Source organism: Peromyscus leucopus, chromosome 3 (genome assembly GCF_004664715.2).
Source record: "Peromyscus leucopus breed LL Stock chromosome 3, UCI_PerLeu_2.1, whole genome shotgun sequence".
NCBI classification, from domain to species: Eukaryota; Metazoa; Chordata; class Mammalia; order Rodentia; family Cricetidae; genus Peromyscus; species Peromyscus leucopus.
The window spans coordinates 131,691,790-131,797,784 of record NC_051065.1 but is presented as its reverse complement, the minus strand read 5'-3'; the positions used below and the strand labels follow the sequence as shown (position 1 = coordinate 131,797,784).

Genomic DNA, 105,995 nt, shown 5'->3' with positions numbered 1-105,995 from the left:
CTCCTAACAGTGGGAGTGGTGGTGTCTCTGATTCTTTTGCCTACTCTTGGAACTTGTTTCCTCCTGCTGCATTGTCTCAGGCAGCCTTGATGTGTGGGTTTGTGCCTAGTCTTATTGCATCTTGTTATGCCATGTTTAGTGGATGTCCCTGGGAGGGCTACATTTTTCTGAAGGGAAACAGAGGAGGAGTGGATCTGTGGGAGAGGGGAAGTTGGAGGGAACTGGGAGGAGTGGAGGAAGGGGATACTGTGGTCAGGATATATTTAAAAAATTAAAACTAAAAATAAAAACAATATGTTTATATTGCAGATCATACAGTCAAACATAAAAATAATTATTAGCTCTTTCAGAAGAATTGTTAACATGACCATGATTCTAAGAAAGTTCAAGCCTCTGAACTGGATGCCAGTTTGACTAGCACCTCAGCAATAGTCAATAGTGTTTAATGGAGATGTGTGATTGTTCAGGGCATATCATTGTTGGAGGATATGAGTAGTGGAGGAAATACAACACCATCATTAAAATGCTGACCACAGTAGTCTATTCCAGAACAGGACAGAAACCCAAGAATGTAACATACTGTTAATCTCATTTGATACGTAAAGAAATATATTCTTCCTATCCTCCAAGTATACACTTTATGAATTCCAGAGCCCAAGCCATGAAAGCATATCTCTTGATAATGATGCAAAGGTCTCTGCACGCACAACTGTGAAATTAGTGCCAAGGTATAAGAACAGGCAGTCTTGAACACTCAGCTTCTCACCTTAGTCTCTACAGGAGCATTACTACTCTGCATCTTAGGTTAATAACATTCCTACTTGTTTCACAACAGTCTATTCCTTAGGGAACAGTTCTCCTGTAAACTATCACACACCTTCAAATACAGAGGATTATATCACCTCTTAAGTTTTCTCTTCCAGCCTTAACTTCAAGAATGCTCATTGCTAAACAGACATTTTTATTATCAAACTACACTGTTACCTTAGTACGGATATTTCTCTCCCATTATCTTTAGCTGAATTTCTGGTTATTCATGTTTTTTAACTTATACTAGTATTTTGTGCAAAATAGGCTTTTCAAAATTATAAAATTATATTTGCTTTTTGAATTATCAGATCAACTTGAATTTTTCATAAAGTCTAATCTAAAATAAGCAGGTTACAAATTATGTCAGTTGCTCCCAAGTGGTAACTTTGGAAGGAGTTTAACACATCTGAGTAGGGACCATTAGTGACAAACTATCTTAACTCAGCACAGCATGTCAAACGTTCCACAAACTGCAGACCATCTAAACCAAATACAGGGTTTAAAGTTTTTCTGTTTGCCTTTAGTGATTCCACGTTTTTCCTCCTTGGCTTTTCCTCGGTGTTTCTCTTCTCTGTCACTTTTAGCCACATCCACATTATCCTCTAGTCCTTCCTTTGGGAGTGTTTTGGGAAAAAAGAAAAAGGGGATGCTGGTCAGGACATTCACTCCCGCACAGATCAAAAAGCCGACCCACCAAGCACCGACCCAGCGTGTGTCAGTGGGAGTTATGGTCAGGTCATCTGTGGAGAAACACAGACATTTTATTAGCTTGCACCATTCTTTCCTGTGTAAACTGCAGAAAATTATTAAGGATCCTAAGCCATCTAAACACAAAATTTGCATATTATTGTAAACTTGTCACCCATTAGTTATTCTTCTTATTTGGACCTTGAACTTCTGATCTTCTGCCTCTGCTTCCTAAATGCTAGGGTTACAGGGACTGTCATCTGACTTGGCTAGTTCAAACCTTTAGAAAAAGTGTCTGTCCTTGATGAGTTGTAATTCAGTAAGAAGAAAGGTTCTGGGGTGCTACGTGGTGTAAACGGTTAAAACTTCATGTCCAAAAGATAGGAAAAAGATTTGAGGCATATCTAATGAACTGGCTTTAACATGATGTGGTCATATCTCAAAACTTCACAGAAGGAGAGGGAGGGGCTAGAGAGACAGTTCACTGGCTAAGACTTATTGATGCTCTTGCGTAGGTCCTGAGATCTATTCTCAGAACCCACATTGAAACTCACAACTGTCTGCAATTCTGATTATAAGAGATTTGAAATTCTCTTCTGACCTCAGCAGGTACACACACAAACAATGTGCATGAACACACACACACACACACACACACACACACACACACACACACACGTAGATAGATAGATAGATAATAAAATAAAATATCACATGGTATCCAATTATTTTTTCTTTTGTGTATTCATTAAAAAATTAATTTTATCTAGTAGTATAGGTTATGTATTTGAGTAGTAAATGAGTATTGCTATCTGTCTTGTGAAAACTTTACAAACTGGTGCTTATCACATAACAGAAAGATCTATTTTATTATCCATAATGACTGCCTCATTAAAAAAAAAACCCTATGTGAGTAAGTCTTTTGAGAGCAAGTTGTGGCTGAAATGTGCTGAGAGATCGGCAGACTTTTTATCAGAAGGAGACATTTTATCTTTGTCTCTGCTCCTCTGAGATCTGTAATCTGTAAGCAGGGATAATTGTCAACTGAGGATCAAAGAGGCAGTGGCACAGCATTCTGGAGCATTCTTCCACACTCTAGGGAATGGACTGTATAAATAAAATGTATTACCTGTATTCACAGACCCAGCATCTACGTAAGTGTTTGCAGAAAAGCTTGCCAACATAAATCCAATTAAAGGGCCAATGACCGTTCCAATATTTAAAATCCCTGGAAGAAAGCAAAGAGTGGAAGTTACATAACCACACAAAGAATTTGCTTGCACATGTGCGCGCGCGCACACACACACACACACACACACACACACACACACACACACACACAAAAGGCTTGAGATTGAATTGTTTTCAATTTTATTTTCATTTCTTTGCAGAGCTGCATATCAAATCCAATAATCTAGGCAAGTGCTCTAGAACTTAGCTGCACTCTCAACTACCTCAGATATTTTTATATTAAATATATAAAGAAATTAAGCTTTGTATTATTTTACACATACATATATTTATTTCTTTAAATATTGAGAAAGTACCATTGTTTCAATATGAAATACTGTGGATCACCACTAGAGTCTGAAGGAATCCTCAGATGCAGGGCTTGGTGGTGAATCTTCAAGTAGTCTGAAGTAGAACTATAGCTCATTACTCATTCTGTTTTGCTTCCCAGTCTTAAGATTAATGGTTTTATTCTACCCACCCTTCCACTATATAATGAGCTGCCTCATGGCAGGCCTCCAAACCACACATTTCAGTGACATAGACCAGAACTTCCAAAGCTATGAACCAAATGAATCCTTTCTCTTCATAAATCATTATCTCAGGTATTTATTAAAGTGATAGAATCTGATTGTCACAGAAGCTTTATCACTTAAAGCCACATTCCAAATTCTCTTTTACACTGAGTTAAAGGCAAAGACTGCACTATCACTGGCAGACCCATAAAGCCATGATGCAAGCAAGCTCCTTTTGATATTTCCATAGCCCTGTTTTCAAAGGGACTCCGATAGTTAGCTATAATTTTCCCCTTGACACATGTTGAATTACCTGGGGGTAGAGTCTTAATGAAGTATTGTCTACAATGGGTTTACCTGTGGCATGTCATCAGGAGGCTGTCTTACGTTAACTGATATGAGAAGATGTAGTGGGTAGCTGTCCCAGCTTTGACCAGGAGTACTACCCCTAGTGAAGCTTCTGGTAACTGCCATGCCTACCTATGACCTGCCCCTGGGATGGGGCTGAGAAAGAAGCCCTTAAGACCTAAGATACAGATGTGCCAGTCCTCTTGGTTCCTTGTGATCCTGGATGCTGGATGGCAGACCCAGTCAGAGTTCTCCAGAGATCCCCGCTGGACTGTACCTCACCTTTCCCAGATCCTGTAACCAACCCTTTTACTGGCTGTAAATTACCCCCAAAATAAACCCCCTTTTCACTACATGGAGTTGCCTTGTTAATCCCCACATTAAGATGAAGCAGCCCACTGTGGGCAGTGCCATTCCCTAGTCAGGGAGTCATCAGCTATGTAAGAGTGGGAAGAGAGCTGAGCACAACCATGCAAGCAAAGACATATGAATGCATAATTCACTCCCTCTGCTCTTGTGGGTATGGCCAGCTGCTTCAAGCTCCAGCTACTGTGACTTCTCTGTTGTGGTGAACTATAAACCTAATGAACCCCTTACTCTCCAAAGTTGCAATTTCTCACAGCAACAGAAATGAAACTAGCACAGTTTCACAAGCAGTGTGAGCTGTGATGAATTTCCTATGATGTGTCTTCATAAAAGCTCTTCTTCTGAAACTTCCTCCGAAAGAGAGAATGTGTCTTCATAACAGCACTTCTCTTGGATGCTATCCTGGTCCTCTTTCTTTTTTCTTTTTACATGTTTTTTTTTTCATTTATTTTACATGCCGAAAATAATTTCCCCTCCCTCCATTCCTCCTTTTTCCTCCACCCAACTCCCATTTACCCACTTCCCCATCCACTCTGGTCTTCATTCTTATCTTATTATTGTTTTCATTTCTTTGCTCCCTTTCAACATCACCTGACTTCTTTGAAAAGACCACCAGCATCTCCCAAATTATCTGGGTTCAGAATCTCTGCTGAGCCATCGCTACTCACAGAAAAACCAGATACAAACAACTTCAACTTCTGCCTTCTCTTTACTTTAAATTTTGTTTTTTCCTCCTTCCCTGTGGTTCTACTGTGTTGCCCAGGTTGCAGAACCCACTCTCCTGAGTGTTGCAGCTAATGAGGGGCAGGGCCGGCTCTCCTGCTCTCATTCCCGGAGGCCAGCTCTGCTGCCTGCTGCAATGACAAGGGGCAGAGGGCAAGAAGTGGTTGAGGAGCCAGGGGAAGGGGAGGTGTAGGGGTGTGTGGTCATCTCTCCCTCACCCACACTGCTGCATGACAGATGAATAGTGTGGTGGGTCAGCTATCCCACTCTCATATTCTCGGGGCCAGCTCACCCACACCCACCATCACCAGAGTCAGCTCTACTGCTCCGCCCTGGAGAGATGCAGAGCCCACTCTCCCAAGAGCTGCAGCTAATGAGGGGTGGGTCCAAATCTGTGAGTTCTATCCTCACAGCTTTCATGGTAACAAGAGCCCTGGACATCAACACAGACTGTGGCTGCAGCAGGGCCATGGACCCAGACATGGCCCTTGGCAGCAGCCCAGGCCCAGCCATTACCATGGCCCCAGGTGGCAAGCAGGCCACCCACCTCAGCACGCTCCTCACTGCATTCACCTTTTCAGATCTGCCTCTCTCCATAGAACAGGAACCATTTGCCTCCCCCTGCGCTCTCTCTCCCCAACATATGTTTGCTCACCATAATGAGTGGCACTGAATGGGACTGAGGTTTCTCCTACCTGCCTGGAGCAAGCGGCCCCAAGGGGGGCATGTGGGTCTCCTTCACATGCCCAGTCCTAACTGTGCCAGGTGAGCATGTGGTTTCTTCTCAATTATTACATTTCATATGTATATAATTTTTCCCTAAAGTTTTGATAAAGAGATCTATAGCCTAACAGTTTATTGTAGGAAAGTGCTTGTATTTTTTTCTTAGTTGTCTGTGAAGACATCTAAAGAGAATGACTAGCTAGATACACACCTGAAAAGATTATTGTGAAACTAGTAAGTTTCCAGAAAGTGGAAAAGTTATTTTTATAATTTAATTCATCTTGATTAATCTTAAACTTATTCCTGTGATCTCTTATTCTCTTTGGTTTTTGTTTGTTGTTTTTTTTAAGTAATATGTATACATAGAATGAAAAATATACCTATATACAAGATTATGGATGATTTATATTCAACTACAGATGGATTGACTCAATAACATAAGCAAATTATTCATAAAAATTTAGATCACTTAGGAGAAAATATAAGAAGGTGAACACTAAATTGACTCTTGCCTGCAAGATGCACAGTTGTTTTTTTTTATTATTATTTCAAGTAATACAACTAAAAGAATGACTTGGCTATTTGTTAAAGAACCCTGTCTAGGCTGAGGGATTATAAGGAAGGAAACTGTCATTAACTCCACAGAGGAACAGGGTGCAGAGCCCTGATTAGTAAAAAAGTGCAGATGGAAAATAAGAAATCAGTTGGTGAATATCGTTGAGAAGACATGATTATTCAAATAATATTTTGAATACTGTTTTAAACTGCAAAAATGTTTACAAAAATGCAAAAAGAAAAAACCTACAGAGCCAGGCAGACAGCTCAGCAGGTAAAATCACTTGTCCACCAAACTTGGCCAGAGGATGTCAAGTCGATTCCCAAAAGCTGTCTTTGGATCACCACACTGGCATGAAAGTGCACACACAGGCAGACACACACACACACACACACACACACACACAGAGAGAGAGAGAGAGAGAGGCAGGGGTAGACAAAGGCAGAGAGATAGAGAAACAGAGAGAGAGGGAACAAAAAATGTAAAACTATATTTTAAAATACTACAAACACAAAATGGCCAATAATGAAGTTGTAACAACTTATGGATGAAAGAATAAGAACATAAAAGCAGAAAAATAGAAAAGAACAATTGAAGCTAAGAAACATGTTCCAGGAAATATTGCTGGATCTCTAACGGCTTAGGGATAGTGTGGAAGCATCAGAAGACTGCAGGGTCCATAGCTCAAAGGGATCTCTTACAGTGAGAAGCGGCATGATGAAGCAGCTTGGCTGGAACTGCCATTTAGTTCCCCCATTGAATAATCTTATGACCAATGGTTCCATAGCACTCAGCTCATGGTTCTAGAAACCACAATGTGTCCAAATCAATAATTGATTTCTACCCTATGCTATGTTAATAATGATCCCAAGTCTGGTTTTCAAACTTACCAATGTATAAAGGGGAGTTTTCAGATTTGGCAAAATCTTCTATGTAGGAAATACCCAAGGGCATGATGGGAGTCTCACCAGCTCCACGGATAACATTTCCTACCATTATGTATATCCACATTGAGGATTTAATTTCTTTTATGCACTCTGCATTGAAACAGAAAACTGTATGAGTATTTTGACAGTTAGTTCAAAATTTTCTGTAATAATTCTAAAGGGCACAAGTTCATGATAACCATTCAGTAACTTATATTACTGTGCTGTATAGAAGGCTTTTTTTGGGGGGGGGGGCACCAACCAGTTCCCAAATCATGGCACAGAGACTTCTTATTAGTTATCAATCCTTGGCCTAGCTTAGGATCATTTCTACCTAGCTCTCTTTAACTTAAATTAACCTATTTCTCTTTCTCTACCTTTTACCTCAGGGCTTTTTTATCTTTCTTTCTTTCTGTATGTCTTACAACCCTGATTCCTCCAGTGTCTGGCTGGCTGGTCGATGCCTGGCTTCTGGTCCCAGGTGTGTCCCTCTCTTTCTTCCTTATTCTTTTCTCCTTCTTCTCTTCAATCCTTGATTTCTCCTCCTACTTATTCTCTCTGCCCACCAGCCCCGCCTATCCCTTTCATGCCTAGCTATTGCCTGTTCAGCTTTTTATTAGACCAATCAGGTGCTTTAAACAGGCAAGGTGAAATAAACGCAAAACAACTTTACATAATTAAACAAATCAGTAGAAACAATTGTGACACATCTTTACATCATTAACAAAGGCAGCAGAAGCAAATGTAACACACCTTCACATGGCTAAAGTAATATTCGCGAGCACAAACAAATGTAACACATCTTTTCCTAGTTAAAATAATATTCTGTAACAATGCTGTCTGTGAATCAGTGAGTCACCCTTACTACATATTTGAAAGAATACTTTGCAATGGAGTGTAAGTGCTATGCTGGAGTCAGTTCCCTCTTGGGTGGGAGAGATGACTCTACAGATAGACACCATTTCCCAAGTCAGTGTTCAGTTCACAACATTGGTTGAGAATCTACACCATAGAAATAGGCAAACAATACAACCAAGGACTTCCCATCACCTCCAGGGACTCAATTTTCCAGCAAACAGTGGACCCAGTAAGTTAATATGGGCACTGCCTGTATCCTCCATAAATTTGAAGAAGGAAAACTAGCACATGTGTGTCTCTAACAATTCATTCTGTACTTACACAACACAAACAGAAGTTGGAATTCTCTACAGCCTCAATTATTCTGTAAAAACTAAAGAGTTTAACTGAATACCAACTGTGTTTTTCAATAGATTCTGTCATTTACTATCAATTAAATATCAAGACAGTTGGAGTAGCAGATGATCAATGGAATAACACAAACTAGTCCAAAGAGAATTGAAAGGCAAAAGGAGAAATCTTTGAAGGTTTGCATGCACCTCCCAAATTTGTTCGAAGCTAAATAAACTTCCACTCTCTAGGGAAGCTGGACATTGTGTTTTCAAGGATGTGAAGGAGAATATGCCCTGAAGGACTGGACAGTGGCTGCCCTTAAATTTCCTAAGCACTACTGGATCGTGAGGTCTAATTCTTACTCCTTGTTCAGTAAAATCAGTTTCCATCTCTATGTACTTAGATTCTTATCTTTGATGAACATGATGATTTCTGTCTAAAGATAACAGGGAGACTATAAACCCTCCTCTAAGGCAGAACTGAAAGCATCAGACACTGGAAGAATCAAGTGCTTTGCTGGGCTTCTGCACATGGGAAGATTTTAACTTATCCATGATAACACAAGGAGCACAAGGGGAGGTTTTTCAAATGCCAGTGCAGGATGTGAGAACAGGCTACCATTGAAGTCACTGCTTCTGGTTGCTTTACTTAGAGGGTTTCTGAGGCTCAGAGATTCAGAGATGGCTGCTCTTTGATTCTCAAGTCAATTTGATCTCCACAGATTCCCTGAGAACAATGACAGTCTAAGCTTTGGAGACTGCTGCAATTTCTGTGGCATGGATCCATGATAAAATGGAGATGTTCTGGCCTGAAGTGATTCTGCTGAGACAGCTCCAGACTAAGTGTCCATGAGACTTGTTGGATCCTTTAGCATCTGTGAGTTTTGTTGGAACACAGCCAAAAGAATGATGCATGGTGAACAATACCCTGGGGAACTGTGAGAGAGGCTCCAGGTACAAAGGCAGAGGGCCCTTTACCTCAAGAGCATTTCATTCCCCGGATTGTTCATAGACATTATTTTGTGCACCTGTGACAAACAACTACATTAAATTCATAAGTTATGTTGATTTTTGTTGGAAGAGAGAACACAGCTATAGAAGCCAACCTGGTCAGTGTGCCTTGAATCTGGATATTCCCTTCTTCCTTGCTTTCATGCTTTCCCAGATATAATCTACAGTCTGTGCCAGACAATTGTGTTTAAATTGGCCTGTCCTGAGAAAGTTTTGGAAAGGGCTGCTCTGTTAACATTTAGTTTGTGCTTACTGATGTTTATTTACATGTGTTTCTGATCCCAAATGACCCTCTTGAGACCATTGCTTTCATTGTTTCATTCATGTATAAAGTCCACTGAAACTGAAGCAAGGTTGTCTCAGCATCAGACTGTATCCATCCCATTCTTCTAGGTTCTCAAATCCTGATCCCAAGTACAGCAGATCTGCACAGATCCACTGAAAAGTCAACAATTTAATATTTTTTAAAATGTATATGTAAATGTGTGTACTTTCATGTGCATATGTGCAACTTATGTGTGCAGGTGCCCAGTAGGGCCAGAAGAGGGCACCTAATTCCCCAGGATTGGAGTGACAGGGGATTGTGAGCAACCTGATGTCAGTACTAGAAACCAATCAGGTCCTCTGTAAGAATGATGTACAACTATGAATGGAAATATCTCCCAGAGGCTCCAGTATTAAATACTTAGTCCCCTTCGGTGGTGCTATTTGAGGAGGGGAAGCAAAAATGTCATTGGAGATGATCTTCAAGAGCTTAAAGCCTCACTCCACTTCCACTTTTCTCTATCTGCAAATGAGGTGTGAGCTCCTCATTTCCTGATCCTGCTGCCTTTATCTCTGCCTTAATGAATTCTCATCCCTCTAAAACAGTGAGTCATCTGGAAGACTCACTGAAATATCATATATTTATATTACAATTTATACCAGTAGCAAAGTTACAGTTATGAAATAGCAACAAAAATAATTTTATAGCTGGGGGTCACAACAACATAAGGAACTATATTATATGATCACAGCATTAGGAAGGTTGAAAAACATTGTCCTATAACTATAAGCAAAAATAAACTCTCCCGTGTTTTCATTCCTTTGTTCATGGTGTTCTATCAAAGTCAAAGAAAAGTAACTAATAATACAGTATGTACTTTTACACAACATCTCACTGGGTCTGTGAGTCATGTACAGAGACAGGTCACCATGGCTCTCACATAATCATCAATGAACTAATCTGCTGATGGAGTCATGATACTGGCAGTATTGATAAGTACTAAAAGGTAGGAGGCAGGTCTAATTGGAGGAAGTTGGTCATGGCAGTGACATGTTCACAGAGGCTATATCTCACCACTTCCTATGTCTTGTTTTCCATTCTTCCTGCCCCAAGAGAAGTGAAGAACAGAATCAGCCAACACTCATGTCACCATGATACTCTATCCATAAGCATGGAACCAAGGTACCATGGGCTGAACCCTCTAAAACAGTGAGAAAAAACAACCCTTTCCTAACTTGAGTTGTTCTTTGAGATTTTGATCACAGTGATATAAAATTAATAATATAGCATATGAAAGGCAGGAGCCAGGAGCACAGTGCCTGGGCCCCTAGGAACTGAGGGAAAACAACTCTTAGGTTGAACTGCAAAGTAATGTCTCTGTTAAAGAAGGAAAAGGAGACTGAAAGGCAAATTCCTTGGTAATTAAGGAATTCTGAACTGTGACATAGGTACCTGCGTTCCCATGGTGCATCAGGTGCATAGCACAGATCCGGAGAAGCCTCTTTCTGGTTATATTTCCTATTAGACAATCTTTGCCATAGTCAGATTTTGTCAACTTGACACAAATCTAGATAGACCTGAGAAGAGGGTATCTCAACTGAGGACCTGTCTTCATCAGATTGGGCTGTGGGAATGAATGTTTATGAGGTGTTTTTTTTCTTGGTTAACTGATGAAAGACAGCATAGACCACTGTGGGCAGTGCCAGGTCTGGGCAGATTGGCCTATGCGGCACAAAAGAGGTTACTAAGAAATCCAGTATGCAAGACTCATTGTTGAACTCTGCTTTGGTCTGTACCCCCAGATTTCTGCCATGGCTTCCCATATGATGGACTGCAATTTGTAAGCTACAGATACCCTGTCTTACCTGAGTTGGTTTTAGTTCATGTTTTATTGCAGCAACAGAAAAACCAAACTAGGCCAATCACATAGGTCTCATCTTGTGTCTAAATCCATCCTTCTAAGCCATTTTCCCTTGTGGACTAATTCTGCAATGGTGATGGAGTGGATATCTTTGGCTTATTTTTAAAACACCCACTTTAGGAAACAAAGGATTCTTAATAAGAATAGTCAATCTTATGAGGCAGAGTGTTCTATATTATTAGACAACTCCATTCCTGAAGAGTGAAATAAAGTTTGTCCATTTGTCTTACATGCCTACTAAACCCAGTGTCACATTCAAAGCCCTTCATAAAAGAGTATTCTGTGGACCAGTCTCTGAACAGAAAGCAATAAGAAGCATTAGTCAACCTTTTGGGTCATGTGGTGGCATTAAGGTCTGGGTTCTGTTTCCCGAACACAAGAAGCTGTTTGAGGACAAGTTGCTTGCAGGTGAAATTGATTTTTCATATTCGTATCTGTGTGGACACAGGAAACATTGCTGTGAGGAACTGAGTGCATTGAGAGCATCTGCAGATTACTGACTCCTGTTCTCTGAAAACATAGCATCCAGAGTCTGTGCAGACACATTTCCCCAACAGTCATTGTCATCATCATAAAAACATTGAACACACACACACAAATAAACCAATAAACCAATAAACAAACAAACAAACAAACAAACAAACAAACAAATAAATAAATAAATAAATAGAAAAAGAAAGCTGAATCATTACAATAGGCAAGACAGGTATCTGCAGGAATACATCCATAAGTGCATGAATTGGATATGGTGTCCCATGCCTGACACTGTAGCACTTGAGAAGTAGATACAGGAGAATGAAAAACTCAAGGCCACCCTCAGCTATACAGCAATTTTAATAATACATGGCCTTCATTGAAGTCTGTCTCAGAGAGAGAGAGACAGACAGACATTCAGACGGAAAGACAGAGAGACAGAGAGAGAGCACGAACTTGAATGAATAAAGGTAAGAAATCAATATCATCAAAAGAACTTGATAATCATCCAAAATGTACCTCTTCTTTACAGTTAGCTCTCAATTCTCTACAAGTAGGTGACATCGCTTCCAGATTTTCTAATGTCAACTCTGTGGTTTCTAAATGACTGTTTCCTAGAAATAATTGGGGTGACATAAAGAACAAAAGAAAGAAGCCGGGCGGTGGTGGCGCACGCCTTTAATCCCAGCACTCGGGAGGCAGAGGCAGGTGGATCTCTGTGAGTTCGAGGCCAGCCTGGTCTCCAAAGCGAGTTCCAGGAAAGGCGCAAAGCTACACAGAGAAACCCTGTCTAGAAAAACCAAAAAAAAAAAAAAAAAAAAAAAAAGAACAAAAGAAAGAAAAATAAAAAGGCCCCTGAAGTAGAATTAAGAAGACAAAAGCTTTAGAAAGACACAAAACAACATAACAAATCAAGACAGCTACTCTGCATTCTCTGATCCATGGTCCTACCCTTCTTTTCTGAGAATTCAAACAATCAATCTCCTGTGTGTGCATTAACTCCAACAGAAGAAAAAGTTCACATATCATAACAAAAGATGACAGAATCAACCTGACAATACAGTGTCATGGGACCAGAAATGCTAAAAGCAAAATACCAAAGTATCACCACTTAGAAGGCAGCAGCAGGAGTACCACCCAAAGGTTAAGGCCAGCCTGAGCTACATAGTATATTCCATGCAAATCTGGGCTATATAGCAAGTCCCTGTCTCAGAAAAGCAAAGCAAAGGGGATCTGGAGAGATGGCTCCGTGGTTAAGAACACTTGCTACTCTTGAAGAGGATCTGGGTTCACTTTCTAGCACCCACATGATAGCAGACAACCATCTCTAGCTCCACTTCCTGGGAAAATGACACCCTTCTGATCTCTGTGGGCCCCAGACACACACATGGTTCACACGTATACATGCAGGGAACACACTGATACACGTCAAATTGATGAAAGATCTTAAAAACAAAAGGAAGGATAGAAGAAGGAAATGATGAAGAAGAGTAGGGGAGGGAGGAGGAAGGGGAAGAGGAGGGGAAAAGCAGACAGATTCATATGGACGAGAATGATGGGGAATTACAAGGAAATGGCACTGAGCTGGCCTAGAGGTTTGCAGTTCAGAGGCAGGTGGAGAACAGCAGACACCAGCGAGAGGCATGCCCGGGACAACCGTGCAGCCCTGACCTGTTCTGAGGGAAGTTCACCCTGCCAGCCTGTGAGGGCTAGGGAGACGGGGAGAGACTCAGAGAGTCAATCTAATGGGGACATGAGCTAAGCATTCAGTCTAGAGAAAGAATCGAGCTCCATAACAAAGAATAGCATGACTCTGTGGTAGGAAATATTATTTTGTGTATCATTGGATATTAAGGTGTTAAAAACTAAAAAGACACACACAAGCAAACAGAATAAAGAACTGAAAACTTTTCCCAGAAAGCAAGAAAGGGGGTAAGAGTTAACAAACTTAATTTCACTTTTATACTTTCCTGTGTTATGATACATTGGTAAACGTGAAAATAAATCAGCCTTGACATTGGTCTGTCCCTTGCTGACCCGTGATTATGTCACACTGTAGACCCCTTGTAACTGTAGGGTCTAAATAGTCCTGATGAAGGACTCAGCACAAGCTTTGGCAGATTCAGAGAATCTGTTCGGTGTCTCAACTTCATGAAAGCAATGTCTCAAATTCCCACTTCACAATGGACAGGTTGGGACCCAAAATGGACCCAGGCTACAAGAGTCACAGATCATACCAGCAGAATGGAAAACATATCTTCTAATTTCCATATTAGCATTCTGAACTTTGGGGAAGCAGTGCTCCTCCCAGAGCAAAAATTCCGAGCCTCATTTTCTGTAAGTGAAAGTTGAACCTAAAATATCATGAAGGACTGGAGTACTCACCGGCCCATCAGGAAATGAGGTAGTGACATTAAGAAACACCCTAGGCCCATAACCACACATCCGACACCAATCATGAGAGGCCTGTGCAGCTTCATTCCAAAGTAACTCGTGAATATAATCAACAAAAGGTTTCCTAGGAGAGAGGAATGAGAATGCTTGTTTCAGTAAAGCAGATCTTAGTCAATAACCTTTCCATCATTTGGACTCAAGGGTTCATTATTTAAACAACCACCTTAAAGATACAGGGATGGGTGCCTGGGAGCTTTTAGACACACACACACACACACACACACACACACACACACACACACACACATCAATTGTGACCCTGAAGGAAGGTTCTGCTCCATTCTGGAAAATATTAAGGACTCTTTCAGGATTGTGCAAGTCCTCCACAAACCACATAATTTTAGTCTGATGAAGATATTTTCTCTGCTCATAGTGTGCATAAAGGAAAGATCAGAAAACTCAAACATACTTCTTTGATGACTTAGCAAATCTCTAAGTGATCTCAAATACTTGAAAGATACATAAAGACTTTGTTTTTCTTCCAGTTCTGTATCTCTTTAGTCTACTATCTAAGTAGAAAAGATGCTGTTTTATTTTGCATGATGCATGCCCCACCTCCATATCCTTATTGCACCTATGACAGCCTGTCTCCCTTTCTAAAAGCCCTGTCAGTGAGGTCATAATGCAGAAGGCAATGGCCCAGGACACTCACTGTTTGAAGTCTCTGGGGATCTTTTTAGTCTAAGGGTGTACCATCCTGAATCTTATCTGAAATCTCTATTGTTTGAGAGGAAAAGCATCCATTCCTCACATTAGGCTTAGATTGCCTTTTATATTGCCTTGCTGTGTCCCTCAAGTAATTGATGGGAAGGTGTGGGGAGAGAGGTAAAGTGTTGCCCAGGCTAGAGAAGATTGCTTGCAAAACTATCTGACAAAATGTCCACCAAGTGCTGCATTCACCTACCAATGTGAATTACTTCCTCTCACAACTATTTCTATTAAGGTTTCCCCAAGTCACCTATCACATCCAATGCTGATGGAAGGAGTTAATATTTTCTAAATTAAACAGGACTTTTTAACCTTTAGTCTAAAAACTAGAGTTCACAGAAATTAGCTTTGCAAGAAACTCAAGTTTTCTGGGAACCATGAGAAAAATATTTTCAATAATCATTAACTGGCATAAACATTTCTGTTTGTGGTAAAGTAGGAAGCAGTAGTGACATGAGCAGCCATTATTCCATCACTAATAGAAGAATAAATAGTGGTTTCTGACATCACAGTTGTAAATACTGCAAAATGTCATGGAGCCAATAATCACTTGAAAATCAGATCCAGATAAGATTCACCCTGTTCTTTGAAAAACATAAATATTCCTGGTTTATGGGCTGTTTAAATGTGCTCATAATTCTGCTTCAGTGTAACTGGCTTCCTCTTCAAGTATAAAGTTTCATTTTATGCAATTAAATGAAATCAGATGGCATTAGGTTTTCAATATGAGTCCTCAGCATAGAAAGATCAGTACCCTCTTCTAACCCTAAACTGGCTCTCTTCCACCAGAGGGATAAAAGATCCACTGTAGAGCAAGTCACAGACTACCCATTTCTCATCCTAGCACATCTCTCCAGGATCATGCTCTAACACATTTCATCTTCCCATAATACAGGGCTGACTACATCCCCACACAAACCATTTGATGGTTCATCCTCCATGCAAATCTCCCCTTCACATTTACCTGTCCACTTCTCCACCTGGAAAACCTTTACTCCTTCAGGAGACTGAACTCCCTAGCACAATGTGTTCTGTAAGACCTTGGATAACCAATGGGCTGCACTTGCTGCATCTAACACACTAGAGCATGACTGAATCTGTGAAAGGTCTATGTACGGCGTTCATCCTGACTGCATTGAAGGCCAAGGACACACGGGGCAGAGCAAGCACTAAGGAGATTGAACCTAGAGAAAGGATGGAGCATCCTCAGTGTGGGTTCGCTACTTCATAGTCTTGCTGTTTTGATTAAATACATTAAAGACAATTTCATCTTGAAGGAAGGAAATAACAAGAATAAGAGACTTCCAGGTCACTTTGTCTTAAGAGGGCATCTTTCCCTCCTTCACCCTTTATACTATCATATCGCAGTTCTTTACACAAATTCAGGGGCTAAAGTTCATTCACTCCTCTTAGCAATCTTGTCTGGCACAACTCAAACACAGGAAAGCACCCTCATCTTACAAGTGACTAGGAGTGGAGAGCTGCCAACCTCACAGACGCAGTGGGGGAAGAGAAGCACTTGCCCTCTTCTTCAGGACCCCAGTTCCTCCAGGCTCCCACAGCAACCTTCTCAAATGCCAAAGAAAAGCCCAGACCTTCTCTTTTATTTACCAAATGATAGAATTAGATGTTAATACACTAAATCTTCAGACTCTTGTCAAAATAATGTGAGGGTATATGGCAATAATTAGGAGCTATCCTGGAGATATTTGAATAGTGGTTTCTTCACACCCAATCCAGGCTATTCAATCACATCAGGAAGCATGTACTTCAGTCAGATCAATAGTCTAATGCAGGAAATAAGGAGAGATTGCCAATATTTAACAATAAATAAATGTGAAAATCACTCACCAATCTCAAAGCTCCCATTGATCAATCCAACTATAGATGTGGGGATATCGAATTGTCTCTCTATTTGTGTGAGCATGGAATTCATGTAAGCTCCTGATAGTGATTTGGCTACATATGCTACTGCTAATGCCAGCAGAAACATCTAGGAAGCAAAACATGTAAGAAAAGGTGAGAACTTCATTTCCTGATTATATATCCTCGATCTACTGATAAAACAGCCTCTACCATGAGGTGGAGGATTGTATCCAACATAAACAGTACTTGAACACCTAAGAAACTTTAAAGTGTAATCTCTACTCGGTCATGGTGTCATAAATCTGGAAAAGCAGGGTTAGAATAGCTGGCTAGCAGTGGTAGTTCTGTAGGCTTTGCTCATGTATCAGTGTCCCTTATTCTCACAGAAAGACAGGCAGTTATTCTATGCAAGACGCAGCTATTGATGGCTCTTCAGTACTATACTGTTATCTGCAGGACAAGTGTTGTCCACTTTAAGGAAGGGAAGGAACAGGACACAGAATTACACCACGGCATCATTTCTGCAGCAAGCCTACTCTGTTCTATCTGCAGGAAGGACAGGTCTCTGGATGTTCTTGACCAGTTCAACACTTGCTGGTTTTTTGTTTTTGTTTTTGTTTTTGTTTTTTGTTTTGTTTTGGTTTTTTTGGTCCTCTTTCTCTGCACCCTTGAGAACAACAAGCTACATTCTCACTGATGGAGGTAGCGTGACCTGTTTTATTTTTCTTCCTGGGGCAATATGCCCTATAAACCTTTATCTCAGTAGTCCAAGTGGTGTTCATGGCATGAAGACAAGAACATTCTGGAGGTCTCGGGTGCAGGATGAAGTGTGGCTGTGTTCTTATAAGACTCCCCACTACCTGGCTGTTACTAATGAACTCTTGAGTGATGTAGTAAATGAGATCCCCATTTCCCTTCTCTTCCAGCAGCTAGTTGATGGCAAATGTCATCATCCCAGCTTCTGGAACTTCTGTAATATAGCATCTGAAATAATAGACAAATTATACTGTGTTAGATGAGTATTCACTGCTTGTAAATTTATTGTCAGCAGTACCAATTAATTTGGATAAATGAGAACAGAAATAAATGAATAAAAAAGAATTGGGAAATGTGAACACCAAGTTCAGTATAGCTCAACTATGATTGTAAGAGAGTAATTCCAGCTCTAGAAGTTTGTCTTCTAACTCCAAATGCCATTTGCAGACGAGTTCTCTCTTCCCACTACAAATCCTTCAGAGGATGTGATTGATACTTAATAATTTCAGTATTAATTTTCACATGAGTTTTATAATTCAGGTCCTATATTTAAAAGCAAGATATATAAAATTTAAAAAAAAAAAACAAGCCTAAGAAGATGTTTTATTTTATTTGTGTTTTTGAAGAAGAAAGCTAAGCAGGTAGTGAGCACAGTGCTCTTTCTCTAAAGCATTAGGTTCTGGGCAGAAAGTGAACAAAACCAGTGTCCATGCTGGTTCAGGTCCACTGCTACACAACATCTGTATTATAAAGCTAATCCTGCTGACTGTTCACCTCAGCACTCTAGTCAAATTCATTCGGTTAATACAAGTTCACATTCGGCAGTGCAAGATGCCTTTGGAAATATGAGGACAATTGTCTCTAATATGCTGAAAACCACCAAAACAGTGAACAGAACGGACTTTTCTTTCTTTCTTTCTTTCTTTCTTTCTTTTTCTTTTTCTTTACAAAACAGTGATTTTAGTATTGCCAAAGCTTGAAGAAAATATTTGTCTGACTGGGTCATGAAGTCTTTTTTGCATATTAATCAACAGAGCACTTCTGTTGGGGAACTTTTTCCTAGCTGTGACCCCTGATCTTCTATCAGGAACCCCAGAGCACTAAGGTTCTGACTTCTGTACTCAGACTAAATTCCACAACCTACATATTTTAAATGTAATACATACCTAAAACATTTAAAATCCCACCCACATTTAAAATCCTCTAAAACATTCTTATTAAATGTCTTGGTTGAATTATCTTAGTTAGATATCCCTAATTATAAAATCTATTTCTTTAAGGCAAAAAATTATCAACTTGGATAAAACGGCTTTTGTGTTGGAAAACTTCATGTAATCTGAGCAATGTTACAAGGACTATCAAAGCTTACTTAAAAGACTCTCCTGCGCATATACAGGCATACAAGCTAACAATCCATACCTTGATCTTGGAAAAACATCTTGGTCCATGAGTTGTAACCCTTTTCCCAGGTTCTGCCATGTTTTTCTTCTGATTCTTTCCAGATGTCTATGCTTTAAATGTCTTATTGCTGTCTTTGCAAGAAAACAGACAGTTGTTAATTAAATTATTTACTGAACTGTAACAAGTCATTCTTTTTTTTTTTTCATTGGAGGTTGTATTGTTTTTCTTTCCTTTTTTTCTGGTATACATTACATCCTGACTTGCAGTTTCCCCTCCTTCCATTCCTCTCAGTCCCTCTCCCACCTCCCGCACCCCACCCCCACATCCATGCCTTTTCCATTTCCCTTTAGAAAAAAAAAGAGCTACCATTCCAGGGATATCAACTGAACATGGCATAATAAGTTACAAGAAAGAAAACACAATCCCTTATATCAAAGCTGGACCATGCAACCCAGTAGGAGAACAGTTGTTAAATTATTAAATCAGACAGTTGTTTGTTCACTGAACTGTTACAAAACATTCTAAAAAAAAAAAAAAACTCTCTTAAGGCTGGGGTATCTTACTCAGGGTTTCTATTACTGTGAAAAATACCAGGACCAAAAGCAAATTAGAGGGGAAAGGGTTTACTTTTGCTCACAGTTCAGTTCATCACCCAGGGAGGTCAGGGCTGAACTCACAGCAGCAACCTGGATGCAGGGCAGATGCAGAGGCCATGGAGGAATGCTGCCTCATACTTTGCTCCCCAGGGCTTGCTCATCCTGCTTTCTTATACAACTAGACCTGTCTGCCAGGATGGCCCCAGCCACAGTGAGCTGCGTCCTCTCGCCTCAGTCATCAATCAGGAAAATATACCACAGGCTAGACCATCAGTCAATTATCTGGGACATTTTCTCAGTTGAGGTTCCCTCTTCCCAAATGGCCCTAGCCTGTGTCACATTGATATAAAACTTTCCAGCACAGCTGTGTAGGTGGTTCACTGGGTAACATGTTTGATTCCTAAGCTCAAATTAAATTCTTAACAACCAATTAAAGAGCTGAGCTTCTCTGCACCTGCCTGTAATGCCAATACTGGAAGAACCCAGACATCAGGATCACTGCAGTATGCCAACCTGGCACTCTAACCAAATGAGCAAAAGACAAATTCAGTGAAGAAACTCCATCATAAAGCCTAAGGTGTAGCATTCTAGAGGAAGACACTCAGCATTGACTTGTGGCCTCCATAATATACACACCTGTATATGTGCACTTGCACCTGCACACATACTTATGTATATACACAAACCTATACACACTGTATACACATACACCCACACTAACACACACACACACACACACACACACAGAGAGAGAGAGAGAGAGAGAGAGAGAGAGAGAGAGAGAGAGAGAGAGAGAGAGAGAGAGAGAGAGAGAGAGAGAGAGAGAGAGAGAGATGTTGTGTTGTAGCTAGAGTTTTCCTGCCTTGCCCACAGTCAGGACAAATCTCTATCACCCGCCAGTCCCATAGCCACTCAGACCCGACCAAGTAAACACAGAGACTTATATTGCTTACAAACTGTATGGCCGTGTCAGGCTTCTTGCTAACTGTTTTTATATCTTAAATTAATCCATTTCCATAAATCTATACCTTGCCACATGACTCGTGGCTTACCAGCGTCTTAACATGCTTCTTGTCATGGCAGCGGCTGGCAGTGTCTCCCTTTGTCTTCCTGTTCCCTCCTTTCTCCTCTCTGTTAGTCCCGCCTATACTTTCTACCTGGCCACTGGCCAATCAGTGTTTTATTTATTGACCAATCAGAGTAATTTGACATACAGATCATCCCACAGCATTGTGTGATATTTTGTTTGTCTATTGATAAATAAAGTTTTCTTGGTGTCAGAGTGCAGAGCTAGCCAATAGTTAACCATAGAGGTTTGGAGGACTGTAGAGAAAGAGACAGGAAGTGGTAAGGCAGGGCTGAGACAGAATCTTGGCCCTTTTGGATGGAGAAACAGAAGAGGTAGGAAGTCACTGGTGGCTGCTCCATGCTCTTCTGATCTTTCAGGTTTTTACCCCAATATCTGACTCCTAATTTTTATTGGTAATATTAATTAGATTTACCCTACATTTGGCATTCAACTTTTGGGGCATAGATTCATGAAATAGCCACTTACCAGTGGCTTTGCATCTACTGGCACCCACTGGAGCTGCAGGTAGAAACTCCAGCCCATAGAGTCACTGCAACACTGGCTGGCTTCCCCTTTCTTCCCTGAGCCCTCTGAGCAAGTCTGAGATCTTCTGTTGCAGTCTCTCAACAGCAAAATCCACAAGCCCCAAACTCCATGGGCACCTGGGCTCCAAATTCCACTGGAGTAAGCACCTCAAGACCAGCCAGCTCTGCCGTCAGGTAGCTCTGTGCTTTCACTTCCTGCTGGTCACACAAGATGCTTCCTAATGTTCCTGTGTGTCTGCCTTTCAGATCCAGATCGTTGGCTCTTTTGCTTCTTTTCCCTGTGTGTTGTTGGCTTTCCTTGGACCCCATCCTCATGCTAGTGACACATAATTAGTGGCAGCTGTCCTCACCCAGGCTGTGTACCACCTGTGTTCTCTGCTCAGACATGCTACACAGTAGCAGCCAGACTCACACTTCACCATCATCTTCAGCAGATTTAATTGAGATGATTGGGAATTCTTAGATGGAGGAATAAGTTTTTTTAAAAAAGTTTTTTCCCATGTTAAAAAAATGGGAAAGACTATTATTACAGTGAGGTAGGTAGGTATTGGTATGATTACTCAATGGATATTTTAAAAATAGTAAAAATGGAACAATTAAATGAAGATATAATTAACTTAGTTGTGATTTACATAATGTTAATTATAATCATTATTAGGTTGATAATTCTTGTTTTGTCCCTCAAAAAGTTGCTTGATATGAGTGCCAAGATACAGGCCTTAAAATGTTACCACAGAAAATATTTTCATTTTGTCTGGTAAATTACAAGCCTTAGAAAAACATACTAAAACATATAATAGAGATGTTCAGACAAAGACAGAGGAATTTAAAGGAGAACCAACCTCACCATTACATTATAAAATTAGAGAGGAGCAGACCAAGGTTGCCAAACAACCAATGTTAATTTATCCAGTCACCTTACAGGAACAACTGCCAAATGGCAGGCATCTCCAAGGCTTTGTGTGAATCGACTGGATTCCTGTGGAAATATAAGGTTTGAGGAGATTTAAGGAAGGAATAGTCTCATAAGGTATGCATTTACCTTTGTGAAGCAGATATTAAATTCATGGTCAACTAGTAACAGAATTACCCCATACAACTAGAGAAACATAGTTACAGCAGTATTGGAACGTGGTCCTCAATCACAGTGGAGGACCTGGTGGAAAGATGAGGCTAGGGCATTTAAAACAAAGTAGGGAAACGAATTATAGTTCATGTGTTTCCACTATTTTGGCTATTTATCCCTGTGCTTTTTCCAATCATGGTCTCAACAATGCTCGCTCATACAATCCCTCCTCATTCTTGCTGATTGGATTCTCAGAGCTCCACCTGGGGTCTGGCCTTGGATCTCTGCATCCACTTCCATCAGTCATTGGATGAAAGTTCTACCATGACAATTAGGGTGTTTGGCCATCTGATCACCAGAGTAGGCCAGTTCGGGCTTTCTCTCGACCATTGCCAGTATTCTATTGTGGAGGTATCTTTGTGGATTTCTGGGGACCTCTCTAGCACTTTGCTTCTTCCTATTCCCATGGGGTCTTCATTTATCATGGTCTCTTTTTCCTTGTACTCCCTCTATAAGCCATATTCTAGAAATTAATTTCATAAGATTGGATGCACAGTTTCTATCTGTGCACACATTGTTCTTTTGAAATATCTGGTTGCTTTTCTATTGTTGCTATGTATGTAAAGAGTGTGGGGAGCATTACATATAAGTCAAGCAAGGAGATATTGGATTAGATCTATTGTTATGTACGTAGTTCAATGAATAAATCTTTTTGCTCTTTAAAAAATACAAAGTAGGGTTAGAGGTATTATAGTCTCCCAAGACCAACTTCTTGGAGACTGAAATTATGCTGATATATAAAGACAATCTCCATATGATGACCACACCCTGGCTTTACACCACACAGCAGCCTTGAATGCTTTGGGAAAAATTGAAGAAGTTAGAAAAAAGAACTGAGTCATTTACTAAAGTTATAAAGGGTCCAAGAAACCTTCATTGATTTTTATTTTACAAAGATTGACTTAGACAGTAAATAGAAGGATACCAAATTCAGAAGCTAGACAAATAATAATTGAATCTCTGGCTTTTGAAAATTCTTATTCGCAATGCAAAGGGGTAATTAGGTTTTAAAGGCAAAATCATCACCCATAAAATGGATCTGAGATACAGTTAATATTGGATCTCATAACCATGATGATGCTTGTATAAGAGAGTTGATTTGCAGAGGCTTGAAGAAAAATCAAAATGTCAGGTGTTTGAATTGAGGAAAACGAGGTCACCTAATAAAGGAGTATAGCAATGGCATTCCTAGAAACAATGTTTCTTCTAATACAAACAAAAGGAAAAGGCCCCTGTGTTCTGGAGTATGCAGTTGGTCAAAGGCCAACATTGGACCAATGAATACAGATCAACAAGGGACAGGCAAGGTAATGCTTTGCCATCAGGAAATGCCTTAGGAGGCCTCTCCAGGCTCTCATGTCAAATTTAATTCAGTCATTCCCTGTCACTGTGGTCTAAACTCCTCCCCAGAGCAATTCAAGGATCTAATGCCTATTATCAAAGACCATACTGCTCTGATGACAGAACAGCTTTAGAAGATAAAACAGAAATATCAGGAGAAATCATAAAGTAAATATTTTTGCAAATTTGAATAATCAAAGACCAAAACTAAAAATATAATAAAGTATATTGTAATTGATGGTCTTGTAGACAGACACAGGCAGATGTAACAATAATTGCACCAGAACCTTAGCATCAAATTGGCCTCTTCAGGAGGTAAATGTTCAGTTTTAAGGGACTGGAACTTAATCTCAGGTAAAACAAAGTTCAAGATGGGTCGAGTGTATAGGATCAGAAGGACAGAGAGGAAAATTAAAGCCATATGTGGCTAATATAACAATTAATTTATGGGTATGTGAATTGTTACAGCAAAGGAATACCCAGATTAAAATTCCTCCCATCTCAGAAACAAAGCATAAATTAACATAAGCTCCTGAACACATTCAGATTATACATAAAGAGAGCACAACATAAAGAAAGCTGACCTTTCAAAAGTACCAACATCCCTACAATTAAAATGGTTAACTGACAAACCTGTCTGGGTGGAGCAATGGCCTTTAACATCAGAAAAATTATAGGCCTTAGTACAACTGGTATAGGAGCAGTTAAAGGCTCAACATATTGAAGAATCAACCAGTCCTTGGAATTCTCATGTATTTGCTATAAAAAGGAAATCTGAAAAACAGAGAATAGTAATAGATCTAAGAGCTATTAATAGGGTGATTCATTCAATGGGCTCTTTACAGCCTAGAAGTCCCCTGCTTTCTCTATTACCTGAAAGATGATCTAGTATAGTTATTGATTTAAAAGACTGTTTCTTCACTATACCTTTACAAGATAATGATAGAGAAAAATTTGCCTTCCTGGGGCCTACTTACAATAATTCTCAGCCTGTTAAGATATATCAATGGAAGGTTCTCCTACAAGATTTGTTAAACAGCATCACCCTGTGGCAATATTTTGCACGACAGCTGTCATATAGAGTACTAATTATAGAAAAACGCTTCATCTGACTTCCTGTATATGACTTTGGGTTTGAGTCTCTATCAGGTAACTAGGAATTAAGTTCTGTTCTTTGGATGTACATAGAAAATTATGGTTCTTTAACATCTTTGAGATCTGCTTCATATGACAGGAAAAACCAAAAAAACTAAACAAAAAGCATACCAAAACCATAAAAGAAATCTAGGATTTAGTAAAAGACCAGACACCTCGACAGAGTTTTATACATGGTTATTTATGACCTGTATATTTTGTATGTACAAAAATGTTCCTCCCTATATAGGTGATATGTAGAAACATGTATTTATAACGCATTGCAGAAAAGTGACTTGAGCTATGTGCAACTCTAGGAGCCTCATCAAACCATGCTGTGTCTTGAAAGTAGGATAGTTTTAATCTACTTTCACTGGTCTTACAGTTTTACTGCCACTGAGGTAGTCTGACTGTAACTGGCCCCCACAATCTTATAGGAAGTGGCACTATTAGGTGTGGCTTTGTTGGAGTGATTATGGCCATACTGGAGGAAGCATGTCACTGTAGTGGCGGGCTTTGGGATATTTTTTAATGCTTAGGATACTGCCCAGTGTTTCAGTCTAGTTCCTGTTGCCTGTAAGACGTAGGACTCTCTGCTACAGCTGCCTGCATGCCACTATGCTCCCCACGTGATGATAATGGACTGAACATCTGAACTGTAAGCAAGCCACTTCAATTAAATGTTTTCATTTATAAGAGGTGCCTTGGTCACAGTGTCTCTTCACAAACTAGAAACCCTAAGTAAGACAATCATCAGAGTCTTTTAATTTCATATTTATTCTAGAAATCATTTCAACATACCAGTATGATTTCTCAGCAGTTTCCACAGCACTAATTTATTTATGAAAATCCTCTGAACAATGCCCATTTAACAAGTAATCCTAAATGGCTTTAAGTTTGCTCTATGTTTTTAAAATATTTTAAAAGATTACCAGAGTTCCAAGTCCCAGTTGCCTCCCAGGGATTATATATGACCATAGAAGCCTTTTTTCCCCCATTTTCCTTTATTAAGAAATTTTCTACTCACTCCACATACTACCCACAAATCCCCCCTCCTCCCTCCTCCTACCCCTCAGCTCTCTTTCCCAAGCCACCCCACATCCCCACATCCCTCAAATCAAGGTCTCCCATGGGGAGTCAGCAGAGCCTGGCACACTGAGCCCAGGCAGGTCCAAGCCCCTTCCCACTGTACCAAGGCTGCACAAGGTGCCACACCACAGGCACTGAATTCCCAAAAGCCTGCCCATGCACCAGGGATGGATCCTGATCCCCCTGCCTGGGTGCCCCCCAAACAGTTTGAGCCAAACAACCATCTTCCATATCCAGAGGGCCTAGTCCAGTCCCATGGGGGCTTCACAGCCACAGTCTACAGTTCATGGGCCTCCAAAAGGGGATGGATACAAATTGGAAGGAAGAAGTCAAACTTTCACTATTTGCAGATGATATGTATACATAAGGGACCCCAAAAATTCTACCAGGGAACTCTTAAATTTTATAAACTCCTTTAGTAAGGTATCAGAATACAAGATTAACTCAAAAAAATCAGTAGCCCTCCTATAAACAACTGATAAATGATCTGAGGAAGAAATCAGAAAAACATCACCCTTTACAATAGCCACAAATAATATAAAATACCTTGGGGTAACTCTAAATAAGCAAGTGAAAGACCTGTATGATAAAAACTTTAAGTCTCTGAAGAAAGAAATTGAAAAAGATATCAGAAAATGGAAAGATCTCCCATGCTCATGGATAGGTAGAATTAACATAGTAAAAATGACAGTCTTACCAAAAGCAATCTACAGATTCAATGCAATCCCCATCAAAATCCCGACACACTTCTTAACATATTTGGAAAGAACAACACTTAACTTTATATGGAAAAACAAAAAACCTAGAATAGCTAAAAGAATCCTGTATAATAAAGCAATCTCTGGAGGCATCATGATCCCTGACCTTAAGCTCTACTATAGAGCTATAAGAATAAAAACAGTTTGGTCCTGGCATAAAAACCAATGTGTTGACCAATGGAATTGAATTGATAATTTTTTAAATAAATATACATTAGGATAGAATGGGAACATATAGGCTGAAGTACAATTTACTTGCTGTGGAAATAGGGAAGAAAATTTATAGGCTATATGTGAAAATTATACAGACTGTCTAGGAATCTCTCAATGGTAGTGATTATTATTGATTCATTTCACGAATATTTATTATGGCTTTACTAAATTCCCATCATAGTAGTAGATGTTAGGGATCCAAAGATGAATAGCTTGTGCTTTCTCTAAAGGTCTCAGAAGCTATTGAAAGAGATAGATAATTAAGTGGTATGCTGGTTCATACGAAAATGTCCCCCAAAGGGAGTGGCACTATTAGGAGATGTGGCTTTGTTGGAGAAAGCATGGCCTTGTTTGAGGAAGTGTGTCACTATGGAGGCAGACTTTGAGGTTTCATATATGCTCACACTACACCCAGTGAGACAAACCACTTCCTGTTGCCTTCAAGTGAACATGTAGGACTCTCAGCTTCTTCTCCAGCACCATGTCTGCCTTCACACCAGCATGTTTAACCATGATTTTAATGGATTAAACCTCTGAAATGTAAGGCACCTCAATTAAATGTTTTTTCATTATAAAAGTTGCTGTGGTCAAAACATCACTTCACAGCAATAGAAATCCTAACTGAGACAGAAGTGTGGTATGGTTGTGATAGGCCTGACCATGTTTTTGTTTCAAAGAATTTGGACTTTGGTACATTGGGTTAAGAAAGCAGTGGAATGTTTTAAGTGCTGCTTAATGGACCATGATAGTGGGTTCATGGAAGATTTGAACTGTGACAGCCTGATTCAAGAGGTTTCAGAGGGGGAGAACATTAATTTGTGTGCTAGATCATTCTTGTGATATTTTGTGAAGAATATGGTTGCTTTTTCCCTTGTTCAAAGAGTCTGCTTTGAGACTAAAACAAAAAGATTAGCATTTATTCCATTGCCAGAGGAAATCTCCAAATAGCCTAGTACAGACTCTGTCACAAGGTTATTAGTGGTAACTCTAAGAAAGATTTATAATGTAAAGGAAGAAAAATCAAGAAGAAATAGGAGTGGAATGGAGCCAAGTCCTGTGTTCAAGAAAATAAACAGATAAGAAATGGAATAAAGGAAGCTGTGACCTCAGGGCAAGATCCCACTCAGCTAAATTTCCAACTTGTGAAAAGGAATTAAAGAAAAACATAGGTAAAGCTGTGGTAGAACACACCTTTAAGAAGAGCCAGAGAGCTACTGCTTAAGAGTTCTTGCTGCTTGGCCAGAGAACTGCACATTGGATCTTAGCATTGGCCAGAGATTGTGAATGGGACCCCAGCACACACATCAGGTAGCCTTCAAACACCTGGAGCTCCAGCAAGGGATGCCAAAATCCAATTCTGGCTTCCATAAGCAATTACACACAAGTGCACAGACACATAAGTAAATGAATATTAAAAAAATGATAGAGAGAACAAGCTTATAATACTAGTTTTATCGTTTCAGAAGGAGAGGCAGGGGGATGGTTATAAGTTCAAATTGACCCTGGTCTTCATGGTGAACTCCATTCTAACAAAAGTGCACAGGGTGAATCTTCCTCAAAAAGAAAAAAATATATAACAGTTATAAAATTAATCAGTGTTACTGGATTGACTCTTTAATATTAACCAGAATACTATGCACTTCTGAGCCAGACTGATGTTACATGGTAACTATTTTTATTAATTATTATCTAAATATTTTGATGTTACTCTGCACATCTGTTCAGTCTCCTCATTTGCTCCCTTCTCTTGCTTTACATAGATTTGAGTTTAATGAGATAGTCCAAGGCCATCCTAAGCTTCTAAGCAGAGACACTGAATGGCCAACAGGTGCCTTGAGTCACCACTCAGAATGCCCTACTGGCTACATGTGTTAGAGGTTTCAACCAGTCTTGCAGGTCAGCTTCAGGTCACTTGGTCATTGCTTGCTATGAAAAGACAAGTGATCCCACTGAGTGTAACTCCAGCACAATGTCAATGCTGACGATTCATAAGCAGCAATGGAAGAGGTCAAGGGATGCACCAGTATGCATGACCTCTATCTATTTCTATCATCACTACCATGTCTTCCCCAATGCTCTTCTGTCTCACTGGAACATTCTGCTTCTCTCTAGCAGTATCCCACTGACACCTCAAAGTCAAATATGTATGCATGGATGTGTGTGCATGTGTGTGCATACATGGGTATGTATGTGCGGGGGGAAACACATGAACCCAGTTGGAAATACCTCAGGTCCTAGCGTTTTTCTTTGTTTTTTATGTGTTTTTACATGTAAGATTCTGAATTATTATTTCATTCTAATTAATTCATTTTGGTTTTATGTGCTTGGACTGAGGATCAAACCTAGGGTTTTGTGCATGTGAGAAATGTACTCTGTCACTGAGCTATCTTCACTTTTTTTCAATCTGTTTAAATCAAATTAAATTTTGGTGAGCCAATTGTGTTTAGGAATTCATCCATTTCTTACTTTTTCCAGTATTTTAGTGTGTAATTTCTCATAATAGTTTCTTATGATCTGCTGTGGAATAGTCCTCTACACTGTGTAAATATATGTCACTGTGATCAGTTTAATAAACAAGCTGACTGACCAATAGCTTAACAGGATACAGCTAGGAAGGAAAGCCAAACTGAGAATGATGGGATGAGAAAGGACACCGTCTGAAGAGTCACCAGCCAGATGCCCAGGCCAGGGAGCAGGAGATGACTTTGTCATGTTAATGAAGGTACCATCATGTGGCAGAGCATAAATAGAAATATGGATTAATTTAAATGTAAGAGTTAGCTAGTAACAAGCCTGAGCTATTGATCAAGCATTTATCAATAATATTAAGTCTCAGTATGGTAATTTGGAAGCAGCTACTGGGATGGGGAATGGGTAGTCGGGATAGGAAAGCTTCCTACCAATTATGGCAGCCCAATGTGGGGCAAGAATTTCCATATGAGACCTAAAAATGCTTAAAAATGGATTCTAATCACACGAAAATGGAGTCAAGTACAGCTTCTTGATAACCATCTTTTTTCTGGTAGGCTCTGTTTGCTGGCAGCAAGGAGAAGTGCAGCTCCTTTAAGGGATAGCTTTCTGGCTCAGTGCTAGCAACAAAACTGGGCAACTCTTTTGAGAGGCCATACTGACAAACACTTACATGGTGTGTATGAGCAGCCAGTGGCATGCTACTCTGTGTCAGAGTGGACCCAGAAACGTCCCAGATTTGAGACAGTAACCACGGCTCCCAAATCTGGTAGAAAATATGCCTTTGCCATGAGATTAGACTCTCAGGGAACCACAGTGGAGAGCGAATACCAGCACACCATGATCTAAGCAAGTTTGTTGTTGTTGTTGTTTTGCTCATGCAGAGAGAAAAGGTTACATATGTGCAGTAAGGACAGATTCAGACAAAAAGAGCCTCTAAACAAGTCACAGTGTTTATAGGCTTGGGAGAGATGAGAACAAGTATATCCAGTCTAAGATTAAAAATAATAAATTTAAGTCCTTAAAAAGGGAAGCAAAGTAATATAAATGAAATAAGCCATGTAAAGATGGAAAATACACAGAGTCTGGAATATATATATATATATATATATATATATATATATATATATATATATTATGCTGTCTTTAAAAGTTTTGGCTGCTAAGGGCCCTTCAATTATGGAAACTGCTTGATTAAACCAATTATATATTTTTAAATTATCTTGATTTCAAAATTTAAGTCAAAGGATATGTCACTTTGGGAAAGAGATTACTGGTGCCCCTAAACAATAGGAAGTAGTCTAGAGAACTGTGCCTATATTCCCCCACCACAAAAAAATAAATAAATAAAAGGATTATAGAAGTTTGTCTTTGTTTAGGGGGTTTGGTTGCAAATTATTTTTGGTCATCTTAAAAAAAAAAAAAAAACTGCCGGGCAGTGGTGGTGCACTCCTTTAATCCCAGCACTCAGGAGGCAGAGGCAGGGGGATCTCAGTGAGTTTGAGGCCAGCCTGGTCTCCAAAGCAAGTTCCAGGAAAGGCGCAAAGCTACACAGAGAAACCCTGTCTCAAATAAATAAATAAATAAATAAATAAATAAACAAACTAACTAACTAAAGTAGTTAGATTCAAAGATCTCTTTCTAAAGGAAAAAGGGAAAGCGAGATAGGATATAGAAATGATAAGTTAAAAGTGTAGACTATTGAATCTGCCTTAATCTAAAACTATTAATCTTAAATATTTTTCATTGGTATGGATTTTGGTTTATTGATACAAATTTAGTTAATTTTATTATACTATATGTATATTTCTACTTTTGTTTGGACTGTGTTTACACAGCTCATTTTAAAATTTAATGTATATTACACAAGGTAATAGTCATTAATAGTCAAACTTATACTCGTGTTACGTATATTTTCAAGGTTAAAGAGATATATTTAGATAGAATATTGTCTTCAAACACTTCAAAGACTGACAGAATATGGCATTTAATATTTTTAAAAACATAAGGCTTTTCATGACAGTAAGACATGTCTGGTCAAATGGCCTCCAGATAAGGACAGCCTAAGTTTCCCCACCTGTCTCTTTCTGAGCATGGGCTCTCTCCTCTCATCTTATGATTCCTCCCATCTCCCAATTACTAGAACTATAGGCTTAAAAGTTCCAAATGTAACATTTCTTTGAAAATTTCTAAACTTTAATGTCCATAGTTTATATTTGTCTCATTAGATTTTCACTTGGCTGACAGACAGCATCTGGGGATCACATGAAGACTACAAAGGCTCTCTGCCCTGGGCATGCTGAAAACTGAGGTAATCCAGTCCGGCCCGTGTGATTGCTCCCTCCTGCTAAAGCTGGGTCAGCTAACCAGATGCATCTGATGAATGCTCGGTTGCCCAGCCTTTGACTAGCATTTCAGCTTTCCTGGGTCTTAACAATGCCCTAGCTTCAGCTAGAAGTAGTTATGGAAGAGTATATGCCAGCCCTTGCCCCCGACAATGGACTGAAATACTAAGTTAAAAGTAAACTCCCTGGTGTAGGGGACAAAATGGCTACCCATAATTCCAATTGGCATACCAGGAAAGTGGGCCATTACTTATCAATTGGTAGATTCATTATATTTCTACAATATGGTAGGACATTTGGCCTGCTTTATACAGAGCAAAGAGATATTATATGGCTTTAAGAAAAAAATGTTTCTCTTAAAACTATGTGGGACAATAACCTCATTATATTCAAAGAAATATTACAAAATTGAGACCAGATATAAAATAAATAGCTGCTCACACACACACATGTGTACACACACACACACACACACACACACACAAAATAAATGAACAAATAAATAATCCCTCTGTGACTGTGTACAATGAGGTATCTCTAACTCCTTATAAATAAATCTTTAGATGTAATATTGTTGGGTTTTTTAAAAAACACTTATTATTCATCCACTTCATTATAAATGACTTTTATTCTCTATTTAACTATATTGTGTCTTTGCTCTTTGAGAATTTCATAATGCATATACTGTGCTTGGATCAAATCTATCCTCCATCCCCTCCCTTCCAAATTTTTTCAGGCTGACACCCACTTCCTGTGCTTCCTCCCAACTGCCTTTACCATTTTGGAAAATCCATAGTCCAGTTAGTTTTCCTGCTTATATACTTTATAAAATAGTCCTTATCGTGGTATTACAAACTATTTTTGAGTGTCCATAGCATTGAGAAAGTGGGTCATCTGCCCTCAGGTATAACTCCTCCATAAGTCATTTCCTTACTGCTATACTTAATTGTTGAAAATTTCACTTATATTCCACAAAAATCGAAACTCCAAGCTCCTACTGCCCCTCACACCATTAACCCCACAAAGACACTCAGTATGTGCTCTGCTAATATTTACCCAAGTGTTAATGCAAGGATGGCCCATGTGCTCCAGCTACCTATGAAGCACTTTCCATCCATAGGATGGAAATTAATGACAGAGCCTCCCTGGTGATGGAGCTAAGCAAGGCCAAGGATATTTAAGACAGCTTGACAGTTACTGAATTGTTCATGCAGAATTGGGCTGTGGCTCCTGAAGCTGCTTCTGGCTATCAAGGCATTTTCTGATATTGCTGCCACTAAGAGGTAAAAGACATCCTATGCTTGGGAGATGTTATGTAGTAAAAGAAAATCAATTTCTGTCTTACTTGTTGGACTTATTTCAGGAAAAATGTAAAAGAATAATTAATGTGTTATAATAGAAAATTTCATGCCATTTTAAAAAAAGAAACAACATTTTGAAACTCAAAGTTGGCAAAGATCATTAAGAAAAAATAACAGAAGTCCTTGTAAAATGCACTTTAAAATTTCTTTGAAAGTTTTAATTTAAAATTGCATCAATCAGAACTGAAGGACGTGGCTTGACTTGAATGTTTTCTCTTCTCAGGGAACTTGAGAAGCAATGCACATCTTAAAGCTGCCAGCTGCCCTCCTCATCTTCTCTGTGGCACTAAACCACTTGACAGCTACACCTGTCAGAAGGTTGGTAACCTGGAAATCCCTACTTCTTTTGAAAAGTGTGGGGAAATTAGTATTCAACACCGCTGTGCAACTAACAGCTCTTGTATTCTTCAATTTCTAAGCAATTCTTGCCGTTAGCAGTACTTGAAGGGGAAGGTTTCCCAATTCTGCGTACTTCCAGGACAAAGTCAGTGACTGAGGAATGACTGGTAGAACATCTTGTGGATGGCCATGGATGGTAACATTTGTCTGGAACGTATTAGAACCTACAGGGGCCAAGCCAGAGTAAGATGCCAGGAAAAGTGACAGGCAGACAGTCATGCTGTCTGAACCCAGTTGCTATGGGATGTTCTTTCTGTATGCTGTGAATATGTGTTGCTTTCATTGGTTGATAAATAAAGCTGTTCTGGCCAATAGCCAAGCAGAATAAGATTAGGCGGTTTAATCAAACTGGAGAAGAAGAAATGTGGAGTGGGAGGGAGCCAGCCACTGGACGAGCAAGATGTATTAGAACACAGTGAAGCCACAAGACACATGGCAAGACATAGGTTAATAGAACTTAAGCTGTAAGCGCTAGCTGGCAATAAGCCTGAGCAATATACAAAACAGTTTGTGATTAATATTAAGCCTCTGAATGACTATTTTAAAAGTGGCTGCAGGACCAGGCAGGACAGAAAAGCCCCTGTTTACACCCAATAGTGAAAGAAACTGAAGGGATTGAACAAGACATTGCTTTTTATGTCAGCTGAAAATTTGGTGCATATTTTCAGGAGTGTGTTTGTTAGTTTGTTCTTCCTCAGAAGATTCAGGAAATATCCAAACTTCTACAACTCCTAAAAATTGAAGCTATAAAATGAGAGGCAAATGAAAGATTTTAAGAAGTTAAATTTCAGAAATAGTTAAAAAGTTGTTTGCTATTTGAAGGTCATTCCATGCCATAGCCATATAGAGATATAAGTTTAATACATGATGACTCTGAACATCTGTGGATGTAAATTAGCAATACCTGAAATATCGTCACTGTGTAGACTGTACATAGACATCATCATGATTTCTGAGGAAGGCTTATTGGAAATATCAAAGGGAAACAAAGAAAACTAAACAGTGGTTTGAGGAAATCTAAGGTCATTTAAGGCAGCTGGCAGAATAGTAGTGATTACAAGCTTCAGACGGAAACCACTAAAAACTGTAATTCTCCATCTATTTAAAAGATTGCTATTATGAAATCCATGAATCTGATTTAAACAATGTAACAAGAATCTGTGCCAAAATCAGTTTTGCTCCATATATCTTAGGAGACCAGACGTAATCACTCTTGACAGCACAAAGAACTAAATGCACCTTTGAAAAAGAACGTGATTTAAGTCTCTAAATAGATCATCATCATCATCTCTTTCTTTGTCTCTGGGGTATTTGTTCTTGGGTGAAAGTCTGTGTCAATGTGCAGACATTTCTACAGCACTAGCTATGATTAATAGCAGCAATTATCAGAAAATGTTTTTTGTCATCTGAACACTTACCTGGTTTCAAACAGTGTTCTCTGAACTGACTGTAATTTTCAATTGTTTTTTCATGGCTAAAAATAACTGAAAAACCAATATGAAATTTCCAATAAGCAGAAAAATTTAATCATGATGGAAAATTTAACAGTATTTCTTAATGTTTCTTCTGGTGTCCCCATTTATTTTCTTCAAGTATGTACAGAGATTTGCTGAGCACTTTTACCAAGTGTGTCTGTGGGTTCTCAGAGCTTATACAATGAACTTTACTCTAAAATAGAATTATTCACAACATTACTATCTGTCAGATTATTTTTGTGTTTTCTCATAATTGTTTATCTTCTGTTCACTCACAAGACATGCTTGAAATGTCTTTTAAATCATTTCTTTACATCAGTCCCATTTTGGAGGATGGGGTATATATACATACTCACACTCACACTCAATCCTAGTTTTATCACTAGCAGTTCCAAGTAGTAGCTGCACACCTCTATATAGGAATGCTAATATAGACAAATCATTAATAAAAAAATACCAGTCACTGAAGCCTTGACAATCTGAGTGGCCTGAGCTGCCACCTGGGGCCAAGATAACATGCAAGCCCCAGACTGCTGATGAGGACCATGTGTGAATCTGTGGTCCTGCAACACTGGGTTCTGTGTTGATGTCTGTGGCCCATGGTGCCACCAGTGATTACATGGATGCCCAGGGTCTAGGACACAACCTGTGGCCAGGTTGGTGCCTCAGGGCTATTCCAATCTGAATGACCATGGTGTCATGTCTGGGTTTGTGGCCCTACCATAGCTAGGGTCTGTGTTGATGTCCATGGTTCCTGATACCATCCAAGGCCAGGCCAATGCCAAGGATCTGGGCTGCCACCTGGGGCCATGTTGGTGTATAAGTGTTGTGGGAATTCTGCCATTCAGTCTAATGACCAATGGAATGGAGCAGTTTTGCCCAATGGGCATGGTCTTCTCTGAAGGTACATGACCTTTTAAGAACCAGTGGCTGAGGGTCCTGCTCTCTTAGACTGTGGAGGGCTTTCTGACCCCATGGCTCAGTGACCTTTTCTGGATCTTCCCCATCTCTCCCTGGTGAATAAAAAGGCACTGCTTTATTCTGTATTCATGAGTATACTGATTTGATTTCATCCTTTAATCAGTCTGACCTGATCCAAGATTTCTGTATCTTGCATTATTCAAGGGCCACTCTGCTGCAGGGGCCATGCTGGTCAGAGTGGCCTGTGCTAACTCCTGGGGCTATGGTGATATCTAAGCACAGGTTGCTCCAGACCATTCTGGGTCCATGGTCTTACCAAAGTTGGGGCCTGTGATGGCCATGTCCTGTGTTGCCACCGAAGGCCACACAGATACCCAGGGTCTGGGTTGCAACCTGTGACCATATTGGTGCCTGGGGGCCACGCTGCCACTGGAGCCATGTTGAACAGGATGTCCTGCACTGCCACATAGTGTTATGGTGTCATCCATGCCCAGGTTGCTGTGATGGACCATTTCTGGGAACATGGCCCAGCAGCAGCCAGAGACTTGTTTGATGTCCGTGGCTTTTGTTGCCACTGGGGACTGAGCAGATGTGTGGTGTCTGGATAGCCACCTGAGACCATGTTGGTGTCCAAGGACATTGCTGCCATGGGGACCATACTGATCTGAATGGCCTATGCTGCCACTGGGGTCATGGTGACATCCTGTCCTGAGCTGCTGCTGAGGGCATCTCTGGTTCTATGCTCCTGCTCTAGTTAGGGTCTGTGGTGATATCCATGGCCCATGTTACCACAGGGGTTAATAGGAACAATATGTGTTGAAATCTGATTGCTGGTGCTCAGTGAGCCCTGCTCATCACTGGCCTTGTAATAGGTTGACCTACCCCTCACTGGATACTGTAACAGATTTGGCCTCTACATTCCAGAGATATGGCTCTACCCCTCATTATGGGCTTTCAAGATCTGGCTCCAATGTCATGGGCCTAGGAGAACTGTCTCTGCCCCTCACCTAAGGGGTTGGTCCCAGTGGCCCAGACCAAAACCAGCTTGTCTACCATCCTGACCCACATCCTGGGCCTTGGATTGGCCCACCCTAACATCTATCCCATCTATGACCTGCTGGAGTGCATGAAGGAACTTGTCCTGCAGAATGATAGTTACAGAATCTCCCTGACTCTGGGTGACAGCAAGATATCCAAGAGGAATTTCAGTGAGGGTACATAGCCAGAGTATTCTCTGGTCCTGCACGGGCCTAAAGTCCTGCAGTTGCTTATAAAATAATCACTCAGAGGCTTACTAATATTTACAAACTGTACGGTCTGTGGCAGGCTTCTTGCTAGCCATCTCTTTCATCTTAAACTAACCCATTTCTATTGATCTATGTATTGCCACGTGGCTGTGGCTTTACCTGCATCCCATTACAGGTTGCTACTAGGATGGTGGTTTGGCTTCTCTCCCACTCGCCTTTCTCCTCTCACTGTCTCTCTTGGATTTCCCACCAGTCTCTAAGCTGCCTTGCCATAGGCCAAAGCAGCTTATTCATTAGCCAATAAAACAACATATATTCACAGCATACAGAAAGACATCCCCCAGGAAGGGTCCAGTGATGATGGTGCACCAGAGGCCCTGGAGCAGAACAAAGACTCATTGCACTGATCATTTTGCTGGCGGGGCTGATTGGACAGAAGGGTGAACTGTGTGGCATACCACAGCCCCTAATGACACTGGCATGAATGGAGAGGTGTTGGAAAGACAGAGGAGTGAGGTGGAATTTTTTATTTGTTTGTTTTTTGTTTTAATTAGTGTGAGGAGACATTCTGCAGCATTGAGGGGGGATACGGAGGGACTGGAAGGTGAGCAGGATTGGGGTACACCATGTGAAATTCCCAAAGAATGAATAAACAATTAAGTTTAAAAATACCTAAAGTGGAGATAGAATCTCTTGCACTGGCTTTGTCACCCTTTCCCGGCATTCCAATGACTGTTTGAATAGTCGTGTGCATTCTCTCACCATCTTCAGATGGAAGGTTTCTTGGGGGAAGCAATACTGCATCTAGGACACAAACTCAGATTCCAGTGTGTTTTTCCTGAGGAGTGGTGGTCCTTTTAGCTAACTCAAAAAGCTAATGTTCCATTTAGAACAGCTTAAGGTGCTGTTATTGCTCACTAATCAGTTCCCAAAATCCAGCCCCATGACTTGAATGTGAAGAACTCTACAGTCTGCTCCCATCACTGTCAAGAACATCTTCAAAGGAGATTGCCCTGCATTGATAGATCATGTTTTCTACTATCTTAAATCTATCAGTTTTCAGATTTACAGACCAAATTCTAATCTTGGCTGTTTTTTAAGAAAAGTCTGGAAACACTGGCAAAACTCTTTAAAGCATTAAGTCATTTCTTTGAAATACGGTGTTCATGTGTGCTACAGCTTCAAAGAAGGGATAATTTCCCTGAGATGACTACAGATGAGAAATGTGGATTGCACTGGGTGTGGTGGCACACACTGGGAATCCCTGCACTGGAGAGGGGTGGCAGGAAGACGATGCTGGCTTGAGATTAAAAAGTGGGAAACTGCTTCAAAAAATGAAAATGTTGAAACCAGCATTTGGGTCCTGCAGTGGGCTTTCTCTGTTTCTAACTATCAAAGAAGAACCTGTGCTTTTAGAGTGAAAGACTATCTCCTTCATAAGCAGTGAGTCCCAGGCACTGGGTATATGCATGTGAGCACATGTACCTTGAAGATCAGAGACATCATCCCCCAGAGCTGAGGTCAAAGGTGGTTGTGGGTGGTGGGAACCAAACTTAGAACATATGCAAGAGCAGCACATGCTCTCTCCATCCCCATGACATTTTCATTTAGGACACACTCATTAATTCAGGAAATCATAACATGAAGGTAACTGCAAAAAGCCTTTCAGTTAAGTTGTCTACATTCTCTTCACTGTTGTTTGGGTTTGGTCAATCCCCCAATGTGTTAAAATCTTAGTCTTCAGCAAGGTGCTGTTGGAAGGTGGTTGAAGCATTAAGAGGTGGGACCTGGAAGGAGGAAGTTGGGTCCATGGCCATAAGCCCTTAAAGAGATACTAGGCCCTTTGCCACTTCCATCCCTCTCTCAGATTCCAGGTCAATGTGAGGTCCCCAACTTCCTTCCTATGAGTTTCTTCCCCAATGTGCTACACAGACACAGGTCCAAAGCAGCAGGGCTGAGTGATCATGGCTGGAGACTTCTGGAGCAAAATAAGCCTTTTCTTCTTGGAAGTGGATTGGTCTTAGTTCGAGTAACTGAAACTGTCAACTTAACTCTCCCATGAACATTCTGGTTCCCTTAAATAGCTTTTACGTATGTGGCTGCTTGCATTCTGCTCTAGCAGGTAGATGTTCTTTTTCATCTTACTATGCATAAATAACCACAGTAGATTGACCTCCACCCCTCACCTTTCCTTGTAGCTGAAGTTTTCCTGTGTCCCACCTGGCCCATGATCAGGACAAATCTCTCTCACCTGCTAGTCCTGCAGCTCTTGGACCCAAGTAAACACACAGAGGCTTATATTAATTAAAACTGCTTGGCCATTAGTTCAGGCCTATCACTGACTCGCTCTTACACTTAAATTAACCCATAATTCTTATTTATGTTTAGCCAAGTGGCTTGGTACCTTTTCTCAAATCTGCCTTCACATCTTGCTTCCTCTGTGTCTGGCTGGCGACTCCTGACTCAGCCTTCCTGTTCCCAGAATTCTCCTCTCTGCTTATCCTGCCTATACTATACTTCCTGCCTGTCTACTAGCCAATCAGCATTTTATCAACCAAATCAGAGCAACACACATTCACAGCATACAGAATGACATTCTGATCATTTCCTTCCTTCATCCTCCCCATCTTTAGGGATTTATGCCATTTTTATATTATGGACATACATTACCAAGGAAAGAAAAATGAGGATCAGAAAGAAATAGTTTTGGTCATGATATAGTCATGAACCATGGCTCTACAATAGACAGGCTTGTTCCTTAAAATCTATTCATTCTTTATCAACCACAAAATAAGATGAGTTTTGTGTGAGGTGTTTACCCACCAACCCCACAGCTCCCCAGAGTTTTCTTGAGTGTGAACAGCAGGAAATATTAGATAGAAGGATTTAGATTGTGGAGATAAATAGATAGAAAATACAGAATAGCCTCAAGATGGCCTGGAACCTATTCCAAGGGGCCCTGACTGTCTCTGCCCCAGGGTATTTATAGAGATGCCAAGGGGTGGAGCAAAAGACCTCCTCCCCCAGCACAGCCAAGTGCAGATCATTTCAGACACCTGCACTCAGTCCTGTGGCCCTAATCATCCTCTATGCTGACCTGCTGGGTAAAGCCACGAGGAACCTGAAAACGGGCTCCCACAGTTCTGTATCAATTACTTTTCACTGTTGTAATAAAACACCACAAAGCAACCTGTAAAAGAAAAGAGTTTATTTTTGCTTATGATTCCAGAGGGATAGAAGTCCCTCATGGCAAGGAGGCATGACAGCCAGCTGCAGCCATGGTGACTGGGGCAGGAAGCTGAGATTTCACATCCTCAACCAAAGCACAAAGCAGAGGGAACTGGAAATAAAAGAGGATTTTAACTCTCAACACCTAGCCTGGTGGTTCACTTTGTCAATTAAGGGTGCACCCCCAGTTCTTCACAAGCAGAGTTATCAACTGGAACCCAAATGTCCTAATTCCCGATCTTAAGAGGGACAGTTCTCAAACAAGTTGATTTTGATTTTAAAGTGCACCTTGAATTTTATTAATCCCAATGTTACAGTTTACAACTTTCTACAATTTTTTTTCATTTATTTATTTGTTTGAGGGTGAGGAACTACAGCAGAGGGTAAAGGATAATTTACAAGAGATGGTTTTCTTTCTTCATCCCAGAGATCAAAATTATCATGTCAGACTTGGTGGCAAACACCCCTTTCCACTGAGCCATCCAGCTGGCCCTTGTTAAATCATTTTACTCTGAGATGATTTTGAAATTTAATAACCAGGTGCTCTGAGAACCCATGAGTAAAATGAACACTGGACCAAAGAGGCCACCTGCATATGAGAAGGCAGTCTGTTGAACTGTAAATACGGCATCCATCCTTGACTTTTTAAATATATTTTGTTTTATTATCAGTAGTTTACATTAGGGTTGCCACAAACTAGGCAAGCACTCTACTACTGACATAGAGTTCTGTCTCCACAAAGGGTCTTTGGAAGGTCTGCCTTTCTCAAATACTGGTTTTTAGGAAAGACTTTCATGCCCAATCTTGAATTACTATAAAAAAAAGTTCGAACCATCTTTGCTACAAGATTTTTAATAACCTCACTAAATGTGTCAGTGCTCTAAACAAAGTGATTAAATGTTTGACAAGAGTAATAAAAGAAGGGATACAAAACAAGAGGCCATACATTATGAGAAGTCATATTTTGGAAGCAGCATGTCTCAAAAAAAAGTTTACAACTCCTAAATAGACATAGACATGTGCAGATGTCTTGCATGTAGAAAGGATAATTATTCAATGTGACACAACAAAGATGCATATTTTCAGCTCTAAATACTTCCAGCATTAAAGCATAAATTTAATGAAATTGAATAGTGTTTCAGAAATGGCCAAGTTTTAATGCTATTTGAAGATATGTGGGAAATACTCACAGGCTTATATTGAGTTAAAAGAGAAAATGCTCTTTGAAAATGAAGACAGCTATATAGTTCAGTATGGGGTCACCATAGACTTCCCTGGGAAAATCTTAAGTGCTACCCTAATGTTCTAAAAATGCTGTCAGTAAATATTTTTGTCATGAGTAAAATAATTTTGAGGTCCTTAAGGATAAGAAGAGATTTCCTATAGTACTTCTTACAATTCAAAAGAATCAAATGCACACTCTGTCAAGGGCTTGTGCAGGCCAATAGAAAACTCATTACAGCTTAGTTTTCAGTTCTCTGTCATTCTCAACCTCGGGACTTCTGTGCACATCCACACACTCGCTTTTCTTCTCTGTGAGCTTTGTCTCTGCAAGTTCAGTTTCTGAAGAGTCAGTTTCCCCAGGGAGTTGGCGCTTCTTCATGAGTTTTAGAATGAAGAACGCTGGGAGATAGCTCAATCCTCTTAGTGCTGCAGGCAAGCCGATGTAAATGTTCCTATTGAAAACAACTGATCTGTATTAATATAATTCTTAATGCGTTCAGTGGAAGCTAACCTTTTATATTCTTAGAGATCATTTATTGTTCAAAGAAAAACATCAGGTGATTATTTTGCCCTAGTAATTAACATAATCTACTTTGCTTAGTTATTAATTCTTTTCATTTGCTGAACTATTCCAGGTTAAGCATGAAGACTAAGTTTCCTGAAATTAATTAGCTAATTTTCCCTTTCAGCATTTCTGAGAATAACTTTTATACTGTTATAAGCATCTGTTCTTTTTAGAATTGATAAAATACAACTTCAGGTTTCTGGCCTTGATGTGTTTGGGAAATAGGTATTGTGACATGTATATTTCTAAATAACTATGAAAGCATTCTTTCATGTTCTTAACATGTTTATAGGAAAATATGGTGTGATGAATAGTGCTGTAAACTTTACACAATCTAGAATCTCCTAGGGAGAAAGTTTCAGCGAAGGCCAGTATGGAATATGTTGGCCAGTAAACATGTCTGAGGGAGATATTTTGGTTACATTATTGAGTTGAGAAGAACTAGCATACAGTGGGTGGCACCATTCCTTAGACAGGAAATCCTGAACTACTTTAGCACAGAGAAAATGATCATAGTTACATCTACAGTGGGAAAGTATAAATATGTTATATATGTGGAGATGCTTAAAACCAGATGTAACAGTCTAGAAATACAATTGAGATTTTTTTCTAGATGTGTAAAAATTAACAAATATCTTAGTTTATTTTCCTGCCACTGTTATAAAAGAACCTGACAAAATCAGTTTGAGGGAAATAGGGTGAATTTGCTTCCAATTCGAGGTTACAGTTTTCCATTCTGGGGACGTCAAGGCAACTGGAGCTTTGTCCAACATAGATACACTGACAGAAGTAGATGAGGCATTCAACACTTTTACTATAGGCACGCCAGACTGAGAATGGGATAGTAGCCACCCCAGCTATACACAGTTGAGGACAGGGAAATAGCCAGCACTTTTTCTTTCTCAGAATTTTTCAGTATCCTCCTCACCCAGAAACAGACAGAACTGGGTCATACCTAGAGAGAGCCAAAATACCTTTTGGCTGAAGTGGTTTTACAAGCAAGGAGGAGCACAGTGTAGTCTGTAGCAAACAAAGGTTCTCTGTGGACTTTTTGGGACCTTTTGCCCTATAGGGACAGCAAGGTAACAGCCTAAGTCTGGCTCAAGATCAGCCTGTCATGACCTCTGTGCATAGGCCAGCAGGGAACCCACAATTCTTTCCTATAGTGTCAGTGACAGGGGCCTGTGTAGAACGAGAGTGGTGGGAACCATGCAGGTAACTGCCTTTAGTCTAAACAGCAGCAATACCCGGATCTCAGAGGCCAGGCCCCCTGATCTGCTGGCTCTTGAGGTTAATGGTTTCAGTTATGTGTATGTGTGACAACGTCCTCCCCCTTTGTGAAACTCTCAGCCTGTTTGTACCACAACCGCTCTACTGAGCCAGGTAATGTCCATGAGGCAGCCAACCACTAAGTGCAGTGGAGCATCCGTGGGTTCCCAGAGACGAGACCGTCAGTCAAATTCAGGTAGCAGGCCCCTTCTCAAGGAGGCCCCCGGGAACAGCACCTGGCATGCTGTTAAACTGCAAGGGCCGTCCACAGACTTGGGTTCTTATTATATCAGGCTGCAAGCATGAGAGGGCTGTGACCTTTCCAGGAGCTAGAACGTCAGAATCCCTGCTGCTTGAATGTGCTGGGACTGCCATACTGACCCCTGCGGAAGGAAAAAGTCCTTCTCTCTGTCATAGGTATGGGGTGGTGGGAGCTGAGATATTTGTTTCCACCAACAGTGCCATTATCTCTGGTCTCTGGATCTTGCTGTTCTGTTTATCTCCAGTGTTCTGCCATGCTAGCTCAGCTCCAGATGCAGCTCTCCCCCTACTGCTCCAGGGCCTCTACACAGACACCTGCTCCCTTTTAAAAGTATTATGAAGGGTTAGGTTAGGAAACCCACACATGCTTAATTGTATCAAACATTTTAGAAATAATGGGAAATATTAAAATACATAATAAGGAAGTTATACCATCCACATGCATTCTGAAAATGAAGCCAAATGTCATCTTATCACTCAAGAAAATGTTACATATGATTGAGGACAGTTTATGCACTACAAAAGTAAGTCTCAAAAATTATCTTTACCTGAAGTTATTCGTATCATACATCCTGCACGCCCCTGGTTCTCCACATTTCAGAGTCCCCCAGTGTAAACAGGTTCTGTCTATCAAGGCACCAAAGTAAATAGGTGCTGGAATGCCAGCTGCAATGACAAGAGAAAGAAAAACAGCCCATTGCCAGGAAGAGAGAAGAGAGAGAGAGAGAGAGAGAGGTGTTGTTTTATTTGGAAGTAACTCCATTCAGTATTAAATAATAAACAACATAACAAAATATGAATCAATGCCTCTCCACTTTTAGGAATTATAATTTAATGTAAAGTTTCTAGATCACAACAAATAAAACAATGTAAAAAATGCTAATAAAGCATTCATTGAGTTTATAACCATGAACCTCATGTATTTTCTCCAATGCCTTGTTCTAGTTTTCTGTACATCTAACTACCAAAACCATTTCCTTCTTGTTTTATTCTTGAATCTACTAAGAGATGAAAGGTGTAATTAAGTATAGGTAAGTTTTGGAAAGACAAGGGGAAATATTTTTCACCTCCGCGGTTACCTCATTCTCAGACTAATTAAAAGTTGCCATTTCCAATCACAAGGGCTTTAAACTGGAGATCAGGGTTATGTGGACAGAGCACATGTATGTTAAACATACCACAAGGGCATTGTAATTTCCTGGATGTGGACAGTTGGGATACTACAGATCCAGAGACAGATTCTCTTTTCTTCTCTTTTGTATCATGTATTGGCCTTCCCTGTGTCTGCCCTCATGTCCATCCATAACTATCACAGGGAGCCTTTGAGGAGATGTGGTGACTGAACAGGTCTCTATTCTCCCAAACCCTAAGAATGCCATCAGATAGCACTTCACCCTACAGCAGAGAATTCCCTGCTTTGCTGTCACCAACCTAGCTGACATTCCCACAGATGTATTTGATAAGTGCCTTATTCATAACTTCCTGTGTTCTCCAACTATAAACATCACTAATGTCGCCATGTTGAAAACTGACATTTGGATGACCTGAATCTGTGTTCCCATTGTGGTCACTCATATTTGATCCCAGAATAAAACTTCTTATTTCCTGTAAGGTGATGGTTGTGTTTTGGGTTAACAAGATAGTTGTTATCTTTTTATTCAGAGAAAATTAACTAGTTTACTAAGTACTCAGTATAGTATTGGTCTGATGTGTTAGGAAATTGTTCATACCAAATACTCTTGTACAAAATGCATGTAACCCAATTCCAAGTGACTTCTCTTCAGACTTGACACACCTGAAAAATACATACACATAAATAAAAGTACAACAAGCAAACCCGTATCTGTCCTAGCATCCTTCCAATGACCATCATAGTTCATGATCCTAATGGTTAAGCTTTTCATCCTGTGGTGAGGACAATATAGCTCTACTGCTAAGCCCACACAGAGAAGCCATATGACTTCTGAAAGTTGTCCAGTGACCTCCATACATCTAAAGCAGGGTGGAGCCCTTTAAGTGTTAGACATTAGCTGTAAACCTAAATGCATAGATCCCTGGTTACCATGGTGACCACCATGCTGTACCCATCATAACGAACCCAAACCTTTGAAAACAAAGACCAAATAAATCTTTCTTCTCTTAAGTTGTTTGCCAGGTATTCTATCACATTGGTAAAAAAGCTAACATATTTTATATAAAAATTCAAGATATAAAGGCAGTCACAGAGATAAACAGAGAAAGAATCCATCATGTAAGCAATGACATTAAGAAAATGCCTTTGTGGCTGGAGAGGTGGCTCAGTGGTTAAGAGCACTGGCTGCTCTTCCAGAGGTCCTGAGTTCAATTCCCAGCAACCACATGGTGGCTAACAACCATCTACAATAAGATCTGGTGCCCTCTTCTGGCTCTCAGGCATACATGTAGACAGAACACTGTGTACATAATGAATGAATGAATAAATAAATAAATAAATAAATAAATAAATAAATAAATAAATAATTTTTAAAGTGTTTTTTAAAATGCCTTTGATATATGGAGTTACCAACTTTTGGTGTTTGCCTTCTCTGTACTGCCTACAAAAATAGACCTGAGGTGATTTTGAAAATTACATGCGAAGGGGAGGCTTATAAAGCAGTCAGGAAGAAAACTGAGAAATATTCTTAAAAATTAGGAATGTATGAGTCCTTCTAAAATGTGCTCTATCACCACCAAATAACCCTTGGCTAAGAAAAGCATAATAAATGCATCTGTTGGAATTTAATTTTGGAAGCGAATTCATGACAGAGTTCAAGAAAACACAAGTCTAGAAGAGTAATGATAGCGTGCAAATAGTAGTACTGTATCACCCATCATTTTTATATATGTCACAATATATATCCTATTCCACTATAGTCTATTATGGGTAGAAGCAAGGGAACAAAAGAACCAAGGGAGGAAAAGGAAGCAGAGGGGAGTGGAAGAGAGAGGAAGAAAGAGGGAAGGATAGGAAAAGAGAGAAGAAAAAAGGAGAAGACAAAAGAGAGGAGAAGAGAGGTGTGAGGGGAGAAGAGGAGGGAAGTGAAGAAGGAAAGGGAAAGGGATTCTGGGATAGAGGAGAAGGAGAAGGAATGGGATGGAAAGGGAATGTGGGCAAGGTAACAGAAAATAAAAACACAGGGAAGAGAAGGGAGGAGGGAGAAGCTTGGTCCATCCTATAAGGATAAAATGTTATGAATCACACATAACTTGACTTTGCTTCTAAATTCCAGTGAGACAAGAAAGAAGGCTTCAACTGTTTTCCAATTGTTAGTGGGTGATAAGTTTGCTAGACTGGAAAGAACACCTGCTAACTGTGAAAAAACTTGAGATGTGGCTCTGCTCTTCTTCACTTTTTTTTAGAAGTTTGAGTATCAAATATTGCATTACTGTAGCCCCTGTTTAGAGAGTACCTATTAATGTATTCATGTATTCCTGTACCTCATTGTTAGAGAATAACTGCTATTGCATTCATCTATATTCTGGTTAGATAGTATCTATTATTGCATTCATGTTTTTTGTTAAAGACATGTTTGTGGTTGATATATTGTACACACTAATAAACTTATCTGAGGGTCAGAGAACAGAACAGCCACTATATTATAAAAAAGGTGTAGGCAGTAGTAGCACATGACTTTTATCCTAGCATTCAGGAGACAGAGATCCATCTTGATCTCTGTGAGTTCAAAGCCACACTGAAAACAGCCAGGCATGGTGACACAAGCTTTTAATCCCAGGAACTGAGCAAAAACCAGAAAGGTATTTAAGGCATGAAGACCAGGAACTAGAGTCTAGTTAAGCTTTTAGGCTTTTAGCAGCAGTTCAGCTGAGATCTATTTGGATGAGTACTCAGAGGCTTCCAGTTTGAGGAAACAAGATCAGCTGAGGAATTGGCGAGGTGAGCTTAGCTGTGGCTCAATCTGTTTCTCTGACCTTTCAGCATTCACCCCAATACCGTACCCCGAGTTTTTTATTAATAAGACATTTAAGATTCCTGCTACACAGGTTGACCGCAAAACATCAAGAGACCCTGGTCACTTTTACACAGAGGGTTTCACACTCTGCCAGTCAATTAGCTGAGCCTAGGAAGTGAATGCTAGACAACTCCTCTCTCCCTGCCAAAACAAGATGTCCCTTAATGTAGGCTTAAGACATAAGGAGGCAAAATAGGAAAGAGCAGGCAGGAAAATTCCAGAAAACTTTAAATTACTGTTAAATATAGCAATGCTCACTATAAGAATATTGATAAAGTATCTCAGAGCATTGAGGTTCTGGAAATCACGACTCCAAGAGCCTTTCTTGGGAAAAGAAATTTTAATCACTGACCAAAAAATCTAAATGGCATTGTTAGAATGCTCAGTGTGTAAAGTTGCTTGACACCAAGGCTAGATGACCCAGAACCCAGGAACATATGTAAAAAAATAGTTAAAAAGCTCAATTCAGGGGCATACATCTGTAACCCCAGCATCCCCCATAGTGAAATGGGAGAAAACAGCATTGCTTGGGAACTTGAGGGCCTGGTATGCTGGAGTACACAGCCAGGACAGCAGCAGAGGAAAGAAGAGAGACCCTGCCTCAAAACAAGAGGAGCAGAGAACTGATTCCCCAATATTGTCTTCTGACCTCCTGTGCTCTTAGTGGCACTCAGGAACACACACCACACACACACACACACACACACACACCACAGACACACACACACTCACTCACACACACACCACACACACACACACACACACACACACACACACACTATTTACTCACATATGCACATACTACTGAGAAGGAAAGAGAGAAAGATAAATGAAAGACTTATTGATTACCTCAGTAAAACCATATACCCAGGAACGACTGCTAGGGAGTAGATGAGACTGGTAATTAGTACCAATATGAAAAAGTACTGCAGCCTGATAGTGCAGTCAGGGCCTTTTTTACACAGCCCAAGGACTGCAGATGAGTTTCCTGAAGACCCAATGCAGCTGCAGTTTTGAAACACCTGTCAAAGAAAGCAAAGTCCCATTTAAGGAAGAAAAACATTGGGCATAAACCTTCAATATTTTCAACAAGGCCAGTTAAAACAAAATGGCCCATGTTATGACTAAGAGGAAGAGCACTCATCCAGAATGAATGAGGACCAAGTGGAGCACAAAGTTCATTAAATATTAAATACAGAGTAAAACAGAGGTTAGTTTTCCTCATTACCTCCCCCTCTTTGGTTTTGGTATCTTTGAATTCTATCATAAAATATAAAGGGGTAGATTTAAAATACTGGTACATTTTTTTAAATACATGGGGTAAGTTTGCAAAAAAAAATAATAATCAATTATCCTGAAAGCATACTTTATTTTATTTTACATTTATATTTATTTTCTTGTTTGTTTGGTTTTTCCTGCAGGTGTGTTTACTTGTGTGTGTGTTTCTGTGTGTGTGTGTGTGTGTGTATGCCTGTCTATGTGTGAACACATGTGTATCATGGCACACATGGAGAAGTCAGGGGATAAGTTATGGGACTTCGTTCTACTCCTCTACCTTGTAGGTCTCTAGGATGATGTTACAATGGCAAGGCTGGTGGCAAAACCTTTACTCACGAAGCCAGCATTTCAGCCTGCGAATAATTTTTTTAAGACTGTTTCATATGCTTTTTATTTTTACTTTTTTTTTTTTTGAGCTGAGGATCAAACCCAGGGCCTTGCGCTATCACTGAGCTAATAAATACTGTTTTGTTTTGACCCGAGTACTAAGTACTAACACAGCATGTGTTGCAGAATGCTGATGGAATAGCTGGGTGCTTACTAATAGTCAGGTCCCCAAGAAAAAGCGTTTATTTTAACAATAAAGTCAAATCTTGTTTGAGTTGTTACGTTTCTTAGTCTGAATAAGAACAAAATTTATATTTCACATTGATTACCAACCACATCTGTAAGTATTATGACAAGTTTAAGACAAGGAAAATGCTTAACTCTTTCCTGCTAAGCCATCACGAGGGGATGGCACAGTAGATAGAGTCCTGCACCAGCATGAGGACTGGAGTCCAGGTCCCAGCACACATGAGAAAGATGCACGTGTGGAGGATGTGCGCGCAACACTGGTGCTCTGAAGATGGGAGCAGGGACTCCCTGGGGATCATTGGCCAGGTGGCTAACAGGATAGGCAAATTCCAGGCCATGAGATCCCATCTCAGAAGCACAAAGTAGGTGGGACCTGAGAGTCAACAGCCGAGGTTGTCTTCTGACTTAGATGTGCACAAGCACCTGAATACATACACACACACAACTACAATAAATAAATAAATAAATAAATAAATAAATAAATAAATAAAAGACGTTCATGATAACAAAAGATAAGTTTTCTGCCTGCCTCAACTGTACAGCTAGTTTGAGGTCAGCCTGGGATTCGTGAAACCCTATCACAAAAGGGGCAGATTAAGTTCAGAGCATTTTTAAGTTTTAATTTTAACGTTTATTTATGTGTATGTTTCTCTGTCTGTGTGTATACAAGCAGGAGCACGTGGGTGTCTGAGGAAGGCAAAAGAGAGTGTCAGATTGCCAGGAGCTGGAGTTGGTCAATGCTCCAAGTGGGTGCTGGGAAGCAAACAGGTCCTCTGAAAGACCAGCAAGTGCTCTTAACAGCTAAGCTAGCATCACATCCTATCCAGAGTATTTTAACTCCAAACATTTGAATAATGATCTCAACTGCTTTGAAATTACAAAATAATTCTCAGACTCTATCAAGACTTTACATAATATCTAGGAATTGTAAGGTCAGGTATAAATATATAAAGGAAATTTAGTTATTCATAAAAATATATTAATCTATTTTAAGCATGGACTAATTTTTGCTTTTTAGCAGATGTAGGCTTAGATCATAGCACATATTAGCATGGCACAGGAAATTCAGCCCAGATCACTGAAAGGGTGTTTACCATGTTGATTCCTGTTCCAACAGACTTCTCACAGCCTGCAAGGCAGGCTGACATATATGCCAGGCCATTCTCTCCACACACTGGGTCCCACGTTCTAGTTAAGCAGTTACATCTTGTGTTGCAGTCATCAAGGACCATATTCTCCACGTACAAAGGCTGCTGGATTCTGAAATGATTGTAAATAATGTTAGGGACACTTAAAAGCTACCAAAGCACCACTTTATTTCCTTTATTTCCTTCTCTTCATCTCAGCATGTACACACATACACAAAGAGAGAGAAAGAGAGACACAGAGAGACTGAGACAGAGAGAGAAACATTTCAGAAATCCTCCAAATATCAATGTGTGGTCTCTGCACTATGTTTTGGCGACACAAGTTATCTGCTCTGGTGGTCACACAACTGCTTTTTCAATTACTTCAGAAACAAACATTCAGTGCCTACCACATAGAAAAATACTGTGATGTTTGAACTAAAAATAAAGATGGTAATCTCTCATTGATCTCCATGATGGGAAATAATGAAAGAGGGCCAGGAATATAATCTGCATTTCCATTGCTAAGATAGATGCTTCATTTAGCCCAGAAAACAGAGTGGTTTGCATAACCAGAGGTACAGAGAACTCAGCACTTAGAATGGGATTTAAGAGAATAATGTGGGAGTCTAGAGTCTCAATTCACATCCTGTCACTCAAACAGTGTAAAGTCAGCAGGACTGGAGATGGAGTCAGTACATACAACTCTACTTTGGCATTGTGGAAGGAATTTTATGTAAACTCACTTTTCCCCATTTCTATTTTCACATCTACAACGTGAACAGAACATTACTTTCTTAAAAAGAGATCCAAATCAATAATTATATATATAGTTATTTATGATTTTATATTTGAAATTATTCAAATCGTACAATTCACAAGGATTTTGAAAGGAATTTTTCTTTTAATCTTTCTCTGTGTGTGTGTGTGTCTGAGTGTGTTTATGTAAGTGAGTGTGTAAGTACACATGTATAATGACAGCATGCATGTTGAGGTCAGAAGATAATCTTCCACCTTGTTGGAAACAGAGTCCCCAAATGTTCACTGCTGCAAGTGTCATACTAGCAGGCCCATGACCTTTCAGGTTTTCCTGCCTGTGCCTCTCAGCTCACATGAGGAGTGCTGGGATTACAGACACTCTACCTGCATTCAGAGGAACTATTGTGGTCCCCTTCAGGTTCCCCAGCTGTCAGTCCAGAGCTGATGAGCTCTCACTAGCTTGGGTCATCTATCTCTGTGGTTTTTCCCACCATGATCCTGATCCCCCTCTCTCCTATAATCCTTCCTCCCTGTCTTCAACTGAACTCCAGGATCTTGGCCAAGTTCTTGGCTGTGGGTCTCTGCATCTGCTTCCATCAGTCACTGGATCTAGGTTCTATGATGACAATAGGGGTAGACACCAATCTGAGTACAGGGGGTGGGAGACAGCTGAGTGGCTTGATGTGTTTGTGCATTCTCTGACAATGGGACCAGGACTTACCCCGGGTACACAAACTGGCTTTTTAGAGTCCATTCCCTATGGTGCAATGCCTTACTCAGCTTTGATGTGTATGTGTGTGTGTGGAGGGGGTAGGTCCAGCCACAACTCGGTATGCAAGCCTGTGTTGACTACCCAAGGGAGGCCTTACTGCCTTGAGGAGGGATTGGGGTGAGATGAGGGGAGGTGGAAAGAGCTGGAGAAATGAAGCAAGGGGAACAGGGATCAGAGGATAGTATGTAAAAGGAAAGAATTTTTTTTAAATAAAAAAAAAACCCTAGATACTCTAGCAGGTCAAGCTGTAGGTGGGTTCTGGAGATCTGAACTCAGGTCTTCCTGACTGCTCAACAAGCACTTTAGCACTGAGTCATCTCCCCAGCCCTTTGAAAGGAACCTGCAAGTTATGCTTTATTTCATTTTAACTGATTGGTTGGTTGTATAATTGTCCCCTAAGCAAAGTTTTAAATTTCCCATGCTATGCAAAATATGACCAGACATTCCTTAAAATGCAAAATCTAAGTCTACAGAATACATGAGATATAACTATACCAAGGACATATATAAATATATTCATTTGCTGACACACCCACCATGTATTTGATTCTATTATGCTAAAATTGTGCCTATTGTAGAAACCTCTGAAGGCTCGCTGGCCTGTATTGTGTATTCAAATGATATCTGTTTATGGGAATATAAAATACATGGATGATTTGGCTGCACAGCTCTAGATTATTTCCTTTATTACACTTTAAAGTAGACTAGGATTTTACCATGACGACTACCCATATGCATGTGAAATCATAAAGTTACTCACTGGTCACCCCCTGACCTCTTTAATAAACTTATAACTTATATAAGATGCATGGATGGGAGAAAAATACAAGATAGCCATGGATCACTACCATTAAGTTATAGTAAAATGATCTGGCCATACAGAATCCTTGAAGAAAATGGACTAGCATTCTAAAAATATTATGATCTTCATTAGGAAACAACATACCCATCATAAGAGGTAGTTAAACCAGCAACTGGAAAATTATCACAGGTCATTAAGAAGTAAAAGAAAGATAGAAGGTACTCAGTCAGGGATAGGCAGAAAGCTATATATGCTGCTTTCTTCATAGAAGTCTTGAACTTCTTCATAATCAGGCCACCAATTACATATCCAACAAATATTGGAGGTAAGGTATAAAGACCTATAAATGCAAGTGAAAAAGTATTTTTAAAAGACAGCAGAAAAATAAATGTTATCAATTTGTCTCAAATATCTTACTTATGAAATTATCTCTAATATACAGTGATCCTAAGCCCTATTCATTCAAATATTATTATTGATTATAAAGAGGTTTTCAAATGTTCTATAACATCACTTTAAAAAGTATTAGCATTCATTTAATCATTTGCAGGAGGTTATAAACACCTGATAAGCATCACATATATGTGTATACACACATACATAAATTCATGCATGCACATATCTATGACTTTCTATTTTTCATGTATTTTATCCCTCTGTTTAGTGGAAATTTGACTCAGCTCCAGGTGATGTTGAAAGTAGTTGCTGAGTCCATGCTTATCAAGTGTAGAACATTTTGTGCATTGTTTATACTGCCCAGCAATATGGTGGTATTTTATTTATACTGAAATGTTATTTTCATTGTATGTTAATAAATAAAGTTGCCCAGGGGTCAGAGCTATTAGAGCCATAGCAAGAGTGTGGTGGTGGTGGCACATGCCTTTAATCCCAGCACTTGGTAGAAGAGCTAGGTAGATCTCTGTGTGTTCAGGGATACAGCCAGCATTGGAGACATATGCCTTTAAGACCTGGAGGGCTGTACTTACAGGCAGTGACGAGGCAGTAATGTGTTTGGGTTTACAACCAATGAGAAGGCAGAACAGAAAGACTATTTAAAGACAGACACACAGGACGTAGCTCTCTTTCAGGGAGGTAGGAGCACCATAGGAGGTAAGATTTTAGCTCTGAGCTCTGACCTCTTGGCTTTCTCTTTTACATTGGTTCTGTGTTTCTTATTTTTTTTGTTTTCCGAGACAGGGTTTCTCTGTGTAGCTTTGCGCCTTTCCTGGAACTCACTTTGGAGACCAGGCTGGCCTTAAACTCACTGAGATCCGCCTGCCTCTGCCTCCCAAGTGCTGGGATTAAGGGCGTTCGATACCACCGCCCGGCTCCGTTTCTTAATTTAATAAGACAGTTGATTACATCTACACAGCATTCTTCCTCTCTGAGTCTCCTTCCTCAGCAAAAATCAAAGAAAATAAAAGAAAAAGGAAGAGAAAATCTTGGCTAGGGTGCATTCATACACCAGCACCAGGCTTGGAATAATCTATCCATCCTTTGAACTCCATACCATTGCATTTGATTTTATACATCTAAGGGTAGAGACTGGAATTTGGACTTTCAGAGAACCTTATTACTTCAGATAATGTGGATGGTGGTAGCCTATGATCACCAGTTATCAAGAGTGGCACAGCCATGTCTGAATGGAATGGCAGGGGTCGTAGAGCCAGCACAGCTGCTTGACGGGGATCCAGCAGGGCTGAGCCACATTATGGCTGCCATGTCACCTTTGGTTCTCATCTCCACCTGTTGCATACTTGGGCAATTCTGGTGTTTGTTCACTTTGAGGATCTTGGATTGATGTAAAATTCCTTGTGGATCATTTACACCTTCTCCCAGGAATGCTGCTTCTGAGCTTATCCAGGAGAGTCCTGAACATACTATCTCTGCCTCCCCTCACTTTGGGGGAGATATCCTTGTCTACTTGGGGGTCTTCTTTGCACCTTGGAGGTTGTGACACATGGAGTAGCTACAGGACTCTTCATGAGGCTATGAGACATTCTTGAGACATCTGTCCCTCTACTTGCACAGGAACAAGATATTCAAAACAAGGCAGATTTGAAAAGGTCAACAAGATTCACTGGGCTAGAGGAACTTTCCACAGTTGAGATTGCAGGGCTCTTCCCACTGTGAGCTCAGACAATTACGTGGCATGCAACTCTGCCCTACATAGAGACATGTTGATGAGCAAGGTATGGAATGGAAGAATGATGAAAGTGTGAGGTTTTGGGGTCTCCATCCCTTGGAGGTTGGCTCGTGCAGAGCCACTGTAGTGTGATATGACCAGGAACAACAGAATGTCAGGATTAGACATATAGACAAATTCTATAAGGATATAAATGTGAACATTGACTGTATAACTGCAGCTTTAGCCTGAGGGTTTTTCCTGGGCACTCTGACCACTGAGAGTAGATAATACATTGCTTGGGACATGGCAGGATGCCCAGGGTGGTTGAAGATTTTGTTTTGGTCTAGTGTCCTTGAAGTGGCCAAGGCAGCCAGCCTGAGCACAGGCTGTCATGTGGCTCTAGATTCTCAGGAATTGGGTTGTGGGATTGATGAGTAGGAATGATAACTCTGTTTATTGATGATGTCAAATCTTGAGAGAAGGTAATTGGAAATGATAACTCTGTTCTGTCATAGTTTATTAATGATGATTAAAAGATGAGCAAAAGGAAGTGAAACACATGGCCAAAAACAAAAATGATATGATCTGCTTGGAACATGATGAATTTATCCCTTCTAACTAAATTCTGTATAAATAAAGAAACACTCTCGCTGCTAGTCAGTTAGGCTGCAAGATTCTCCCAACCACCATGGCCTGGCTCACTTCCTTCTCCCACCAACTCCTTACATCCTGTACAGGAACTATCCACCGCCAGAGATGGCTCCCGGCACAAGAGTAAAATGAACCCAGAAAAAAAAGTCAAAATTTGGGTAGGATACCTGGATTTAATGTACTAATAAGAAAAGCCAAGTGTGGCTGCACAGAATCCTCAGACCACCAGAGAATCAAGCAGGTGAATTAGAAGTAATAAGTAAGGCAAGAATTGAAGTACTCAAGTAAAATCTGGAAGTAAGATACAGAAACCCAGTGAGTTAACTCTGTATTCCTCTTTGAATTAACAAATTTCTTCTTCAAAATTGACTGATATGAGCATCCCCCAATATTTCCATAATGATGACAATTTTCATTCTGATTGGAGAATAGAGAGGATATTTCTGGCCTCTTCCTTTCCCTGTCCTTTCTTGGTTTCCCTGGAGACTACAGAAAGTAAATTTATAAGAATAGCCCAGCAGATTTCAATTCTGTTGTAGTTTACTATTTACATTATCTTACTGTTTCTCTTATCCTTGGGATTCTGTTTGTCACGTTCTTGTGGGAGGGGAAGTGCTATTGAAGAAATAATGAGACTTCATACCTATGAGAAAGACTATCTCTGCGGTTGATTTTCCAAACTGCTGTTCCAGGTATTTAGGCATGAAGGTAACAATAATGACGATTGCGTTGAGGTGGAGCACACTTAGGAGGATGAAAAGCATGTAAATCGAATTGCAGAAGAAGCTCTTCATGAATGGCAAGAAATCTGAAACAAAAGTACCAAGATCATCAAGCTAACCTGGCCTTGCATCTTGTGTCCAGTGTTCTAAAATCTTCTCACAGATTCTGTGGGGTAGCTCAAATGCATTTGATAGATACATTTTACCTCTTTGAGTATCATTCTTTAAGTCACTTCTACAGGTTAGTGATACAACTGCCCATATAAGATTCAACCCAATTGTGCCATCAAGCAAAATTGTAAAGAGATGGAATCCTGTCTGTGGCTGTACAAATTCATTTGTTTTTCTCTTTTCTTTCTATTAATATCCTGTATTCACTAAAGAGTGACTAGTCTGTTCTCTGGAATCTGTAAGGGACTCTCTGATGAAGTTGAGTTCAGACACTGAACTCCTTTGTACAAGAACAGATAAGCTAAAAGCTTACTTAGGAAGTCTCAGGAATCTTGCTGAGTCTCAACCAACCACGGCATCCCTGCAGCACTTCACAATAGAACATTCATTGGAAGCACCTACTGATATTTTTAAACATCTCAACACAAGGGTCTCACTGTAAGAAATGCTGACTCACTTGGTGTAAATAAAGCTCCAACTGATATAACCAGAACTCCTCCCTGTTTAAAAAGCTGAAGGTCAGTTTTATAGCCTGTCTTTACTAAATGGATTGGATCTCACTGAAAATAGTTTGACTAAAATTCACACTTAATAGTCACTTTCCTTTTCCTGTTTTGGTGATTTGAAATAAAATGCCCCCCATAGGTAGTGGCACATAGGGAGGTGTGGCTTCATTGGAGTAGGTGTGATCTTATTGGAGGAAGTATGACACTGTGGAGGTAGGCTTTGAGGTATCCAATGTTCAAGCTACACTGAGTGTGACACAGACTGCTTCTACAGCCTGCAGATCAAGATATAGAATTCTCAGCTTCTTTCCAGTTCCATGTCTGATTGCATGCCACTCACCATAACAATATGTTTTAAGCCTCTGAACTGTAAGCGAGCCCCAATTAAATGTTTTCCTTTCTAAGAGTTGCTATGGTAATGGTTTCTCTTTTCAGCAATAGAAACCATATGTAGCATGAATCTTAAAAGGTCTTTATTAATAAAAACAACTCCAGGGCTAGGTATTGGGATGAATGCTGGAAGATCAGAGAAGCAGAACAAGCCATAGCCTCCTCACCTTGCCAATTCCTCACTGATCCTGTTTCCTCAGACTGGATGACTCTCAGCTGAACTGTACTGCTCAAAAGACTAAAAACTTAAACAGCTCTAGTTCCTGGTCTTCAAGCCTTAAATACCTTTCTGCTTTCTGGAATCACTCCCTGGGATTAAAGGTGTGAGTCATCACGCCTGTCTGTTTCCAGTGTGACTTTGAACTCACAGAGATCCAGACAGATCTCTGCCTCTGGAATGCTAGGATTAAAGGTGTGTGCTGCCTAACCTCTATGTTTAATATTAGGGCTGTTCTGTTCTCTGACCCCAGATAAGTTTATTATGGTGTGCAGTATTTTGGGGAATACATTATCACCACAACCATAACTAACACAAGTTGGTACCAGGGATGGGAGTATTGCTGTGATGCAATAGACCATGTTTTGGTTTGGAGGAATATGGATTTTAGGATTGGAGATTTAGAAAAACATAATTTAACAAAGGCATTTAAGGACCAGCCTTTCAGGGTCATAAAAGGCCAATAAGAGTTTACATCAGGCAATGACAGTCAGGCTTTCTTTGTGACTCAAAGAGAGAGTGACTAGCAAATTCTCAGTGAACTCTCAAAGGGACAAATGAGGGAGAAAGACCTTAACTCAATAGGGAAGTCTAAGAAGGAAAAGGGGAATCCATTCCTAAGTGTGGTTAGATAATGAGCTAATTAATAAACTGAGGTGAAAGCAAGTGCATTGAGTTAAGAATTTGTTAGTGCAAGGTTAGCTCAGGGCAGCATTTTTCTATCTACTAGTGGGGTGAAAACAGGGCACATTTGTTCTCTATCTATCTAAAGGCTTGTTGAAATTCTATGTCCTTGGGTGTCTGAGAATATCTCAAATAAGATACTTTTGCTTGGAAACTAATCAAATGCCTGCCAATGAAGTTCGTTGCAGGAGGGCACATCTCTACACTTATATTGGAGAAAGGAACAATGACCTGGTTGTGGAAACATGTTTTTACTGTATGATTGCTCTTACTCATAACTGTGGGAGTTCATCTAAATACATCAATACATAGGGGAAATTGTGCCCAATAAATGAGCGGAACACTTCTAAACCATGGGAATAAATCCCAATTTTGTAACAGATGGGAAAAGCTATAGCTTCTGCAGCAAGAAAATCTACATAAAGAAAAAGCCAATTCATTCAAAAGGCAATAATTCCAACACCTCTTGTATCTTGGCTTAGTCTTCCATCAAAACCCTTGGTTGTGATAGGTTCACTTTTATCAATGATGGTTGAATCCCTACTGCTCAATCCTGTGGCTCCCAGCAAGAATGGAAATGAAAACAAGATCCATCCTTTTGCTGAATACAAGAAACACACCACAACATCAAATATAGACATTACCTGAGAGTAAAGTGCTGGAAAAAGATTTTTCAACAAATGGATCTAAGAAACAAGCTGTTGTAGCCATTCTAACACATGGCAAAATAGAGTTCAAACCAAAATTAATCAAGAGACATGAGGAAGGACACTTCATATTCACCAAAGGAATAATCAATCAAGATGAGGTTTTAATTCTTAACATATATGCCCCTAATTCCAAGGTACCCATATTTGTAAAAGAAATGTAACTAAAGCTAGTATCACACATTGATAGTAGGAGACCTCAATACCCCATTCTCACCAACAAACAGATCATCCAGACAAAAACTAAACAGAAATACTGAAGCTAACAGACATACTAAATAAAATGGACCTAACAGATATTTATAGAACATTTCACAGAAAATGGAAAAATATACCTTCTTCTCAGTACTTCAGGAAAGTTTCTCCAAAATTGACCACATACTCAGTCACAAAGAAACTACAGATACAAGAAACTTGAAATATCTCTCTGTGTCCTATCAAATCATCATGGATTAAAGCTGAATTTTAACAACAACAGAGACAATAGAAAGCCTACAAACTCAAGGAAACTTCACAACTTCCTAAGGAATGACTACTGACTGTGTCAAGGCAGAAATAAAGAAAGGAATTAAAGAATTCCTAGAATCAGTGAAAATGAATGCACACATACTCAAACTTATGGAACACAATAAAAATAATGCTAATAAGAAAGTTCACATCACCAAGTGGCTACATAAAGTAATTGAAGACAACAATAAAACAACTTCTAGAGGGATCACCACCCCTGATTTCAGGCTTTACTACAGAGCTAAAGTAATAAAACTGCATGGTATTGGCATAAAACCATGCTTAAACACATTGACATGTTGATCAATGGAATAAAATTGAAGATCCAGAAATAAATCCGCACACCTATAAATACCTGGTTTTTCATAAAGAAGACAGAAATACACAATGGAAGAAGAAAGCATCTTTAACAAACAGTGCTAGTCAAACTGGATATCTGCATGTAGAAGAATGCAAAGCGATCCATATTCATCATCCTGAACATCAAGTCCAAGTGGATCAGAGACCTCAACATAAAACCAAACAAACTGAACCGGATACAAGAGAAAGTAGGAGATAGCCTTGAATATATGGGCATAAGAAACAACTCTGAACAGAACATCAGTAAAACAGGCACTAAGATAAATAATTAATAAATGGGACCCCATGAAACTGAAGAGCTTATGTAAAGAAAAAGACATTATCAGTAGGACAAAATTACATCCCACTGAGTGGGAAAACATTTCAAATCACTCCACATCTGACAGAAAGCTAATATACAAAATATATAAAGAACTTGAGAAACTAGATATCGAGAAAACTAATAATCCTGTTTTGTTTTGTTTTGTTTTTTTTTTTAAAAAAAAAAAAGGTACAGGGCCCTCCCCTCCTGCGCTTCCCAAGGCATGCCGGCCCTAGGGTCCCCGCGGGCGCCAGACCCGCGCTCCTGGGCGGGCGCCTCCAGGGATGCGGGGCGCAAGGAGGGCAGCTGGGCCGGGTTCGCCGTGCAGGCCGCGGCGGGCGGGCGGGCTCCAGATTGGGTCCGTGGCTGGGGCTAGTCGCTGCCATGGGCGAGAGTCGCGGCCCCCGGGAGGCGCCTCCCGCACGTGCCTGGCGCTTGTTGCGCCCTGCGTTCCTCGAGAGCCAGCGGGTGCAGGTCGGGCCCAGTTCATGGTTCTCCAGAATGACAGCTCCCAAGATTGACGTAGACCAGGTAGTTGGACCAACAACCGTTAAGACTGTCGGAGAAGCCCAGCTCTGGGTCCATCATTATAAGCTGTGAACAGGATGTGACATGGGCTGACCCACAAGCCCTGCCTCCCAGCACCCAGCTTGCTTGCTAGGATGTTCCTCATGAACGCCCCTCCAGTGGTGGCGCTCCAGTCCAGATGGGAGGCCTTCGGCCAGCCCAGGAGCTTCTGCTTTCCTGACTGCTTCTCCGAGTCTAAAGAGGACACCTCCAGGGCCTCAGTGAGCGCCAGGGTACAGATGCTCATCAGCACACTGCAGAGAGACGAGGCTGCCCTGGGCATGAGCCATGAGCAAGTCACACAGAGAGGACAACGTGCAGAAAGTGCCGGGACACCAGACTGGCCCCCAAACCTGCTGTGTGCAAAGAGCAGCCAGAGCTCCCTGCCTGTGGTCTTGTTGCAGACTGTAAACCCCTAGAGAAAGATGAAGCTGGGAAGCAGGGCCCCTTGGAGCTGGATTCTGACAGCGATGACTCCGTGGACCGGGACATCGAGGAGGCCATCCAGGAGTACCTGAAGACCAAGGGTGGGGCTTCTGAGCCTGTGTCCCGAGCAGCCCCTTGTGTACCAGACCCTTCCCACAGCTGCACCCTACCCATCCCGTGTCCCCCACAACTCACTCCTGACTCAGGTAGTGTTCCTGTGGGAGCCAGTGAGGACCCGGGCTCCACCTCCCCAGCTAGCATGAGCAGCGAGGATTCCTTTGAACAGAGCATCCAAGCTGAGATAGAACAGTTTCTTAATGAGAAAAGACAGCATGAAAACCCAAAGTGTGATGGGTCTGTGGATAAAAAAATCAGATCCAAACGAAAGCCCTGCCAGACTTGGAACCGAGAGACCACATCCAGGGCAGCTCTGATAGGAACCTGTAAGGAGTTCATCTTCCGCAAACCTCCCAGGTTAACAAAGATGAGCGTGCAGCCCAGAAACTTCCCGCCGAAGGTCACTGCAGAGCCTGAGACCCTGGTGAGCACAAAGCTGACTACCCACAGACCAGAGGCTCCCCAGAACAGGTGCGGGGTGAAAAGGGGCATGCCTGCCCCGCGAAGCAAGCGCATCAGAAACTTGGCCCCAGTGCACCAGGCATCTGACTCCAGCAGTGACGATGGCATTGAGGAGGCCATCCAGCTGTACCAGCTGGAGAAAACCAGGAACGAGGCCAGTGGGGACCCACCTCCGACAACCCAGCTCAAAGAGGACAGCCCTGGCCGTGCTCAGCCAAGTGCCTTGCCTGAAGCCCACAGGAGGCCCCCAAGCAAGAAAAAGCTAGTAGCCCCAAAGGTTACGGACACCACCCTGGGGGGACTCCACCCTGACCCCCTCTCGAAGCTCCTAAAGGATTCGAGAGCCTCCGGACCTCCAGGACACACAGCTGCCAAGAGCGAAGCTGTGCACCAGGCTTCATCGTGCCTCGCGGACACGTCCACCGAGCTGATGTGCGCAGAAGCCATCCTGGACATTTCCAAGACCATCCTGCCAGCCCCGGTGGAAGGCAGTGACAGGCCTCCATCCGTGAACCCACTCTTCTGTCCCCCACCGGTACCTCCCCGCTCTGAAGGTGACAGCAGCAACATTGACAGTGATGACAGCATAGAGCAGGAGATCCGGACATTTTTGGCCCTCAAGGCACAAGTAGGGAGTCTGCAGCCTGCCCAGAGCCCACTGTCCCCACCCGGCCCCGGTGGCCAGACCGGCATCCCCAAGTCATCTCTTACTAAAACACCGGATCTTCCCCAGGGCTGCAAACGGAAGTGGAGAGGTGGCTGCAGCACTACAGTGCCCAAGAAAATAAGGGAGGGTAGACAGTGACCACATCCAGGGGAAGGGGCAGCCTGGCCATGATGGTTGGGACCCTCCCAGCCAGAGCAAAGTCACAGAGGCCCCAGGAGGAGATGCTGAGGCCAGGGACCAGCCTGTCCCTTCCAGGACAGCTGCGCTCAGTGATGCACAAAGCCACGGGGATCTCGGGAAAGCAGGCGAGGGAAAGAGTGCGGGTGAGAAAGAGAGCTCTGAGGATAAGAGCAGTTCTCTGGACAGCGATGAGGACCTGGACATGGCCATCAAGGACCTGTTAAGATCAAAGCAGAAGTTCAAGAGGAGGTGCCAAGACCCCCGGGCTGCGTGGAAGAAGGTCAGATTCGGCACCGCAGAGACTCGGTGCGGAGAGAGGCTGAGCAGCCTCCCTGGGGACGGGAAGGACCACGGGCAGCAGGCCCTACGGAGTTGTCTGTCCAAGTGCAGAGGGGACAACAAAGATGGCCTGGGAAGAGGCCCAGTCAGCATCTTCAGCAGGGTGGCAGAGAGGTTGAGGCTGGGTGGCACAGCGGGGGAGGATGCAACCCCGGCCTTGCTTCCCAGGAAGAAGAGTCCAGAAGGGATTCCTGCCTCTAAGGACGCAGGAGCCAGTGGTCGCCCTCCTTCTGTCCCCAGCCCTCTGTCTGAGGACAGCTCAGTGGACAGTGATGACAGCATCGAGCTGGAGATCAGGCGGTTTTTTGGCAGAAAAGGCCAAGGAGTCTGTACGCAGTTCAGAGCCTCAAGGGGGCCCTGCCAAGCCAGAGATGCCCTGCAGGAAAGAGCCAACCCCAGGGTTGCAGCCTGGAGTGTGCACCCGGAGCCAGAAAGCCAGGGCAACCCCTCAGCTGGCCGAAGGAAGGAGAGGCCCAGAGAGAGCTCGGACCCAGGCAGCCGGCCTCTTAAGCCAGACTGGGAAGGGCACCCCTCGTGCTGAGCAGGCCCCTCGCCTCCCCACTGCCCTGGGCCGAAGTGAGCCAGCACTGCCCAAGAACACCAGCAGGAACAATTCTGCCAAAGTGTCTCCACCAAGCAGGAAAAGTGCCGGTGTGCACAAGGACCAGAGCCCCGGGGGAGCGCACACTGCCATGGCAGAAAGTGTTTTCGGTCAGCTGTCCAGTTGTGCCAAAGTGGGTGCTGAGGCAGGAAGTGCTAGGGGGACCTTTCACCTGAACTATGGCAGCCAGAACTTGCTGACCCCCAATCCTGGACCCCAGGCTGACCTCACCCTCCCCTGGAATGACTTTGCACACCAGAGCAGGCTGTCCAGCCCATGGGCACTGAATCCCGGACCAGGCACACTGTGGACAGAGGTCTTCGGGGCTGAGAAAGAAAAGGGGGCCACATCAGAGGCTGGGGGCCCATCTGGCCTCTCCTCAGGCCCCAGGAAGGGCCTGCCCTTCCTCTCCACCCAGCTCTTCCACTTCGGGGAAGAGTGTATCCTGGGGGAGCAAACAGGCTGGCCTCTTCAGCCCCAGCCTGGGCCTGCCTCTGCAGGGTCCAGCCTTCTCGGCCTTCAGGGAGACCCCGCCTGGCCACAGCCCTGTGTTTGGAAGCTCACACTTGCTTATGAAGGACAGTGGGCACTGGCCAAGCCGGAAGGCTCAGGGGCCCCTGAGACAGCACGACAGGAGGAATTCTGGCTCTGAGGACAATGTCCTAGACCTGAGGTATCGACACAGGGTTGACAGGGAACACCAGGACCAGGAGGCCTTGGGCAGTGATGCCAGCGAATTCAGTGACACCTCTGTGGAGGATGGGGGCAGCATGACAGTGAGCAGTAAAGGCCTCAAGTTGTGACAGGCATGTCCTGACTCTCTTGTCATAGCTGTGGAAAGTTCTGTGTGTGTTGGCAGCATGGGGTGGAGGTAGGGGCTGCTGACCATTAAAGAGCAAAAAGAAAAGAAAAAAAAAGGTACAGACCTAAATAGAGAATTCTAACAGAAGAATTTCAAGTGGCTGAGCAACACTTAAAAAAATGTTTATCATCAGCCATCAGTGAAATGCAAATCAAAATGACTCTGAGATTCCATCTCACACCTGTCAGAATGGCTATGATCAATATCACAAGTGACAGCTCATGCTGGCAAGAAGTGGTGCAAAGGGAACACTCCTCCATTGCTGCTCTGAGTGCATTACGGCCACTATGGAAATCAATATGGCAGTTCTGGAAATCTATCTACCTCAAGACCCAGCTACACCACTCTTGAGCATATACCCAAAAGACACACCATTCTACCACAAAGACAGTTGCTCAACTATGTCTATAACATCATTTTATTCATAATAACCAGAAAGTGGAAACAACCTAGATGTCCCTCAACTAAGGGATGGATAAAGAAGATGTGGTACATTTATACAATGGAGTATTACTCAGCTGTTAAATTAATGACAACAAGAAATTTGCAGGAAAACGTACAGATTTAGAAAAAAAAAATCATCCTGAGTAGGTAACCAGACCTAGAAAGACAAACATGGCATGTACTCACTCATAAGTGGATATTGGTTGTTGAGTCAATTATAATCATGCTATAATCCACAGACCCAGGAAAGCTAATTAACAAGGATGGCACTAAGGGGGATTCCTGGATCTTTTGTGAAGGAAAATATAATAGATTTTGCAAGCAGACTGGAGTAGGTGGCAATGGGAACAAGAGTGATCCAGTGAGAGGGACTAATGGAGGGAGACAGCATGGGAATAGATGCCTGGAAATGGAGGACAGTTGGTTGGGTAATATAGAAACCTAGTACATTAGAAACTTGCAGGATTCTAAGAAGATGACTATAGTGAGGACTCCTAGTAATGGAGGATTTGGTGCATGAACCAGCCACCCTCTGTAAACAGGCAAGGCTTCTAGAAGAAGAACTGGAACAACAACCTGGGCACAAAAATATTGACCTATACTCTATCCCACCTATAAAATGTGGTGAGACACAGGAGCGGTAGAACCTGTGGGAGTTGCCAACCAATGAATAGTCTAATATGATACCCTCATCACTAGAGGGAGCCCATGATCAATACATCCTGGATGACCAGGAACAGGAGTCTGGAGAGCCCAAAGATCTATGATAAAAAAAAAAAACAATAAAATGATTACTAATAATATTCTTATATACTCATAGATCTGTGTCTAGCCCAATCATCATCAAAGAGGCTTCCACAAGCAGTTCCTGGGAGCAAATACAAAGACCCACAGCCAAACATTGGTAAAGAGCCCAAATAGGAATTCTCCATTGTGATGGGTGATGTTGTTCTGTATGCTATGAATATGTGTTGCTCTGATTGGTTGATAAATAAGGCTGTTTGGCCAATGATGAGGCAGAATAAGGTTAGGTGGGACATTCTAACTAGAGAGGAGGAAGGAGAAAGGCAGAACGGAGAATGCACTCCCAGCTGCCAGCTTGAGAAACAAGATGTAAAAGTACTGGTAAGCCATGAGCCACGTGGCAAAGTATAGATTTATAGAAATGGGTTAATTTAAGTTGTAAGAGCTGGATAGTGAGAAGGTTGAGCCATTAGACCACACAGTTTATAACTAATATAAGCCTCTGTGTGTTCATTTGGGTCTGAGCAGCTGCAGGAGTTTGGGGCTGCAGGAGCCAGGCAGGACCAGGAAAACTTCAGCTACACCACTGGATCCCTCCCCTGGGAGCATGGTGAAGTCACAGAAATGAAAGAAATGTAGAAGCCAGAGGAATCAAAGACACCAGGAAAGCATAGTCCACAGACTTCAACTAAGTATGGCTGGTAAGGGCTCACAGCATCTGAAGCAACAATCACAGAGCATGCATGGGTCTACACTAGGTCATCTACATATACGTTATGGCTGTTGGCTTGGTGTTTTTTGGGGACTTCTAACAGTGGAAGTGGGGTGTCTCTGACTCTTTTGCAGCCTACTCTTGGAACTTGTTTCCTCCTACTGGTTTATCTCAGGTAGCCTTAATGGGTGTGTTTGTGCCTAGTCTTATTGCATCTTATTATGCCATGTTCAGTGGATATCCCTGGGAGGCCTATGTTTTTCTGAAGGGAGACAGAGAAGGAGTGGATCTGTGAAAAAGGGGAAGTTGGTGGGAACTGGGAGGAGTGGAAGAAGGGGATAATATGGTTAGATATATTGAAAACAAAAAATTAAAATTAAAAAACAATATATTTATATGGCAGATCACACAGTCACATACAATAATTATTAGCTCTTTTGGGAAAACTTTAACATGACCATGATTCTAAGAAAGTTCAAGCCTCTGAACTGGATGTTAGTTGGTCTAGCACCTGAGCAATAGTCAATAGTGTTTAATGGAGAGGTATGATTATTTAGTGCACAATAGTGTTGGAGAATATAAGTGATGGAGGAAATGCAACATCATCATTAAAATGCTGACAACAGTAGTCTACACAAGAACAGCACAGAAACCCGAGAATATAATATACTGTTACTCTCATTTGACAGGTGAAGAAATAACCCCTTCCTATCCTCCAAGTATATACTTTATGAATTCCAGAGCCCAAACCATGAAAGCATATCTCTTGATAATGATACAAAGGTCTCTGCACACACAACTGTGAAGTTAGTGCCAAGGTTTAAGAACAGGCAGTCTTGAACACTCAGCTTCCCACCTTAGTCTCTACAGGAGCGTTACTACTCTGCATCTTAGGTTAATAACATTCCTGCTTGTTTCACAACAGTCTATTTCTTAGGGAACAGTTCTCCTGGAAAATATCACACACCTTCAAATACAGAGGATTATATCACCTCGTAAGTTTTCTCTTCCAACCTTAACTTCAAGGATGCTCATTGCTAAAACAGACATTTTTATTATCAAAATACACTGTTACCTTAGTACGAATATTTATCTCCCATTATCTTTAGCTTGAATTTCTGATTATTCATGTTTTTTAACTTAGACTAATATTTTGTCCAAAATAGGCTTTTCGAAATGGGAAAATTATATTTGCTTATTAATTTTTCAGATCAACTTGAACTTTTCATAAAGTCTAATCAAAGATAAGCTGGTTACAAATTGCATCAATTGCTCCCAAGTGGTAACTTTGGAAGGAGTTTAACACATCTGAGTAGGGACCATTAGTGACAAACTATCTTAACTCAGCACAGCATGACAAATGCTCCACAAACTGCAGACCCATCTAAACCAAATACAGGGTTTAAAGTTTTCCTTTTACCTTTAGTGATTCCACGTTTTTCCTCCTTGGCTTTTCCTCGGTGTTTCTCTTCTCTGTCACTTTTAGTCACATCCACATTATCCTCTAGTCCTTCCTTTGGGAGTGTTTTGGGAAAAAAGAAAAAGGGGATGCTGGTCAGGACATTCACTCCCGCACAGATCAAAAATCCGACCCACCAAGCACCGACCCAGCGTGTGTCAGTGGGAGTTATGGTCAGGTCATCTGTGGAGAAACACAGACATTTTATTAGCTTGCACCATTCTTTCCAGTGTAAACTGCAGAAAATTATAAGGATCATAAGCCATCTAAACACAAAATTTGTATATTATTGTAAACTTGTCACCCATTACTTATTCTTCTTATTTGGACCTTGAACTTCTGATCCTCTGCCTCTGCTTCCTAAATGCTAGGGTTACAGGGACTGTCATCTGACTTGGCTAGTTCAAACCTTTAGAAAAAGTGTCTGCCCTTGAACAATTGGGTGAAGCTGTAATTAAGTAAGAAGAAAGGTTCTGGGGTGCTACGTGGTGTAAAATGTTAAAACTTCATGTCAAAAAGACAGGAAAAAGATTTGAGGCATATCTAATGAACTGGCTTTAACATGATGTGGTCATATCTCAAAACATCACAGAAGGAGAGGGAGGGGCTAGAGAGACAGTTCAATGGCTAAGACTTATTGATGATCTTGCATAGGCCCTGAGCCTGAGTTCTAATCCCAGCACCCACATTGAATCTTACAGTTGTCTGTAATTCTGATTTTAAGTGATTTGAAATCTTCTTCTGACCTCAGCAGGCACACATATAAACAATGCGTGCGCATGTGCGTGCGTGCGCACATACACACACGTATATAGATAGATAGATGATAGATAGATAGGTAGATAATAAAATAAAATATCACATGGTATCCAATTATTTTTTGTTTTGTGTATTAAGAAAATTAACTAATTTTATCTAACAGTAAAGGAGATGCATTTTTGAGTAGTAAATGAGCATTTCTGTGTAGTGAGTGATATTTTACTTTTGCACCCCAGTAAAGTTTATCTGGGGATCAGAGGAAAAAAACAGCTACTATATTAAACATAGAGATTAGGCAGTGGTAGCACACACATTTAATCCTAGCATTCAGGGGGCAGAGATTCATCCAGATTTCTGTGATTTTAATTCCACACTGGAAACAGAGGCAGGCACGGTGGCACAAGCCTCTAATTCTCAGCACTAGTTAACCATTGAGGTCTGGAGGTCTGTACATACAGACAGGAAGTGATAGAGCTGGGCAGAAAGAGGAAGTGATGTAGCTGGGCAGAGAGAGGAAGATGGCAGGGCACAGAAAGGATATAGGGATGAGTATATAGGAAATATCTCTTTCTAGAGGCTGAAGAGTTGATAAGGTAAGGTTGGCTATGGCTTGTCTTATTCCTCTGATCTCTCAGTTCTCACTCCAGTATCTGGCTCCAGGTTTTTTATTATTAGCAATTGTGTTACATCTGGTTCCCCAACGTTTGTGGCACAAATTCATCAAAAAGCAGCTTGCCTGTGGTCCTACAGGACCCGGCTCAAGCCTGAGCTGCACATAGCCAGAGTCTTCACACCACATGGGCTGGATTCTCTTTGGCTTCTTCTCTCCTGGTGGGTTTTGGGCTCTCTCTGGATCCCCATATCAGACTGATACCACACTAGGTAGCTGCCTTGAAACTCCATCGGACTTCTACTGTTCTATGCAGTTGGTAAACTTGGTGAGTAAATAAAGATGTCTTGCCGGGCGGTGGTGGCGCACGCCTTTAATCCCAGCACTCGGGAGGCAGAGCCAGGCGGATCTCTGTGAGTTCGAGGCCAGCCTGGGCTACCAAGTGAGTCCCAGGAAAGGCGCAAAGCTACACAGAGAAACCCTGTCTCGAAAAAACCAAAAAAAAAAAAAAAAATAAAAAAAAAAAAATAAAGATGTCTTTAAGAGAGAAATTAGTTAAAAGGAAAATTTTTCCTCATTAAAAACATGGGAAATATTTTTACAATAGAGGGAATTTGGTCTCTAATTAATAACTCATTGGGTGGTCTGAAAATGGAACAATTAAATGAGAGGATAATTAATGTAGATGGGATTTACATAATGTTAATTATAAATATTATTTGTTTGGTCATTTTTGGTTTATCATTAGAATGATTGATTAGTTTGAGTTCAAGATAAAAGTTTTAGAAAAACTTGTAACAACAGATCATAGAGATATTCAGGTCCAGAAAGAAGAATTTAAAGGTAACCTATCTCTGCATTGAAATTTATGGTTACAGAGAAACAGCCTAAGATTTTCAAACAGCCAACCTTAATCTATGTGGTAACCTTACAGGAACTACCAAATGCTCAAGGCTGTGTATGTGCTAACTGGACAACTGTGTAAATGTTAGATTTGAGGAGATTTAAAGAAACTATAGTCTCATATGGTATCCATTCTCCATTTGTAAAGAAGATGTTCAACTCGTAGTCAAATTATAATAAAATTATTCCTCAGGACTGGAAAGATTTTGTTACAGCTGTCCTAGAGGCTTGTCCACAGTTATAATGAAGAACCTGGTGTAAAGAAGAGGCTAAGACTATAGAAGAACAATGTAGGGCAAGAGGTATGGAAATTTTCCAACATTTACTTCTTGGAGAAGGTGATTATGTTGATAAATAAAAACAATCTTTATATGGTGACCATTCCCTAATTCTATGCCAAATGGTAGCTCTGAATGCTTGGGACAGAATTGAAGAAATGGGAAAGAAAATTGAGTCATTTACAAAAGTTATACAGGGCCATAACAAAACCTTCATAGATATCTTACAAAGGTTGTCTTCAGCAATAAATAGAATGATACCAAATTCAGAAGCTAGACAGATAATAATTGAATCTCTGGCTTTTGAGAATGCAAAAGGATAACTAGGCCATTAAAGGCAAGATCAGCACCCTTGGAGAAATGGAACCAAGATACAACTAATATTGCATCTCATGACTGTGATGATACTTGGATAGAAGAGGTGATTTCCAGAGGTTTAAAGAAAAATAATGTGAGATGCTTTAATTGTGGTAGACAAGGTCACCTAAAAATGGACTGTAAATAGGAGGTTCCTAGAAACAACGTTTCTTCAAGGAACAATGGCAACAGAATTCCCCTCACTTCTAGATTATGCAATAGGTGTGGTAAACATAAATATTGTTCTAGTGAATGTAGATCAACAAGGGACAGACAAGGTAACCCTTTGCCTTTGCCACTGGGAAACTGACTGAGGAGCTTCTTGCAAACTGAACAAATTCAGTTCATTTCTTTCCTACCATTGTAGAGGAAATCCTTTCCCAGAGCAATTAAATAACTAAATGCCAACTGTAAAAAAGGATATTGCTCAAAGTGATAGAACAGCTATAGAAGAGAGAACAAAAAATTCAGGAGAAACCATAAAGCAAATTTTTGACAAACTTCTATAAATGAACAAAGACTGAAATTAAAAAATATGAATAAATGATTTTCTCATTGAAGGTGTTGTAGACACAGGTGCAGACATAACAATAATTGCACCAGAATCTTGGCATCCAAATTTGCTTCTTCAAGAGGTAAATGTTCAGTTTTTAGGGATTAGAACATTATCTCAAGTAAAACAGAGCAAAAGATGAGTCGAATGTACAGGGCCAGAAGGATAGAGAGAAAAATTAAAGCCATATATGACTAACATAACTATGAATTTATGGGGCTGTGATCTATTACAACTATTACAACAATGAAATACTCAGATTAACATTCTGAGTTATAATAATATAATGTATAATATAATAATAAACTAATACTTGTTTCTGAGAAAAAAATATTAGGAGGTATTATTCTAAAGAGTGGTCACCAGCCATCCAGATTGTACAAGAACAGGGCACAACAACTGCTGATCTTTCAAAGACACCAACAGCTCTACATTTAAAATGGTTAACAGACAAGCCTGTATGGGTTCAGCAATGGCCTTTACCAAGAGAGAAACTACAGGCCCGAGGACAGCTGGTACAAGAACAATTAAAGGTTCAGCATATTGAAGAACCAACCAGCCCTTGGAATTCTTCTGTATTTGTTATTTTAAAAAATCTGGTAGTAGTGAATGATAACAGACCAAAGAGCAATTAACAAGATATTTCAACCAATGGGCTCTCTACACTCTGGAATTCCTTTGCGTATCTGTTACCTAAAGGATGGCCTCTTATAGTTATCAATTTAAAAGACTGTTTGTTCTAAATACCCTTACAAGAAAAAGACAGAGAAAGATTTGCCTTCACGGTGCCTACTTATAATAATTCTCAACCAGTTAATATATACCAATGGAGGGTTCTCCCACAGAGAATGTTTAAGAGCCCAACCCTGTGCCAATATTTAGTACAACAGCCATTGGAAGAATACATAAACAATTTCCTAAATCTATAATTTATCATTATATGGATGATACTTTATTAGTTGATTCAAATGCAGAAAATATTTAAAGAAGTAAAGAAATTTTGCCTTGTTGGGGATTACAAATTGCTCCTGAAAAGATACAAAGAAGAGATTCTATTAATTATTTAGGATATAAAATAAATCTACAAAAAATTAGATCCCAAAAAGTTCAAATTAGGAGAGATTGATTACAGATTCTTAACGAATTCCAAAGATTATTCAGAGATATTTCCTATCTACCAACCGCTGTTTGGGTAAAAAAAATGATGAGCTAAGCATTTTGTTCAAAACCTTAGAAGGTGATAAGCACTTAAATAGTCCAAGAGAATTATCAGCTGAAGCTGAGAGAGAATTGGTTTTGGTAGAAAAGAAAATACAGGATGTACATGTAGATCATGTGAATCGTGTGGATCGAAAGCTTGATTGCACCCTGGTTATTTTACCCTCTAAGCACTCTCCTACAGGAATTTTAATGTAGAGGGAAGATATTATATTGGAATGGATATTTTTACCAAATAAACAGAGTAAAAATTAAAATCTTATGTGGAAAAGATCTCTGAGTGGTTTAATTTAAAAGGAAAATTGAGACTTTATTAATTAGCAGGAATAGACACAGCAGAAATTGTCGTACCTTTAACTAAGAGTGACATTGACAAATTATGGGCAGAGACTGAACCTTGGTAAAGAGCTTGCAGTAATTTTTTGGGAGAGATTAACAGCAAATATCCCAAAAGCAATAGAATTAAACTTATAAAGAGAGCTAATTGGATCCTGCCTCACATTGTATGGGAAACAGCAATATCTGTTTTATGCAATGCAAACAAACAAGGAAAGGCAGGTTACAAAGCAGAAAATTTAAGTAAAGTGGTTCAAAGTCGTTATAATTTGGTTCAAAAATCAGAATTATATGCTATTCTTTTGGTATTAATGGATTTTTCAGAACCTCTCAACATAGTTACTGACTCTCAGTATGCTGAAAGAGTGGTATTACATATTGAGACTATAGAATTTATCCCTGATGAGTCAGAAATAACTTCACTATTCAGTTACAAGATATAATCAGGAATAGGAAGCATCCCTTATATATAACTCATATAATCCCATATGGATCTGCCAGGCCATCTAGCACAAGGTAATGATGAGATTGATAAACTATTGATAAGAAATATTCTGGCCGGGCGGTGGTGGCGCACGCCTTTAATCCCAGCACTTGGGAGGCAGAGGCAGGCGGATCTCTGTGAGTTCGAGGCCAGCCTGGGCTACCAAGTGAGTTCCAGGAAAGGCGCAAAGCTACACAGAGAAACCCTGTCTCAAAAAAAAAAAAAAAAAAGAAAGAAATATTCTGGAAGTCTCAGAATTTCATAAAAAAATCATATCAATAGTAAGGGTTTAAAAATGATTTTTCCATAGCCTGCCAACAAGCCAAGGAAATTATGAGGAAATGTCCTACTTGTTCTTTTTACTATAAAACTCCACCATCAGCATAATGTAACCCAAGGGGTACTCAGAGGAATAAAATCTGGCAGATGGATGTGTTTCATTTTGTAGAATTTGGAAAATTGAAATATGTACAACACACTATTGATACTTATACAGGATTTCAATGGGCAATTGCTCTGAGTTCTGAAAAAGCTGATTCTATAATCACACATTTGCTAGACATTATGGCCATCATGGTTATACCTGCACAAATTAAAAATGACAATGCTCTAACATATGTCTCTGTTAAAATGAAACAGTTTTTTACTTATTACAATATAAAGCATATTATAGGTATACTACATAATCTAACAGGACAAGTAATTATAGAAAGATCAAAAATTAGTCTAAAGGATATGCTAAATAAACAGAAAGGTGTAGCAACAACTCCTAGAAATAGATTACATAATGCTCTATTAACTTTGAATTTTCACAGTGCTTATAAGGAAGTAACAATAGCTGTGGAGAGACACTGGATAGCAGAAAAATCTACAGAATTAAATCAGCCTATGTACTTTAAAGATGTGCTGACCTCAGAATGGAAACCAGGATATGTATTACATTGGGGATGAGGTTTTGTTATTGTTTCTAAAAGAGAGGAAAGGCTGTGGATACCATCAAAATTGATAAAGGTTTGATTTGAACAAGAGAGACCTCTTACATAGAAGAGGTAATAATTCATCAGCCAGCATAACCATTCAATTTAAATTAACTCATACAACTAACAAATGCTTATCATTTAATCAGATATAACTTGCTAAAAGGGAAACTCCCCAAAGTTACCATTGGGGAAGGGTTTTGTTCTTGTCTTTCAGGAGAATGAAGGCTGAAGAAGCTGAAGAACACTGGACAAATGAGACATCTGAAGAAAAAGGACAAATCATCCAGACAAAATGTCCCAAGAAAACGAGTAAATTGGTCTATTGGTATATCACATGTAAAATTTCATAAGTCTTCCTAAATGTTTGTTTCTGCTGTTCTCTACAGATACATAACCCAACTAGTTTTTATGTAGTCCCAGTTCAATTAAAAATTAAAGCTGTCTTTGGAGTTGGAGCATGGCTCTCTCCTCTAAACCCAAACATGCTTGTTAAAAGAAAATGCAAAATCTCTGTATTGTATCAGAAGAGCCATCTGATATGGGAAAGAAAAAAAATAAAAATTAAGGGATTATTCTATTGCCACTAATCTTATAATTCCTTGGTACTAGTTTGACTCTTTAAAACTTTTCTTAAAGTATGAATTTTATATCAAAATTTATAAGATTTAAATATATTTTAAATTTTGTCATGATATTAACAATCATATAGAGTTCTAACTGATTTAGGAAAAAGGGCTTCATCTAGCTGCCTGTACATGTTTTTGTGTTTGAGTCTCCATCAGTTTTCTTCAGGGAATCATGACCATGTCTAACAGCAAATCTGAAGTCTCCAAAAAGATGATAGGGCCCCACAATGCTGATTCCATCAAGATGATAGTAATACCACTAGCTGACAAACACACCCAAAGATTGGCTTTGGACTACAATCTGCTCAGGGAAATTTTGAGATGGCTATCTGAGATGATCCAGCCTCATAGACTACTTGAGCAAGGACTTGAGACAAACTCTGTATTTTCACATTATGCAGACACTGGACAAAAAAAAATGATACAGCTACCTCTCCCAGGACTTAGCAATTAATCCAAAAATTTTCTTTTCAGGATTCCCTAAAGATAACGTTACCCCAGACTACAGGAAGTAATTTTAAGAACATAATGCCCAAATTCCCAAGAGGTAGGATGGTCATTTTTTGTCTTTCAATGGAGTTTGAATAATTGTCATTATTTTGGGTAGTTGGTTACAAGTTGTTTTGTGAATGATCAGGAAAAAGGCTAAACAAAGAAGATTATATTTAAGGTTCTTGTTTGAAAAAAACAAAAAGAAAGAAAAGGAAAAAAGAGGATTTAGATAAAAGGTAGATTATTGCATCTGCTCTGAAAAAAAAGATATAGAAATGATGGATAAAGGGGAGATTATTGAATCTACTCTGAAAAGAAAAAAGAGGGGATATGAATATATAATGAGATTAAAAAGGTAGATTAGTGAATCTACTTTTAAAAAGCAACTACTAGTTTTAAATATTTTACATTGGAATGGATTCTTTGTATATATATACAAATTATGTATATTGCTACAAATTTGAGATTGATGTATAGAGATATGATATGATAAGATAGATTATTGAATCTACTTTTAAAAGGCAACTATTTTTAAATATTTTGCATTGAATTGGATTTTTGTATATTATATACAAATTATGTATATTGATACAAATTTGAGATTAATTTTGTTAGAAAATACTGTACATATATTTCTACTCTTGTTCAAGGTATTGTACCTATATAGTTCATTTAACAATGTAATGCAATTTTCTAGTCTTTGGAAGTTATTATTACCAACTAATTAGGATATAAAGAAATGCAGGTTAGTAGTTAGTCATTTCAATCAAACTTGTAATCATATTAGGTAGTTTTCAGGATCAAGGATAAATATATTTTAAGTATACAGTTCATCATCAAACACTTCAGAGATCTACAGAATATGGCTTTTAAGATGTTTTAATAACAGATTTTTCCTTTTTTAAAAAAAATGACAATGAGACATGTCTGCTTCTGACAGCACCAATCTACTTCAGAGAAGATGATGGGCATTGAAAAAAACTCCTTATGCATTTTACTTTCATTGTGTCAAAAGTTAGCCACTGGTCAAGAAAGTGCCCTGGAATCAACTGTTGACAGTATGCTGTCCAAAATGGACAAACAGGACACAAAAGAAAAACCACCAATCCTTGCTAAGAAAAGGAAGGACAGCTCTTTAGAAAATACTTCCTCACACATGACTCTATTGGATATCTTGTAGGCTAAAGATGGGTACCCCAACATTGCAGATTCCTTGAGTGACTGTCCAGGCAGCTATCTATTTCTGTCATTTCTCACATTGTTTGGAAGTCGTGTATTTGCACTTCCTGTTTAACTAGATAATATTATTTCCTTCTAGGGTCTCTGAGGGAATTGAAGATTAAATACTTATAGTTATAGTTTTCCTTGTTAACAAATTCAGGAAAAAATGCACTAAAGAGTTGTAAAGTGTATAAGTTTGAAAGACATTAAAAGATTATGTTCAGTTGATAATACAAGTTAGGATAGAAAGTGAATTAGGTATATTTTGGAATCACCAAAATAGGATAGATAATGGAATATTTTCGCTAAATTTGTCAAATGCAAATGGACTAGACATTGTTGATGTATTTTTGCTGTATATATTGTATGTAGTATTGTATTTTTTTGTATATAGTCTTTCTTATATTAGTTATAACTTTTTATTTTAGACAAAAACAGGGGAAATGTAGTGATATTTTATTTGTGCACCCGGATAAAGCTTATCTGGGGATCAGAGGAAAAAGCCAACCACTATATTAAACATAGAGATCATGCAGAGGTAGCACACGCCTCTAATCCTAGCATTTGGGAGACAGAGACTCATCTGGACCTCTATGAATTCAAAGATACATTGGGAACAGAGCCAGGCATGATGGTGCACACCTTTGATTCCAAAAGCGTGTTAACTATATAGATCTGGAGGTCTGTTTAGACAGACAGGAAGTGATATAGCTGGGCAGAAAAAAGAAGTAATATAGCTGGGCAGAGACAGGAAATGAGTAGGCACGGCACAGAAAGTTATACAAGAAATAGTTCTCTCTGGAGGCTGAGGAGTTAGTTGACAAGGTAAGGTTGGCTGTGGCTTGTCCTATTCCTCTGATCTATTGGTTTTCACCCCAATACCTTGCTCTGAGTTTTTTTAGTAATAAGACCATTTAGCAGTTCATCTTACATTTCTGTTTATCTTGTGAAAACTTTACAAAATGGTGCTTATCACATAACAGAAAGATCTATTTTGTTATCCACAGTGACTGACTCATTGAGAAAACCCTATGTGAGTAAATATTTTTGAGACCAAAAGTATGGCTGAGATGTGCTGGAAGAATGGTGGATTTTTCATCAGAAAGGTAACATTTTATCCTTGTCTCTGCTCCTCTTAGGTTGGCAATCTATAAGCAGTGATAATTTGTAAACTAAAGATCAAAGGAGGCAGTTGCATAGTCTTCTGGAGCATTCTCCCACACTCTAGGGACTGGACTATATAAATAAAATGTATTGTGTTACCTGTATTCACAGACCAAGAGTCTACATAAATATTTGCACAGAAGGTTGCCAACATAAGTCCAATCAAGGGACCAATGACCACTCCAATTTTTAAAATCCCTGGAAGAAAGCAAAGACAGGAAGTTGCATAACCAAACAATTAATATGATTGCACCCACACAAAAAGCCTTGAGATTAAATTGTTTTTTATTTTATTTCTTTTCCTTCCTTTGCAAAGCTGGGTATCAAATCCAATAGTCTAGACAAGTGCTCTAGAACTTAGCTACACTCCCCATTACCTCAGATATTTCTTACATTAAACATATAAAGATATTAAGTTTTGAATGTATTTTATATATACATATATTCGTTTCTTTAAATATTGAGAAAGTACCATTGTTTCAATATGAATTACTGTGGATTACCACTAGAGTCTGAAGGAACCCTCAGATGCAGGGCTTGGTGGTGAATGTTCAAGTAGTCTGAAGTAGAACCATAGCTCATTACTCATTCTGTTTTGCATTCCAGTCTCAAGATTGATGTTTTATTCTACCCATCCTTCCACCATAATCAGCTGCCTCATGGCAGACCTCCACACCACACATTCCAGTGACATAGACCAGAACTTCCAAAGCTATGAGCCAAATGAATCCTTTCTCTTCATAAATCATTATCTCACATATTTATTAAAGTGATAGAAATCTGATTGTCACAGAAGCTTTATTGCTAAAAGCAACATTCCAAATTCTCTTTTATGCTGAGTTAAAGGCAAAGACTGTACTGTCACAGGCAGACCCATAAAGCCATGATGTGAGCAAGGTCATGTTGATGCTTCCATACCCCTGATTATAAAGGGACTCTGATAGTTACCTATAATTTTCACCTTGACACAATGTTGAATTACCTGGGAGTAGAGTATTAATGAAGTATTGTCTACAAGGGTTTACCTGTGGCATGTCATCAGGAGACTGTCTTAAGTTAATTGATGTGAGAAGAAGCAGCCCACTGTGGGCAGCGCCATTCCCTAGTCAGGGAGTCATCAGCTATGTGAGAGTGGGAAAAGAGCTGAGCACAACCATGCAAGCAAAGACATATGCATGCACAATTCACTCCCTCTGCTCTTGTGGGTGTGGCCAGCTGCTTCAAGCTCCAGCTACTGTGACTTCTCTGTTGTGGTGAACTGTAAGCCTAATGAACCCCTTACTCTCCAAAGCTGCAATTTCTCACAGCAACAGAAATGAAACTAGCACTGTTTCACAACCAGTGTGAGCTGTGATGAATTTCCTATGATGTGTCTTCATCAAAGCTCTTCTCTTGAAACTTCCTTCCAAAGTGAGAATGTATCTTCATAACAGCACTTCTCTTGGATGCTATCCTGGTCCTCTTTCTTTTTTACATTTTTTTCATTTATTATACATGCCAAAAACAATTTCCCCTCCCTCCATTCCTCCTATTTCCTCCATCCAAACTCCCATCTACTCACTTCCCCATCCACTCTGGTCTTCATTCTTATCTTTTAATTATTTTCATTTCCTTGGTCCCTTCCAACCACACCTGACTTCTTTGAACCACCACTAGCATCTCCCAATTTATCTGAATATCTGCTGAGCCATCCCTACTCACAGAAAAACCAGATACAAACAATTTTAACTTCCTGCCTTCTCTTTATATTTTGTTTTTTCCTCCTTCCCTGTGGTTCTATGGGTTAGTCCTCCATGTGCCTGACTTTTCAATACCAAACCCTTCTGTCTTCCTTGTTCTAACACTCCACACTGTTTGATGCACTCTATCCAATGATTCCTGTAAGATTTCCAGCTCCACTGTTCATTCCTGCCCTGCACTGTCTGCCTTGACTCCTCCCCTCTCACTCTGCTCAGATCTTCCTGAGTCTAAGATACTCTCTTGGCACAACTGGCCTCCATCATAGACCACATTTTCCAGTTTTGATCTTTATTCTCCTAATGTACTTGACTTTGTTGGCCAGCTCCTCATCATCTGCTTCCTCCTAACAGCTCTCCAAACTATATATTTACTGTTCACTTTCTTCCCATGGAAATATTGTTTGACTTTTCTTTCTCTCACTCTACACACTAAGTAGAAGAATCCCCCACTGTGTGGACCTATGGAGTCAAAGTAAATATATGTCTTCCCAAGGCAACTTCATTTATTCTTAATTTAACTTATTGTCTAGCATAGATAATTCTGTTTTTACATGTGACTTCTATATCTCTTAAGCCATAGAGGGATTCATGAAAATGCATTCCTAATTTCTTATTTGTTTTTCAGTTAGTTGAATATATATATATAATATTTATGTAGTTATATAGCTATTTATTTATTAAATTAAGCTATTTACATACTAAATGGAAGATTCAATAATTATGTATCTTACTCACTTTACTATAATTAATATATTTTTAACTTTTTATTGATTCTTTGTGCATTTTATATTATGAATCCATACCCCATTCACCTTCCCATCCCTTTGTATCTACTCTCTGCATTTGCAATCTCCCCCCCAAAATAAAATAAAATTTAAAAGAAAAAAATTATTGTGAAAGCTGTAGTGTGATACAATGAGTCAAACTCTATCTGGAGCTACAATTTAATTGCCCCATTGAATAATCTTATGACCAATGGTTCTATAGCACTCTGCTCATGGTTCTGGAAACCACAATGTGTCCAAATCAATAACTTATATTTACCTCCCAGAACTTGCTATGCTAATAATGATCCCAAGTCTGATTTTCAAACTTACCAATGTATAAAGGGGAGTTTTCTGATTTGGCAAAATCTTCTATGTAGGAAATACCCAAGGGCATGATAGGAGTTTCACCAGTTCCACGGATAACATTTCCGACCATTACATATACCCACATTGAGGATTTAATTTCTTTTATGCACTCTGCATTAAAACAGAAAACTGCATGAGCATTTTGAAAGTTAATTCAAATTTTTCTGTAATCACTTCTCAGGTCACAAGCCCATGATAATCATTCAATGACTTATTACTGTGCTGTGTAGGAGGCTTTCTTTTTTGGGCCACCAACAAGTTCCCAAATCATGACACAGAGACTTCTTATTAGTTATGAATCCTTGGCCTAGCTCTCTTTAGCTTAAATTAACCTGTTTCTCTTTCTCTACCTTTTACCTCGGGGCTTTTTGTCTTTCTTTCTTTCTCTGTCCCTCTCTTTCTTTCATTCTTTATGTATGTATGTATGTATGTATGTATGTATGTATGTATGTATGTATGTCTTACTTCCCTGCTTCCTCAAATGTCTGGCTGGGTGGTCCATGCCTGGCTTCTGGTCTCAGGTATGTCCCTCTCTGTCTTCCTTGTTCTTTTCTCCTTCTTCTCTTCAAACCTAGATTTCTCCTTCTACTTAATCCCACTACCCGCCAGACCCACCTATCCCTTTCCTCCCTAGCTATTGGCTGTTCAGCTTTTTATTAGACCAATCAGGCACCTTAAGCAGGCAAGGTGAAACAAATGCAATACAACTTTATATAATTAAACAAATGCAGCAGAAACAAATGTAACACATCCTTACATCATTAACAAAAGCAGCAGAAACAAATATAACAGACCTTCACATAGGTGAAGTAATATTCCGCAGCATAAACAAATGTAACACATCTTTTCCTAGTTAAAATAATATTCCATAACAATGCTGTCTGTGGATCACCCCTACTGCATATTTGAAAGAATAGTTTACAATGGAGTGTAAGTGCTATGCTGGAGCCAATTCCCACTGGGTGGGAGAGATGACTCTACAGATAGACACCATTTCCCAAGTCAGTGTTCAGTAACAACACATTGGATGTGAAAATCTACGCCATAAAATTGGCAAACAGTAAAACCAAGGTCTTCCCCTCACCTCCAGGGACTTAGTTTTCCAGCAACCAGTGGACCCAGTGAGTTAATATGGGCACTGCCTACATCCTCCATAACTTTGAGGAAGGAAAACTAGCACATGTGTGTATCTCTAAGAATTCATTCTGTACCTACACAACACAGACAGAAGTTGGAATTCTCTACAGTCTCAATTATTCTGTAAAAACTAAAAGTTTAAATGAATAGCAACTGTGTTTTTCAATAGACTCCATCATTTACTATCAATTAAATATTCAGACAGTAGGAGTGGTAGGTGATCAATGGAAATAAAACAAACAGGGCCAAAGAGAATTGAAAGGTAAAAGGAGAAATCTTTGAAGGTTTGCATGCACCTCCCAAATTTTTTCTAAGCTAAATAAACTTCCACTCCCTAGGGAATCTTGGCATTGTGTTTTTAGGGATATGCAGGACAATGGACCCTGAACTGTAGATTGGACAGGGCCTAAATTTCCATAAATTTCCTAAGCATGACTATGTCATGCAGTCTAACTCTTACTAACTCCTTGTTCAGTAAAATCAGTTTCCATCTCTATGTACTTAGATTCTTATCTTTGATGAACATGATGATTTCTGTCTACAGATCACAGGGAGACTATAAACCCTCCTCTAATGCAGAACTGAAAGTATCAGACACTGGAAGAATTAAGTGCTTTGCTGGGCCTCTGCACATGGGAAGATTTTAACTTATCCACCATAACACAAGGGGCACAGCAGAAGTTTTTCAAAGGTCAATGCAGGAGATGAGAACAGGCTACCATTGAGGCCACTGATTCTGATTGCTTTGCTTGGAGGGTTTCTGTGGCTCAGAGATTCAGAGATGGCTGCTCTTTGATTCTCATGTTATTTTGATCTCCACAGATTCCCTGAGAACAGTGACAGTCCAAGCCTTGAAGACTGCTACAATTTCTGTGGCATGGATCCACCATAAAATAGAGATGTTCTGGCCTGAGGTGATTCTGTTGAGACAGCTCCAGACTGTGTCCATGAGACGTGTTGGGTCCTTTAGCATCTGTGATTTTTATAGGCACATAACCAAAAGAATGATGCATGGTGAACAATACCCTGGGGAACTGTGAGAGAGGCTCCAGGTACAAAAGCAGAGGGCCCTTTACCTCAAGAGCATTTCATTCCCCGGATTGTTCATAGACATTATTTTGTGCACCTGTGACAAACAACTACATTAAATTCATAAGTTATGTTGATTTTTGTTGGAAGAGAGAACACAGCTATAGAAGCCAACCTGGTCAGTGTGCCTTGAATCTGGATATTCCCTTCTGCCTTGCTTTCACGCTTCCCCAGATATAATCTACAGTCTGTGCCAGGCAATTGTGTTTAAAATGTCCTGTCCTGAGAAAGTTTTGGAAAGGGCTGCTCTGTTAACATTTAGTATGTGCTTACTGATGTTTATTTACATGTGTTTCTGATCAAACGACCCTCTTGAGACCATTGCTTTCATTGTTTCATTCATGTATAAAGTCCACTGAAACTGAAGCAAGGTTGTCTCAGCATTAGACTGTATCCATCCCATTCTTCTAGGTTCTCAAATCCTGATCCCAGGTACAGCAGATCTGCACAGGTCCACTGAAAAGTCAACAATTTTAATATTTCTTTAAAATGTACATGTAAATGTGTATACCTTCATGTGCATATGTGCAACTTATGTGTGCAGGTGCCTAAGAGGGCCAGAAGAGGGCACCTAATTCTCCAGGACTGGAATGGCAGGGGTTTGTGAGCAACCTGATGTCAGTGCTAGAAACCAATCAGGGCCCCTGTAAGAATGATGTGCAGCTATGAATGGAAATATGCCCCAGAGGCTCCAATATTAAATACTTAGTCCCAGTTGGTGGTGCTATTTGAGGAGGAGAAGCAAGACTGTCACTGGAGATGAGCTTCAGGAGCTTAAAGCCTCACTCTACTTCTACTTTGCTCTCTCTGCCTTATGCTTATAGTTGAGGTGTGAGCTCCTAATTTCCTGCTCCTGCTGCCTTTCTCTCTGCCTTAATGAATTCTCATCCTTCTAGAACTGTGAGTCATCTGGAAGACTCACTGGAATAGCATATATTTATATTATCATTCATATCCATAGCAAAGTTACAGTTATGAATTAGCAACAAAAATAATTTTATGGTTGGGATCACAACAACATAAGGAACTATATTATATGATCACAGCATTAAGAAGGTTGAGAATCGATCCCTGGGCACCAGCCACTCCTGGGAAGACCTGCCCAACTTGGCCCCGGGTTCTGGCCACCGGGCAGGTCCCCTTCTAGCTCCACCGGGAAGGATCCCCTTCTGCAAGTCCCCCGGCTGTCCCTGCAATCTCCACGCCCTGCCCCCACGCCCATCTGCCTGAGACCCCAGCCACTTCCTGAGACTTAGAGACTGGCCTCCAACTCCCATCCTGCCCGACCCCCCCCCCCACTTTCCTTCTGGACCAGAGGCACAGCAGTGGAGGAGAAGTTATTTCATCAATATCTCACAGCTACAACCCCGGCAACATGAATGACCTGCCTACATGATATACTCGTGCAATCGTGGCATAAAAGTTATGAGATTAACCAACCACTTTTGTCTGGGTTTAAGGCCCAGTCCATGAGATGGAATTGCTAAAGGGTCCAAGAATCTGGGATTAGATAGGTCATGGGTCTAAGAGAAAAACCTACTAGTACTTCTCTGCTAAAGGAATATGCAATAAAATGACTCCTAAGGACATTGATGTAACCATAGATCAACCCTTCCCAGGGAAGCCTCTTCTTGCAGTGGATGAGAAATGGCACAGAGAACCACAACTAGACAGTGCACAATGTGTGAGAGGCATTGGAGCACTCAGTCCTGAAAGGAATGTCTTTGTCAAACCCCTCCCCTCAGGACTCAAGGATCTATCCACAAGAGGATATAGAAAAATTATAAGGGCCAGAGGTGGTGGATGGTTCCAGAGAGAAAGCTTCTTCCAGACACAACAGGACTGAAACCCAGATGAGCTCACAGAGCCTGTGACAGCATGCACAGGACCTGCAAGATTCAAACCACACAAAATCCCAGAACTACAAAGACCAAGTGGACTCAAATCCCTACCCCTAACCAAGAAGCTATTTTCAATTGCTATCTTCTGACAAAGGGAACATCAGTCCCTCAAGTGGCATGACAACAGAGTGACAGCTAGACTTCAGGGAAAGTCCCACGCCCAGGAGTCAGCCCAAAATGAACTCCATGATTTTTCTGGTGTGTGCTTTTATTTGGTTTAGTTTTATTTTGGCCATTTTTCTGTCTTATTGATTTTCTTTGTTGGCTTATTTTGATTTTCTTTTTTTTTTTAATTTGAGAACGAGAGAACATAAAATTGGGTAGGTAGAGAGGTGAAGAGGATCTGAAGAGTTGGGAGGGGGAATACCCTAATCTTTACCTGTTTACTTTAAGATGTCATGAATATTTGAAGGTAAACTGAGTTTGCTGTAGACAGCAGAAAGATGGAGTTTGTTTCTTAATTCATTTAGTTAACCTGTGTCTCTTGATTGGGAAATTGAATTCATTAATATTTAACATTATTTTGAAAGATGCAAAAAAAAGAAGGTTGAGAATCATTGCTGTATAGCCATAAACACAAGTAAACTCTTCCTTGTATACATTCCCTTGTTCATGGTGTTCTCTCAAGGTCAAAGAAAATAACTAATACATACAGTAAGTACTTTTACATAAAATCTGACTGTGTCTGTGAGTCATGTACAGAAACAGGTCACCATGGCTCTCACATAATCAAAGAACTAATATGTTGATGAAGTCATGATACTGGCAGTATTGATAAGTACTAAAAGGTAGGAGGCAGGTCTAATTGGAGGAAGTTGGTCATGGGGGTGACATGTCCAGAGAGGCTATATCTCACTACTTCCTCTATCTTTTTTCCATTCTTCCTGCCCAAAAAGAAGTGAAGAACAGAATCAGTCAACACTCATGTCACCATGATACTCTGTCCATAAACATGGAGCCAAGTTACCATGAACCTGCTAAAACAATGAGTGAAAACAAATCTTTCCTAACTTGAGTTGTTCTTTGAGATTTTGATCATAGTGATGTAAATAATATAGCAGATGAAGGGCAGGAGCTAGGACCAAAGTGCCAGGGACCCTAGGAACTATGGGAAAACAACTGTTTGGTTGAACTGCAAAGTAATGTCTCTGTTAAAGAAGGAAAAGGAGACTGAAAGGCAAATTCCTGGGTAATCAAGGAATTCTGAACAGGTGCACAGCACATATCCAGGGAAGCTTCTTTCTGGTTATATTTCGTATTTTCATAATCACTGTCATGGTTATAATTTGTTAACTTGACAATAGTCTAAACAGACCTGAGAAGAGGGTATCTCAACTGAGGACCTGCCTTCATCAGATTGGCCTGTGGAAATGAATGTTTATGAGGCATTTCCTTCTTGGTTAACTGATGAAAGACAGCATAGACCACTATAGGCAGTGCCAGGCCTGGGCAGAATGGCCTATGCTGCACAAAAGAGGTTACTAACCAATCCAGTATGCAAGACTCATTGGTGAACTCTGCTTTGGTCTCTACCCCAGATTTCTGCCATGGCTTCCCATATGATGGACAGCAATTTGTAAGCTATGTAAACTCTGTCTTACCTGAGTTGGTTTTAGTCAATGTTTTATCGCAACAACAGAAAACCAAACTAGACCAATCACATAGATCTCATCATGTGTCCAAATCCTTCCTTCTAAGTCATCTTCCCTTGTGGACTAATTCTGCAGTGGTGCTGCAGTGGATACCTTTGGCTCATTTTTAAAACACCCACTTGAAGAAACAAAGGAGTCTTAATAAGTATATTCAAACTCAGGAGGCAGAGCATTCTATGTTATTAGACAACTCCCTTTCCTGAAGAGGGAAATAAAGTTTGTCCATTTGTCTTACATGCCTACTAAACCCAGTGTCATTTTCAAAGCCCTTCATAAAAGTGTATTCTGTGGCCCAGTCTCTGTGCAGAAAGCAATAAGAAGCATTGGTCAACCTTTTGGGTCATGCGTTGGCTTTAAGGTCTGGGTTCTGTTTCCTGAACACAAGAAGCTGTTTGAGGACAAGTTGCTTGCAGGTGAAATTGTTTTCTCATATTCATATCTGTGTGGACACAAGAAACATTCACTGTGAGGAACTGAGTGCAATGAGAGCGTCTGCAGATTACTGACTCCTGTTCCCTGAAAACATAGCATCCAGAGTGTGTACAGACACATTTCCATCTCCACAGCAGTCATTGTCATCATCATAAAAACATTGAAAACACACACACACACACACACACACACACACACACACACACATACACACACACACACACACACACACAAATAAACCAATGAAAAATAAATAATTAGAAAAAGAAATCTGTATCATTACAATAAGCAAGACAGGTAGCTCTAGGATTAAACTCCATAGCTGTGCGAACTGGGTGTGGTGACCCATGCCTGACAATGTAGCACTTGAGAAGTGAACATAGGAGAATGAAAAACTCAAGGCCACCCTCATCTATACAGCAAGTCGGAGGACAGCATGTGCTTCATGAGGAAAGCCTGCTTCAGAGAGAGACAGAGAGAGAAAAAAACCTGAATTAATAAAAGTAAGTCATCAATATCATCAAAGGAACTTGATAATCACTCAAAATGTACCTCTTCTTTACAGTTAGCTCTCAAGTCTCTACATGTAGGTGACATGGCTCTTGGATTCTCTAATGTCAACTCTGTGGTTTCTAAATGGCTATTTCCTAGAATTAATTGGTGTGAGATAAAGAACAAACAAAAGAAAAAGAAAAAGGCTTCCTGAAGTAGAATTAAAAAGATGAAAGCTTTAGAAAGACACAAAATAGCACAACAAATCAAGACAGCTACTCTGCATTCTATGATCTGTGGTCCTACTTTTCCTTTCTGAGAATTCAAACAATGAATCTCCTGTGTGTGCATTAACTCCAACAGAAGGAAAAGTTCACATTTCATAACAAGAGATGACTGAATCCACCTGACAATACAGTGTCATGGGACCAAAAATGCTAACAGCAAAAGAAAAGTACCAACAAGACTTAGAATGCTGCAGCAGGAGGATCACCAAAAATTTGAGGCCAGCCTTAGCTACATAGTACATTCCATGCAAACCTGGGCTATATAGCAAGACCCTGTCTCAAAAAAGCAAAGCAAAGGGGATCTGGAGAGATGGCGCAGTGGTTAAGAACACTTGCTACTCTTGAAGAGGATCTGGGTTCATTTTTCCAGCACCCACATGATAGCAGACAACCATCTCTAACTCCACTTCCTGGGAAAATGACACCCTTCTGATCTCTGTGGGCTCCAGACGCACATATGGTTCATACATATACATGCAGGGAAAACACTAACACACGTCAAATTGATGAAAGATCTTAAAAACAAAAGGAAGGATAGAAGAAGGAAATGATGAAGAAGAGTAGGGGAGGGAGGAGGAAGGGGAAGAGGAGGGAAGAAGTCAGACAAATTCATATGGAAGAGAATGACGGGGAATTACAAGGAAATGGCACTGAGCTAGCCTAGAGGTTTGCAGTTCAGAGGCAGGTGGAGAACAGCAGACACCAGCGAGAGGCATGCCCGGGACAACCGTGCAGCCCTGACCTGTTCTGAGAGAAGTTCACCCTGCCAGCCTGTGAGGGCTAGGGAGACAGAGAGAGACTCCGAGAGTCAATCTAATGGGGACATGAGCTAAGCATTCAGTCTAGAGAAAGAATCGAGCTCCATAACAAAGAATAGCATGACTCTGTGGTAGGAAATATTATTTTGTGTATCATTGGATATTAAGGTGTTAAAAACTAAAAAGACACACAGGCAAACAGAATAAAGAACTGAAAACTTTTCCCAGAAAGCAGGAAAGTTGGGAGGGGGGGCACAACATAATTTCACTTTTATACTTTTCTGTGTTATGATACATTGGTAAACACAAAAATAAATCAGCCTTGACATTGGTCTGTCCCTTGCTGACCCGTGATTATGTCACACTGTAGACCCCTTGTAACTGTAGGGTCTAAATAGTCCTGATGAAGGACTCAGCACAAGCTTTGGCAGATTCAAAGAATCTGTTTGGTGTCTCAACTTCATGAAAGCAATGTCTCAAATTCCCACTTCACAGTGGACAGGACTGAACCTGAAATGGACCCAGGCTGCAAGAGTCACAGATCACACCAGCAGAATGGAGAATATATCTTCTAATTTCCATATTAGCATTCTGAACTTGGGGGAAGCAGTGCTTTTCCCAGACAGGAAATTTGGAGCCTCATTTTCTGTAAGTGAAAGTTGAACCTAAAATATCATGAAGGACTGGAGTACTCACCGGCCCATCAGGAAATGAGGTAGTGACATTAAGAAACACCCTAGGCCCATAACCACACATCCGACACCAATCATGAGAGGCCTGTGCCCTTTTGTTCCAAAATAACTCATGAATATAATCAACAAAAGGTTTCCTAGGAGAGAGGAATGAGAATGTTTGTTTCAGTAAAGTAATAGCAGATCTTAAGTCAACAGCTTCTTCAGCATTTGGATTCTAGAGTTTATTTTCAACAACCACCTTAAGGATACAGGATGGGTGCTTGGGAGTTTTGTGCATTGTTGATATTGATTGTGACCCTGAGGGAGGGTTCTGTTCCATTTTTGGAGAATATTAAGGGCTCTTTTCAAGATTATCCAGCCCTTGGGAATGGATACAAAAGCAGATGTCAGCCTGCACGTCACCTCTGACCTCTCCTCTCATGTCTGCTCTATGCAGAGTCAAATGGATTCATGTTTTTAACTTTACTATTTAAAAACCCCTTTATACTCAGCATGGCTAGGCTGGATGTCTGCTTCTACTGGCACATCTTTCCTTAGACCAGGTAATAGTGTTAACAGAGAGAAAGTTAGAGTCCTAACCCTCCAACTGGGTCTTAGGCCTAGATTGTAGGAGTCCATCTCTATAGTTCAGGAGAAAACCTATGTTTAAAGAAACTCAATGGGAAACACTATTCTGACAGAGAGGCCTTTGATGAAGATGTTAAGAGATGAATGAACCAATGTGGCCTCGTGGCACAGACCTGCCATCCCCAGTCACAGGGAGAATAAGAGAAGACTATAAGAAAAAAGCTAGGTGTCAGTGGTGCACACCTTTAATTCCAGCACTTGGGAGGTAGAGCTAGGCTGATCTCTGTGAGTTTGAGGCCAACCTGGTCTAGAGAGCAAGATCCAGTACAGGAATCAAAACTACACAGAGAATCCCTGTCTTGAAAAAAAAAAAAAAAAAAAAAAAAAAGATCAAGTTGGCTTTGGCTTCAGAGTGAGTTTAAGACCAGTCTGGGCATCTTATCAAGAGTGTCCTTGAAATAAAAAGTAAAAATAGGGGCTGGGGATAGAGTGGTAGAATGTTTGCCTCATGTGTGGGAGGCCCTAGGTTCAGTCATCAGTATTATGCACACCAAAAAAGGAGATGGAAAAAACCTAATATTATGTGTAAGTCCTCCACAAACCACATATTTTTAGTTTGATGAAGATATTTACTCTGCTCATACTATACATAAAGGAAAGATCAGAAAACTCAAACACGTTTCTTTGGTGACTTCGTGACTTTGAGTCACTTTGAGTGACTTTGTGCCACCAGGCCACACTGGTTCATTCATCTGTTAACATCTTCATCAAAGGCCTCTCTGTCAGAATAGTGTTTCCCATTGAGTTTCTTTAAACATAAGCTTTCTCCTAAACCACAGAGATGAACTCCTACAAGTGACTTTGAGATCTCTAAGTGATCTCAAATACTTGAAAGATCTATAAAGACTTTGTTTTTCTTCCAGTTCTATATCTCTTTAGTCTGCTATCTAAGTAGAAGATATGTTGCTTTATTTTGAATGATATGTTCCCCACCTCCATATCATTATTGCACCTATGACAGCCTGTCTCCCTTTCTAAAAACCCTGTCAGTGAGGTCATAATACAGAAGGCAATGGCCCAGGACACTCACTGTTTGAAGTCTCTGGGCATCTTTCTAGTCTATGACTATACCACCCTGAACATGCTGAATCTTATCTGAAATCACTTTTGTTTGAGAGGAAAAGCATCCCTTCCTCACATTAGGCTTTGATTGCCTTGCTGTGTCTCTCAAGTAATTGATGGGAAAGTGTGGGGAGAGAGGTAAGGTGTTGTTCAGGCTTGGGGAAGGTTGCTTGCAAAACTATCTGGAGAAATGCCCACCAAATGCTGCATTCAGTGACCAATGTGAATTATTTCCTCTTACAACTATTTCTAATTAAGACTTCCCCAAGTCACCTATCACATCCAATGCTGGTGGAAGAAGTTAATATTTTCTAATTTAAACAGAATTTTTTAACCTTTAGTCTAAAAACCAGAGTTCACAGAAACTAGCTTTCCAAGAAACTCAAGTTTTCTGGAAACTGGGAGAAAAATATTTTCAATAATCATTAACTGGCATAAACATTTCTGTTCGTGGTAAAGTAGGAAGCAGTAGTGACATGAGCAGCCATGATTCCATCTCCAATAGAAGAATAAATAGTGGCTTCTGACATTGCCGTTATTGTAAATACTGCAAAATGTCATGGAGCCAATAATCACTTGAAAATCAGATCCAGATAAGATTCACCTTGCTCTTTAAAAAGCACAAATATTCCTGTTTGATGGGCTGTTTAAATGTCCTCATAATTCTGCTTCAGTGTAACTGGCTTCCTCTTCAAGTATATAGTTTCATTTTATGCAATTAAAATATTATCCTGAAATCAGATGGCATTAGGTGTAGCATGAAACTTAAACGTTCTTATTAATAAAATCAAACCTGTAGCCAGGTATTGGGGTGAATGCTGTGAGATCAGAGAAGCAGAACAAGCCATAGCCACCTCACCTCACCAAATCCTCAGCTGATCCTGTTTCCTCAGACTCGAAGCCTCTGTGTCCTCATCTGAATGGATCTCAGCTGAACTGCTGCTCAAAAGCCTAAAAGCTTAACCAGGCTCTAATTCCTGGTCCTTACACCTTATATAATTTTCTGCCTCCTGCTATCACTTCCTGGGATTAAAGGCCTGTGTCACCATACCTGCCTGTTTCCAGTATGGCCTTGAACTCAAAGAGATCCAGATGGATCTCTGCCTTTGGAGTGCTAGGATTAAAGGTGTGTGTGCCACCATTTTCTCACCTCTATATCTAGTGGCTGTTCTGTTCTGTGACCCCAGATAACTTTATTAGGGTGCACAATATTTTGGGGAACACAATATCACCACAATTAGGTTTTAAATATAAGTCCTCAGCATAGAAAGATCAGTACCCTCTTCTAACCCTAAACTGGCTCTCTTCCACCAGAGGGATAAAAGATCCACTGTAGAGCAAGTCACAGACTACCTATATCTCATCTGCACATCTCTCCAGGATCATGCTCTAACACATTTCATCTTCCCATAATACAGGGCTGACTACATCCCCACACAAACCATTTGATGGTTCATCCTCCATACAAATCTCCCCTTCACATTTACCTGTCCACTTCTCCACCTGGAAAACCTTTACTATTTCAGGAAACTGAACTCCCTAGCACAATGTGTTCTGTAAGACCTTGCATAACCAATGGGCTGCACTTGCTGCATCTAACACACTAGAACATGACTAAATCTGTGAAAGGTCTATGGAAGGCATTCATCCTGACTGCACTGTGAAGGTCAAGGACACAGAGGGCAGAGCAAGCACTAAGGAGATTGATCCTGGAGACAGGATGGCACATCCTCAGTGTGGGTTCACTACTTCACAGTCCTGGTTCTCTATTCTGTTTTGATTAAATATATTAAAGACAATTTGACCTTGAAGGAAGTAAATAACAAGAATAAGAGGCTTCCAGGTCACTTTGTCTTAAGAGGGCATCTTTCCCTCCTTTACCCTTTATACTATCATATCGCAGTTCTTTACACAAATTTGGGGGCTAAAGTTCATTCACTCCTCTTAGCAATCTTGTCTGGCACAACTCAAATACAGGAAAGCACCCTCATCTTACAAGTGACTAGGAGTGGAGAGCTGTCAACCTCACAGACACAGTGGGGGAAGAGAAGCACTTGCTCTCTTCTTCAGGACCCCAGTTCCTCCAGGCTCCCACAGCAACCTTCTCAAATGTCAAAGAAAAGCCCTGAGGTTCTCTTTGACTTATCAAATAATAGAATTAGATATTAATACACTGAATCTTCAGCCTCTTGTCAGAAAAAAAAAGTCAGGGTATGTGCCAATAATTAGGTGCTGTCCTGGGGATATTTAAATGGTGGTTTCTTCACTCCCAAACCAGGCTATTCGGTCACATCAGAAAGCATGTACCTCAGTCAGATCAAATAGTCTAAGGCAGAAAATTGAAGGGTCCAGGAACATAGACATATAAAATGATAAGCTTAAGAGATAAAAACTGACAGTCATCAGCTCTAAAGGTTAACTGCTAACAGTGGCTCTGCTTTACAGCCAGCAACTCTGCCAACAGCCAGGGGTCAACTTTTAATCCCTTTGCCCCTTAGAGCCAACAACTGCCTGGACCAAAGTTAACTTTTAATAGTTGTTTCTACATGACTTCTAGCATGCATCCCATACATGATGTTTCAACATGACTCCTAGTATGCACTCTGTGCCTACACGATAAAAGGGGGCCAATACCTGCCTCCATTGCCACAGTCGCATAATTCCAACATTGGCTGTAGTCTCAGCTAGCTGATAAGCTTTGTACCCTGCAGACTTTATTATTTTCTTAATTTTTATTTTTTTTTATTTTTCTGGAATAATGTTTGCTTCTGGTTTAATAGACTTTGATGGCCTGACTGACCCCAATTATTTCAAGACCCCAGACACAATAGGAATAAGGAGAGAATATCAATATATAACAATAAGTAAATGTGAAAATTACTCACCAATCTCAAAGCTCCCATTGATCAATCCAACTACAGATGTGGAGATATCAAATTGTCTCTCTATTTGTGTGAGCATAGAATTCATGTAAGTTCCTGATAGTGATTTGGCTACATATGCCATTGTTAATGAAAATAGAAACATCTAAGAAGAAAAATATTTAAGAAAAAGTGAGAACTTTGTTTTCCAATTATATATCCTCCATCTACTGACAAAAAGGCCTCTACCATGAGATATAGGATTGTATGCAACTTATACAGCTCTTGAACATGGAAGGAGCTTTGAAGTGTAATCTCTGCTCTATCACTGTCCTAACTCTGGTGTAGTGGTATTTGCTTTACCCATGACCTTGGGCTATAGGGCCCCAAGGAGGCAGTGCTTCTTGTCTTTGTATGTGACCTCTTAAAAAGAGAGAAGAGTGGATTATGGGGTCCATAGAGAGGTAGCTCAGGGGTTAAGAGCACTGACTAATGTTCCATAGGATCCAGGTTCAATTCCCAGGTCCTTTGGAGTCTGATCACACTAGGATAATAAATACATACATACATACATACATACATACATACATACATATATACAAGAAAGAATGGAGTACATCACCCCTCTCTCTTCTCTTTTTCAGAGGTCAGGTACAATGGTAAGAAGTACCACCTCCTTCAGGCCCTATAGCCCAAGGTCATGGGTGGAGCAAATACCACTACACTCTGGAAAAGCAGGGTTAGAATAGCTGGCTAGCAGTAGTGAGTTCTGTAGACTTTGCTCATGTATCAGTGTCCCTTATTCTTACAGAGAGACATGCAGTTATTCAATGCAAGACACAGCTATTGATGGCTCTTCAGTACTATACAGTTATCTGCAGGACAAGTGTTGTCCACATTAAGGAAGGGAAGGAACAGGACACAGAATTACACCACAGCATCATTTCTGCAGCAAGCCTACTCTGTTCTATCTGCAGGAATGACAGGTCTCTGGATGTTCCTGGCCAGTTCAACATTTTGTCCTCTTTCTCTGCATCCTTGAGAACAACAAGCTATATTCTCACTGCTGGAGGCAGCAAGACCTGTTTTATTTTTCTTCCTGGGGCAATATGTCCTATAACCCTTTATCTCAGTAGTCCAAGTGGTGTTCATGGCATGTAAACCCAGGAAGAACATTTTGGGGGTCTCTTGGGTGCAGGATGAAATGTGGCTGTGTTCTTATAAGACTCCCCACTACCAGCCTGTTACTAATGAACTCTTGAGTGATGTAGTAAATGAGATCCCCATTTCCCTTCTCTTCCAGGAGCTAGTTGATAGCAAATGTCATCATCCCAGCTTCTGGAACTTCTGTGTTATCTCATCTGAAATAATAGGCAGATCATACTGTGTTAGTGTCACCAGTACCAATTAATTTGGATACATGAGAACAGAAATAAATGCAAAAAAAAAAAAAAAAGGAATTGGGAAACATGAGCACCGGGTTCAGTATAGCTCAAAAGTACTCTGTGATTGTAAGAAAGTGTAACTCCAGCTCTAGAAGTTTGTCTTCTAACTCCAAATTCCATTTGCAGAGAAGTTCTCCCTTCCCGCTACAAATCTTTCTGAGGATGTGATTGATACTTGATAATTTTCACATGGGTTTTATAACTCAGGTCCCATATTTAAAAGTAAGATCTATCAAAATAAAAATATCAGACTGAAGGAGATATTTTATTTGATCTATGTTTTGAAGGAAAAATCCAAGCAGGTAGTGAGCACACTGCACTTTCTCTAAAGCATTTGCTTCTGCTCAGAAAGTTAATGAAACCAGTATCCATGCTGGTTCAGGTCCACTGCTACCCAACATGTGTATTTACAAACCCAGTCCTGCTGACTGTTCACCTCAGCAAGCTAGAGTATGAAGCAAACTTTTTTTGGAGCAGTCTTTTCATTTCCTAAGGGAGTTCTTTTTTTTCTCTCATTCTTTTTCTTTTTTAGTGTATCTATTTCGTGAGGGATGAGTTCATGTGTGTATATGCACATGGGGAGAGAGAAAACAAGTGCAGGTGTATTTGCTCAAGCTTTATACAATTTTTAAAAAATAAGTGAGACTCTCATCTGCCTGGAATTCACCCAGCAGGAAAGCCTTGCTTTGCCATGAGCACCAAGTATCTGCTGACTCCATGGCACCCACACTGGGATTGTAGTTAGTGTCACTATGCCTATTTTCTATGTAGGCTTGGGGACTGAACTCGGGTCCTCCAGATTCTAAGGCCAAGCACTTTAATGACCAAGACATCTCCTCACTTCCTTGAGAAATTTTCCTTTCTGTTAATAAATTTTATTGATAAACCTTACTGCTTGGTGATTTCATACATACATGGCATCATCATTACTTTCTACCTCTCTTCTTCCACTTTCTTTCCTATCAACACCCTCATTCCTACCAGTACTTTTCCAAGGTTCATGAGTTTTGCTTTAGCTTTTTGTTCCATGAAGTTTAACCAGGGCCATCTGTGTAGCCACTGGGTTAGAACTAACCTGGTGTAGTCATCAGTGTGTGCATGGCTGAAGGTCCTTAAGACCATCATTTCCCCTGTCCTGAGACACTTTTCTTAATGATTACATTTCTAAACTTAAGAAGCAGGAGCTTCAGTCTGGCACTGTAGAGAATTTGACCACTCTAATGTTCTAGATAATTCTAAATTCAGAGAAGTCGATTATTTTAAAAAAATTACTTTTAATATTGACTTGTATACTCGTGTTTTTAACATTTTCCCATAACCTTCATACCAGTATCTACTGTTGTTAAACTCCAAAGTAACTATGGTGGTTTGAATAGGAATGGTCCCTATAAGCTCATAGATTTGAATGCTGGGCCACAAGGTAGTGGCACTATTAGGAGCTGTGGCCTTATTGGAGGAAGAGGGTCAATGAGGGTGGGCTTTGATGCTTCAGAAGTTCCAGCCAGGTCCAGTGTCACTCTCTTCCTGCTGCCTGCCTATCTGGATTTAGAACTCTTGGATCCTTCTCTAGAACCGCATCTCCCTTGGGCCCCCATGCTTCCCACCATGATGATTATGGACTAAACTTCTGAACCTGGAAGCCAGCCCCAATTAAATGTTTTCCCTTATGAATTGCAGTGGCTATGGTGTCTCTTCACAGCAATAGAAACCATAACTAAGACAGTAACCACAGATAAACTTTGAGAAACAGTGTTTATGGCCTCTGATGACATTTCTGTACAAATAATATTAATATTAGTAACTAATAAACATAATTCTCATCTTTTTCCTAAGATATGATGCTGAAGATGTATCTCAGCAATCAAGAACACTGCCTGCTCTTGCTGATGACCTGGATTCAGTTCCTAACATCCACCCACATTGTGTGTGGTTCAAAACCACCTGTAACTCCAGTTCCAGGAGATCCAACACTTTCTTATGGCCTCCAAGGATACTAGACACACAAGAGATGTACCAACATACATGAGGGCAAAATATTCATATACATAAAAAAATAAGTTTAAAGTAATTAAAACATCTTAAAGGTGGTGGAGGTATAGATCAGGAATAGAGGAGTTTTCTGGTGTATGTGAGCATATGGTTCTAATTCCTCATACCATTAGTTTAGAATAGCCCTTAAAGGTGAGCATTCACACACATACAGAGACAGACAGACAGACAGACAGACAGACACACACACACACACACACACACACACACACACACACACACACAAGTCTCGGAATGATGTTTGTATCTAACATGTAGGGCTACCATTACCCTTTCCAGATGAAATACACTTAAGTATCAACAATCTGCACCAGTGACACATCTAGTATGCATCTGGCAAAGGTCATGAGCCAGGAGACCTGGGCTCCTCAGAATAATGTGAGAACGGAAAGATAACTTGAGGGGGTTGGGTCTCAATAATTCAAGCATCACTGCAGGTAAAAACACTTTCCAGGACTGAGTCTGAGGCCTCCATCTCTTTTATGTTAATGTATGGAGTCCACTACATGTGACTAAGGTAAAGGGGCTTGTGATGGGATGACTGCGGAGGCAGCAGCTTAGAAAGGAACCTGTGGGGGACTCTGCAGAGACTAGACCAGTGCTCAGATTCCTTGGGTTAATACGAGTTCACATTTGGTGATGGAAAGATGCCTTTGGAACTACGAGAAGGACAATTATGTCTAAACTACTGAAAACCACCAAAACAGTGAACAGAATGGACATTTTTCTTACAAAACCATGATTGTAGTATTGCCAAAGTTTGGAAAAAATGTTTGTCTGACTGAGCCATAAAGTCTTCTTTGCATATCATTCAACAGATGTTGGGGGACTGTTTCCTAGCTGTGACTCCTGAGTTTCTATCAGGAACCCCAGAGGGCTGAGCACTGAGGTTCTGACATCTGTCCTCAGACTAAATTCCACAACCTATACATTTTAAATGTAATACATACCTAAAACATTTTAAATCTCATCCACATTTAAGATCATCTAAAGCATTCTTATTAAGTTTCCTGGATAAATTATCCTGATTAGACATCCCTAATTATAAAATCAAATTCTTTAAGGCAAGAAATTAACAACAAATTGTGTAAAATGGCTTTTGTGTTGGAAAACTTCATGTAATCTGAGCAATGTTGCAAGGACTATCAAAGCTTACTTAAAAGACTCTCGTGCTCATATACAGGCATACAAGCTAACAATCCATACCTTGATCTTGGAAAAACATCTCAACCCATGAGTTGCAACCCTGTTCTCAGGTTCTGCCATGTTTTTCTTCTGATTCTTCCCAGATGTCTATGCTTTAAACGTCTTACTGCTGTCTTTGCGAGAAAACAGACAGTTGTTAATTAAATTATTTACTGAACTGTAACAAGTCATTCTTTTTTTTTTTCATTGGAGGTTGAATTGTTTTTCTTTCTTTTTTTCTCGAATACATTACATCCTGACTTGCAGTTTCTCCTCCTTACATTCCTCTCAGTCCCTCCCCCACCTCCTCTCCCCCCACATTCCATGCTTCCTCCATTTCCCTTATGAAAAAAAAAAAAAAGAGCTGTCATCACAGGGATATCAACTAAGCAAGGCATAATAAGTTACAAGAAACTAGACAATCCCTTATATCAATTCTGGAAAAGGCAACTCTTTTCCTGGAAAAGGACAGTTGTTAAATTATTAAAACAGACAGTTGCTTATTTACTGAACTACTGCAAAGCTGTAGATGAATTTATAAATGGTCTTATTAAATAAAAAACATGGAACCAAATTGTAGTTGGAAAATTTCCCTGGTCCTGTCCAGCCTTGTGGTCCCATGGCTGCTTATAAAATAAGCATTCAGAAGCTTATATTAATTATAACTGCTCGGCCATTAACTCAGGCTTATTACTGACTAGATCTCACACTTAAATTAACCCATAATTCTTATTGATATTGAGCCACATGGCTTGGTACCTTTTCTCAGTTCTGCCTTCACATCTTGCTTCCTCTGTGTCTGGTTGGTGACTCCCGACTCAGCCTTCCTCTTCCCAGAATTCTCCTTGTCTGCTTATCCTGCCTATACTTCCTGCCAGGCTACTGGACAATCAGCATTTTATTTATCAACCAATCAGAGCAACACACATTCACAGCATACAGAATGACATACCACAGCACTTTCCTTTTTCTGTCTAATCAAAAAGGAAGGTTTTAACTTTAACATAGTAAAATTACATATAATAGAACAGTTATCAAGCAAGAATTACATTTAGAATATCTAGTATATTTGTATTTGGCAAAACTAAAGAAAATATTCTATCCCTTATTTGTGAGTTCAAAGTTTTATATGTAACTTATCTTTTATCATAACCAAGGAAAATTATAACTATCTAGTCTTCAATGACGTCAAATACCTCAGAAGGATATAATATTGCCTAAGTAAACAGGAAATGCATTGTAAGCAACTTTCAAATTTCTAGAAATGACAGAGACAGCTGCCAGCCTGGGCAGTCATCTGAAGTTCCTCTTCAATGTTAAGGCATCCATCTTCAGCCCATATGCCTAGTCTCTCAGTCACTCTTTCCTGTGTCCTGTAGAATATCTGGCAGTCTCCTCTGGGAAGCAGGAACCTGAAGGACCATCTCACCTTGCAAAGTTCAGTAGTCACTTTCCTATGAGTCCTGCATATCCAGTCAATACAACATACTGTCAATAAGTCAACACAAGGGCACTTTTTGCCCATTGGCTAACTTTTGCCACAAAGAAAGCAAATTCCATAATGAGTCTCTTTAATGCCCATTATTCTCCTTGAAGTAATTGGTGCTGCCAGGAGTAGATGTGTCTCATTGTCCAGAAAAGTCTAAGTTTTTTTAAATATTTTAAATACCATATTCTGTAGACCTTTGAAGTGTTTGAAGGTTACCTACCTAACTGAATTATATCTATGTATACCTAGAAAACTTAACTAAACATCACTATAAGTTTGACTATCATAGAAGACTATTAATCTGTATTTCTTAATTATCCATTACAATTTCAATGAGCTGCACAAACATAATACCTTAAACAAGAGTAAAAATATACATACAGTATAACAAAATTAACTTTAAATTTGTATCAATAAACTAAAATCCATAGCAATGTAAAACAGTTTTAAACAAGTTGCTGCTCTTTAAAAGTAGATTCAATAATCTACCCTTTTATCTTATCATATCTTTATTATACCCTTTTCTTCTTTAGAAAGAGATTGCATTTTTAATTAATCCCTTTTAAATAAAAAGGGGATTTATAAGCAATATTTTGGGAATTTAGGTGTAGCTTCTCATACTACTTCTTGCTGCATGGGGGTGATGGCAATCTAATGGGGATCCTGAGAAAATTAAGAATTATGGTTAACTCCTGACTGGAGTAGTCTGTGAGGTTGCATTGTCTGAGCCAGTTGCCTTGAAGCTGATCTGGATGATGGATCATCTGGAGACCTCTCAGGGGGTCTTCCTTTATCAAACAATATTATCCTGGAAGCAATTCACAGGTTTTCATCTTCTGTGGAAACAAAAGCAGACCCTCCTTTCCAAAGCAACATACACTTAGACACAAATTTTCAAGTCAAGATACCTTTAAAATATACATATTCATTTAACTGAGTAGCCTTTACAATGAAATGTCTTTCTTCAAAACAATATAATCCAGACTCTGTGAGTGATTTCCATCTTTACATGGCTTATTTTTTATATTACTTGTATTGTCTCTTTAAAGACTTTATTTTTTTCTTTATATAACTGTCTATATTCATTTTACTCTCTCTTCCAAACCTACGTACATTTTATACACACTGTAAACCATTTAAAGTTTTATTCCATCTGATTCTGCCTTATTGTGAATCTATTATTTTGAACTGCAGTGGCTAGTACTGAAGTGGCAGCTTTGGCTGCTGACTCTGCCCACCTCAGCTTCCCAATATGGCAGAGGAAATTCACTGCCAGATCAGGGAGCCACATTCTCTGTTGACTCTGGGAGGCAGTGGGTCCATGCCTCCATCCAGTAGCACATAGCCCACAAACCTTTTTGTTTTTTGTTTTGTTTTGCTTTTTCTAGCAAAAACTAAATCCACTACTCAGTGCACTGTACAGCTTGGAGACATCACTGTGTACTGTGGCTGGAATCCACCATGCTGCAGGTCAAGCCCACATACCGCTGCAAACCCATCATACTGTAGCCCATGGCTGGCCTGAGACACAACTAGGACCCTGTTTTTAGCTCCATTTTAGAATCTCTTAAGTTCTCTCAGGCTTTAGGTGGAAACCCTTGCCACCACGTCTGAGCACTCTTTGTGGTCAGAAGGTTTCTTGGGGTCCTGCCCAGCCCTGCAGTCCCATGGCCACTTATAAAATAATCACTCAAAAGCTTATATTAATTAAAACTGCTCAGCCATTAACTCAGGCTTATTACTGACTACCTCTCACACTTAAATTAACCTGTAATTCTTATCTATATTTAGACTCATGGCTTGGTGTCTCTTCTCAGTTCTGCCTTGACATCTTGCTTCCTCTGTGTCTGGCTGGTGACTCCTGACTCAGCCTTCTTCTTCCAGGAATTCTCCTTGTCTGCTTATCCTGCCTATACTTCCTGCCAGGCTACTGGACAAACAGCATTTTATTTATCAACCAATCAGAGCAACACATTCACAATACAGAATGACATTCCCCAAAACCAGACATAGGGGTGAAAGCCTGAGAGAGATCAGGAAAATAGGGAAAGCCACAGCTAACCTCACCTCACCAACTCGGCAGCTTCCACATGCAAGCAACTCCCTGTCTAACCACGCCTGTGTGCCTTGCTGTTCTGTCATCTGATTGGCTCTCTCTGTCCAGCTACATCACTTCCTCTTCCTGCCCAGCTCTGTCACTTCCTATCTGTCTATACAGACCTCCATGGTTAACTAGTGTTGGAGTTTAAGGCATGTGCCACCATACCTGGCTGTTTCCAGTGTGGCCTTGAACTCACAGAGATCCAGACAGATTCCTGCCTGCCAACTGATAGGATTAAAGGCCTGTGCTACCATTGCCTGACTTCATTGTTTACTTATAATGGCTATTCCTATTCCTCTAATCTTCAGGCAAGCTTTATTTATTGAAGCAAAAATAAAATATCAGCACAATTCATCACAAATAAAATATCACCACATTTCCCCTTTTTTGTCTAATTAAAAAATAAAAGTTATAACTAATATAAGAAAAACTATATACAATAAGTATAATAACTATATACAATATATACAAATACATCAACAATGTCTAGTCCATTTGCATTTGACAAATTCAAAGAAAATATTCCATTATCTATCCTATTTTTGTGAATCCAAAATGTATCTAATTCAGTTTCTATCCTACCTTCTATTACCAACAGAAAACTATTTTATGATGTCATTCAAACTTATACACTTAACACCTCTTAGTGAGTTTCTTTTCTAAAATTTCTTAACTACAACTATCTAATCTTCAACTCCCTCAGAGACCTGAGAAGAAAATAATATTACCTAGTAAAACAGGAAGTGCAAACAAGCGACTTCGAAAAAATGAGTTATGACAGAAACAGCCAGCAGTCTAGACAGTCACTTGAGGTTTCTCTGCAACATTGGGGCATCACCTTTGGCCTACAGGTTTAGCATATCTAACAGACTCATTTGTGAAGCAGGATGTATGCAAGGCCTACTGTTCTACCCCACAGTTGGTGTGAATATTCTATGTACCAGATAAACTTGAATTCCACTAGTGTCATGTCATGATTCAGGATTTTAAATTCTAGAATTTGCTGGTGTTTTTGGAATTCAGCTTCCCATTCTTCTCTGCTTGAGGGTGGTTTCATCTCCTTTATTAAATGCCAGTCTGCCATTGAGAGGCCAGATTCAGTCAGCCTAGCTACTCCTTCAAGAATAACTGTTCCAGCCACTGTTCCACTGCATTCCAGAAGCCATCAGCCCTCTGCCTGTTCAGCTGCCTTTGAAGGAAGGGGCACTGTACCCTTTCTGGATTGCAAAGCCACTTCAGCAATGGTGCTATTTCCATTAAAAACTAAAGCTGTCCTTGGAGTTGGAGAATGGCTCTCTCCTTCTCCAAACCCAAGCATGTTTGTTAAAAGGAAAATGAAAAAATCTCTGTATCATGTTAGAGGAGCCATCTGATATGGAACAGAAGAAAACCAAAATTAAGGAACTATTCTATTGCTACTAATCTCAATTCTTATGGTTCTATTTTGATTCTTTAAACTTTTTAAAAACTCACTCCGTAGACCAGGCTGGCCTCGAACTCACAGAGATCCATCTGGCTCTGCCTCCCAAGTGCTGGGATTAAAGGCGTGTGCCACCACTGCCCGGCACAATTGCAGACTCTTAATGACTTTCAAAAACTACTGGGAAACATTACCTGGCTATGCCCTGCAATTGGATTGAAAACTCAAGAACTAAGTAATTTATTTCAAATCTTTCAAGGTGACAAGGTCTTAAATAGTCCAAGAAAATATCAGCTGAGACTGAGAGAATTGACTTTGGTAGATAGGAAATTACAGGATGCACATGTGGATCGTTTGGATCTAGAGCTTGATTGCATTTTGGTTATTTATCCTTCTAGGTATTCTCCTATAGGAATTTTAATATAGAGTAAATATAATATCTTAGAATGGATATTTTTACCACACAAACAAAATAAAACATTAAAGACCTATGTAGAAAATTTTTCTCAGTTGATTCTAAAAGGAAAATTGAGACTTTATCAATTAGTAGGAATAGACACAGCAGAAATTGTGTACCTGTTACTAATGCTGAAATTGCCTCTTTAGTAGCAGAAAAATTAACATTAGCAAAAAGCTTGTAGTAATTTTTGGGGGGAGAGAAAAAATCAAATACCTAAAAGCAAAGAATTCAGTTTACAAAGAGAACTTATTGAATACTTCTTCACATTGTATAAGGAACACCAATTTCTGGAGCTCCTACATTTAATACTGATGCAAACAAATCAGGGAAGGCAAGTTATAAATCAGAAAATTTAAATAAAGTGACTTAAAACCCTTATTACTTTGTTCAAAAGTCAGAATTATATAGTATCCTCATGGTATTATTAGATTTTCCAGAAACCATATATATATATATATATATATATATATATATATATATATATATATATATACTTTTAATATGCAGAAAGAGTTGTTTTACATATTGAAACTGCTGAATTTATTCAGCATGATAGAGAATTGACCTTTGTATTTATTCAGTTACAAGAAGTAAGCAGAAATAGAAATCATCCCTTATATATAACACATACTACAATCCATACAGGTCTACCAAGCCCTCTAGAACAAGGTAATGATGAAATTGATCAACTATTGGTAGGAAATGTGCCAGAAGCACCAGCATTTCATTAAAAAAAATCCTGTCAATAGCAAGGGTTTGAAAAAAATTTCCATTACTTGGCAACAAGCCAAGGAAATTATAAGAAAATGTCCTACTTGTTCCTTGTATTCCTGCAGGAAGTAACCCAAAGATTATCCAAAGAAATATAATTTGGCAAATGGGAGTGTTTCAACTTGCAGTGTTTGGGAAATTATAATATATATTCCGCACCATAGATATATATTAATGATTTCAATGAGCAACATCATTGAGTTCTAAAAAAGCTGATTCTGTAATCACTCATCTGTTAGAAGTTATGGCCAACATGGGGATACCTGTACAAATTAAGACTGGCAATTCTTCAGCATATATCTCTAGTAAAATGAAACAATTTTTTGTGTATTACAACATAAAGCATATACAAGCATACCACATAATCCTACAGAGCAAGCAGTTATAGAAAGACCTAATCAAACTCTAACAGATATGCTTAATAAATAGAAAGCGGTAATAAAGACCCCCAGAGACAGATTTCATAATGCTTTATTAACTTTAAATTTTCTAAATGCTAATGAGAAAGGAATGACAGCTGCAGAGAGACATTGGATAATAGAAAAAAAACTACTGAATTAAATCAGTCTATATACTTTAAAGATGTGTTGACCTCAGAATGGGAAGCAGGATATGTGTTACATTGGGGAAAAGGTTTTGTTTTTGTTTCCGCAGGAGAAGAAAAGCTATGGATATCATCAAATATGATAAAGATTATATTTCAGCAAGGGAGACGTCCTGATGGGGAGAGGTGTTAGTTCATCAAACAGCAAGACCATTCATTCTAAACTAACTTACAAGACTTACAAATACTTTTCATTTGATCAGATACAACTTGCCAAAAGGGAAACTCCCCAAAATTAGGATTGTGGCAGGGATTTGTTTTTGTCTTTCCAGGAGAGTGAAGGCATCCAGCTAAGGAATCTGAAGACCACTGGATAAATGAGACAGCTGAAGAAAAATAATGAATCATCCCGAGAAAGTATCCCAAGAAAAAGAGTAAGTTGACCTATTGGTATAGCACATTTCCAACAGGATAAAATTTCATAAACCTTCCCAAATGTTTGTTTCTGCTTTTCTTTTTTCTTTCTTTCTTTTTTTTTTTTTTTTCGTTTTTTGAGACAGGGTTTCTCTGTGTAGCTTTGCGCCTTTCCTGGAACTCACTTGGTAGCCCAGGCTGGCCTCGAACTCACAGAGATTCACCTGGCTCTGCCTCCCGAGTGCTGGGATTAAAGGTGTGCGCCACCACCGCCCAGCTTGTTTCTGCTTTTCTTTACAGGCATATAATGCAAAATAGTCTTTTTGTAGTTCCATTTCAGCTAGAAACTAAGCTGGCTTTAAAGGTGGAGCATGGCTCTCTCCTTCTCTAAACCCAAGCATGCTTGTTAAGGAAAATCCAAAGTCTCTGTCTCATATCAGAAAAGCCACCTGAGACAGAAAAAAAAGGGGGGGGGACTA

At 40.1% G+C, this 105,995-nt stretch overlaps 2 protein-coding genes and 1 pseudogene across 3 annotated transcripts; 1 reads left to right on the top strand and 2 right to left on the bottom strand.

The window, feature by feature from the left end:
• Nucleotides 1–278: 278 nt before the first annotated feature.
• On the bottom strand, nt 279–19,322 carry LOC119087550 (solute carrier organic anion transporter family member 1A5-like). Of its 2 annotated transcripts, none has more exons than XM_037203450.1 (8): nt 19,297–19,322; nt 18,949–19,057; nt 16,759–16,900; nt 14,131–14,263; nt 11,599–11,705; nt 6,849–6,995; nt 2,627–2,725; nt 279–1,550 (listed from the first exon to the last, which is right to left on the bottom strand). In XM_037203450.1, exons 2-8 carry the CDS (start codon nt 19,006–19,008, stop codon nt 1,252–1,254), a joined length of 987 nt encoding a protein of 328 aa, XP_037059345.1. In that variant the 5' UTR covers nt 19,009–19,057; nt 19,297–19,322; the 3' UTR covers nt 279–1,251. The 2 variants fall into 2 exon arrangements, with proteins under 2 accessions (XP_037059345.1, XP_037059344.1); XM_037203449.1 differs by having other exon boundaries at nt 18,949–19,061; nt 19,297–19,320.
• Nucleotides 19,323–40,211: 20,889 nt separating this feature from the next.
• On the bottom strand, nt 40,212–98,459 carry LOC114700296 (solute carrier organic anion transporter family member 1A5-like). Its single transcript, XM_028879883.2, has 14 exons — nt 98,339–98,459; nt 93,663–93,804; nt 89,090–89,222; nt 86,757–86,863; nt 80,610–80,756; nt 77,873–77,971; nt 67,754–67,975; nt 56,291–56,455; nt 53,013–53,208; nt 50,503–50,668; nt 48,404–48,576; nt 45,296–45,360; nt 44,114–44,231; nt 40,212–41,922 (listed from the first exon to the last, which is right to left on the bottom strand). The coding sequence occupies exons 1-14, from the start codon at nt 98,396–98,398 to the stop codon at nt 41,703–41,705; spliced, it is 2,013 nt and encodes a 670-aa protein (XP_028735716.1). The 5' UTR covers nt 98,399–98,459; the 3' UTR covers nt 40,212–41,702.
• LOC114700294 lies at nt 60,642–64,470 on the top strand (annotated as a pseudogene).
• Nucleotides 98,460–105,995: the final 7,536 nt, after the last annotated feature.

What these genes read in the sequence shown, in the direction of transcription:
- LOC119087550 (XM_037203450.1), bottom strand. Translation starts at nt 19,008, where the DNA reads ATGGCAGAACCTGGGAAAAGGGTTACAACTCATGGACCAAGATGTTTT. An exon ending in GCCACCACATGACCCAAAAG is followed by an intron (nt 6,996 to 11,598) that starts GTTGACTAATGC and finishes GTTTCAATGCAG; the next exon opens with AGTGCATAAAAGAAATTAAA. An exon ending in TGCTGGGTCTGTGAATACAG is followed by an intron (nt 1,551 to 2,626) that starts GTAATACATTTT and finishes GTTTCTCCACAG; the next exon opens with ATGACCTGACCATAACTCCC.
- LOC114700296 (XM_028879883.2), bottom strand. Translation starts at nt 98,398, where the DNA reads ATGGCAGAACCTGAGAACAGGGTTGCAACTCATGGGTTGAGATGTTTT. An exon ending in CAATGGGAGCTTTGAGATTG is followed by an intron (nt 89,223 to 93,662) that starts GTGAGTAATTTT and finishes CCTCTCTCCTAG; the next exon opens with GAAACCTTTTGTTGATTATA. An exon ending in AAAACGTGGAATCACTAAAG is followed by an intron (nt 56,456 to 67,753) that starts GTAAAAGGAAAA and finishes CTTTTGTTTCAG; the next exon opens with ATTTCTTGCCATTCATGAAG.